Genomic DNA, 121,896 nt, shown 5'->3' on the forward strand with positions numbered 1-121,896 from the left:
ACAAACAATTGGAAACTGAACTTTTAAAACAATACTATTTATAATTCAATGGAAAAGGGAATAGTATTTTCAACAGATGGTATTGGAACAAATGCATAGCCACATGCAAAAGAATGATGTTGGTCTTCTTTCTTATGGTATATATAAAATTAACTCAAAATAGATCATAGACCTAAATGTAAGAAGTAATACTATAAAATTCTTAGAAGGAAACAGGTGTAAATCTGTGTGCCCTTGGATTAGACAGTTGTTTTTTAGATATGACACCAAAAGTAAAAGCAACCCATGGGGTGCTTGGGTGGCTCATTGGGTCAAAGCCTCTACCTTCAGCTCAGGTCATAATTCCAGGGTCCTGGGATAGAGCCTCAACGTCGGGTTCTCTGCTCAGCATGGAGCCTGCTTCCTCCTCTCTCTGCCTGCCTCTCTGCCTACTTGTGATCTCTGTCTGTCAAATAAATAAATAAAATATTTTTTTAAAAAAGCAACCCCCTAAAATAGATAAATTTGGACTTCATCAAAATTAAAAACTTTTGTGAGTCAAAGGACACTATCAAGACAGTGAAAAGACAATGCACAGAATGGAAGAAAATATTTGCAAATCTAATGTCTGATAAGATTCTACTATCCCACAATATATAAAGAATTTTTACAACTTAACAATAAAAAGAAAAATACCTCAAGTAAAAAATGGGCAAAGGACTTGAATAGACATTTCCCCAAAGAAAATATACAAATAGCCAAACAGTACATGAAACATGATTAGTCATTAGGGAAATGCAAATCAAAACCGCTATGAGATAACACTTCACACCTATTACAATGGGGCATAATAAAAAAATGGAAAAGAAGCGTTTGGGGGAGAGATTAGAACCCTCGTATATTCCTGGTGGGAATGTAAAATGGTACAGCTGCTGTAAAAAAGACTCCAGTGGTTCCTCCCAAGGTTAATCATAGACTTACCATATGACCAAACAGTTCCATTCCTCAGGATATACATCCTAGGAGAACTGAAAACACTTTCACACACACAAAACATTTTGTACATAAAGCTCGTAGCAGCATTATTTATAACAGTCCAAATATGGTAGCAACTCAAATGTCCATCAACTGATCATGGACAAACAAATGTAGTATATCCACACAATGGAATATTATTCAGCTGTAAAAATGAGGAAAATACTGGAACATGCTGGAACATGCTGCTACACAGATGAACTTTGAAACATTATGCTAAGTAAAAGAAACCATTCATATTATAGGCTTCCATTTATATAAAATGCATGGAAAAGGCAAATCCATAGAGATATAAAGTAGATTAGTGGTTTCCAGGGGCTGGAAGAAGGGGTGAAATGGAACTGACTGCTTATAGATATGGAGTTTCTTTTGGGGCTGATGGAAATGTTCAAGAATTAGATAGTGGTGATGGTTGCACAATTTAGTGAATATACTAATAGCCACTGAGTTGTACACATTAAAATGGTCAATTTTTAAATATATAATCTCTATGTCCAATATGGGGCTTGAACTCATGACCCCAAGATCAAGGGTTACATGCTGTACTGACAGGGCTAGCCAGGTACCCCTAAAATGGTGAATTTTATGCTATATGAATTATATCTCAATTTTTAAAATGGGCAAAGGCTTTGAATGGCTATTTCTGCAAAGAAGACGTAGAAAAGGCCAATAAACACATTAAAAGATGCTCGATATCAGTAGTCATTAGGAAAATACAAATCAAAACCACAGTATCACTTCACATCTCTAGGATGTCTAAAATTAAAAAGACAGACAATAAGTTTTGGTAAGATGTGGAAAAATAGGAACATCATATGTTGCTGGTGGGATTATAAAATGGTACCTCTGATTTTGGACAATAGTTTGGTGTTCCTCAAAAGGTTAGGCATAGGGGTGCCTGGGTGGTGTGGTCTCTTGGTTTCTGCTCAGGTGGTAATCTCATGGTCATGATATCAGGGTCATGAGCTTGAGCCCTGCGTGGAGCCCCACACTGGGCTCCATAGTCAATGCAGAATCTGCTTAAGATTCTCTCTCCCTCTCCCTCTATCCTTCCCCCTCACCGCCTCTCTCAAATAAATAAATAAATCTTTTTAAAAAGGTGCTTAAACAGAAAGACCATAGGACTCAGGTAAATACTTGTAGGCATATCCCCAAGAAAACTGAAGACATATATATATATATCTATATATATATATATATATATATACACAAAAATTCGTACATGATTGTTCATAGCAGCATTTTATTTTGCAATGGCCAAAAATTAGAAAAATCCTACTGATGGATACAACACTATTAATGCAAACAACAATGTGAATGAATCTCAAAATAATTTTGCCAAGTGAAAGAAGCCAGCAAAGAAGAAAAATGCCCATTGTGTTATTCCATTTATATAAAATTCTAGAAAATGCAAGTTATATAGTAACAGAAAGCCCATCAGTGGTTGCCTGGGGATGGGGGACTGGGGAGCGGATGAAGAGATGGATTACAAAGAGTCAAAAGGAAATTATAGGGAATGATGGAAATTCGATGGTGGTGATGGTTTCACAGAGGTATATATATATGTCAAAACTTAGCAAATTATACACTCTTTGTACACGGCATACAAAGCGTGCAGGTTTTACTATATGCCAATTATACCTCAATAAAACTATAAGCAAAAAAGGAGGAGGTCTTTGAACAGATAAACTGCAAGGTCCTTTCCAGCTCCAGTTCTGTGGCACCCATTAGAGGGAATATTCTTGAAGCTCTGTATCAAAATAGGGCTTCGTACTAGAATACCCAAATCATTGAGACCAAACAGGGGATTTTGCTTGGATTATTCAGAGACATGCCTTTGTTTTTCACCTTTCTGGGACACTGTAGACAGATCCTTAGAGCCCAGTGGAACAACAGAGCAGGGAAGCGCACCGGTAAGCCAGTGGGAAGACATCCAGGTCAGAAGAGGAAACTGGGGAAATGACAGCTTAATGAGCTCCACTCTTTCCAATTTCTTTAAGTTTATGATTCAGAGGATCGGCTCGCCATGGACATTCCAGACCAGTGAGGTACCTTAGGTCCTTGAATGCGTAGACACCCCATGGGAGAAAACAATGGAAGACAAGATGGAAATGAGAAATGGCCTTTTTAGGTCTCCTGACCCAAATGCAAGGAGCTAAGAGGATATGGAGGAAGAGGTGGAAGTGTCCCTTCCCTGCAGGAAAGGAGATTATGACTTGATGGGGTCTGGGGAAATCAAATGTAAGAAACTAAAGACCTGGAATGTCAAGCCTCCAGAGATGCCTTTTAGATGGACGTGCAAGAGAAACAGAAGGAAGGGGGTGATACTCTCCCCCGTCCCTCCTCCCTCCGGTTAGCAGTGAAAGCCAAGAAGGCAAGGAAGGAAAAGAATGTAAAGCCAAGGGGCACACTTCAAAGTCATTTGTCAGCTGGTAGCTCCCTAAGCCAGTGCTACGGCTGATAGATCACCTCGTGGGAAGCACCGGTGAAGATGGACTCAGCCCAGGAGGCTCTGTTGCCCTATCCTCGGATTGCACCTGGAGGAGATGCTGGAAAGGAAGACAGTCAAAACTCCAAAGACCCAGGGTGACTCCAGGCAACATTTACACCGAAGGAGGGTGGCATTTTCTTTTGATCCCAGAGGGTGATATGTTATGAGCCTCAAGTCTGGAGCAGGGAAATTGAGTGTTCTTGTAATTTCATCCTATACAGCAAAGCCACAGAAACCCCTCCCATTTGGAGGAATGTAGACATCAAGTATCATACCTCATCTCCACCCTCATTTCTCCCACTGTGCCTACACCCTGTGCAGTGCACCTCCCCATCCCCGTGCCAAAACTGGTTATATCAGCCAATAGCATAACAATTCCTTAAATTAGTAAGGCATCTCAAGGTTTATAAAGCCCCTTCTCTGTTATTTCATTTTGATTCTTATTCAACCCCATGACATAGGCATGGTTTCTCTCATTTTTTAGGAGAGGAACTTGAGGGATCAGAACACAGATGTTCAGACTAATCCATTCACTCCCCATTCATATATTCATTCAAATCATGACGGGACACCTACCATGCATCAGACAACTGATTAAATGCTGAAGACATAGTGATGGGACCAGATAGCCACAGTCCTTGCCCTTGTGGGGCTCAGTTTAGTTAAGCTGGGGAGAGGACAGAGAGACATTTATGCAACACAAAGCTAATTGCAAACTATGAGAGATGCTATTACGGGGGATTCTCAACCAGTCTGGAGGCCAGAGGAAGCATCTCTTGAGAAAGAGTTATTTGACCTTAGAGTTGAGCTGATGGATGATGGGTGTTCGCCAGGAGATGATAGGGTGGGGTAGAGTGTTTTCTAAGAGGAGAGGAGAGTACTGGGAAGGCATTGTGACAGGAAGGGATATAGCATTGCAGACAGAAAGAGGGTGAGAGGTAAGAGGGCAGTCTGGCAAGGTGGGCTGGGGCTAGATTATGCAGGGCCTTGCAGACCATGGCAGAGAATTGGACCTTGATCCTCAGAGCCATGGGGGTCTACAGAAGGTTTTCAAGCAGCATGAGGCCAGCATGACCATTCCAGTTGCTGTGGACAATGACATGTGAGAAATGACAAAAACTGAATGAGGATGTAGCAACAGCAACCTACGTGAGTATACAGACTCAAGAGAGATTTAGAGGTAAAATTGACAGAAAATTCATGCTCTTTTGATTTCCAACACTCCAGGGGTATGACTGGAGGTAGTGGGGCATAGTGGGTTGAGTGGTGGTCCCTCCCAAAGTAGGTCCACATAATAAACCTTGGAAACTGTGAATGGCCTCTTATTTGGATAAAAAGTCTTTGTAGATGTAACTAAGTCAAGGATCTCTAAAGGAGAGCACCCTGAATTATCCAGGTGGGCCCTAAATTTAATTGTAAGTGTCCTTATAAGTGTGAGGCATAGGGAGATCACACAGCCAGAGGAGGACAAGATTATGGGATGGTGATAAGCCCCAACAAGGGAGGCCTGGAGCCATCGGAAGCTGAAAGAGGCAAGGAAACATTCTCCCCCAGGGACTTCTTGATTTCAGACTACTGGCCTCCAAGAGAGAAAGAGAGTAAATTTCTGTTGTTTCAAGGCATCCAGATTTTTGGAAATTTGTTACAGTGGTGTTGGGAAAATAATACATGGGATTTTTCTGTAAAATGGCTACTTTTCTTTTTCTTCCTTTTCCCCCTCCTGATGTGTTAAAGGTTGGTACACTATTGTATCTTCTCTTTATGTGTTCAGGAAATGTATGAAAGACAAAGAAGAGAGAGACCAAGAAAATCTCAGTCTGTGATTAGAGTTAGGACATGTGTGATGATTGGTACCAATCTCTGATCATTTGGGGGGTACAAACTTGGATTTGGGATGGAGCAAAATTGACCCAGATTATCCCTCTGACTTTAATCTCATTATTTCAGAGCTCTAAACCCATAACCAAACCAGTAGAGACTCAACACCTAGTCCCCAGCAGTCTCTATTCTGGCTCAGTACACAAAGGTACCAAATTTGAGATCAGATAACATCCCACCTGATTTAAGATAAGATTTAAGATTTAATAAGATAGCTGGAAAAGTAAGAGGAAGAAGGGTTCCATGGCCCACTGGGCCTTGGAGATAAACCTGCTCGTTCAGGAGTGGCTATTCTAGGGCCACTCACAAGGACCTTACTGCCTGAGGAAGGAATTTGGATGCTTCCCCTGGGAGACTAGAGTATTTATAGACCCCGGAGGGGAGGCAGGATGGAGGCCCCTGGGAGACGTCATAGAGGATGTGCAGAGGAAATGAAATTGCTCTGAACAACCAACAGGAGGAACAGGGACCTGAGTGACTCTGAGACAGTCCAAAGGATCAGAGGGAATTGGGCAGGAGGCAAGGAAAATGGGGCAACTCTATGGGGCTGGAACGGCAGCAAGAGCAGAGCCATAGCTCTTCACCTTCTTGGAGGATCTTTATTAGGACCTATTTCATTAGTAAACAATGATCTTTTTGAAGACATTTGAAAGACATGGCTGCTTATCTGAATTCTATTGCCGTAATATTTTTCAGGAACGTGATTATTGGTGTCGAATGAGCTACGTCTGTGAGGGATCTTCTGTTGTTTCTTAAGAGAACTGGAGAATGTATATAGTTTGCAAAGAAGTTGGAAGACACCTGTAAGTGGAATAAGCGTCCCTGGGACATTTGGAGCCCCTCTGGAAGTGGCTGCCAGGTATCCCGTGGAAGGGTTTAGCATGCAGTAGGGCTCAAGTGCAGTGACGAATACTGGGGGTGTAAACATGGGTAGGGCAGTTATGTTGCAACATGGCTATTTTTCTCATTTTTCCAAAAGTGATAACTTATAATGGTTGGTATTTGACTTTGTGCACTTGGGGAAAGGGCAAGTGTGAGAGACAAGCTCTCCGCCTATGGGCAGAGTTAGGATCCAGTGATGATCAGGATTAGGAGTATTCGGACACCAAGGTAAGAAGAGAATCACACAGCTAGATGCAGAAGAAATCATAGCCAAGTCCAACAAATCCCAACAACCGGGTTTTTGTTGTTGTTGTTGTTGTTGTTGTTTTGTCCTCCAAATGGTCATGAAGGTCTTTTGATTCATAGACTAGGTTCCAGGCTAGGTTCTGCATAATTAACACCATGCTCTCTGATTAAAACCGTCCCACCCCCACAACAGGTAAGTTAATCACTGAAGATGTCTTAAGCATCTACTCTATGGCAAGAACTGTGCTTGTGGCTCTAGTGGATAGAGAAGAGTTAGAAAGCTCAACTCTGGCCAATAGAATTCCAAAGACAGATACTTAATAACAAGACGGTGAACATTCATGTTCTCTGCTGGTGCTTAACCAAGCAAAGATCATTTGTCATGGAGCTGGTTAGTGGGGCATCAAGTAGCAGCTAGCCTTTTCTGCTGTTTTTCAGGTTCCCGTTAAGTAGCTTTAGAGGCTCTTCTTAAATACTTAAATAATGTTGCTGCTACTGAATTTCTTTGCTCATTAATTTAGCTTATGTCTTTTTTTTTTAAACATTTTATTTATTTATTTGAGAGAGAGAGAGAGACAGTGAGAGAGAGCATGAGTGAGGAGAAGGTCAGAGGGAGAAGCAGACTCCCGGTGGAGCTGGGAGCCTGATGCGGGACTCGATCCCGGGACTCCAGGATCATGACCTGAGCCAAAGGCAGTCGCTTAACCAACTGAGCCACCCAGGCGCCCTAATTTAGCTTATGTCTTAGGGACCAAACTGGATAAGTGATATTGAAAAGACACAGCATGATGAGTACTCCAGAAGAGCAGGGTTGTGGAATGAGGGTTGTGTGCCTAACCACAGAGTTCGGAGTGCCTTTACAGCCAGCCAGGGCTCTGCTCAACCAGGGAGTGGGAGCTCTCTGCTGGGAAGAGATACAGGGAAAAGCAGGAGACGGGAGTTACTTGGATTTAGATCCTCATCCTGACTTGGCCATCAGCTTTCTGGTAACGGGGGGCAAGTCACTATTCCCCTGTGGGCCTCAATTTCTCCATCTGCATAATGAAGGAGTTGGGGCTTTTTCTGTTATGAGATTTCTCTGATTGATTACTGGCCAGACTCATCATTCTCCAGATGTCCTCTCTCACTGTACTTTTTTCCCCCCACTGTAGTTTTTACAGTACTCAAGTATTAACAACCACTACACAACTGGGGGTGGGGGACATTCACATCTTTTTGTTATTGCTGCTAACTGTTGATATTGATCCATCTAAGAACCCACTGGACAAGTCGTGATGATTTTGCCCAAATAAAAGTATCCAAATCAGGACATGATATATATCAACAGATGGATGGATAAAGAAGACATGGTCCATATACACAACACAATATTACTCAGCCATCAGAAAGGATGAATACCCAACTTTTGCATCAACTTGGATGGGACTGGAGGAGATTATGCTGAGTGAAATAAGTCAGAGAAAGTCAGTTACTATATGGTTTCACTTATTTGTGTACCATAAGGAATAGCATGGAGGACATTAGGAGAAAGGAAAAATGAAGGGGGAGAAACTGGAATGGGAGACAAACCATGAGAGAATATAGACCCAGAGAAACAAAAGGAGAGTTTTAGAAGGGAGGGGATGGGTGAGCTTGGTGATGGGTATTGAGGAGGGTATGTATTGCATGGAGCACTGGGTGATATATGCAAACAGTGAATCATGGAACACTACATCAAAAACTAATGATATACCATATGGTGACTAACGTAACACAATTTAAAAAAAAGAAACCCAGAGTGATTATTAATATGACTATACAGTCTCTGCATTCAATGAACAATTATTGAGTATTTGCTTTGGGTGAGACATAGTGTAACTATCTCATAGTATTTTTAAGACATAGATACAAATACCTATGAGAATATATAACATTTATATAATGTTTGCCTTACTAGGAGACCCAAGCACTGTATCAAGTACTTTATAGGTATAGATTCATTTAATTCTTCCAGTAACTCAGGGAGCTAGGTAATGGCCCTTTTTCCAGATGAGGACCCTAAGACTCAGAAAGAGCAAATAATTTGCCCCAAGTCTGTAAGTGACAGAGCTGCCTTATTCCAGAACCCATATGCTTAAGCCTTATGCTTCACTGCTTGCTTGATTCAAGACTGTGTGAGTTCAGTGTTATAAGTGCAAGTAAAGTGAGCCTCCAAGATGAGAACAGGACACTTGGAGAGTACAATTCAGGAAGGTCAAGAAAAACTTTCTTTTCAAAGGTTCTGGACCTACCTTAGTAGCTTTTGCTGCTTGTTCTTTTGTTTCAAATTCCACAAAGGCAAATCCCTTTGGATCCAGTAGATTTATAATGTAAATCCAGTAGATTTATAATGTGATATACTTAATGTAAACACCAGTACCACATCTCCCAAATACTCTTTCAATCCAGCTGTGATTGACATCTTTGGGAAGTAATTCTTATGATAAATTAGAAGCAGTGTTAAATATACCAGCACTGTTTCTCAAGGTCAATACATTTTTACTTGTAATATCTTTTTAAAGTATAAATTAATTGTTATATAGGGCTCGAGATGTGAGAATTTGCTTCTTAAAGCTCAGTGAGAGAAGAGCCTTCAGTGAGGGCTTTGAGGTTAGGCAGGTCTGGGAAAATTGCTTAACCTCTGTAATCCTCAGTTGCCTCATCTGTAAAATGGGGATGATAAGGAATAGGGCTACTTCATAGGTGTGATTCATTCATTTAAATGAATTAGCACAAGTGAAGCATTGAGAACCGTGCTTGACACACGGTGCATGGTCAATACATTTTAGCTATATAAGCATTATCATCATCATCTTTGGGGACCGGCGAAGAGGAATGGGCTGGAATGGGATTGCACTCTGGTTTCACTGGCTGGATACAGGTTAAAAGTAGGGTTGTAAGTTGCCAAAGGTAATCCCTTTTTGTGTTGACTCTGAAGCAGGATGAGCTCTATTTAGAGCAGCTAAACGAAAGTCACTAAAGTGTCCCCTTGTTAGAAAGGGTGAAACTTGGGCTGCCTGGGTGGCTCAGTCAGTTAAGCATCTGCCTTTGGCTCAGGTCATGATCTCAGGGTCCTGGGATCGAGCCCTGCATCAAACCCGAATCACATCGGGATCCCTGCTTAGCAGGGAGTCTGCTTCTCCCCCTCCCTCTGTTCCGCAACCCTCCACCACAGCTGTGCTTTTTTCTCTCTCAAATACATAAATAAGATCTTTTGTAGAAAAGGTTGAAGCTTGATATTACCCTAGGGTAGGACATTATCTCCCAAAGGTCCCCATTAAAATGTATATCATACCTAGGAGGCAAAACCTCAAACCACTATCACACATTAACTCTCTGAGTCAAGGGCGTTCATCAGACTAGCACCAGCAGAGATTGGTGCCTTTGGGGAATAAGACAGTGAGCAGCTGTGATGGCTACTAAAAAGACAGGTGTGGATGGAGCCAAGCAAAGACAGAGACTTTCCTTCTTGATCAGTTTCAAGAGGCCAGAGGCCAGAGCCCTAAATGGGAGGGCTATGTCAGGAAGAAGAAAAAACTAACATTGAATGAGCAATTACCAGGGACCATGCTGCTAAGTTCTTTCTTTGCATTATCTCATTTAATCTCGCAAGCATAATAAGGTGGGTACTATTACTACCCTCATTTAACAGCTGAAGAAATGGAGTTTTAGAGAGGTTAAATAACTTTCCCAAGGTTACACAGTTAATGAATGAGATTGGGGAGGTGGAATTTGAATTCGGTTATTTGAAATTCCAAAAGCTGACTTCTTTCTAAGAGAGCACAGTGCTCGCTCAAACCCAAAGGACAGAGAGCTGGGTGAGTCCACGGAACAGCAGCAACCAATGGTGGTGATGGTGACAGGACACTAAGCAATGTTGAATAGCTTGTACACAGCAGTGATGAGGGTGACAAGTCACAGAGTGGCTTCATGCAGGTCGGTTATCTCAGTAATCCACTGAGTCCTACCCCTGCCCCCAGGATTGTCCCTGACTTTGATCGGAAACTGAGTCTTGCCCCTGACCCAATCTTCACGTGCAACAATGCACTTCACAGCTGCTTGCTGCCTCAGGGCAGGAGAGTGAGGGTGGTTTCATGTACCTCCTCCTCACCCCTGAAGAAACACCTTAAAACACTTATTTGCTGATATTAACTCAATAGTCTCATTTTCTTGAACAAGTGAACAAAGGCACCATGGAGTTATGCCAACAGTTATTTCTTCGGCAAGCAGTTTCCAAATGCCAAGTATGTGCTAGGCACTGTCTTAGGTACAATCATTCCCGTGACCTTAAGTCTGGTGAGTGGAGACAGATATGAAAACCGGTCCCTTGAATATGACATTAAGAAATATGGGATCCCGTGGGGGTTTCAGAGTGAGCAATCAGAGTTGCATTCCTTGTCTTATGTGCCTCAATTCCAGAAGGTATGCTGGTGGTGGACCTTCTTCACAGCCCCATAAAGCATGGCATGCAAATACAAAAGTGTTCCCAACTCATCGCAGGAGTCACTGCCAATGAAAGGTACAACCATAGCTGTTATGAAGAGGGCGAAGCCTCTGCAGGCAAGAGCGGTCTGAGAAAGGAGGAAGATAAGATCTTGGATCCAGGACTGGAAAAATGGCTGCAATTTGGTTAAATGGAGAGAAGGGTTAGATTAAAAGATGATTCTCCCATGTGTTCAGCTCTTTATTTATTTATTTTTAAAAAAGATTTTATTTATTTATTTATTTATTTGACAGAGAGAGATCATAAGTAAGCAGAGAGGCAGGCAGAGAGAGAGAGGAGGAAGCAGGCTCCCCACTGAGCAGAGAACCCTATGTGGGGCTCAATCCCAGGACCCTGAGATCATGACCTGAGCCGAAGGCAGAGGCTTTAACCCACTGAGCCACCCAGGCACCCCATGTTCAGCTCTTTAAATCTTGCTTTTAAATGCATGCCTTCTATTTACTGAGTGCTGCTTGCCTTAAATACTATTGGTGTGTTTTCCTATTTTTTTCCCTTGTGTATTTTGAAGATTAGGTAAAGTGGGGAAAAGGATTATAGAAAAAGGAAGAAGGTGCTTAACCCAGCACTGTCGATAGCACTTTCAGCAACAATTGGAAGCTTCTATTCTGTGCTGTCCAATTCAGTAGCCACTGGCCAAACATTGCTACTAAGCAATTGAAATGAGGCCAGCGCCACGGAGGAAATGACTTTTTCGATTTACTTCAAATGTTATTCATATCTACCATATTAGAAAGTGAATCTCTAACCACTTGGCAAATAACCCATACACACCCTAGTAAAGGTGAGATTAAATAGAAACGCTTCTATTAACCTAGTGTTGAGGGCAAGCCACGTTTGGGGTTGCTTGGGCTTGATCAATCAGGGGATGGAGGGTCACGGTTCCTAAAAACGACCCTACAAGGGTTTATTCCCCATTTGCACGTGACTTCAGGTATGTTATCTCATTTAATTCCCTAAAAACCCTGAAGAGGGGAGGGTGGAGATGATCATCCTCATGAAATTCAGTAAGTAGATGACACTGGCAAGGTCCTACACCCCATAAGAGTGGAGACCAGAGGCCAGGTGATTTTCCTCCTGATTGGAAGCCTCTTTCCAGCAGGACAGCACCAGGGGAAATGATGCCATATTACAAATGCCCACTGCTCACAGCCTAGGCCTTATGGATGATGAGAGGTGCTCTGTGTCACATGTCTGCCTTTTTCCTACTGGGCTGTGGCTTATGGGGCCATCGACAATTAATAGGAACTCTGTTTTATTCCCTTCCCACTGCCTTGATTAAGACAATAAGAATGTTTTGAAAAGTTCATTTATATATTCATAATTATGTACTGAGTACCAGCCCTGTCCCAGTTGGTGTTCTGGTTCTGGGGCTACAGCTATGAACAAAGCAGAGCTCCCTCTCTTGCGGAGCTGACAGTTTTGTTGGGGGGAGACTGACAATAAATAAATTGCGTACATATTAGATGGTTTCAACATTTCAAAAATATTTAAAATATACCAGGGCCTCTCACATTGTCTGTGGCACACATACACACTGTCCAATGTACTTTTGTGTGTAAAGCTGGACCTCCACTTCCAGAATCTGCCTGGCTAGCTGAAATGAGGAAACACCTTTTGATGTAGTCTTTTAACATGTGTTGAGTGCCACCTATGTGCAGTCTGATACTAGGGACTTTGGAAAGATGCCGAAGAATGAGAAGACAAGGTCTTGTCTTATGGGCTTCCCAGCCCGCTGATACAGGCATTCCCTTCCCTTAGGAGCTCCCAACCTGTAAAAGCTGACAGTCTAGCTTAGGAAAGCTACAACTTCAGGACCCAGTTACAAAGGGGGAATCCCAAATAGGGGCAAAATGAATCCAGTCTAGACTGTTCAGAGTTGGGTAAACTGTCCACCTCATGATGACGGGGAACATGAAATGGGACACCCTAGAAGTTGCTGCTTGTCCCAACAGTGAGAAGGAGCCCTGGGCAGAGCGGGGAGAGGGGGAAGGCAACCCTTCCTGGATTACCGTCACCCAGGCAAGTCTTCTGGATGAGATGAGATTTGAGGTGCTATTGCAAGAAGGAAGAGCTGGGAGGCAGGATGGGGTGGAGTAGGCATTCCAGGTAGAGGGTGCCTCCTGGGGGCCCCTGGCAATTAAGCAGTCTTGGGCACAAGCCTAAACAGTCACCCCCAATACAAACCCAGCCAAAGATGGGGATGGGGAAGATGCAGAGGAAAAAGGAGGGTCTGTGGAGGGGGGGGGGGTCTTGGCTGGAGTGGCAGCGGCAAGGAGCCGGTCAGAGGTGGAGGGGATGAGTGGGGGCAGCCTGGGCCAGGTCCTCTCTGGAGCGCCCAGGTTCCTTGACAGCCCTTAAGGAAGGGAGGTGAGAAAGGGTTAAGTGTGCCCCTCCACCGCCCCAAATGCTTCCTGTGTTTGAAATCCTTCAGGTCTCCGAAACTTTCTGGCCTCTGGCCAGGCGGGCATTGTCCTGGGAGCGGTTGTGGGTTGTCAGAGCGGCCGTGCCGCCTTTGTTGTGGGGCCACCTCGAGGTTCCCTCTCGCGCCCAGCCTGGGGCTGCAGAAGGCGTGCTGGGAGGGGGGCGGTGCGGGAGGCTCGCTCCCTCTCCCTCTTCCTGCCCCCCCCTCCAGGCCTCCCGATGACCACATGACCAAGTGGGCTCGCGGCCAAGCCACAAGCTACAAAATGCAGCCCCTGGAGTGAGCGGGGAGCATTCTCGCTGGCATTCTGGGCCACGGGCAGCTGGAGCCTCGGCCGAGCAGCCAGCGTCCTGGAAAGAGCTTGCCGCGGTCCCTGGAGCTGCTCGCGGAGGCCCGCTTGGCCGCGCTGCCCCGCCGCAGGAGAGGGAGGCTGCAGCAGAGGCAGCGGCGAGCGGGCGCGGCAGGCGGCCAGCCCGCGGCGCAGCCGGAGAGCCACGCGAGCTCCGCGCCCGCACGCACGCACGCACCGTCCGCGGCTCGCGCCTTTCCCAGCCTCGGGGCGCCCGGCCTCCCCGCCCCCTGGCCCGGGCTGCGGCGGCGCGGCCGAGGAGCAGCATGAATCTGCGGCGCTGCATGCAGGCGCTCCTGCTGCTCTGGCTCTCCCTGACTGCGGCGTGTGGAGGTGAGTGCGTGCCCCGCGGCTCGCCCGCGCGCCCCTCGCCGCTCTCCTGGACCGCTGCCCACGCGCTCCCTTCCCTCCGCCCCCGACTCGCGAGCTCTCAGCTTCCCGGGACCCGGGCGCTAGCAGAGCAGGAGCAGCCACGCGCCGGCTGCGCCGGGCCGCGGTCTCACTGACAGGGCGTCCCGGGCCGGGGACCGGGCTGGCCGGGGCGACGGCTGTCTCCGAGAGGGGGCTCGGCTCGGTCTCGGGCATCACCCGCCTGGCGCCTTGCCCCTCCGGGCGGCCCCTTGAAGTCCGAGGAGGTCGGGGCCGCGGGCGTGCGCCCAGGGTCCCGCGCCCTGCACCCCACGTGGTGGAGGGTATGTGCCTGGGGGGAGCATGTCCCGCTCCCCACGAATCAGTGGAGGGAGCCTGACCTGAGCCTGGGGTCTGGCCTCCCGAGTTGAAGCTTGTCCGGCCCCTGGAGGTTAGGGGCCGCGCGCCGGTCGCGGGGCGCGGGCCACTCGGGATGATGTGCCAAGATGCAGACGTGACACTTGTTGCATAGGCAGGAGCGCGCGGCGGGGGCGGCGGCGTGGAGCCCAGCTGTTGCTCCTTTCAGCCCGCATGGGAGCAGAGGCAGCCTTTCCCGGGGCCGAGCTGGCAGGGCCGGGCCAGGCTGGTCTTCTCTTCCCTTGCCCCAAGGTCTTTTCTGGTCTGCTCTCCTGCTCCCGAACAAGAGGTCCTCCCCACAGACTCCGCGCTTCCCCGGGCCCTCCTCCTTGGATATCCTGGCTCCAGCCTTTTACTCAGCTCTGGCACAGACACGCTTCACCTTAGGTCCCTTGTCTCCAGGCACCACACGAGGAAACATATGCCTGACTTGACACCTCCATGCAATTCTGTGAGGGGAAGACCATTCTCCCCCACCTGCACCACACCCCCCTCACCTGGCATACTTGGCACTGGTGCTCCCTTGCCCTCCCCAGACCGGGTCCCAGCAATGCCTTGGCAGCCCCAGCCCAGGCTGCCTTCCCCCTGTGTGTCAGTGTCTCCTGAGGCTGTCAGCTCCTACCTCCAGCTTCCACAGTTCTGTGATCTGGCTGTCACTGCTGCCTGCCTGGCCCCACACAAGGGGAAGGCCAAGACCAGGTGGACAAATGCCAGTGCCAGGGCTGGAGTCACAGAGAGGTGGGAGCAGAGGGAAGGAGAGGGCAGTGCAGTTTCCTAGATGAAGGGCATGGGGCCCTACTTAGTTCAGACTCTCCAGAGCAGGAGGAGGATGGCCTGCAGCCCAGGAGCCGTGGAAGGGCCTGGTGAGCCTCCACTTCTCTCTCGGTAGGCTGCCTCCTTTCTCTGCTCTTGCCTTTCGGAAGGGCCTTCACCCTGGGAGCACAGCCTGGCTTCTCAGGAAGGTGCGTCGGTTAGCTCTGGCACCCCCTGCCTTTAGCTAGCTGTCCAGTGGTCTTCTTCAGCGCCCAAGTGCTGCAGGAACCTCTTCCTTGGTAAGAAGGGAGCAGCCTTTTCCTCAGAAACTCCTGTCAGGCAGGTTAACAGAGAGCAGAAGATAGGAATGAAGAACACCATGTGGGCTTGCCCTTCAGGTGCCTTCCATCCAGTGCAGTTGGCAAGATGAGACACCCACAGGACACCACCACCAGCAAACAGTCCTAAGTGGTACCGTCAGGGAAGAAAGAGTGGGTACAGAGAGGGTGTCCTGGAGGAAGCTGGGGCTTTCTGATCTGCCTACTTGGGGCTCCCCCAGAGGTTATGGGGAGACCCTTGGGCAACTGACCACTACTAGGATGCTTTAGGGGTCCAGCTGGTAAAGGGGACAGCTAGTTTCAAGGGAAGGGAACACTGTGTTTGGTGCAGACCCTGTCACCTCTTGCTTTAACTCACCCTTCTTTATTCAGTCATCTACCTTTGTGCCCTTATTTGGTAAATTTATTGCCCTCACCTTTTGCTTAAGCCTAGCACTGGACACTGGGCTCTCCAACGTTCTCCCCCTCGTGACATCTCTAGGAGCCAAGGAGAGACACTTTTGTATAGGTGGCCACCAGCCAAGGATCCAGGTACTCATGTCCTGCTCCTCCTGCCTCCCGTCCTGGGTCAGAAACAGGGGCCCCAGAACCACCTTGCCCTTGGCCCAGGCTTGCATGCTCTCCCCAGCCAGAGTCTCCAGTCAAAGTCCCAGAGGCCCAGGGGGTGCCTGGATGGCACAGTCGGTTGAGTGACTGACTCTTGTTTTCACCTTGGGTCATGATCTCAGGGTCCTGAGATTGAGCTCCCCACCCCCCACATCAGGCTCCACGCTCAGAGAGGAGTCTGCTTGAGAGTCTCTCTCTGTCTCCCTCTGCCCCTCCCACTCTTGCTTACACCTCCCCTCTCTAATAAATAAATAATAAAAAAAAAATTCCCAGGCCTGAAAACCTTGCTTCCTCCACAGTGCACTCTGTCCTGACTTGGAATGTCTGCGCCTCCTCCCTCACCAAACACACACAAACTCCTCCACTGCTTCCTGACCTGAGATACACCTTGCTCTTCTGAGTCTGAGAGCTGCTGGGCCAGGGCCAAGTGTCTCTCTTGCTCTTATCTGAACACCCCTCTGCCCCTCTCCCTCCTTCTCCTCCTCCCCTCCTCAGCCCTGGCTCAAAGCCTGCAGTCACAGTGCTAGTGTAAGGACAGCCTAGTGTACCTCACCCTCTCGGGGAGGGGGCACCTCGACTCCATCCCAGTTCCTAAGTACTAAGCACTCTTGTAACCTGAGTCAGGCCTCTGGGGCAGAAGACTAACGCAAGGGAAGTGGAGGGCCAGGCTGCCAGGGCGTGACATGTCCAAGGTCAGCGAAGCTGGCATGGGAAGATAGCTCAGGGCACTGGGGTGGAGGGCTGAGCAGTCCAAGGACAGATGCCTCAGCAGGGAGAGACCTGCAGCGCCAGGAGGGGGCATACCCAGCAGGGTCCCCCCACCAAGCACTCATGAGGGCTTTTAAAGCAGTCACCAGATAGACTAGATGGTGAGAGGAGAAGCAGCCGTGTCATTCCTGGTGAGGCTGGCATGTTCCTGAAAAGTCACACGTACCTCTTTGTGCGCCAGCAGGGCTGGAGTTCAGGCCTCGAGAAAACCAGTCCCTGTTCAGCCCTGCACGCAGCTCTCAGTGCAGAGAGGCCGAGGCTTCATTCTGATGGTGCTTCAGAGAGCAGGGGCTCCAGTCCCTCTAGGCTTCAGATTCTTTGGGGGATTGCCCCCAGCCTCTGTTGAAGCAGCACATGAGTTAGAAGAAAATATTTAAGTGCACTGAGGATGGCCCCCATTTCTGAAGGGCGGTTCTGTTGTGCAGCCAAGACCTCCGCACTGATGTGAATCTACAGCCTCTAAAACGGACAGGAGAAAGCCCACATTTCAGGTGTCAACTTATCGTAGGGGAAGCCAGATGCAGAATCAAAAGCAGAAGGAAACAAGTGGGTGGTGGGACCAGGGTGTGGGAGGAGCTGCAGACCTCTGGCTACAAAGAGGACAGTGAGCCCCCCGCCTAGGAGGTGCAATGTGCCGCGGCCTTCTGGGTGGCCCTTCTCTAGGGCCTGGCTGAGTGCTCAGTCAGCTCAAGGTAGTTCTTCTCTGCCGGCTTGGAGTCTAGATGTTTCCCTGGCCGGAGTCTGAGCCACCATCCCCACTCCCCATCCTGGTTTTGGCCTCCCCCACTTAGAGCCTTTTACCCCAGCCCTCCTTCCCTTACTGCCACCAACATTCACAGTCCTGGGTGCTGAATATTTGGAGGTGATACCCTACCCATCTGGGCACTCTCCATGCCCACTCTACCGCTGAAGCCATAATCTGTGTCATCGGCCCACACCCACTCCGCCCCTAGCAGTCAGGGGTCACAGACTCAAGAACCAAGGCCTCACACGATCGAGGCCCCTAGGGTCCTTCCCTCCACCTGGCCACACCTTCAGCACAGTCCTTCCTGCCCTGAGTGTGCCTTTGGTATGGGACTCCTCATCAGCATCATTCCTACCCCCCCACAGTGGTCAGGGAGGGCCTTGAGGGGACCCCCAAAACATAGGGCAGAAGCTGTAGCAGCTGAAGTCAGGGGTGGGGTGCTTAGTGAAGGTTCTTCCCTCCTCTCTCCTTCCCTGGCTCAGCCCTTTTGCAAATGGCTTTATGACAGACAAAAGTTGCCTCCTGCCCCACTGCCCCAAAGTGTGAACATAATTTATGTTTTCATTCTTGTTACGTGGTAGGTTTTAATTCTCACTGGGGGAGGAGCTGATGCATTAACCCACCCCAACCAGAAGCACAGAAATGTGGCTGGTAAACAGTAGGGTCCTAACAGGCCTGTGACTTTTCTTGGAGAAGTCGGAGTGGGGGACTAGAGTGTGTGCATGTGTGCAGTGGGCTTGCATGTCTGAGACAGCAGCAGGCCCCCAGAGCCTGTGTGGGGAGGGCCCAAAGGACAAACCTCGCCTGCTTTTGGCCCAAGAGGAGGATAACTGCCTGGAAATTGTGTGCAAACGGAGGAGAAATCACTAGAGCCAAGGAGCCAACAGAGGAACCAAAGCATGGGGATGCTGGAGGAAGGAGGAGGGAAAGGAATAGCAGCCAGGGGTATGACTGGGGGACTAGCAGCCAACGGGTGGTGATATGGAAACTGTGAGCTAGTTGTGGGGATGCCCGGATGGATGGAAATGGGGCTTCAGGGGCCGGGATATAGCTGAAGGCGAATCCAGTGGTGTGGGAGGAGAGAGCATGGGATTTGTGATCAATGACCTCAGAAGCCATATTTCACAGGTTCCCTGCAATCCGCCTTCTGCCCAGCACCATCTCACCTCCCTCTTCGGCCTGCTTCCAGAGCCCAGGCTTGTTTCCAGAGCGCAAGCTCGCCTTCCCTGGCTGTGCTGCTGCCTTTGTGAGAGCCAGCCCAGGTGACTTCTCCCTCACTGCACCCAAGAACACCCAGCACCACTCGGGTTCCATTGTCAGGGCTTGGCCTGGCATCGGGAGCCTTCTCCTCCAAGCCAGGTGTGGGCAGATGTAGAGCAGAGCGCCGGAAAGCTGGAGAGAAGCCACCAGGAATCTAAATGGCAGGAATTACATCAGACACGGGGTCGGGTGTGATGTGGGGATGAAAGGAGATAAGGCACTCGGTGGGGGAAGGTGCCAGCTGCAGGAGCTCACACTGCTCCTGATGACCAGACTCGCTGCCTCAAGTGACCATTCACTCATTGGTTCACTCATCCATTCAGATAATATTTCTTGGCCTCTGAGAATATATGAATAGAACCCAGCTTAAGGCACACAGAGACACAGGGTCAGAGACAACCCCCCACCCCCACCCCAGCCATGCCAACAGGGAGATTACAGGGATCTCCCTGTGATCAGCAAGGGAGCCTCAGGAATGCCAAAAAACTGATGAGATGTCCAGGGGTGAGGGATGGGATCTCAAGTCCTCAAGGGTGGGTCACCTGCAGATCGAAGGATGTCGGAGGACAATGACATGATGTTCTGGATTTGCTGTAGAATACTTCCACAAAGGAAAAAAACAAAAGGGATAATGAAAGCCTCTGTGAAACCACCTGGATAACTGTCGAATCTGGGTGATGGGGACATGGTGGCAGGGGATTCATTTCATTGTATGTGTGAAATGTTTTCAGTGTGTCCGTTGCCAGGGTACAATGGGGAGTTTCTTCTTGCTGCGTCCTGACCAAGTGCAGACATATGCCCCATACTCTACCCACATGTTCTAAATGAAGAACATGTTTGTGCCTGCCAGAAACATGGTAGAACTGCCAAAGGGATGTAAAGTCAGCTCCATACATTGCAAGATGTGAGTAGTAGGTTTTGGCCCAGGCCAGTGTAAAAATGGCAAACTGTTCACCAAGATGGAAGGTCAAAGCAAAGAGAAGCCTTGAAGAGGACTACCTCTGCCCATTCGCATCAGCCCTCTTGGCTAACAGGCTTTCCTCTTCCTGCAGGGCCCCTGCTGCAGCCTGCTGATGGCAAGGGGCTGGAGGAGGGCAACGTCCGCCACCTGGTGCAGCCCAGAGGCTCGAGGAATGGACCGGGGCCCTGGCAGGGCGGTCGGAGGAAATTTCGCCGCCAGCGGCCACGCCTCTCCCACAAGGGCCCCATGCCTTTCTGAAGCAGGTACTTGAGCCTTTGGTTAATGGGCAGCGAAGGAGCAGGGGAGGGACAGCCTGGAAGGAAGGTGACTCTGCTGCGTCTCGCAGGCCAGACACCCACACCAAGCCCTTCCAGGCCCGCACGGAACACTGGGGCTTACGGAGCACCCATCTTCCCCCTTCGTTTTATGGACTTGGAGACCAAGGCCCAGAGAGGGGCTTGACACCTGGGGCTGATCTCCTGACTCCCCAGGAATGGGGTGCCAGCTCCCCTCCACTCTGCTGCCTGGGGTTGGGCAGGCTGGCCCAGTTGGAGAGTTCTAGAAGTCCTGGGGGGACCTTGTTGAGCCAGAGAAGAGTGCCTCAGGGTATCCTACTGGTGTGCAGGGTGGATCTTCATCAGAGTAGGGGAGGGAAGCAGAGTGCCTTGGGGGACAGCAGGCAGAGAAGAAGAAGAGCGCTGCCCAGAGCCACGGGAAAGAAAGAAAAATCGAAGGCAGTAGCAGAGAAAGCAAGGCCTGAGCCTGCCCCTGAGGCCTGGCCTGCTCTTTCACCTCTATACCCCCGACAAAGTGGCACCAACTCAGGGACCTTGGGCTTTAGATTCAGGGTTGTGGGAAGAGGAAAACGAAAGCTATCTCCTTTCCTTTCCCGGCTGGTTCCTTAGACCTAGGACATGTCGGTGACTTCTTCTCTGGTCATTTTTGTCTCTTTAGGACTGAAGGGGCCCCTGAGTGCCCGTCACCTGCGAATCTGGCTACTCCATAGATTGGTCTGCTTCTCTGGAGCCCTCACTTCCATTCGCCTCTCTTCTCACACCTGTCCTCACTGCTGATGGTCCCGACTCTTCTCACCCACCAGCTTCCCCGAATGCCGTGGACCTGCCCCTAGTTCGGATGGTTCCCTTTCTTTCCACGGATCCATCCAGCTCCTCTTCCTGGCCCTTCCCTGGACTGACTTTGGAGACCCAGCACTGGAAGGCTGGCCTTCTCCCCGGCCCTCCCCTTCCCCTAGTCCCCACTTGTCCCTGCCCAACAACCCAAGCTTTGCCCAGCCCTTCCTTCCCTCACCAGGGCTGGGTGGGGAACATTCCCTTCTTCAGGGGGCTCCAGCAGGTCCCAGGCTTTTGAGTCCAAGGGACCCTTCACCCTTCAAGGAGGTGCTGGTTAGAGGGGCTGGGGCATTGATTGGGATGCAGACAATGTGCCTTGGGGAGCATTGGAATGGGGCTCAGTCCTCTGGCAAAGGGGAGTGGGAAAGCATTGGAGAAGAGGAGGACTAGCTGCTGTGGCCTTTTCCACATGCCATGTTTGGCTTCAGGAAGAGGTGAAGGAGAGGGGCCATGAAGTACTTTGTCACCTCTCTGTGTCTCCTAACACTGTCCCCCACCTCACCCCCCAACTCCCTCCCTCCCTTGCCCGCTAGTTCAAGCTCTCACTCAGGAGATGGTTCTATACCCTCCCAGGAGCAAAAGCCAAACAAGATGAGGTTTTTTTTGCCAAGAATCAAAGAATGTCAGAGCCAAAATGAACCTTGGTGATCACTTAGCTCCGCCTCCTTATGCAAACTCATGTAAAACCAGGCCTGGAGAGGGACAGCAACCTATTCTTATTCGGGGTCACCGCACAGTCAGAATGAGGACCCAGGTCTCCCCACTCCCACTTGATGATGTCCTCTTCCCTCTTGATGATATCTTTTCAAAACACATTGAGTGCCTTTCCCGTGGTTGGGGGGCTGGGGGTAGCTGGGAAGGGAGGGGCAGGCCAGCTATGAACTGCCCCATGGTGGTATGGGGACCCAGCTGCTCCTGCCTCCCTGGCCTGCCCCTGCTGGTCCATCCCCGACCTGGGCTGAAAAGGTCCCTGGCCAGCTGCCCCCTTCCCGCAGTGCTACCAAAGCCCGTGTGTTCTCACAGGGACAGCTCAGGTACTGAGTCTCCCATGCCAATGCCAATCCCAATACTGGTTTTTGCTAGCCAGGATGTAGCCTTAAGTAATTGGACTCGGTAGCCTTCCCTTCACGTTGACTGGACTTTCTTTCCCAGTGGCCTTTCCTTAGGGGAGGGGCAAGGGGGAGAAGAAGGAAGGGAGGGAAGGAAGGAGAGAAGGAAGGAAGGAAGGAAAGATGGGAGGAAATACAGGTCTGAGCAGGCTTCCTTCTCAGAGGCCTCCCAGGAGGGAGGAAATGGGAGACCAGAGCCTGATGGCCCACCTATGTATGTGTGGGGACAGGGGGAGTCAGGGCCCTCCGAGTCCCATGGTAACCCCGACGTCGCCTAACCGCCTCTCCCCCTCACTTCCGCTGCTGCTGATGCTGCTGCTGCCGCTGCTGCTTCAAGGCCCACCCTGAGGAGCTGGGCTGAGCACCCGCGTCCCCCACAGCCCTCAGGCTGGCAGTGGGGGCTGGCCAGGGTCCAGAAAGCCTCGTCTGCCACTGATGCCCCCACCAGGGATTGGGTCTTCTTTTCCCTCCTCCTTTCTGCGTCTCCTGCCTCAGCAGCTGTCCAGCCAGCCCCGTGGGTTAGGGGGGAAAGTTGGTCACGTCCAGAGACACAGGGCAGAAGAGAGCAGTAGGTGGCTGGGGTCCTGTCTTATTTAAAATGATTGTGTATGATTCTTATACTAATTTATACAAAGATATTAAGGCCCTTTTCTTTAAGAAATTGTCTCCTTCCCATAATTGTGTTCACTGTGTTTGTAAAGATTGTTCTGTGTAAATATGTCTTTATAATAAAGAGTTAAAAGCTGACAATTCACCCTTACTCTTGAAGATCATGTTCAGGAGGGGCATTTCTGTCCCCCAAGGTCCACAGTTGTCCCCGTGCCCATATACTGCCCTTGCACGGAGGTAAGTGCCTACATCCCAGATTGATTCCAGGTCAAGTGGCCTCAAACTACTTGGCCACAAACTCATGAAAGGAACCTCTGTGCTTAATGACCGGTTCCCATAACGTTCAGTCCACTTTTAAGTGTTTGGGCATCTGTTTGGGTGTCCTTTATTTTCTTCCTTTGGTGTCATTTAAAGCGTTTTACAAAGCAATTGGTATAAAGACATTCTGGTTAAAGGTGGGATTCCTACTCAAAGCTGTTTTATATCCTTGGTGGGTGTCTTCTCATTTTATCTACTTTTGAACACTTTCGGGACTTTTTAGTCAGGTTGCCTTTCCTGAAAATGGTTATGTTTCCTGCAATAAGTACACTTGGTAATGACTTTGTATGTATCATTTTATGTTTCACAAAATAGAGCTGCTTGATAAATGAGAAAGCCTGAAAAATAAAATGCAAGGAGTTCAATACAATTCTGCCCCATCTGTCTCACTTCTTCATGCTTGCTGTCGAAACGCCAATATCTTGCAGAACAGAAAGGAGCATGCGTACACGCTAATTTGGTTAATCAACTCATTAGGTGCACACAGGCATACACAAAAGCAGAGCGAGAAGAAGACGGGCGTGATCAGAAAGGTGCATTCGATAAATATTGTGGAATATTCTACATACTTGGCAGGTATTTGGTGCTAGAAATACAGAATTTTAAGAAAGAGTCTGCAAACAAACTTGTTAAAAAGCTTGTTTAAAAAAAACTGTTCAATAGGAGATAAAATAGAAAAAGCCACACACAAGCATATAAAATAATCTCATCATTGACAAAATGCTGCAGATTGTGACATAGTGATTTAAAAATATGACATTATGCTGGAATTGCCTCTTAGGAAAATTGGTACAAAATGCCTTCTTTCAAAATTACTACTTTGACTTTTAGGCAAACTGGTCGTCAGAATAACTGGTTAGGCAGAGAGGTTTAGGTGGGCTGGCTTTATGCTGATTGGCCTGTTACCTCCCTCATCACCCCCAAAGCTCTAATTTTACATGAACCAAGGAGAAGGGGGTGGTGGCAGGGCTGGGGAACTTAATACCCACCCAGAAGTGTGCAGCTTCCAGAACTCTTTCTAAAAATAACTCTTTTTTATCATCCTAACGACTGGATGGCACAGTCCCTGAGCCCCATTTTACGAGTGAGAAATGAGAAAACGAGCTCAGAGAAGTGAAGCCAATAAGTGAATCTAGAATCTGGACTTCAAATTCTAGAATGCAAATCCTTTCTATGGTCCTATAGAAGATCCCGTAGAGGGAAGACTTAAGTACAAAGTGTGTTTGGTATTCTCAGTAAGTGCCAAAGATCTAGACGGCATGCTGTGGACTGGTGGGATCACTAACACCGGCTTCCAAGGCCCGATCATATCTGGTTAAGTTGGCAGGAAGATGGTGGGCAGTGGAGGTGGGGCAGGAAGGGGAGCAGCCACCAGGGTCCTCTGGTCGAATGTACCAACTGGATGCTAGTGAGTGACTGCGAGTCTGACCCTGGGACAGAGAATGAGGGAAAGATAATTAGGTAATTAGACACCAAACCAAAAGAAGGCAGGACATATGGGAAATATATCTTGGCCAGATAAATACGGTAGGATCAGAGTAGGGGGTGGTTTTGAAAATGCAGAGGTAAGAAGGAAAAGGGGTTCACTTAACTGTTCTGGCCTGTAAGTCCTAGACCAAGAGGTTGAAGGGTGGGGTTCAGGGACAGAGCACTTGGAAAACAACAGTATTGGGCACCTGGGTGGCTCAGTCGGTTAAGCGGCTGCCTTCGGCTCAGATCATGATCCCAGGGTCCTGGCATCAAGTCCTGCATCGGGTTCCCTGCTCCACAGGGAGCCTGCTTCTCCCTCTGCCTCTCTCTCTCTCCCTGTCTCTCATGAATAAATAGATAATCTTAAAAAAAAAAAAAACCAACAACAACAGTACTTCAAATCCACCTGGAAAACTTTAGGCAGCTTCTGAAATGACAGAGACCCAGACCCAGACTCATGGCTTCTCAGGCCCGCAGGTGTGTGTAAAATGAGCACTAGCCCTCTGGAGCCTAACATCTCAGAGTCTCCCACAGCCCCCGGCTGACTTGCTACCACCAGCTGGGGCTGGGCTCCTCCACTGTGGTGGGAACTATGGGGCCTGGCCTGAGCAGCCATTCAGAAGTGCTTATATAACTTTCTTTTTCAGGCCTAAAGGTTAGGTTATTCAGCTGAAATTTCTCAATCCACAGTTTCTTTCTGACCAGAGTGAGCTCAGGCCAGCTAACTGTGAAAGGGACTGGAAGAGAAGACTTAACTATCTTCTGCTCCCAGCTCCAGAAGGGGCTGCAGACTCAGCCAGGTTTTTCTGGAACCTTCAAATGAGAGGCCCCTCCAGAGATCCTTTGAAAAGCCCATGTTCCTGATGTAACTGGCCAGGGCTCACAGAGGGAGCCCAGCAAGGGGGCTCCCTCATTGTTGCTGTGGACTTCAGCCAAAGGCCAGAGCTGCATCCAGAGTATTTCCTTGAAAGTTTGAAATCAGGGGTCAGAACACTTTTTCTATAGGGACGCCTGGGTGGCTCAGTGGGTTAAAGCCTCTGCCTTCGGCTCAGGTCATGATCCCAGGGTCCTGGGATCGAGCCCCACATCAGGCTCTCTGTGAAGCAGGGAGCCTGCTTCCCTTCCTCTCTCTCTGCTTGCCTCTCTGTCTGCTTGTGATCTGTCAAATAAATAAAATAAAATCTTAAAAAAAAAAAGAACACTTTTTCTATAAAGGGCCAGATAGTATTTCAGACTTTGCAGGGCCATTCCATATCTGTCTCGACTCCCCCAGTCAGCCGCTATAAAAGCAGCCACAAAGTGTAAATGAATGGGTGTGGCTGTGTTTCAACCAAACTTTCTTTATAAAAACAGGTGGCAGGTCACAGTTTGCCGAACCCTGTCTCAACTCAGCCCTTGAACCCCTGCTTGCGGCCTGAAGAGAAGACTGACATTCTACAGCACGGTCTAGAATGAAGGGAATTTAATAAACTGATTATGAGCTGGCCTCTGTGCCATGCTAATCTGATAATAATCATACTGACAAAGGGCTTTCAGTGGAAGGGGAAGTGTGGGTCAGAGCAGGGTTCAAATCCCAGCACTACTATTCACTTATCTTTGAGAATTTAAAGGCAGCATCTTGATCTCAGTGAGCCGTGTTTCCAAATCTGGCGGGATGCTCTGCCGACTTTTCAGTGCAGTGGTCAAGTTTGAATGAAATGACGCAAAGAAAGTGTTGGGCACTGTGCCCAGCCTGTGGTACAAGCTTACTAGTGGGAGTTCATGTTATCTCTGCTAAACCTCACCCTACCCTGAGAAGTGGACAGGGCAGCCATCATTATCCCCCATTTATAGATGGGGAAACAGGCTCAGGGAAGTCAAGTCCCTTGCTCAAATTCACAGAGCCATCTGGTTCTGTCTTCAGCTGGTGTCACCTGCCGTGCCCTCGCTAGGGGTCTGCTTCCCCATCATTATTGCTCCTCGGCCCCTAGGAACTTTCAGTATTCCGGACACTGGACACTGGAAGGGCCTCCCCAGGGACAGAGCAGGCCCTCAGCATTTTCCCCTGTAGCAGCATTAGTTGGGAAAGCTCCTGAGCTAGGATTTCCAAGCCAGGCTCATGCTCTAGGAGACTTGCCTGTCCCTTGAGTTTCTCTCTATATGAGGCCAAGGGCCCAGAAACCTGAGATCTAGTCCTGAATCTGCTTCTGCCGAGGGCTTGCTGAGTAGCTTGGCAAAATCTCTCCTTGGTCCTTTCTGGGCCTCTGCCTCCTTACCTGCCCAGGCCTCCTTGAAGGTATGGGTGAGTGAGAATCACCCATTGTGAATAAGGTCTTATTGGGGGTCCCAGCCAACAGTGAGAAAATCCAGGGCCTGCCACAAAGACCTGTAGGGAGGAGCTCTGGGAGAAGAAATGGGCATATAGCTGGAAATGGGAACCTTGGCCAGTGAGGAAGGTTACCACTGGGTTTGGGGGGTCTGCACAAGCTTCCCTTGGTCCCAGAGGCTGCCATAACCTCCATTTCTTATTTCCCTCATTGTTCAAACAAAATGCTTTGGTTCCCCCTGGGTGCTAAGGAATAGGCAGGCTGCAGCCTAGCCAGCCCAGTGGCCTGAAACTAAAGGTTTGGCACTCTGGAGCCTAACCTCAGCTTGGCCAGTAACTGGCTGTGTGACCTTCAGCAGGTTAGTTCATCTTTTGGTGGCCTTCCAGTACCCTCTCATCACCTATCATCATAGGTCAGGAATTTCTGTCCTCCCCACCTCAGACATATAGAATCATAGAAGAGCAAAGCTGGCAGGAGGTCATTCAGTCCCCTGAACTCCTTTGATTTTCGATGAAGAAAGTGGGACTCGGTAAAGGAAAGTGGCCCACTTTGAGGGGCACAGCTAGAGGGTGCTAGCAAACATTCCAGGAGCCCTTCCTATGGGCCTCGCACTGTTGGCACTTCACCTGTCCTGACTTGTCTCCATCGCAGGCCCATTCTCTAGCTGAGGAACCGGAGGCATGGAGAGGCTAAGTCCATCTGAGGATCCTCTGTGATGTGTAAAAACGAAAGAGAAGGCACTTTAAAGGCGAAGACAGTGTTGAAATGCAAAGCATTCAGTCAAGGGCAGCTGTCACCTCTGTCCTGGGACTGCAGAAGCACTGTGTCTACAGAACCAGGGGAAGGTTCACCCCCTCACCAGCCGCAGAAGCCCAGGTTTCCAGAAAGGCAGTCTCTGGCTCTCTCCCCAGCAGGTGTAGGGACAGGGCCCAGTGACTGGGGCGTAGCTATGAGGTTTCATCCCCCTGTGCGTGGGGTCCCAACCTTTCTCAGAGCCTAGAGTTCTCTCACCTTCTTCAGAGAACTCCCAGCTCCTCAGGTGTGGGCAAGGTGGAAAGATATGGAAAGATTTGTGAAGCAGAGGAAAGAATTACACAGGGGTAGAGAGGGGCTGGAGGAGGGGTCTCCTGAGGGAAGGCTCACCATGCAGCCCCTTCGCCTCCATCACTCAGAGATCTCAGACACAGGTTTGGCCAGGAGTTGCAGTCTGATTTCTCTCCTTCCCACCCAACTATGGACGAGCTCCCAGCTCAGCTCCACAGCCCTCTTTACCCCATCCCCTCTCCCAAACTGCCTGTTAAGCTTTAGGTCCCATGTCTTATGCAAGTTTCCCCTCAAGCTGCACCAACATTTTCAGAACCCAAGCATAAGAAAACCCCTTTTGGCCTGCCCCTACCTTGCGTGTGCGTGAGCCACAGTGGAGGAGGGGCAGTGAAGAAGACTTGCTCCTTGCCTCACCTCTGGGAGGCTGAAGGGAAAGGTGTGCGGGGAGGGTGGGACAGCCCTTGTTGCCTGTGGCTTCCACAGTGCCCTCTGTACCTCTGGCTGTTCCCCTGGCCCCAGCAGGAACTGTACAGCAGGGAGCTGCACACACAGCTCTCAGGAAGCAGAAGCTGCGAAGGCATCAGCCTAAGTCCCCCACCCCACCCTCTTCCCGGTACTTTTCTAGTCTACCCAGGCTTCCCTTCCTTGGCTCTCTGCCTCTCCAGATTCTCTCCATTCTTCAAGTGCCAACCAAGTCAGCCTTCCCCAGGAAATCTTACAGGATGCTCCTCTACCCTGAAGGTCACAGCAGGTGATGCCCGGATGGGAACCTAGGTTTGTCTCCCTCCTAAGCCTGTGTGTTTGCCAACCATACACTTTCTTGCCAGACTGAGCATGGCTATAACCGCAGTGGAGGTGATGATGCCCATAGTAATGATGACCAGGGAATATAAGATTGTGCCTCCCAGCGTGGGATCTGGAAAAAACCTTGGCTCCTCTAAGTACTAAGCCTGGGTCACTCCACCCTTCCAGGCCTCAGTTTTATTGTATCTACAATCGAAATAACAATCCGTAGCTTCCTCACAGGCTTGTAGTAAGGCTCAAGTGAAGTGAAAATGAAGTTAAAATGTTTCTGAAGTTAAATGCTTGGTACACTAGACAGCTCTATGCTTGTGTGAACTGGGAGAAAAATGCCTACTTTCCAGCTTGCCTGGCAAAGTGCTTTGTCATCTGCAAAGTGTCGTAGAAATTCATTTCCCAACACTCAACACGTGCTTGAGCGCCTACTATGTGCCACATTCCTTACAACCTGGTGAGGGAGGTCTGATGTCATTCAAAAATCACAAGGCGTGTCTGACAGTGACTGTGGTAAAGGCTCTGGGGAAAGCACAGGACTCTGAGAAGTTTCTCACAGAGAGAACTCAAAGTCTCATTGGGGAAGGGGTTTGGAGATGCTTCCTTGAGGAGAAGTGGGAAGCTGAGACCTCAGGGTGAGTAGAGGTTAAGCAGGAGAAAGGGAATTAATTCCTGGCAGAGGGAGCATGCTGCTTGAGTCCAAGCAGGTATGATTTACTCTTAAGCCCATTTCACAGACTGGGTGCAGGCCCTGAGAGGGGCTGTGAGTTGCAGAATGAAAAGTTCCACTCAACTCCTGTGTGCTGGCTGATTCTCGTCCAGGCTCTTCGCTGGGCAGAGTTAGAGCAGGGACCTACCATGGTATCTAAGGCATCCTCTTCCCATAACTTGGTCAATACTCTTATCAGTTTTATCAGCTGTGGGGTGGGGGGGGGGACCGAGACTCCCACCCATCAGCGCGGGGCGCTGGGTGTACCTGGGTCAGCTTGCAGGCTGGAGAGGCCCTCTGAAAATTTCTTAGATGTTCCACTTTCCTTTTGCTCTGCCACCCTTTCTCTTTCGAGGTCTCTTAGTCTCTGGGTGAAATTCACTGTGACAGGAGAGGTTGCCCCCTGCTGGCTGATCCTGGGGACTGCAGGGACTTCTTACTGCCTGAGCCAGGCCTTGGCCCAGACCATTGAAGGAAGCTCTTGAGCAGGAAGTGTGAGGGAGAGCAGACCAAGGTGGGTGTGGGGGAAGGTGATCGAAGTTAGTCAAAGCTGACTCTCGGTTGCCTCTGCTGAAGGATTCTGAGCCTGTGAATGATTCTGTGGGTGTGAATGTATGTCCCATGATGTAAGAGAGTGTGAGGGGTGCAAGGGTGTATCTATGAGTCATGAATGTAGGTGGGCTGTGTGTGTGTGTGAACACTGCCTGGGGCAGGTGTGTATATCTGATCCAAGATGTTCACTGTACGACGCTAATCATGCTTGTGCATGGGGTATGGGTGGGGAAGGAAGAGAAGTTGCTAGCCAAGGGCACCAAGGGTAAAGTTATCCAGCTTGTGGTTTCAAAAGGCAGCAGCTGGCCCTCTAAGTCCAAGCCAGGCCCTGTTTGCATCCGTACTGGATGGTCCTAGGCTGTCTGGCTCTCAGGCTGTCCCAAGGAATATTTCTTTGTCCCTGCCAGACTAGCGGGTACACACCTGCAGGGTCCCCGCCCTGCTAGCGGGTACACACCTGCACCCTCACAGCTCCTAGGGGAAATCTCCTAGCCTCTGGAGGCAATAAGCAAATCTGATTTCTGCGTGTGCTCATGGGAGAACCCTAAGGGAGCGCCCTGCCCCAGCCAAGCCCCAATGTAAGACCTCTCTGCTCTTTTCCTCTGTGTACTAATGTAGGCTTTCTGGGTGTTTCTGACCTGCAAACATTCTGATCAGTCAGTGCTGATCATGTCATGCTGATTATTAGGGAATTTTAATGTTACCCCGTCCACTTCCCGTACTCCTATATATATATATATATATTTAACCTGGAGCTTCAGGAGACCATGACTTAGTTCTCAAGCCTGAAAGGAAGGTTGTGTGGTTGGTTTTTGTTTTTTGGTTTTTTTCAAATTGCCCCCTCACATGGCATGAAAACATTCGTCCATCTTACCAGTCTCAGCAGGCAAAATTCCTTGGTGAGCCCATCAGCCATCAGTTAAACACTGGAGTCACTAGGTTGGGTTCTGAAGTATCAGATCAGAGTCTAATAACTCCCTTGGACTTTGCCCAAAGGTCCAGCTTTCTGAGTAAGCTCAGAGGTAAGGGAGCTCTGGAGGATTCAAGTTCAGGTTCAAGTGAATGCTCCAGAGCAGGCCTAGCCTTGTCCTCTGTCCGTGGGTGAGACCCACCAGCCACACCCACAGCATTTCTAGGAAACAGCTTCTTCCGCTCCCTGGGCTTTGGTGTCAGCTCTTCCTGAGAGAAATGCAAACTGTGGGAGCTGTGTTCCCGCAGGTGACTGCTGGGTGGAGCCCTTCCTCTGCCGGCCCCATGACTTGCCCTTACCAAGGGGTGATAATTGTACCTCTTGAACTGTCTTGAGGCTCAATGAAGACACTGAATCCTAATGCACTTTAAGGTGCTCCCCTCAGCCAGCTCCCCAGTTGGGCAGTCTCACTCTTGCCAGAATCCCTGTTTTTATATCTGGGGTGCTCAGGTATATTTGTAAACAACAATCATACAGAATCCCAGTGCTGGCAGAAACCTCTGTTCAGCCATTATTAGATCAGACAAGTTAGTATTTGTTGAGCGCTTATTATATTCTAGGTACTGTTCTAAGTTCTTTACATATATTTTCCTCACTGAATTCCCACAACAATCCCAAGAGGTAGAAACTCTTATTATCCCCATTTTACAGATGAGGAAACCGAGGCTCAATGTGACCATAGCTGGTCAATTGGGACAAGATTTGAGGCCTGGAAATTTGGTTCCAGAATCTGTGCTCTTAATCATTGTGCTCTATGATTTCTACACGGTCTTCACTGGACAGTTGTTTTGCCTCTGCTTGCATACCTCCAGTGACGGGGAGCTCCTCACTTCTCAAAGTAGCCTGTTCTAGCTGTAGTTGCTAGAATCTTCTTGCAAACCTTTGGTGATCCAGACCACAGAAAGATCCCAATTCCCTGAAGACTCAAGCATGGGGTAGGCTAAAAACGGAGACACAGAAAGCAAATATTTTCCCTGGACCCTGACCCCCCAACACACACACCCAGACCCTCTGATCCCATTTCCTTTGGCATGCCCACACCTTCTCCTCCTATGGAGATTGAAGCAGGAAGTAGGATGGTTCCCCCACCTCACTATTCGTCTTCTGTTGAGGAGAGTGAGTGAGCAGGTATTCCTATAGTTAGAGCCCAGAGCATATACAGTGCTCATTGTATTAACAAGTGATCAATAAACGCTGAATGAATAAATGGACAAGTGAATGAAGGACAGACTCACAGCCTCCTTTCCTGCCAGTCTCAATCTCCTGGAAGAGTTACTTTTACATTGTGCTTTGAGATCCTTAGAAGCAGCTTTTCCATGGTAATAAAGCCTGCCACTCTTCAGGGCCAAATTCTTTCCTGTCTCACTGACTCTGAACTCGCTCCAGAAAAGATCCTAAATTACCTTCAGTGTCCGTAGAACGGGTCACTGTCAATTGGGAGACCTGTGGAGTGTGCCCAGCCATGAGTGCATCCCCCAGCGCACATCTCCTCCGGGAAGTTCCCGGCTGATCGACCTTGCCGGGGTTTCCATGGTAACAACACTAAGCTAATGGGTTGCCAGGGTGATGGTGCAGCTACTGCTAAGATTGCACGGGACCGGACCACACAGGGCCATCCAGTTGAAAAGAGGCTAATAACACCTTTCTGAGTCTCCATGACAACAACACTCCAGCACCGGGTAGGCTTTGTCCCAAATGCAGATTAGACCCCCACCTTCCACACTCAGCAAGGACACCCTGGGAGGCAGGCCACTGGCCCAGTATCCTGCTGTTCCCTCCCAAGACGAAGCGCTAGCCAGGGCTTATTCCCCCTCTGAGGCTCCCTCTTGACCCCAGGCCCCCTCGCCATACTGTTCTTCAGGGTGTTTGGCTGAAGCAGGCTGGGGTTGGGCAGTTCAGACTGTCAGGGAGAAGGGCTGAGGCAAGAAGAGGGCTCAGGCTGTTTGCCACGGAAGAAAATGGAACTTTGGGGCACCTTTAGGGGGAGGAGCATCTCTTGGTAGGGCTGGTCCCAGGCCACAGGGCTCATGCTCTCTGGAGTCCAGGAAGCAGCCAGGGGCCATCTCCCCCTAGCAAAGCCAGAAGGATGGGGCCAAAGTTGTCAGACTACTTGTAAAGCTGTGGCACATATGAATTCCATCAAAGCAGGATCTGGAGGCCCAGAGCCTCACCCATTCAGTTGTATCCCTCTCCCCCACCACAGTGTCCCCTGAAACACCTAGCCTTCTGCGTAACACAATCTGAAAAGCCTCTGGCCTAGGCCAGTCCCTCACAGTCAGGATGGAGAGGCTAATCGAGGACCAGAGAGGACAGGGGACTTGCCCAATGCCTCACAGCTAGTCATCAGTATAGCCAGCACTAAAATCCAGGACTTTCATGCTGGTAGGGCCACTACCAATAAACCAGGAAGTTATGAACTTCCAGGTGATCTTTAACTCGGGCTCTTCGAATTCCCAAGACCACTGGGGCTTCTGTCTTCCTACCTATTCATGGGAAGTTTATAATAAGGATCTGGAGAAGAGAGCATGTTATATTGTAGGGACAGGCAAAATGTTTAGAATGGACCTTCTGGATTGACATTTTTGAGCACCTACTATGTGCTAGACATTTTGTCAGAACATGCATTCTGTGCTAGGCATTGTCTTATTTCTTCCTCGTAACAAGCTAGTTAGACAGGCATAATTACCTTCATTTAGCAGATGTGAAAATGGAAGCTTTGGGGGTTAACTGAAGCTTGGGTCGATTAAACATTGAGCATCTCTTCACGGGGAGGCCTCCTTACTAGCTCCAGCAGGGGATTCTGGGATGAATGCTGACCCATAACCTATCTCTGGAGACATTGAGCTGAAGCAGGTGGATGCATTCGAAGCATTAAAGATCCCTGATCACCTGCCCCACCCGCACTAATCTCACATCTAACTCTGCCCCGTCAGGGACGACTGAAGGGCACATTCAGTCTTGAAGGCCAGACATGTTATTTCTTCATGGCACACAGCTGCTGGCCACAACAGGCAGAACATCTTGAGTTGGAAGGGGGGTGGGGAATGACTCCCAGTTGCCATGGAAACTCAGGGAAAGGTGTCAGAAATGCCACATCTGTCATGTGGAAGGTCTGGGGCTGTACCATACAGAGCTACGGCCCCACTTGGTGGGCCTGGGGGATGTGGCCCCCTTTTGGCTGTCCCCAGGACCAGCCCAAGTGTGTGGGCTCTGGGGAGAGGCTTTCCAGGACTTGACTGGGCCTCAAGGGGCACTGCTCTGTCAGGTCACACAACACTTTCCTTCTCCGCCTGCTGGCCGCACACTTCTCCTCCATTGCACATCCTCCCACCTTCTTTGGAGATTCTTTGTCTTCTTCACGTGCTCCGCTGCTGTGACTGGGAAGTGCACCAGACAGGGAGTCCAAGGGCTGACTCTGGGTCCTAGCTCTGGGACTCACTCACTTCACTGGGCCTCAGTTGTCTTCTCTGTACACTGGGCTGGGGCGGGAATCAAACAAGACCTCTGCTGAAAGAGTCAAGTTCTTGGGGACACTTTCCCTGGCCCCCTAGACCTGTTTCGGTTTGGCCCCTCTTTGGGCCTCCACACCCCTCTTGCTTCCCCCCATCCTGCCACAGAGTAGCTGTTTGCTAGTTGCTCTCGTTCCTTGGACTGTGGGCTGTGTGAGTGCAGGGACAAGGCCACCCCGGACCCCCCTGCACAGCCACAGAATAGGTGGCTCACAAGTGTTAAAGGAATAGAGATGGTGCCAAGAAGTGGCTCCGGTGCTTCTCCTTTTCTTTCCCAACCTTCCCGCCCTGGTTCAGTTTCCTTAGGACCCCTCAGACCCCTGCAGAGGTCTGAGAGATTCATGTCAAAGCCTTCATTGGGGCTAATGGCTTAATAGGCCTTTTGTTCCAGCACCTCGGGCCTCACAACACAGAGGCTGTCTGGAAGCACGCGGGACATTGGCAACCCCAAACTGGGCCCTGAGAGGCTGCCACCAAGCCGGGGTAGCTTCGAGCGAGCTGGCCTTTGACTAGCAGGGGCAGCAGCTCTACTCCAAGCTGATCTATAAAAGGGAGGTGCTGATGGCCTCTGCCTCACAGGGACCTTGTATGTCAGTGCTGTGTGTGTGTGTGTGTGTGTAATATTGGTTGGCACTGAGGAAGCACTGAATAAGAATTGAAGGGGAAAGTAAGGGGGCGGTCTTCATCCTAAGTAACGGTGGGGTTTCCCTCTAACACCCTCTCATGGCCGCCACCAACCCCCCCCCCCACTGCCGCCCAGCCCCGGTGTCTTGTCAGAGTTGGGTCCCAGGAGAAGAAAGCCCACCCTGGCTGTTCCAGTCTCACTGATTTGGACTCAACAAGACCCCATGCTGGGCAGTTTTCTCCCCCTGTGGCATGGTCCTTTCCCCCACCTCTACAGGACCAATCACTTTCCTTTAGTTATGATGTGTTTGTTAAGCACCTACTGCATGCCACTCCCATGCTTTCTCAAGCACAGCTTGGATCAGTTCCTTAGAAGTCTCGTTCAAACAGTGGCCCTTCCCCTCAACCACTCAGTTGCTCTGTGACCTTGGACCAAACCCCTCCTTATTTTGTACCTTAATTTCCTTATAGAAAAAAACCCGAGGCTCTAGAAGGTCTCTGAGAACTGAGCTCAGGTGGTTCCAGATGACCAGTTGTCATTAGTTCCTTGTCCCAGGGTCAGGGTGAGTTGTGTGTGTCCTGGGTGGAGCTCACGAAGGGCAGGGCTTGGGTTCCCTGCCTGTTGGGAGAGACACAGCCCCAGGTCTCAGGGTGATCCCCTGGAGAGGGGCTAAGACCATGCTGGGAAGGGGGGTGTGGCCCGAGACAGGGCTTCCCAGAGGGAGACTGCCATCTCTCCAGTGAGTTTCCAAATGTTGCCCAAAGCTGGCTGGCCTCCAGCTGAAAGGGGAACACAGGCCTTGGCGAGGCTGGATCAAAGCAGCGGCTCACGGGGCTCGACAGCTGGCTGGAGAGCCAGCAGCACTGAGTGGCGAGGAGAGGAAATCATGGGGACAGCTCCTCCACAGTGAGAGCCGGCTTTCTAAGCCACAAGCCTCCCCCAAGGGGCCTTGTTTGGCCCACATAGACTCAGCAACTCTCTGCCCACGCTTCCTCACTGGGCCTAATCAGAGTTCTGTGGACCATGCTGCACAGGGGCTCCCCCACATCCCCCTCACACAACAGCCCCCCAGTTTGAGTTACAGCCCCTTGACAGTCAAAGAATTCTCACTCTGTTCCACCTGTAGTGTGCTTTGCTTTCACTGAAACTGCAGTCCCTCATTTAGTCCCCTCGGGGTGAGAAGAGGTTCCTCAACTTTGCAGGCACAAGGGAGCCAAGGTTGGTTCTTGCTTGAACAATGCAAGAGCACGCTGAAAGCGCTGCGGCCTAGTGAGGAGCCAGCCCGGGACTGGAAACACCTATGAATACCGGACTTCTAGTCCTGACTCAGACTCTTACTGGCTAGATGACCTCGGGGAAGCCACTTCCCCTCTCTGTATATATTTCCTCCTCCATACAATGGGGATGATGCGAGAACCCACACAACCTCACTGGGTTGGTGTGGGAATCAAATCAGAATGTGTATGTAAAAGTACTTTTAACCAACTGTGTGCTATATAAATACTCAGCAGCAGATGACAAGATGCCCTGCCTCTTCTAGGAGTCTGGCTCCACGCTTTCCCTTTCCCTCCACCACCTGTAATGATCACCTCCCTGCTGGCTCCTTGCCTTCCCCTTGGCCTTCAAATGTGCTCAGAGCTTCAGTCCGTCCACTGACATACACCAGCAAAGTTCTGAGACAAATGGTCTCTGCCAGCTGCCTTTATCTTCTCTTTCTGTAGCCCATCCTCTTACTCCTGCTCTCTGGTTTACATACCTTCCCCCCCCCCACTCCGCCCACCTCCCCCTTCATCCTCCTTGTGTCTCGGCCAGACATTTGATCCCACTGATCCTGTGCGCACCTAAGTCCTCTGGTTTCTGTGGTAGGCAGCCTGAACAAGGGTCCCCACAATCCCCACTTCCTGGTATCCCCACCCTCATCCAACCCCTCCCTGGAGGGTGTGGACAGACCTAGTGACTTGCTTCTCACAAAGAAAATATGGCAAAGGTGATGGGTTGTCATTTCCAAGGTCTGATTGTAAGACTTTGACTCCTGTCTTTCTCGCACTCTCTCAGCATCTCTCGCTTGGACTGAGGAAGCTGGTTGCCTTGTGAGCTGCCCTGTGGTGCATTCCACATGGCCAGGAGCTGAGGGTAGCTGACAGCAGGACCTTTGCACTTGCTATTCCTTATCCCAGAATGTTCTCCTGAATATCAGCACTTGTTTATTTATTGTTTTCCTTTCCCCGCACTAGAATGTAAGGAGGGCAGTGTTTTTGTCTGGTGTGTTCTCTACTGTATTCACAGTGCATATAAGCCTGGTATGTAGTAGGGGAGGTGGGGCCAGTTTTCATCCAGAAAGTTTTACCTATCATGAAGAAAGGCTTTCTGGAAGAGTCTCAGTCCACACCCACAGCACTTCTGCTTTCTCACAGTGAAAGCAAAGCACACAAAAAATGGACTGGGTGCGGGCGTATGTATGAGAGCATGTGTGGAGCTATGTGGAAGTGGGTAGGATTGGGAGTAGGGAGTGTGTGTGTGTGTGTGTGTTAACTGTGGAGTAACTGTGTGTATGTGCTCAGGAGGGAGAGGGGAAAGATAACTTCCTGGGGCCTTTAGGGTGAGCCCAAGCCCCTCAGATTCCATCTTTGACCTCCAGCAGGTGTACTTGTGGCTCAGTGTCCCTTGAGGAGCCAAGAATGGTGGTGACTCTTTGGACAAGCATCTCTGAGGAGGTGGGGGGAAGCTTCAGGCATTTCCGCTCCTGAGCCAAAGGAATGCTGGAGAAGTCCTGAGAACAATGGGGAGCTGACAGCCCCTCAGTGGACCTGTGACGTGCGGACCCCGAGAGGAGTGCACAGCTGCCTGCCAGAACCTGGGGCATGGGACAGGGGCTGGCGGGGATACAGAGGAGCCACGGAATCCATGAAGGAGGAAGCCGGAAGCAGCTGGGGATGACACTGAGAGGCATTTCCCGCCTCAGGATGCCCTCCCGCTTTCTTCACTGCCGCTGCAGCTGCAAAAGCAAAAGACTCAGCTTCCCTCTGGCCCCAAGTGGCTGTCCTACACATTGGGAGCTCAGGCCCCAGGCAGCCCCACTCCCAGCTTCCCTCCCCGGTCCCCGAGGGCGGCAGGCAGCTCCTCTGGGTAGGTGCCCTCTGGGCCTAAAGGGAAGCTTTGTGAGTTTCAGGTGATGGTCTGCAGATCTTACCCTGCCTGCCCACAGGCTGGTGCTGAGGGCACTGCGGTCTGGAAGATCGCTGGCCCAGCTCCATCAGCCTCCACATCTTCCTGAAGTGCCTCAGTGACCGGCACTGGGCCCCAGGCAGGTTGAGGCCTCTCATCTGGAGATCCTATCCCACCTCGGTACAGTGTTCCCAAACTTTTCAATCTTCTTGGCACCACGACACACTCTGACATACTCAGATTACGGGGACAACTACCTCCCCAACCCAGATGTGTAGTAAGCATGGCTGCACGTATTAGTGATGCTTCATGGTGACTCCAGGGTTGTGCCTAGAGAAGACGGGGATGGGGGTGTGTGCAATCCCAGCACGAAGCTATAACCCCATGTATACCGGACCAGCTCAATGGTCCAGGGACAGAAGCTCCGCAGAGCCTGAAGACCGAAGAAGACAACACACTTCAGAAAACACGCGAGAGATATTCAGACACAGGGAGTCCTTCAGTGAGAGAGAGAGAAGGGTGCTGAGAGATCCTGTAGATCTCCACTGTCCAAAATGGTCATCAACAGCCCCATGTGACTATGGAGCACTTGAAATGGAGCCTGTGCAAAGCAAGGCATGCCGTCAGTGTAAAACACATCGTAGTTTGAAAACGTAATATAAAAAAAGAATGTCAAATATCTCATTAATAATTTTCAAGTTGAGTTTAGATATAAATGGCAATATTTTTGATATGTTGAGCTAAATAAAATATATCATTAAACATATAATTACAAAAGACACTAATCTTGATTGTGGGGAGGGTTTCACAGATGTATATATATGTCAAAACTTTAACTGCACACCTTAAATATGTTGCAGTCATGTCAATTATACCTCAATAATGCTGTTAAAAAATTCTAAGTAGATCCCCCATTGCTACCCAAGAAGATAAAAAAAGAACTAATTTCACCTGTTGATTTTTTGTGTGGTTCTTAGAAAATTTATTTATTTGTAAAGATTTTATTTATTTATTTATTTATTTGAGAGACAGAGAGAGAGAGAGAGTGGGGTGGGGGGGGCACAGGAAGAAGAAAAGAAATCTCAAGCAGACTCCCTCCAGAGCATAGAGCCCAACCCTAAGATCATGACCTGAGTCAAAACCAAGAGTTGGATGCTTAACCGACTGTGCCACTCAGCCACTCCAGAAAATTTATACTTACGTGTGTTGCTTGCATTGTATTTTTATTGGATGGGACTGATTTAGTGGTTAGAGTTCACTTTACAGACCATGAAACTGAGGCCCAGAGAGGGGAAGGAGCTTGCTCATATAATGAGATGGGGAAGATTTCGTTACTCAATGGCAAGAATGTACAGGGCAAGAACTACCTATGTTGGTTAAAAACAACAACAAAAAAACCACCTTAGGTTCTGGAGGAAAGTGATACCTACCCCTGACCTTCACACAGTTAATAGGTACCAAGGCTTCAGAAGTGGGTGAATTTGTCGTAAACTCAGAAACCTTGAAGGGAAAGGGTAAGGAACAAAGGGGAAGAGGGACAGAGGAGCCAAAGAAATGAAGAAACTCTGTGTGTGATGTGACCCTTTCCCCAAGATTCCATCCCCCAAAGACCTTCAGTAAATTCTGCTCTCCTTTACTTGGTGGGAACTGAGGAAGGGTCAAGGTTTCATGCTTTGGTCAATGCAGTGAAAGTAGGGACCATGCCCTGAGCCACAGAAATCTGGGTAGCAGAGGAGGCCACAAGAATATAAATCTTATGGGGCTCCTGGCTGACTCACTTGGTAGAGCATGCAACTCAAGTTCAGGGTCATGAGTTCAAACCCCATGTTGGGTGTAAAGCCTACTTAAGAAAAAGAATATAAATCTTTTCTATTCCTCCACCCCAAGAAATTCACCAATACCTGGGACAGGGGTCTTGACTTGCACAAATCATGGAACAGAGGTGGAGGGCAGCTCATTATAATGTTGTTTAGATCTCAAGGGTCATGAAAGACTCTGGTAATTCATGGACCCACTAGCATGATCAGAAATTTAAAAGCTAAGAATATGATCATAGTGATTGTTGCTTTATTTCCCTCCTTCCACCCTTTAATTCAGCAACTGAACCAAAAGGATTAAGGATGCCTCTACTACGTTCAAGGCCAACCACCAGCCCCACCATGTTAGGTGCTGTGAAATATACAAAAAAATCTTTGGTCACTTGAAGCCCACAGAGAAGTCATTTCAGCAAGAGATGGATAAGCAAAGAACAAAGTCAAGAGAGTAGAGTAGTTAAAAGTATAGAAGGGTGCTTAGGGCTACCAAAGAAACAGCTCAGTACCCTGGTAGGACCCAAGTCTAACTTCATTCGATATGGGCCTGGCTCAAGGAGGTGCTGGATGTGTCCATAATCCCTGACCAGGAGGGAAAGAAAATGGACCAGGAGGCCCAAGATCAGCAGGAACTGGGTCAATCATGGAAAGAGGACCAGTGAGCTGCATTTTGGGGGAAGGAAATGCGTGACATTTGCTCTGAGTTCTGGATTGATCTGACTGTACTGTAGACAGAGAATCCCCGGATGAGAGTGGGCATAAAGGTGCCCAGATCCAGTCCATTGTGCCTTATGGCTACTCTCAGAGGATGACATGGTGGGGACAGCTTGGTGCATCCCTTCACTCTGTCCTGTTAACTGTTCCCCAGCCTTGCCAATGCTCACAAGGAAGACCTGATCAGAGGATAGAGATGGATCTGCAGGAGCCAGCACCACTGTCACACACATGACTAGCTGGTGATGAGTCCCTCGCCTTCCCCTGGAGAAGCAGCCAAGGCTGAAGAGTGGCTGCACTGTCCCTTTGGATCCTTTTCAGTTCCATCCAATCGTTTCTTAAGCATCCACTGAGCACCTATCACGTGTAAGGCCCTGTGGAAGAGAATGGATCCCAGCCCTCACGTAGCTGGTACCTGTGCATACATTGTTACAACACAAAGTGGCTAGGTGTTCCCAGGGCAGATCCAGCTAAAAAGCTATGAGAAGTTGGAAGAGAGAGAGAGCATTTCCACTTGGGTTGTCAGGATGACTTCATAGAGGAGGTGGCATTTGAACTGAACTTTGAAAGGGGATAGGATTTGGATATCAATTCCTAACACTTTATTCAGTGCTTACTAAGTACCAGATAGTCTTCCAAGTGCACTAAAAATTGTAACTCATTTGGGCAAACCACAATCCCATGAAGTAAGTATCATTGCCACCCCCATTTAACATTACGGAGGTGGAGGCACAGAGAGATTAAGTCACTTGCCCAAGGCCACACAGGTAGTAGATGATGGAGCCCAGAATCAAACCGAGATAGAGTCATGCTCATACCACTGCCTCTTGGATAAGCAGAAACAGGGTGGGCCCAGTGGTCCAAGCAATAGCATGAGCAGAGAGTCAGGGATGTGAGGAAACATGGCCCCCTCATGGAAAGCAGAGGTGAGTCTGTCAGGGCTAGAGTGTTTGGTGTATCAATGGGAGTAGGCAAAGATGAGGTAGAAAAGGAAGGTGGTTTCAAGCTGGGTTTTCAGGCACCTGAGGGTAATGTGTCTTAGGGAGCTTTGAGGGGTGTAGTAGTGGCCATCACCCCAGGCCTGACTCCAGAAGGGAGGCATGCCCCTCTGAATCCAGGCCCAGCTGAGCCAGTATTGCCCATTTCCAGGAGGCCTTGCTAAGCCCCAGTGGCAGCCACTAAGCTTTGAGGTGAGTGTTCATTCAGGGACAAGAATGGAAACTCCATCATGTTTACCACAGGAAATACCACTGCATCAAGAGCCACCCCCCTTGGGAGGCAGGTTCCATTCCTGTTTTGTTTGTTTGGGGACTGAATGTTGTTATTCCCTGCTCTGCCTGTGTTTATGTCAGGGAATGTTTGCTATCAAAAAACAAAGTCCAGGCAGTGCCCCTACGAATGCAACAGCCACAGAGCCCTTCGCTCAGGCATTTCCGGGCGCTAGCTTCCACTAATGGATTTCTCCATTGAACAGCATCAAAGACCTCCTCTTTTGGCGTCCCTCTCATCTTAAAGGGACTGGTGCTGAGAGGAAGTCATTTGACTCTGGAAGAAAAGCAGTTTCTAGACTTGGCATCCTTGCCTGTCTCCAGCCTGGGTGAAAAGTGAAATAGGCTTGTTTCCAAAACCCCAGCCATCAGGAGCAGAGACCCCCCAAGCCTGGACCCTCACACCTCCTCCCCCTGGGGAAACATCCACAGGAGCCTGCAGGGCTCAGGCCTTGGAGAATAGCCGTAAAAAAGCGGATCTTACTAACCAGTTTTCAGAACAGAAAGCAGGAGAGGTGATACCACAAGCTTCCGATATGCTCACCTTTATTTTGCAGATGAAAGAACTAAGACTCAGAAGAAGGGAGGACAGTCATGACAAGGAGAGAAGGGAGAGAGAGTAGGGGGAGTTCTGCAGAAAATCCTTCCTCTTCTTCAAGCCCGAATCCCATCTCTTCTGCTGTGGTCCTCACTGTTCTTCCCTTCTTTTTGGTATAAAATATGGGTTGCATAGTTTCACACTAGGCTATGTAGCAACACCCCTGGGCTTCCTCCTTCCCTCCTGCAGGAGATGACACTCTCTTTCAGCTAGGGCAGAAACCAAGGACTCATCTCCCCCCTCCCTCCCCCTCCTCTTTCCCCAAAGCACCCAACAACGGGCCATGTCCCGTGGGCTGGTAAGACATATTGGTATGATCCAATGAGCCTCCCCATTGACATGAAGGATTCACTGACCACTGAAGCCAGTAGTGACTGAGGACAGGAACTGGAGAGTGGGCAGGTGGTGAAAAGAAGACAGAAAAGATAATAGACAGAGTGTCTGACAAGGAGGGGAAACTATTTCTCAAGAAAAGGGGGAGAGTCATGACACATTGCCAATGGCCAAAAAGCTGAGGAGGGGAAACAGAAAATTGGTGACCCAGTTATGATCTCTACAGTGCTGATACCCCAAGCCCTGTCTTATGCACAGCTGGAAACTCGTGCCTTGCTCTGCTGGTGGCCTTGAACTTGCACTCAGTTGTGCCTCTAGCGCAGGTGTGGGCATAGGATTTGCAGGTGTGATTGGTGCACTGAGCCAGCGACACTCTCTGGCCTGGACCCTGTGGGACCCACAGCAGGTGCTCACACACCCAACTTCAAGGTCTCATGCATGAGGCAGCTGGATTGGAGGCTGGGTGAGGAACAGAGCCAAGCTGATCACTGTCTGACTAATTTCTGTATTCTTCCTCCACATTCTCCTGTACCTAGTGCAATGACTAACATATAGTGCATGCTCAGCAAGGCCTGGCTAATTACAGTAATCACAGAACACCTGCTATATGCCAGGCACTGTGCTAGGCACCTTACAAAGATGATCTCATTTCGTCTTGACAGTCCTATGAGGAAGGTATTGCATTTTTAGCCCCATCTTACAAATGAGAAAAATGCATGCTCGGTGAGGTTAAAAATGACTTGTCTGAGGTCACAGGACAAGTTCATGGTTGGACTAGTACTCAAGTTCAAGTCTATCTGATACTAGACTCAGGCTAATAACTCCGTGTTATACTGCCGAATGAAAGAAACCAGAATCCACAACTATAACCTCATTAGTCCTATGCTGAAGCAAAAGACATGAATTGATGAAATGTGAGGGTTCTGAGATTCATCCCCCTTTTGCAATGCAGACACGCACCCACACATGCACACACGTAGCAGGCTTTGAGAACATCTTTTTTGTGCAAATGTTACAGCCCCCAGCCAGGGAAGTAATTCTGTGAAGCACAGGCTGATGAGGGTTTGGGGGAGGGGGAGGGAGGGCCTAACCCAGGGCTGGCTTCACACTGGAAGTATAAAGCCAAAAGGATAGACAGCAGCTGATGTTCTCAGCAGGGAACCAATAAAACGCTAGGGAATGGGGTTGCCCCTTTGAGACCTTGGGGAGCCTCTTGGGGTGCTCCTGCTGCCCCTTCAGTGGCAGGAGGGGCAAGAGGGTAGGATTATTTCAGCACAGCAACTTCTCAAGCCCTAGCAGGATGGGCGGGTGGGTGCCCTTGGTCTGAGCTGCTTATGCCAAGCACCTCCCAACACCTGCAGATCACAGGAACTGACTTGAAAAGAGGAGATCCAGGAATGCCTGGGTGGCTGAGTTGGTTAAGCATCTGACTCATGATTTCACCTAAAGTCACAATCTCAGGGTCTTGGGATCGAGCCCTATGTCAGGCACCTGCTCATGGTGGAGTCTGCTTGAGGTTCTCTCTCTCCCTCTGCCTCTACCCACTGCACTCTCTCTCTCTCTCTTTTTCTCAGAAATAAATGCATTTTTTTTTTAAAAGAGAATATCCACCTCTGAGGCCTTGGTAAGCCCTCATGATGCCCAGGGCCTCGGGCTAGTCTCTAGGAAACAGGAATTGCCCGCATCTCTCCGTCTTTGCTCACTCGTCACTTTCTCAGTAAGGACTCCCTCAGCCACGCTATTTAGAATTGTACTCATACCCCCTTTATGCTTTCTTTTTCTCCAGTAGCATTTATCATCAAGTGACATTTTTTACTTATTCATTTTCTTTGCTGTCTGTTACATGGTATGGACCACAGAGGCAGGGGCCAGCGGGGTGGAGAGGGGAAGGGATGGGTTGGTTTGCTGGCTGCTGTGCTCCGGTACCAAGAATAGTCCTTGAGAAGAATTTGTTGAAGGAATGAATTCACTGATTTCAATTCTTTTTGAGCACTACGCAAAACATGATGATATTCCCCACTGTCATGCATCCCTAGCCACCCCTGAGGGGAAGGCATGGCATTTGGGAGCACAGCCACTAAACTGGCCAGTAGGAGATCCTAACTTAGAACAAAGAAAAACTCTTATAAACATGACTTCCCTGCCAAGATCAGTTACTGCAACGGTCACTCTTGAGAAAGGGCCTCAGTGACTGAGGTTCAAAGCTATTCAGTTGCATACAAAATCAATGAGACAATTCAGAAGTGCTCTGGGCACACATGCAGGTCTCCTACAGCATTGTTTGTTTACCATGACTATCAGCAGACAGGATCTAAACTGCAGTAGAGGTTGATGTAGAACTTCCTAAGCAACCTGGGTCAACAACAACCACAATAGAAACAGGGGAATTCCCCCGATACTGACTAATAATAGCTCATTTCACACTCAAAGGCTGTGTGACCTCGAGCAACTTACTTGACCTCTCTGAGCCTCAGTGTCCTTGTTTGTAAAAATGGGAATAATTATGGTGCCTGTTGCATGGGGCCACTGTGAAGTTTAAGTGAGTTACTAGATGTAAGGTACTTGGAACTAATGCACGGTATGTAATGAGCACTCTGTAAGTGTCACATGTTATTTGTATTATCATTTCTGGATAGTGAGTATTTCTAGGAGAGGATCTATATGCCCCCTCCCCCCATGTCCAGAACAAAATATGTAAGCACATTGTGTTCGTTGTTACTTCTGTTCTCAGGATGATGACGATGATGATGATTAGGAGTAGGGCTGGTATAATTACTTGATTTCTCTGTCTTTCTTAAGAACTGTGAGCTCCATGAAGTCAGGCAGGGACCACGACTTCCTAGAACCCTAGAACATAGTAACTCCTAAACTTATACACAGTAGGTATTCAGTTGACTCTCATACAACCTTCACCCAGGCCTTTGCTAACTCTTCTGCTACTTTAGGACTCAAATATTCCTAAATATGAATCAGCAGTGCCCCTCCCTCCTGGGGGGAGGGGACAAAGGATATAGAGACCTCAGTCCCTATTTTCCCTGAGGAAATTCATGGTCTAGTACGTCCAGCCCTCAGAAATCACTTCCAAGTCATTAATGAGCAAGTAATTGAAACAGATAGGTGCAGACTGTGACCATTGTTACCAAAGAAATAAATTGGGTGATGATAAAGAGTATATGTGTATGTGGGTGGCTGGGGGAGAAGAGGGAAGACTTTGACTTTAAACGACTAGTAAGACTGCTATGAGGTGGTGGCATTTGAGCAGAGACCTGAAAGATGGAAAGGAAGCAAACTGCAAAAATCTGGGAGAACATTCTGGGTGGCAGAAACAGCAAGCACAAAAGCCCTGAGGCACCAAAGGGTTTGGGGTTTATTGGAATACAGTGTGGGCCAGCATGCCTGGGTTGTTAGGCAGAAGGCTGAGGCTGCAGAGGCAGGTGCGGATGTAAGCCATAGTAAGAGAAGCCAGTGGAGAACAATCCCAGATGACCCAGAGCCTTCCCTAAAACAACCATCAAAACATTGCACAATCATCCACAGTCTATTGGAAAAAAGGAAAACGTGGCACCCAGTCACACATTTCCCCATGATGGTTATGGACATTTCCGAACATCAAAGCCTGTCTATTCTGGACTTCACCAATTCCAACGTTGAACGAGTCCACACAGAGGCCAGGCTATGATGTGGTGGGTTTGCTCTACTGCCTCCCAAATGCCACCAGATAAAAGCAGAGCTTATCTGTTGAAAAGAACAGACTCTCCAGCAAGTTAGAAATCAACCATGGCTGTGCAGCTCACAGAGCAGGCTTATTTAGCCATTAAAGTAGGTTGCTGAAGACTCTGACTTGGCCGCATATTATTAGCCTTCTTCATATTGACATTAGTGGAAAATGATTTTTAAAAAAATTTATGTAGGCTCCATGCTGGGCGTGGAGCCCAACGTGAGGTTTGAACTCACAACCCTGAGATCAAGACCTGAACTGAGATCAAGAGTCAGTTGATCAACCAACTGAGCCACCTAGGGGACCCCAAAATGATTAAAGAGCTTTGATGGAGGGATATTCAATATATCAATTTTTAAAATTGAATCAAATCTTGGTCTCTGTGCAGTTCACTGGAACTTCCTGAGCATCTGTTGGTATATCTGTGATGAAACATTTTGTTTACATCCTGGGCAGGACATAGTAAACTCAAAATATACCAAACACAAGGACGAGCTTCCTACCCTCCCCTGCTCACCCCTGAAAATTTTGTTCAGAATCAGCTTCTAGGTCTTCGTTCTTGGAACATACCTGGTAGATAGTCCAGGCCGTGTCTTTTTCATCCTTACATCTTAGAGCTGTTCTTGTGACCTTCAAGACTTTTCTTTTCCAGCAAAGCCCAGCCCAGAAGAGAGTACATGGCAAAGATCATGCTCAACAAATGCACATTTGCTCCCCTACGTTTCCCAGCCTCTCTTCTAGTTAAGTTTGAGCCGCGTGACTAACTCTGACCAGGGGGGAGTCATCAGAAGTAGTGGGCAGCATTTCTGGGCTGAGAAAGTTAACAGGTGGTATGTACTATGACCAAACTGCATCCTCTCTCCCAAGTTCATATGTCGAGGCCCTAACCTCCAGTCCTCCGGTGTGGCTGTATTTGTGTTAAGGAAGTAATTAAGATCGAGATCAAACAAGATCATGAAAGTGATGTCTGTCTCTGTTTTTGTCTCTGTCTCTCCTCCCTCTCCCTCTCTCCCTTCCATGTGAGGATGCCTGTGAGAAGGTGGCACTCTGCTAGCCAAGAAGAGAGTCTCACCGGAACTGAATTGCCCAGCACCTTGATCTTGGGCTTCCTGGCATCCAGAGCTATGAGAAAATACATTTCTGCTGTTTAAGCCACCGCATCTGTGGCATTTTGTCATCGCAGCCCAACCTGACTTAGACACATGCTTCTTCATCTCTCTCCTCCCTGCTATGGCGATCTCAAAGATCACATGTTCCAGATAGCTCAGCTTGTTCTGTGAACAAGAAGTAGACTTTCCTGTGTTAAACCACTGAGATTTCAGGGTTTCTGCATTACTATGGCATAACCTAGCCCATCCTGCAGAGAAAAGGACATGATATATATACCATGTTAGTCCAGACACCTTAGGGCCAAAGCAGATGAGTGCCACCAGCACCATTGAGGCCTGGGTATTCACACAGATGCAAGCTATTCTTCCTGGGTCCTGGGATTCAGCCCACGATGAAGATGTCAACAGCTCAAGGAATCCATTGAGGTTTCACATAAGAAAGCAAGAGCTCCAGCTGCTAAACATTGTCTCCAGGAAGCCCCCACTGAAATGCATACCAGTTCCCTTCAAGGGCTCAGTCATTTATCCTGTGACAACCAGGAGGCACTTTTTTAAAAAACATTTTTTATTTATTTGACAGAGAGATCACAAGTAGGCAGAGAGGCAGGCAGAGAGAGAAGGGGAAGAAGACTCCCTGCCAAGCAGAGACCCTGATATGGGGCTCAATCCCAGGACCCTGAGATCATGACCTGAGCCAAAGGCAGAGGCTTTAACCCACTGAACCACCCAGGCGCCCCATTTTTTTTTTTGTGGTAAAAAAATTTATACTTAGATTTAGCCAGCTGGACTCCGTTTAGATGATCCCAATTCTGTTGGCCACATCCAAAGCATCACAGTCAAGAGCCAAACACATCCCTTCTTCTCTCCATCGGGCCTGATTGGCATGTTGACCTTGGCCATGTCGGTGTCACAGAGCTTCTTCCCAGCCTGTTTGATCTGGTGCTTGCTGTCTTCTGTTTTCTTCATGGCTGACTTGGTAGTTGGGGGAACTTGATGATGGCACAGTGGTCAGGCTTGTTTCTTGTGGGGGCTCTCTTTTGAGAATATTGAGCTGCCTTCAGAGACACAGTGTCTTGGGCCATTGGAAGGTAGGTGATGCATGGATCTTCTTTTTTTGTGTGACTGTGGACACTTTTCAGGCACCACTTTCTTGGCCTTCAATGCCTTTGCTCTGGCTTCAGCTTCGGGTGGGGCTGGGACTTCCTTCTTTTCCCTTGGCACCATCTTCGTGAAGAAAGGAGGAGGCATTTTGTTTTCTTTTTTCTTTTTTAAGATTTTATTGATTTGAGAGAGCACAAGCAGGCAGAGCAGCAGGCAGAGCAGCAGGCAGAGGGAGAGAGAGAAGCAGGCTCCCCACCGAGCAAAGAGCCCGATGCAGGACTCGATCCCAGCACCCTGTAATCCTGATCTGAGCAGAAGGCAGATGCTTAACTGACTGAGCCACCCAGGTGTCCCAAGGAGGCATTTCTTAAGGACTGATTTCTCAGGGAAAGGGATGGGCCCGAGGTCTCAGGGCCATGCTGGGTCACGAATTAGAGGCAGACTGCACAGCTTGGACCGAAGCGATCCCTCCCTTACCTGTGAGGGATTTGAATTTCACTGGGAGCAGGAGGGTCATTTCACTCCTCCAGGTGCCCTGTGACTTCTCACTGGTATGCCCCTCTTGCTCTGGCTACCCATATGACCATCTCTATAAACCATCCATGAGAGAGGATGGAAGCAAACTTTGGGGCCTTGGTTTTTCTTTTTTGTTGTTTGTTTGTTTTTAATGCTTGAAAGACTTACCTACAAGCATCTCCTCCCATCTGACCTCCCAAATTCTCCTTTATCAAAGCCAAGTTCAAGCCTTGACCTCTCCTATGAAACCTTCCCTGACTTCCCCTTTCCACTGTCATGTCTGCTGATCTTTTAATAGTAACTATAACCAACACTTATTGTATACCATGACGTACTAAGCTCTCTAGTAGCTCACATTTCTTATATTGTATCTCATCTGATCCTCCTGCATCCCAAGGGAGGTGTTATCATCCCTACTTTACACCCAGGGAAACCGAGGTTCAAAGAGGGGAAGTGACCTACCCAAAGTCCCACAGTTCATACAGGGCAAAGCTGGATCCCAGGCCTATCAGATTCTAAGATCCCTACTATAAACACTACTCTCTCCTGCTCCCAACAGCTCATCCTCCATTATTATATGTTTTGAATTGCTCCCCAATCCCCATAAGCTCTTTGAGGGTAGGGACAGTTTTTTCTAACTGGTTAATAATTAATTAGCCTTTCTCTTTTGACCAGAACTTTACAGTTTATATAGGGCTTCTACATACTTGGTGTCATCTGATCTTTACTACATTCCTGAGACATCTGTGTTATCCTCAGCTACCAAATGAGAAGACAGAGGCTCAGACAGGTCCATGAGTTGCACAAGACACGCATCCAATGAATGACAACCAGCTGCTCTTTTTGCTGGCCCAAGGCGCCACTCGCTTACGAATTGGGCACCAGCTAATCCCTTCCTCCTCTCCTGGCATTATGGTGTTCTAAGCCTCATTTCTGTCCAGTTGAGAATAGCTGGGCTCCATAAAAGCACTCGTTTTATTTCTGATCCTTGGGATTTGGAGCGGAGTTGTAAAGTTGACAGCCAACAGGATGTGAGTGGGATTTCTCTTGTAGGCCTAGAACTGGTTACTAGGACCTAAAGCTGAGGTCAAATGTCAGATGAGAACTGCTAAGGGACTTCCAGCAGTGGGGGGCCCCCACTCCACTGCTCCCAATCCCCTCCTGCCCCTTCTATGTAAGCAGAAAAGGGGGGCATCATTGGGATCAGGAAATTTGGGACTGGTACTATAGCTTCTTTCTCCCCCAGACCCCAAGCCAGGTAAGGGGGTTCCAAGAGAAAGACATCAAGATTGGGGGGTCTGTGAGGAGAGGACAATGGCACCTCATTCCTGGTGGGACGTCTGCTTGCATGGCAGACTCATGCCACTTTCCGCAGATCAAGTGGCTGCCTCAGAAGGTAGTGAGGTTTGAGCTGTTTTACCTTATCCTATCCAAGAGGACTGGCCACTGGGCAAGGGGACCCTGAGGGCAACGGCCTTTGGGGATACTGCCGGCAGCAGGGGTGTGTAAGTGTGGGCATGAGGGCAGGGGGCTTGGTTGGAAGAAGTAGTGGCTGACTAGTTTCTCCCATATCAGGAAACTCTGAAGTGGGGTGGCCTCCAGACACCTCCCAAGTTGGGGATAGTGACCGAAGACAGCGTGGAACACTATCCCTGAGCAGCTGCCATCAATTTGAACTGTCTTCAAAGAGCTCCTGCAGGGGCGCCTAGGTGGCTCGGTGGGTTGAGCCTCTGCCTTCAGCTCAGGTCATGGTCGCAGGGTCCTGAGATGGAGCCCCGCATCGGGCTCTCTGCTCAGCCGGGGAGCCTGCTTCCCCCTCTCTCTCTGTCTGCCTCTCTGCCTACTTGTGACCTCTCTCTCTCTCTCTGTGTCAAATAAATAAATCTAAAAAAAAAAAAAAAAAAAAAAAAAAGAGCTCCTGCAGCCCCTGCCTCCTTGTGGCCCCTCTGGTCAGGCTGGCCAGGCAGCCAGATGGAGAACAAGGTCTCAGTTCTCAGCGCTATGCCCAGGGCCAGGGCTATGGAGAGGCAGGTGAGGCTCTCACTGTCAGGTGCTTACCCTGCCCTTGCCCGGCCCTGCAGTGGGTGAGCGCCTCCCTAAATTCTGCGCCCTAGGCACCTCACCTGCCTCACCTCCATCCTAGTCCTCTTTGTAGCTGCCACGAGGCCTGGGCTGGGTTCCCTGGGATTCACAGAACCTTTCAGGTCCATGAAGGTATTCTAGGCTTGGGTGCTGAGGAGCTAGGGATCTGGAGCTAGCAGGGCAGCCAAGTTCGACTGGGATGGGCAGGCCGAGAACAGACAGGCTTTCCCAGAGGGGAAAAGGGTGTTGGGGGCAAGCACCAAGGAGGCAGCTTTCTGTACCACGCCCTAACAAGCCAAACAAAACTGAGGTAATTCTGCCCCCTGGTGTCCCCTTCTGTCACTGCAGTCACTGCCCGTGGCCCATCTAAGTTTCAGGACATTTTTTCTAAGTTTCAGGACATTTAGCATCACTTACATTCATTCATTCAACTATTCGTTTGTGCCTCACGCACTTATCGAGTGCCCCACTCTGGGCTCAGCGCTGTGCCGTACACTGTGGGTACAAAGACGAATAGTACAGAGACCCCTCCTTGCAGGGTGCTGTAGTCTAGTGGGGCAGATAGACACACCAAGAGATCATCCTGGTGCATTTAAATAAGTGCTCTGTTCAAGATTATGTGGCACAAAGGGGGACTGCTTGGCTTAGGGGAAGCAGGGGACATGGCAGGAAGAGCTTGGTGAGAAGAGGTGGGGGTTGAGTTTGCTGATTGACTGAGTTCTTTAGGTGGCTGAGGGAATAGTTAGAGATGGGTATATATGAAGGCATGGGGTCCCATGTAAGGACTATAGAATGTTCCATTTGCTGCAGCCGTAGTGTGCGTTTGGAGGGACAGGGAAAGATGAAGTTAAGAACTGGCTGGTGGTCAGGACTTGGAGGGTATCGCGTGTCATATGGAAGGCTTCGACCTGATCCCTAGGTGATCAGGAATCCTTGAAAGGCTTTGAGAAGGGTAGTGACATTGTTAGATTTGAATTATTGTGAGTTTATTCCAGCCACTTTGTAGAGAATGTGTTGTAGAAGTGTAAGGCTGGGGAGGCTCTTGGGAGGGTTGCCAGATGTATAAACAAAAGAAAAGAAAACAGGATGCCCACTGAAATTGGCATTTCAGATAGACAACAAGTTTTGGTAAAATTCTATCCCAAATATTGTATGGGATATGCTAAAATTTATTCTTTATGCACTCAAAATTCAAATTTAACGGGGCATCCCATATCTTATCTGGTAATCTTATCTTAGAGCCATCAAGGAGAGATGATGGAGGTTTGGACTAGGGCAGAGGTAGTAAGGTTGGATAGAAGTTGAAAAAATTCAAGAGGTATTCAGGAGATAGAAATGAAAGAACTTGGGGATGACATGGATGAGGAAAAGTGGGAGGGAGGTGTCAAACATAACACCCAATCTCCTGATTGGGCTGTTTGCTCTGTGTTGGGTCCTCTAATCGCATCTCACCCCAATTAACACATACCCTGGGGTCAAAGTTCCTTCCTAAAATATCTCAGAGAACCTCCGAATCCAGGAGCCAAGACAGCCTCCAAAGCCCTGTCTTCTCCTGCTCTGGCTGGCCTCCTGCCTGGATCATTTCGGTTCCACACCTGCTTGATTCTGCATTTTGGTCTTAACTCTTGCTTGGTCCAGCTCATTGCCCATGGTCTGGTGCCTGGAATCAAGCAAGGGCTGCTTTAGGCCTCTGTTCTTTGCCTCTGCACACCTCTCTTTGCAACAGCTAGCATGAGGTGCCCAGGCCAGGCCTCCATGACTGACTAGAACAGATTCTTCCTGCCGGGGAGGGAATTCCCAAACATTCCCAGACCACAGATTTCCCCTAGAGGCTTTCTCACCCCCTAGGGCTGGGGCTTGAAGGTGGCCTGCTTTCTCAGAGTCTCTTGTGACCCAACAGTGCCACTTAGTGGTCCCACAGCACACTGCAGCCCAAGGTGAGATGGGAGACTGCTTTGCAGACCACTGGGAGAGCTTCACATTCCTATCTCTCCCCTGGCAGGGCACATGGGTCCTGCTTCTGCTGGTGGTTATCCAGCCATGATACTCCTCAACTCTTACGAATCCGAGCAACACATCCGTTTGGTGGACCTGCTGGTACAGAGGTGGCCCAAGATGGCATCCAAAGAACTGAACAACTAGGCCTTGAGGTCTCTCTCCGTGGCTGGACTCAGGAAATTGGGCTCCAGGTTGAACTGATCATAGTCTTCAAATTTCCAAGCCTTCCATATTTGGTAGATGCAAACCTGGTATCTATCTAAAAGTAGCTGTGTTTGCAGTCCCTCCCACACCTGCTTGTGGACATTCCCACCCGGAAAACTAGAGGGGCAGAGTGGGTCCCACAGTTGGGTTCTCCATGGTGGGCAAGTTGCTCGCCAAACAGTGGGCCCGGCCACTTTCCAGCATGCCACCTCCCTCTCTGGGGTACAGCCAGTCAGAAAGAAATACCAAGTGCCCCTCTTTCCTCCACACCAGAGTCTGTGAGTGCATGGCCAGAGCCAGCATTCTATGCCCTCCACCTGGGGAGCTGAGAGACAGCAGGCCTCAGATGACCCTGTGGGCTGTAGCACAAGGCTGGTCTGGAGTAATTGGAAAGGTCTTCTAAGGAGACTGGTTCAGGAAATGCAGCTCCTCCCTTGCCCTCTGACTCCAGGAACTTGTCATGAGGGCCCGGGGACACACCAGGCTGTGTCACTGAGGCTGAGATGATCACTAACCCACTGCTTGTATCTCCCACACCATCTGACTAGAGATGGTGGGCCATCCCCAAAGAATGGCATCCCCTCCTAGCACGTTTTGGTCATCAGCCTTTGTCATGGCCCCTGGGAAGCCTGGACCTTATTTTCCTGGGCCTACGACTTTGGAGAAATCTATAATTTATCATGGAACTCATCTGTAAAATGGGAATAATAATAATACTCACCTCATAGGGGGGTCACCCAGGCTACATGAGTTAATATACATAAAGTGCTTCATTGTTTGTTGTAATTACTACTTCTTAGGGTCTGAGCTTGGGCCCCTGCCAGGATATTAACACAAACTTGGGTCCAAAGTGCCTCCAACTTTCTCCTTCTCTTCCCCTTAGAGACTCCGGTTGTTGAGTTGAAACAGGAATTGCTTCATCTTTTACATGGGCTTTGAGTCTTCCCAAATGAGGACCTCTGGAGGTTCCGTGGATCAGGACAGGTGAGGCGACTGGGGAGCCCATCATCATGGTCATTAAGTCATGCAGCTCCCCAGCAATCTTTCAGTAACTAACGAAAACAGCTGGCCTGACCTCCTGGCCTGATGGGCTGTGGTCTGCTTAGGCCAACGAGATATGCTCCTGAGGCTTCACCTTATGTGAGCCGCTGGCCTGCTCCATCCTACTGTCTGCTTTAGCCCCATTTCCTGGCTGGCTCTGAGAGAGTCACGTTTGAGAAGCCCAGGGTGGGTGCCTTCTGTCCAGCCAAGGGCTCTACCTGCTGCAGACCAGCTCCATGATACCCAAATTCCTTGCAGTCTCTGAGTCCTACAAGGTGTGCCACCCGACCATCCTGTCAGTGGTCTCCCTGGGCAGGGCAGGAGTTTCTCAGTCCCTGACTGAGGGGCATTTGCCTTGTTTAAATGCAAGCTTTGGATCCAGCTGTACTTTCTTCTGAATGGTTGCCTGGTTGTCCCAACATGGCTTGTTGAAGAGTAAACACTAGAATCACATCTAGCACAGCGAGCGACTCATGCAGGGAAAGCATGTAAGGACAGAGACTGAGGGAACAGCAGATTCACAATCCCCGTGCAGCTCACGCTCTGTTTAGGTATGTGCTCGTTGAGTGGTAGGAGACTGAAATCCCTGCACTCAGTCATTTTTTTAAATCTCTCTTTTTGTTCTGAGCATATATACATAAATTCCTAGAAGTTAAATGCTACAGCTACATGATATGTACTTACTATCAAGGCCAACCTCCAGGTTTGTGGGTGTTCTGTTAAGAAGCCCCAGCCTCCAGTGTTGGGGGCGGGGCTCATACCACCACAGTCTAAAGCAGGAGTCAGCAAACCTTTTCTGTAAAGGACCAGACAGTAAGTATATTAGACTTCGCAACCCACATGGTCTCTGTTGCAACCACTCAACACTGCTTTTGCTATGCAAAAACAACCATTGACAACATATAAAGAAATAAGCACGGCTATGTTCCAATAAAATTTATTTACAAAAACAGATGGAGGGCCATAGTTTGTCAACGCCCAAGAGCACCTGAGACATAGTTCTACAAGACCTGTCTGAGGCAAATTATACAAGAGTCACACAGGAGAGTGCTATATCAAACATAGGGTCATTGAGAGTCTTCACGGACATCTTAAATGGAGCCTTTCTGGCTGGGTAGGTGGGCAGGGCTTCTGGCTTAGGTTCCTCAATAGTATGTCCTGTGCCCGCCTTCACAGAGCAAGCCATCCTAGCATTCTAGGTCTCCTAGATTATCACTAGATTAAGTCTAAATCTCAGCCAGGGCCGCTTCACATAGGTATTGGTCCCTTGCCTGCACCAAGCCATTTGTGTTAGCTCACTGGCTGATGCCAAGCACACCACCAGCCAACCCTGTGCCACCCCTTGCCCTGCCTGTCTAAGGAGAGGAAGACATGAGGACTGCCAGGGTGAGATGGAGCTGACATTCACTGAAAACACAGGAAGAGAAGGAGGTTTATGGGGGTACAGTGAGTTTGGTTTGTGATGTGTTGAGTTTAAGATGGCTGTGGGACATCCAAATGGAGATATCCAGCAGGCGGTTTCATATAAGCATTTGATTTACCTGAATTCAAGTCTACTCATGCTGCCAAAGAAAGAAAAGATGATGATGGAAAGTATTCTAGTGATTCCACCTGCAACTGAGCTTGGACTGGGGAAAGAATGTGAGACAAAGAAGAAGGTCTGCGGCTCCTTCAGTGAGTCCCAGTTCTTCCATGGCTATCATGGTATGACCATCTGTCTGGGCGGATATGGGTCATGCATTTAAAGCTGCTGTTGTGGGGTGCCTGGCTGGTTGGGTAGAGCATGAGATTCTTGATCTTGGGGTTATAAGTTTGAGTACCATATTGGGTGGAGAGGTTACTTAAAAATAAAATCTTTATCAAAAAATAAAGCTGTTCTTGTATGGGGTGTGTGTGTGTGTGTGTGTGTGTGTGTGTGTGTGTTGCTTCCTGGGACCATTATTTCACTTTGGGATATTTAAGGGATTTTTCTGGGTATATTCCATTTTTCCTGAAGTAATTGTAGAGTATGCTGAATGGGATGTGATGCCACTGTAAATGTGTCTGAAGCAGAAGGTAGCGGGGAAGGACACTGCTTCAGAATTTTGAGATTCACTAGTGGATAGGTGGCAACAGCAGACAGAGGAGTGAGTGTGGTTTTCGGAGCAAGAATATGGAGTAAGAAGAGAAGCGGCCCAAGTCCAAGGCCTACAACTTAGGATGTGCTGTCATTTACCAACAGGACCAGGGAGGGAGATGAGCCTGTGACAGAATGGTGGGTGAAGTGGGAGAGAAACCAGGAGTTTTGGTCCTGGCACTCTGGTGGAGGAAGTGTTCCAGAAGTGTGGAAGTGCTACTGAGAAGTTAGAGAAGGTGAGGGCTAAGAAATGGCCTTTGGCTTTGGAAACATGGTGGTTATTGGTGACCTTGATGAGAGTGGTATCAGAGGGAAGGGCCAGAAAGGGTAAGGGGTGAGTGGAGGTGAAGAAGTGGGGACAGTAAGTGGAGACAACTCTTTTAAGTGTGGCTGTTGGCAACAGATTGTTAGAGCGGGAACATGCAGTCCTGGGGAGAAGCAAAGGAAATACCTCCATTTTCTGCCACCATCTCATTTTTCCTAGAACCTTGCCCCAAAGACTACAGTTTTTAAGGGCTGCCATAATGAAGTACCACAAACTGGGTGGCTTAAGCAACAAATATTTATTCTCTACAGTCCTAGAAGCCAGAAGTTCCATATCAAGGTTGGCAGAGTTGGTTCCTTCATAGGGTTGCAAGGGACACTCTGCTCCAGTCTTCTCCCAGAGCTTCTGGTCATTTGCTGGATGTCTTTGGTGTCCCTTGGCTTGTAGATGCAGCATCCAGATCTCTACCTTCATCCTCACATGACCTTCTCCCTGTGTGTCCCTGTGTCAAAATTTCCCCTTTTTATAAGGTCATCAGTAATACAGGATTAGGGACCACCCTCCTCCAAAATAACTTGTTTTACTTGACAGATTACATCTACAAATAAGGTCAAAATGACAGGTAGGAGGTTAGGATTCTAACACACGAATGGGGGTGGGGGACACAATTCAACCTATAACAAGCCTTTTGGTCTCATTCTTTCCACTTCCTCTCCAGTTGTCTGCCCAGAGATTATTCTGTTCCTTCCCATTCACATCTGTGCCTTCCCTTCTTCTAGCTGCTTATCGCTTCCATCCCTCCTTCCCTGCTTACCCCTCTCTGAAGAGCTGACTCATCAACTTTCTGCAGCAAGAAGACTTCCCGCCCTTGTTGAAACTTTCTAAATAACTTGCAACACTGAGGGATGGTGAAGGAAGAAAGAGAGGAAAGTGATATTTAATTCTGCCTGTTTTCAGCAAGATGGAGCTGAAAGCTCCATGGCCTTTAGATAATTTCTGAGAAACTGTTTTTGTTTTTGCTGACTTTTGAGGCCGTAAGTAAGAGATTGTAAGGAGAACAGTCAATAAAGTTCCTCAAAATAGAAAGAAATTATCATGAAACCAGAAAAGTAACTGCAGCTTCAAATACAGTTTTCCAACTGGGAACACTCTCTTCTGCCACCTACTGGCCACAACTACAATCACTAAATGATCCTTGCTCCTGGGAACTAGGGTCACCATTAGAGGTAGAGGGGTGGCCCGTGTTCACCAAATGGCCCTTGCAAGTGTGCTTTGTGTCAGGATGTGGTTTACAGCCTCATGCCCCAGGGAGCTGTGAGGCTGGCTGGATGGCCCCTCGGCTGCCTGATGGCGTGCTGGTCTGACGTGCCAGAAGCTAGAAGAAGCTTGCAGATGCTGGGGACAGAGCAGGCCGGGGGTGTGAGGGAGTGGTATGGAGTGGGCTGGGCTCTGTGCCCGAGAGGCCCTCTCCAGCTGCCTACAAGCCCGAGAAGGACACTGTGTCTGTTCATTCCAACACACAGACGTTTCTTTCTTTTATGAAATAATGTTTTCTTTAATCTTTTTCTGATATAAAAAAGTAACGCATGCTCATTGTAAAACATTTAGAGAACCAGACAAATATGAAGGTAAAAAAATAATTTAGGTTGGCACTGGAGGATGGCTTGGGGGACTTTACCATAATCTCCAACAGCACCCCCAAAGTCTCTCCAAATATACATGCAGTTTAAGGAAAAACTCTGCTTGCTATGCAAAGACAGCTTCCAGTTTCAAGACAAAGTCACTAGCCTCTTTCTGAATGGCTTCTAAACCTTCCTTTATAGACATTCTGGAGCCACCACAGCCCCAAATCCCACCACCCAGGGGTAACAGCTAGTTATAGAATGGAGCATCGACTTCCACTATTTTTGTGCCTATGGCTTATTTTTTAAATTTTACTTTTTATTGAGATATAATTGATATATAACATCATATTAGTTTCAGGTGTATTTGCGTATATTGCGAAACGATAACAGTAAGTCTAGTTAACATCCATTACGACAGAATTGCACATTTTTTTCTTGTGAGGGGAACTTTTAAGATCTACTCTTAGTGAGGCAAACCGTAAAAGATTCTTAACAATAGAGAACAAGCTGAGGGTTGCGGGAGGGGGAGCTGAGTGGGGGATGGGCTAAATGGGTGATGGGCACTAAGAGGGGCACTTGTTATGCTGAGCACTGGGTGTTATACTAAGTGATGAATCACTAAATTCTACTCCTGAAACCAGTATTACACTATATGTTAACTAATTTAAATTTAAATAGAACCTTGGTTAAAAAAAAAGGATCTACTCTTGTAGCAACTTTCAGATATATGCTGCAGAATATATACAAATATATGCTATTTTTTATTTTTTACCATTTTACCATTTTTTAATTATTTACCATGCTATATGTCACATGTTTAATTTTTATGTATTATCTTTATATCTGATTTCTTAAATTTAGGGACATTTGGTACATATCTACTTAGAAGCCTGCTTTTCTGCTCAATGTTACCTCTTAGCATTTTCCCTGTCCCAATTCCTCAGCAACATTATTTGTAAAGGCTGCATATTTTATCCATAAAATATATAACGTGTTTACCCATCTTCTGGTTCTGAAGGGTACATAGATTGATGCCAGATTTTGCTCTAATAAATAATGCTAGGATGACCCTGTGTGGACTTAACCCTTTGTGCTCCTCTAGGGTCATTTCCTAGAAGCAAAATTGCTACTATGAATGTTTCTAGGCTCTTAATACATGACCACATTGCTTCTAGGAAGGTGATACTCATTTACCCTTTGACAAACAGCAGACACGTGTGTTCGCCCTCCCCTCTGCCAACACTGGAGTTGTAGATGACATGGATTATTGGATGCTAGACTTTAGACTAGGTGCTGGGGATACCACGGTAAGGGAAATAAACCATGGTCTCTGCCTCCACACTCACTGACCCAGTGGGAGAGCGGCCTGATCCAATAATGAATGTGTAAATCACACTGTGATGATGCTCTGGCGGAGAGTGTAGCATGGGAATAGTTGGCTCTGTGGTGAGAGGGGGCTGAGAGCAGTCAAGGAACAAGTCCATGTAGCTGAAGCGGAGAGAATGGGGGTGGTAGGATGTGGGCGGAGGCTGGAAGTCAGTGGCACTCAGACCTGCAGGGCCTTGTGGGTCCCAATTCTGGGGAGTCACTAAATGGCTTTAAACAGAGGGGTGATGTGATTAAATTTATCTTTGGAGACTCACTTACAAATTGTTTTTAATTCTTAAAATTGTGGTAAAGTAATGAAATTTACCACTGTAGCCATTTTTAAGTGTATGATTCAGTACTGTGAAATATATTCATATTGTTGTGCAACAGATCCCCAAAATGTTTCCAACTTGCAAAAGTGAAACTCTATACCCATTAAACAACAACTTCCCATTTCTCCCTTTCCCTAGCCCCTGATGGTTACCATCTACTCGCTGTCTATAAATTTGACAGTGCTAGGTACCTCATACAAGTGGGCTCGTACAGTACTTGTCTTTTTGTGACTGGCTTATTTCACTGAGCATAATGTCCTCAAGGCTCTTCCATGCTATAACGAGTCAGAATTTCCTTCATTTTTAAGGCTGAATAATATTCCACTGCATGCAGATACCACATTTTGTTTCTCCATTCATCCGCCTATGGACACTTGAACAAATGGACACATTTGTTATTGTGAATAATACTGATATCAAAGTGGGTGTGCAAATCATCTGTTCAAATCCCTGTTTCCAATTCTTTTGGATCTTATACCCAGAAGTATGATTGATGGATCATATTGTAGTTCTAACTTTTTGAGGAAACTTGAGTATCACTTTTTTTTTTTTAAGATTTTTTTTTTAATTTGACAGAGAGATCACAAGCAGGCAGAGAGGCAGGCAGAGAGAGAGGAGGAAGCAGGCTCCCCGAGAGAGCAGAGAGCCCGATGCGGGGCTCGATCCCAGGACTCCGAGATCATGACCTGAGCCGAAGGCAGCGGCTTAACCCACTGAGCCACCCAGGCGCCAGTGGGTATCACTTTTTAAAAGCTAATTCAGCAAGGCTGATTTTGTTGGTTACAGAACAAAAGAAAATAGAACTGGTTGGCTGTTAAAAGCTGTTAACTTTTTGGACGACACTAATATAATTTACCAAGTACCCTGTACACACCCACAAGTGAACTTCCCTCAAGTTAATAGAGCTCAGTATGAATAATTAAATGTATTCATATTTCAGAAACACCTATTGTATACAGACTTGTGTCTTTAAGTGCTTTGAAGGACAGTCTTTATTTATTAACAAAATACCATTGAGCACTGATGATATTTTCAGGCATTGTGGGGAAATCCAAAATATGCCCAGCTTGATGATGCTTCTAGTCCCAAGATGGGCAACAACACCTTTTCTGTGTGGTGTGTTAAAACAGTGGTACAAAGGGAAGGTTCTAAGAGTTCAGAGGAAGCAGGAGTTGTGGGAATAGACTTCCTGGAGGAGGTGACATTTGGGCTTGATAGGGTTTGGGCAGGTAGAGTGGTGGGGGCTAGAGTTCCAAGCGACTGACACAGACTGAGCCCAAGTGGAGTTTAGGGAAGGTAAGGGCATGATAAGGTTAAGACTGGGAGTTTTGGCCAGAGAGGTGGGTGGAAGAGACTAAGGAGAGCTTTAATAACAGGCTGAAGAACTGGAACTTCTGTGATAAGTGGAGGCTCAGGACTCTGAGGGGTTTTGATGAGGGGAACGACATCAAAGCATTACATTGGGAGGATTAGTCTGGCAGTGATGTGTGTAGAATAAACTGAAAGGGAGCTGAAAAATTAGTCAGAAAGGAATTAAGCAGGACACGCCAGGCCTGAGGTAATGAGGGTTTGAATTTGGTGGTGGGCCTGGGAAGTAGGCAGTGGAAAGGAGGAAAGAAGGTGTCAGATGGACGAGACTATGAACAACCTGAATTTGGCCCCATGAGAATGTCCCATCACACCCTTTCTCCCCTCCCCTCCTTCCTTCCCTCCTCCTTTTCCTTCCCTCTTTTCTTCCTCTGTCTTTATAAAAAATATTATGTATGTCTTATGATGACCAGTTCAACTTATTGTGGTTTCCTTCAGAACCTTGCATAGTGGCCTACACTTACAGGTGCTCCATAAATATTTGTTGAATTGCAATTGGTGACTGATTAGAAGTGGGCCAGGGCCCCAAAATAATCAAAGGTTCCAGTCTGGCTGATGGGAGAGAGGAAATGCCAGGAGAAGTTGGTCAGGGTCAGAGTCAGGTTAATTTGACCTACCAGCAGTTCATCTGGCTGATGTGAAATCTTGGGATGTAGCTTGAAGAGAGATTTCAAGGAGCATCCCCACATTCATCCCCACTCCAGCTGGGCAGGTACTAGCTATATGTAAAAGCCCAAATTTTGGTCTGGGGTCATATTCTGGTCTGCCACTAGCCAAGTACCAAGCTAAGTAGTGTTTCTGAGCCTGTTTTATCCAACTATGAAAGGGGGATAAAGTAGTCCATAATAAAGTCATTGTCAAGGCTGAAAGTGAGGTTAATTGTATTAGTACAGCATCTGGAGTAAATGATAGCTGTAGTTGTTTGCGACTATTATTGTTATTAAGGAGAAGCATAAATCATGAAGTTCCAGAGTGAAGTCATCCATGGCTTCCTGTTGCCTGTAGAATAAAAGGCAGCCTCCTTCCCAGGCTCCACAGGCTCTGCCCACCTCTCAACAAACACCCCTACCCCCACCCCACTGTGTTCTGTCTGTCTCCTGAACACAGCAAGCTGCTTTGCTGCCTTAAAGTCTTTGCATTTGCTCTTTCCTTTGCTTGGAATGTTCTTTGCCAGATCTTGTATAGCTGGCTTTTTAGGGGGGCAGGTGCCTATATACTGTGCAATCATCATTCAAATCAAAATATGGGACCTGTTGGTCTCCTGAGATTAGGTCTTAGTAACCATCATCTCCTCAAGGCAACCTTCCCTGACCAAGTCTGCTTGCTGTGCCCTCTGGCACGTCACCCTGCCTTATACTCTCCAGAGCATTTGTCCTACTCTCCAGTTACCTTGTGCATTATTTCCATCTGCTTTACCCCATCCTGCCCCATGGTGGCTATATCATCAGCACTTTGAACAGCGCCTGGCACATATGAGGCCTCAATAAATACTTAAGGAATGCTTAAGGAATACTTGAAGATGCAAGGCAGGGGGTGGGGTGGGGTGGCGGTGGTGAATGATGGGAACAAGTCCAGTGAGAGTGGGAAGAGATGGACTCAACGCACAGTGACAAGAGTTAGCCTAGGCAAGAAGGAAGACCACTTACTTCTGACACGGGTGGGAAGGGAGAAGGATGAGGAAAAGCTGTGACATTTTGATTTGCAGAGCAAGACTTTGAGGGTTGCTTTGGCTAACCACTTTGACATTTTCACAAAGTAAAGGGTGTGGCCACCTACTGAGAGCGGAAGGGCTGAGGAAGAGGTCTGGGCCTTGAGGCCCGTGGAAGTTTTGGAGTGATTATACTAGCTGCTGTTTATTTAGCACTTGCACAGAAGGCACTGTTCCCGGCCCTTGAAATGTACTAGCTGATACCATCTCATGATGATCCTATGAGGAAAGGTACTATTATTACTTTAAGATGGGGGTAACTGGGGTGCCTGGGTGGCTCAGTTGGTTAAGCATCTGACTCTTGATTTCAGCTCAGGTTGTGATCTCAGGCTTGTGAGATCAAACCCTCCGCTGGGCTCCATGCTTAGCACAGGGTCTGCTTGGGATTCTCTCTCTCCCTCTGTCCTTTCCACCAACCCCCGCTTAAACAAACAAACAAACAAACAAACAAAATGTGGTAACTGAGGCCTAGAGAGGTCAATATACTTTTGCGCAACTTTGGACACCTAGCAGTGGCACAGCTAGGATTTGAATCCAGGCAATCTGATTGTTGGAGCCTATGCAAAGAACCACAGCAATTTCCTGTCTCTCAGTCCCTGAGGCGCAAGTCTATGAAGGGTCCTCAAGAGAGGAAGAGGAAGACTGTGGAACGAATGATATATGTAGGCCTACAGCTATGCCAGGAAGCCCAGGAATGGAGGTGCTGGGGGTGGTGATGACTTTGTTAGGCTTGGCAAAGTTGGAAGCCGAGCTACTCTGTTTTTTTTTTTTTTTTTTTTGGTTCCTGGGCTCAGTTCAAGTCAGTCTTCCGTAAGCATGAGCCCCCCCTTTTTTAAAAACTATTTTATTTATTTGTCAGAGAGAGAGAGCGCGCACACACAAGCAGGCAGAGTGGCAGAGAGAGAAGGCTTCCCGCTGAGCAAGGAGCCCAATGTGGGACTCAATCCCAGGACCCTGCGATCATGACTTGAGCCGAAGCCAGATGCTTCACTGACTGAGCCACCCATGTGTCCCAAGGAAGCTTAGCTATTCTTAAGTGCCCAAGAGAGGTGGTTTCTGGGTAGAGGAAAGCAGCACATGCAGAGGCCCTGAGGTGGCAAAGAGCTTAGCTAACTGGGAGGAGTGAAAGGACAGTGTCAGAGTATAGTGTTGGGGGCAGGGGAACGTTACTGGTGAGCATTCAAACATTCTAAGATATGGTGTAGGCACTGGTATTTTTTAAAACCCTGGGTTATGTGCCCAGGGTTAAGAACCACTGATTTAGACCAGTTTCCACGTAATACTCATTTGGGGCCCACACTTGGAGAAACATGCTCTAGATGACTCTAGTGAGTAGCCAGGGTTGAGAACCACTCATCTATACTGAAGATGGGGAAGTGAAAGGCACAAAACCACGGCTTCAAAGTGTGATTGAAGAAAAGGCAAGCCCCTCTTGTCTACCTGGGGGCCTGGGGGATAGGAGTAGCTCCCACAGGACAGACAAGGGAGAAGGTTAAGTAGCATTGGCTGGGTAAGAATCAATTCAGGTAGGAGCAGCAAAAGTGGAAACTGGAGGGAGGATTTATCTACAAAGCAGAGAAAGAAGGGCCAGGAACCAGGCACCCAGGGCAGGGCGGAGCAGGATAGGAAAAAGCAAAAGGAGGTACCTGGGGGGATGGGCAGACTGCAAGTGTGGTTCCTGAGGCTCAACAACAGCCAGGTATCACATACCAGTGATGGCCGCTCGTTATGTGTCCTTTAATTTACACCTCAGCCCTACTTCCCAAACGTGCAGGAGAAGGCTGAAATATGGGAGTATAGACGGTGGCACTGTGGTGTGTCTGTGGTGGAGGGGGAGGGCAGCGGAGTAGGCTGAGCATGGGGTCTTTTATCTAGTTGACAGGATTAACGTCAAATGAAAAGACAGAAAGCCTTTGGCAGCTGCGAGACAATCAGTGAAATACACAGGAGAGCTAAGGGGCGCAGGGCAGAGGCTAAGAGCTACACAGCACCGACTACATACAGGGCCTGCCACGTCATTTCTTTTTCATTTAATAATGCAGGGCCTGGTAGGCCATGGGAAGTTTGGAGTTTCTTCTAAATGCACTGGGAACTCACTAAGGAGTTTTGAAGAGGGAAGTGAGGAGATGTAGTTAAGTCATCAAAACAAGTGCTAGGGGGGTGCCTGGGTGGCTCAGTGGGTTAAGCCTCTGCCTTCAGCTCAGGTCATGATCTCAGGGTCCTGGGATCGAGGCCCACATCGGGCTCTCTGCTCGGCTTCTCCCTTCTCTCTGCCTGCCTCTCTGTCTACTTGTGATCTCTCTCTCAGTCAAATAAATAAATAAAAATTAAAAAAAGAAATTAAAAAAAAAAAAACAAGTGCTAGGCCTGTTCCATTTTATAGGCCAGGAAACTACAGGCTAGCCAGTCTAGGGTCACACATGAGGAGGAAGTGGCAGAATCCAGAGCGAAGATCAAACCTCTCTGAGATGAATGGTGGCAAAATGTTAACAGGTGGTGAGTTAAGGGTATAGGGTGTTCACTGTATCCTTTTGACTTTTCTGTATGTTTGAAAGATTTTGTAATAAAACGTTGGAAGAAAGAACTAGGTCTAACACCAAAGTTTAAACTCTTTTTTCCCACTCTGGCATGCTGTCACTAACCTAAGTGACCTTGAGTCCCTCCCTATCCCTTCTAAGCCTGAGTCTGCCTGTGGGAACAATGAGATTGAGTTAGATCACTAAGGTTCTCTCTCCCTAACACTTGGTGATCCCACTCTGGCTGTGTGTAGCTGTTAATTATTAGGCTACACCAAGAGCCAGGTCATCCACTTGCCCGGTGGTCTGAAAGACCCAGTGGTTCTCCTGTAACAGCAGCCAGGGTTGCAGTTTGTCACCTCTGGAAAGGTCGTCACTGAGGCTGCTCTGCCAACATTGCCTGCTGCTGTGTAAAAAATGCTGGATGTCCGTTGTCTCTGTCTGCTGGGGAGAAATCTCTCTCAAAAGGAAACACCTTCCTCTGCCAAGGCTTCGGGTGGGGCTAAAAAAACTGTTTATGACAACACTGAATCAGCACATTCATCAGGGTCAAGCTCATAGTCAGACGGAACTGGAAGAGGGCCCTGGTTGCAAAGAAAGCTCTAGCTGAGGCCTCTGGTCTGAAAGGGAAGAGAACCAGAATGGAGATCGGCAGGGGAATAAAAGGCACCAGGCTCAAATTAGGGGTTTCCTCTTAAATGTTCAGATTAGAGCCCCCCCCAAAAGAACTAAATTTATGGACTTTGTCCCCCCAAGAGGTAATAAAGGTTCAAAACTGATTTTCAAAGTTGCAAAATGAATCCTGTGAAAACAGGCTCTTTGTAGGGAATGTCTAAACTGCTGAGGCTATGTTGGCAAGGACACTGGGTTCTCCTAAAATATGTATGTTGGGGTTTGTTGGATTTCTGGGGGTGGGATGATCATGAATCTGACCCAGGGTGACATTTACATGCATAAAGAATCAACATCTTTTTTTCCTAACAGTGTTATTTTGTTGCCTGAATCCCCAGGGTTAAGATAAGATACTGGGCTGGCCTCTGGAAGCACTGTGACTTCTTTCTTAGCCTCTGAAAATACGTGGCTGCTTCTCCCATCCAAGGGCAAATATACTGAGATTTCTTGTATTTCCCTGTAAGGAAATGACACAACAGTCATAGCTGTGAGGACCGTAGTCAAGTGGGACCCAGTGACCTAAGCCTCCCTCCTCAGTTCTTCCTTATCAAGATCACACTGATTTTTCACACAACATATATTTATTCAGAAAAAAAATTTGCAATAAATTATAATAAAAAAAGATGACACAAAATACAGAATACCACTAGCAGCTTTGCTTAGTGACCAAGACATTTCTGGGAAATATAAGAATTACAGAGTAAGAATCAGAAAACAGTGAAAGGGAAACTAATGCAATGTCACCATGTGGGTTCGAACCATTTCTTCCCTAAAACAATACAGATGCAGAGTTCTTCTCTACCAGCTGGATCTGAACTCCTTACTTCAGAGGAGCTATGAAATAAATAACGCATTAGAGTTACTTAGGAATTAGAGGTTGGCTGCTGGAGTAGGCACAGTAGGGGAGCAGATTTCTTACACCTACTCTATTTCTGTCTCCCCTGCCTAGAGATTGTCTCAAACCCTTAATGCTGTATACATCCCAGGGCCAGAGCTGGAAAAACACAGAGGCGGTAAACAAATTTAGTGTATTTGCCTCATGAACAAAGAGCTAGGACGCTGCAAACAGTCCCCACCAACCATATCCTTGACCCAAAGATCCCAGGTTGGCAATACACTAGACAATGTGCCCAGGACAGGCATTTCCCTGTCTTTGCGTTACGACCTTGCCCCAGCTTCTATAATCTGCCTCTCCCATGATCACTTTCTGGCCTAGTGGAGATGACAAAAGCATTCTGCTCACAATCTTCCATTAATGAAATTCTGACCTATCAGATCTGCAGCTATTTGGCACCAGGAACTTGACTCCTAGTTTCATAACTCCAAATCAGGAAAGGGTTTAACCAGTATATCACAGGATACATACCTTTTCTTCCCCTACAGAACTCAACTTACGAGAGATGGGGGGAACTGAAGAAGCATTCAGCAGTGTTGTTTCCCCTGGCTCTCTCCTTCAGTGTGCTAAAAGAGTCAAGAGTCAATGCCCAAGACCAGACACAGAGCCCGTACATTAGGCTCCTTGGCTTTAATGTTAACAGTCAAGAATGAGTTGATTCAGGGTGGTTTTAATGAAAGACATCCAGGAAGAAGCCAACTGCATCAGGCAGTTCTGCAGTAAGTGGCTGGTAGCTGGTTTGCCAATCATCACAGAATAATTTAAAAAAAAAAATGCTGCCCCACAGAGCTTGAGTAAACGAAAAGCTCAGAAGGTTGCCTTGGGTGGGAGAGAAAGGGGCTTCGTTGGGCTCACTGCACAGTCTCTTTTACGTAACACTGGATAAGGAGCCATGGGGAGCTGGTCATAGAGCCCAGAGCCAACCCTGGTGAGGGAGGGGGCAACAGCTGCCCCCTAGTATTTCAGGAGACCAGAGAGGGGTTCTAAGGATTATTCACAATATCCTGCTGGGGGAAGGAGCAGTATCGCCAGAGAGGCCCACCTGAGGTCCAGACTGCCTTTTTGACTGTGATGCAAGCATTGCTCTGGAGGTGGATTTCTAAGTGAGGAATGGGTCCCCCAGACAACCAGTATTAGTTCTCATGTAAAATTTGATTAAGAACAGAAAGGGATGGTAGAAAGTAGGATCTGTCAAACACGAGTATTTTCACTTCTGAAATGCTCAAAGTGCTTCCACTCTGACTGTGATTCTCTCACATCAATGGGATGTCATCTCTAGTAGTCCCTAAACTTCTGCTAGGAAATGTGGTCTGGGACAAGAGAATACGGTTCCACTCAGTGAAGATCCATGAAAAGGCCAATGTTATAGACATACAGATGCCACTGTAGTAGAAATGCACAAATGCATGTCACAACCACATGTAGATGGTTAATTCACCGTTGGGGACATTCGAGGAGTCACTAGCTTCACTCAGACTTCCTTTGACGTAATAGAACTAGTGGAGTGGAGTGCAAAGGGGTGATATGGGAGGGGGTTGGGCAAAAGTGCTTTAGACGAAGGACTGCAAACGAGTCTGAGCTACGCACGTAGTGCTTGTAGACCTAGAACAGGAACATCTCAGAATCTAGGCCTAGGGCGCTAAGGACAATCATGATAGCTGGGCAGGAGGGCAACAAACACATCCCCAGGTAAAGGAGTGTAAATACAGATCTCTTTGCCTTATAAAGAGAGAACACAAAAACACCAAAATATGGTACCTTTGGCTTGGCAATATAAGTCTAAAAGTATTTTGCTGTGTAGGATATGGTAAGGGAGCGATTAGGCAACTCTCTTCCTCTTGCACTAGAAACAACCTTTTCATGCCAACAGGCTCAAAATTCTGCAACAGACCCTTCCTGTGGCATGACTTTTCAAATCATTCTGAAATACTTGGTGCCCAAGATCTTCCACCTCTAGAATCTCAGAGAGTACTAAGAGGAAAAGGCTTATTAGTCTTCATCGCTTTCAAGAAATACCAGAAGGAACTGGATAGCACGTTGACGGTCACTTGGAGTCTGTCTTGCCATAAGGTTGGGTGGAGGCCTCAGGAGAAGACTAGTGAAGAGAGTGGCTAGAGGGTGAGAGAAAGGAAAGGGGAAAAATCTTTGTTAGACACAACCTAAGCAAAGCCTCAGGGACGGGAACTGGGGGACCAGGGGATGAGGGCAGTGGGCCATGTGCCTGGATGTGAAAGCTTTCCCAACAAGCCCACCCTCCTGCTCATGTTGCTATTTTCATGAAGTACTCTTACCGATCATGTTTTCGCTGACGTTGTTGTATTTAGAGAATTTTAAGAGTTCTCGAAGGAATGCCATCAAGTAATGGAAAACATTTCTATGGCATCTTGGAAGCTGGGAAATCACCTGTTTTTAAAAAGAGGAGGGCGGACAGTGGGGAGAACAAGTGAAAGAAAGTAGTAAGAAGAGCTTATAGCTGCCACAGTAGTTTATAATCCAACCCATACAGGATCCCATTCATTTGTCACAACTCTCTTTTATTTCCTCATGACTACCAGAGTACCTGCCAAATGAAAACTTCCAAGTCAGAATGGTCATACTGTTTGGTCTCTGTACACTCAATGACCAGGCCACAGTCACATGTGTGTTATGGTCATCACACATTCACACATATACACCACCTCACAAGCAGGTTAGTATTAATCTGGTCTTTTCCATCTCCTCAGACAAGTAGCCACGGCATCTGCCAAGCTCAATGGTTTTCTCTGTAATGTCATTTAGCATGGATGGGAGCTCCTCTCAATATTCATTAGTCTGATTGAATGGTATTCTCAGCCACTGTGCATCAAAATTATTTCAAGACTGAGGGGCGCCTGGATGGCTCAATGGGTTAACCCTCTGCCTTCGGCTCAGGTCATGATTTCAGGGTCCTGGAATCGAGCCCCACATTGGACTCTCTGCTCAGCAGGGAGCCTGCTTCTCTGCTCTCTCTCTGCCTGCCTCTCTGCCTGTTGCTATCTCTCTCTCTCTCTCTCTCAAATAAATAAATAAAATCTTTAAAAAGGGGGGTGCCTGGGTGGCTCAGTGGGTTAAAGCCTCTGTCTTCGGCTCGGGCCATAATCCCAGGGTCCTAGGATTGAGCCCTGTGTCGGGCTTTCTGCTCAGTGGGGAGCCTGCTTCCTCCTCTCTCTTTCTCTCTGCCTGCCTCTCTGCCTACTTGTGGTCTCTGTCTGTCAAATAAATAAATAAAATCTTTTAAAAAAAATCTTTAAAAAATTATTTCAAGACTGAAAACAAACACCAAGAAGGGGCAGCTGGCTGGCTCAGTCAGTGGAGCATGCGACTCTTGATCTTGGGGTTTGTGGGTTCGAGCCCCACACTGGATGTAGACATTACTTTAAAAAATCTTAAAGAAAATATTTTATTCATGTATTTGTCAGAGAGAGAGAGAGGGAACACAAGCAGGGAGAGCAGCAGGCAGAGGGAGAAGCAGGCTCCCTGCTGAACAGGGAGACTGATACAGGACTTGATCCCAGGACCCTGGGATCATGACTGGGCTGAAGGCAGGCACTTAAGCAACTGAGCCTTTTAGGTGTCCCTAAAAACAGAATCTTAAAAGAAAAAAAAAAAACACCAGGGGGGCTCCGGGGTAGCTCAGTTGGTTACGTGTCTGCCTTCAGCTCAGGTCATGATCTCAGGGTCTTGGGATCAAGCCCCGTGGCAGGCTTACCACTCAGCAGGGAGTCTGCTTCTCTCTCTCCCTCTGCCCTGCCCCCTCGCTTGTACCCTCTCAAATAAATGAATAAAATCTTAAAAAAAAAAAAAAACACCATGAAGACAAAAAGGAGAAAGGCTCACAAATGTCACAGATCCTTCCTGGTAATGTCAGCCAGAATTCCACATATGATCAGCTTCACCAATTCAATGCCAGAGTAGAGGTATCTGCCCTACTCAATAAGCCAGCTAAAAAAGTGTGGCAAATATAACGGGAAATAACACAACCTAAAATTTAAGAGTTCTAACTCTCAATGTTGGTGTCCTACCATGAGTGACAGATTCAAACCCATCCTACCATATCTAAAAATTGATTTCTCTATGGGGGCATTTGCCCCAGATATATCCTTAGAGCAGTAAAACTCACCTGTCGGCAGTTCTGGGGATCCTGAGCAGAGTCAAGGCATCGCTGATACAGCTCATAACAGATGACAGGCTCTGGCAGGGCTTCCAGGAAAATGAGCAGTGCTTCAGCCACAGAGTGATTACTGCCAGCTGGATTAACTTAAGTCAAGGGAAAGGGGCTCCAGGAAAACGTCCACACACAGACCCGATTTGCTTTCTTCCTCCAGCTCCCTCAGGGACATTTCCTTCCTATTATTCAGGGCACACTGATCCTAATTGGGATTTGATATTTTATTGGTCCAGGTATGCTGCAGGTGAGTTGTTACAGAATTGACCAAAGACTCTTGGGAGGTTTGGCTCAACTCGAGTCAGGGGAATATGGCATGCAGAATGACATTTACACTGGATCAGTCCTTGAAACTAGTCACCAATGTTTCCCATCCTCTTCCATGTCCTAGTGACAACAATGTGGTGGCAGGAGTGATCAAGGGCCTGAAGCAGAACAGTACCAGTGCTGTGGGTCCTGTGTTCCATGTTTATTAAAAGTCATTGTTACCTACCCCTTGATTCCTTTCAGTAAGAGTCTGAGACAAGAGAGAAGTCAAAAGTTCCTGAAAGGAATTGAAAAACAACTGCAGAGTCAATGGTTACCTTATAGTAAAAGGCAGTTCCAAAGAAAGTAAAGATGGAAACACAAAACTCAAATGCAGGTGGGAAGGAGAGTTTGGTCAAAAATTCTTCATCCTGGGGCACCTGGGTGGCTCAGTGGGTTAAGCCGCTGCCTTCGGCTCAGGTCATGATCTCAGAGTCCTGGGATCGAGCCCCGCATCGGGCTCTCTGCTCAGCAGGGAGCCTGCTTCCTCCTCTCTCTCTGCCTGCCTCTCTGACTGCTTGTGATCTCTCTGTCAAATAAATAAATAAAATCTTTAAAAAAAAAAAAAATTCTTCATCCTATTTCCTAAGCCTTTGTCCAAAAGGATACGGATTGTCTCGGGAATGCTAGTATCCAGACAATCAATGATCTGCTGTAACTCCTCCTGCATTCCAGGGGTTTGGAACAGGTCCTCCTACAGAGAGGTCACAATGAATGGAACAAGGCAAGATAATCAGCCCTAAGTTTCTGAAGACACCCAGGGATCAAGAGAGTGGCAGGATGCAGATGGAAGGGTAACATGCGCACTCATGATTAGGAACAGAGGTGTGATAATGGCATCTTTTCCATTTATCATCTGCATAATCCACACGAAATTTTGTTTCAAACCAGAAAATGATCTTCAAAGGTTTTAGCCTGTACTTGAGATGGAAGAGGACTAGATGCCTAGAGTGGGAGATGAGGTGTCCCCACTTCTAGCTTCCTGACAAGTAGAAGGCAGAGTCCAAAGAGCTGAACCACATTCAGATACTGATACTAGGGAATGCTAGGGCAGGGGTAAATGGCATGCCCATACCAAGCCTTGCCTTTGAGTTCTATTACTCTTCGGTAGGTAAGAAAACATTTTCCTTCAATTTAGTCCCAAGAAATTTCTCTATCTGGGGGGTTGGGTTGGAGGTAGCTAGCATTTTAAATGGGATTAAGAAAAGAAAACCAAATTAAAGAAATGGGCTTGAAGTTTGCTTTGGACTTTAAAATCTGCAATGCCTATGTGAGACTGGAAGCAGGCCTTACAGACTGAGGTACACAGTGGTCCAGGGAAAAGTCTGTGTAGCCAGTAGACAGGCGTGCTTGGTTTGGGCCTGGCTCCACCATTACACTTATGCTGTGGTCTTAGTTGAATCACTTAGTTTGCAGGCTTCAAGTCTCATATCTGTAAATAAGGATACTTCCATCTGCCCAGATGACCCAATAGCGCTGCTCTGTGAATGTAGCTTGGAAAAGTTACAAGCCCTATTCTGAAATGAGGTATTATCATTTCCTACCAGATTCACACACCTTCCAAAGTTGCAGGGCAGGCCCACAGTCACTTACCTGGTGACAGGCATATTTGAATAAGTGATCTACCAGAAGCCAGATCTCCTTGGGGACCTGAAGGGGTCTCTCGCTGGCACCTTCATCCAAGGGAACCATCTGCAGAAGGGATTTCTCCTAATAGATGAAAAAGGAGATTCAAAGAGGTCTCAGTAAAAACTTGTGTAACTTATCTCCTTCATATTCTGCTTATGTAGGTACAATGTGATCTTCATAAGATTTTTTGTTTTTTTTTCTTCCTGGGGACACCCCTGGTCAGAAGGCACTCGATACAGAATCCCACAGTTAAAGGATTTCCTTCCTCTTCTAGATGCTTAATAGTGAAGCATTCCATTTGGGTTTATTATGTTCATCACATGAGCGCTGGGTGCACTGTGTACTGTAAACCCTCTCAGGGGTGACACGAAGAATGAGCACTGCAGCAGTACCGGCACAGCGGAGTGCACAGGCTGCCCGAGACCTAGGGACCGTTCCAGCACGGCAGCCTATACAGTCCTCGGAGAGGGCAAGTTTTTGTTGACCTACGATTCTCTCAGGTCTTACCACAAATATTACAGTTTTCATTGCTGATTTAAATGAGGCTCTCTGGTCCTCAGAAATTAAAGACAATTCTCCACATTACACCTACATTCATGAATATTTCAGGCTCAATGGAAGGTCTAATCTTAAGGCACTAAAACTCATAACCCTTAAGATCCAAAAATAGTAAACCAAATACAGCACACCAAGAGCCAGAAATACTGTGAACAGTTCAGGGTCTGAGTCCAGAAGTTATTCTTTTTATTAAAAACTCAGCAGAGATTTCTCCAGTCTGTGACCTTTTTAACGTATCCTTCTAATTTCTTAGATTCTCCTGAAGAAATCTAAGAGAAAAACCCCAAAGTGACAACTAAATCTGAACTTGTAAATGGCTGGGGAAATAAACTCAATTATCATATGTTTATATAGTCAAATAGAAATTACATTAAAAAGTGTCTGCAACAGATTAAAAGTCATATGAAAGCAGCCTTCAGAAAAATCCTAGTGGAGAAAATGGTGACCATTTTTTGGGATCTTCTCCCCCTTTCTCCAACTCTGGCGTAAGTTTATACATTGTGTACTTTCAAGTTTAGGAAACTCTGTATATTCTATCCTCAACCCCCAACCACGTTGCCTTATGGAAAAAAAAAAGAAGTGTTTCACTACTTCCAGAGACTGTGTATACTAGAGCAGAGCTGAGGGCTCTGCTTAACATTATGTTCTTCAATAAGCACTGGTGACCTTTTAAAGCTGCTGTACCTTTCTAAGAGAATGAGGAAGAGAAAAGAGCATGACAGTCCGCTGCTGTTTAAAATCTAATTTCTTCACATTCATTTTGCTTCCTTTCTTTTTTCCCCTGGGATTCTATCACTTGATATTCATGTTCCATGTAGCTGCCAGAATTTCTACCAGTGGCTCATCCACTAACTTCTTTCTGGTTGCTAGTATTAAATCCAGGCAGACACATGGTGTCTGAACCAAAGCACTGTCCATAATGCACTCTGCTCATTTTCTGAACCAAATGCAACACATGTATAGATTTAGCAGATGCCTCCAAACTTACCATATATAAGTTATTCAGTACTGATTCATGTACTTTTTAAAATTCAACATCCAACTGACGCTTTTCTTGTACTAAGGCATTAAGGCAATACAAGGCAATTTCATCTCACTGTCTGAGATGAAAAGACATTATGGCCTGCTATTAACAAGGAAGAGCTGGAAAGCAGAACCGCCTCAATCCTTAGCAGTTTAAAAAGGTTAATAAAATGTCAGTAGGTTATATACATCATTCACTATGCATTTTCAAACTCATGTGTGATAATACGAAATGTCATATTTGTGTCTCTAAAGTCTAGAGAAAGATCATGCACAAGAACTAATTAAGAAAGTATTATTTCTTGTGCATGATCTTTCTCTAGACTTTAGAGACACAAATCTTTCTTAAAAGTCCACAAATTATCCTGAATTCTAATTTTCAAAGGGAAATCAGGCACACTTTGTTTTCTTTCAATGAGACACATGTGGTGCCTGATAAGCCCACAGTTTGAAACCATAGTGCTAAAAACTAAGGCAGAAAACAGTACACCACCCCCATTATCAAAATGCATTAAACTCCACCAAATGGGGATATCACATTAGATACTATGTGACAGTGCTTTAAGAATGTTTTTCAAGCCCACGTTTCTCTACTCGATAGGCCTGTATGGAGCCAGACACCCTCCAGCCTGAACACGGGAGGTGGCCCAGCACTGCACTATTGCTTTACTAGCTTCCTTCACTAGGTATTCAGGAGACCTGGGTTCCAGTCCCCTTTGCCCAACACCCCTGATGTCAGGAACAGTAGGACTTCAGTGAGTGTTTCAACCTTCCTGGGCCTTGGTTGTCTTGTCTAGGGACAACAGTTAACTGTTAATCAAGCACAGGAAACACATAACCACCAATGGATTGCATTACCTTTTCTAGGAAGCTGTCTTCTTCCTGAGAGCAGAGCAGGAAAAGAAAGTCATTGACACTCAGAAAATTATTTGAATTAATTTACAGAATTAGAAACAGATCAGTATTACTAGAACTCACTAGCTTACTAGATACATACACTTTAAACACCTTTAAATTTTTCAAATAAATCATTATTGTTGAAAATGGAACATGTTCTCATATGTAAAAGTTCTCTATTATACATATTAAATTTTCATGCAGTTTATTGAGATTATCACTCAAGAAACATACATGTGCAGTCCTAGACTTTTGTGTCCCTTGGCAGCTGCCAGCTGACCTGGCCAAATGCCCAGTGGTGGCTCCTTTCCACATGCTGCTTGGAGCCAGGCCCTGCTGCTACACAGTGCAGCTTCTTACCTCGTCCTAATGCTACCCGAAGGACGAATGGGAGTCCAACAGTGGCCATTCAGAGGGAGACAATCGGCTTCTCTCCTCTCTACTGCCATTCCTCTCACCTTAGTTGGTCCCCTAAGCAGTATTCCACACTCCTAGCCCCATACCTACTCCCCTCTTCAAAGGACCCGAGAATCCCCAAATATGGAGGCCCATCTGAATTGTAAATTCATTTCATTTCAGACTTTGTGGACCACAAGACCCATCATTAACCCCTATCATGTTTTCTTATAATGTATAAGACAAAAAAGAAGCAAAGGAAAGGGAAGAAGGCACCTTTTTAATGGTCTCTGTCTTTTGTGCTCTTATTACAATCCAGTAACGAGCACTACAACAATAACTACTGCCACCATTTAGTGGGCACTGCCTAACGTGCTCATGTACAGTGTCATTTAGTCTGCACAATGTGCAAAGTAAGTATTATTCCCATTTTATAGATGAGTAGGCTGAGGCTCTGAGAGGTTAAATTATTGCCCAAGGTCATACTACTAGGTATTAAGTGGCAGTATCAGGATTAGAACTCAGGTCCGATGGACTCTATAATCATTACCACCATGGTCTCCTACACAACTCAAAAAGTACAATTTGGCTGCTTCCTAGGCAGAGAGGCAGGGGAAAGCTGTGAAAAGGACAGTGAGAAACAAAGCACCATGGTTAGCGGAGAGAGCACTGGCACTGGTGGTAGACAGTCCTGGGTTCAAATCTTTATTCTGCCCCCAATTAATTTTGTACAGACATTAGGCAAGTTACTCAACGTTGTAAAGCCTCAGTTTCCTCATCTCCAAAACAGAGAGAATAATATGTCCTTTGTAGGGTCAAGGAGGCAGCCTAAAATCCAGGCATGGTAAGGCAGTGGAGTGCAGTGTATGAGCACTTCCCAGCCACTGCCAATTGGAATCCTCCCAATTCTGCCATAGGCCACCAAGAACCTGAGTATAAAACACATTTCTCAGGTCTGACAGTAAAAGAAGAAGTCCTGATCTTACTATGAAAGATGTGCAGGAGGCTGGAGGCGGGAGAGTATGTGTTCCCTGTTCCAAATAGCAATGTTAAGTGCATTTCCCCCAAATGACTGTTATAGATATGGTGGGTAGATATTTTAGTATTATTAGATACATTATGAATTAAACAGGCTCTTGTAGGTTTACCTATACTTCTAAATACCACATATGAGATTAAAAATAATCAGAGTAATATTGCTTCATAAAATATATGATATTTATAGTATTCTAATTACAATATTTTTTAATTTAAAAGTTAAATTCTGAGTGCCAAATATCCAATTTAACACAATTTTGGAGAACAACCTTTTTAAAAAATTTAGGACTATTTATTAAGAAATTGTAAAACCTGCCTAACAGACTTCTCTATTTTTCCTCCCATGAATACATGCCACATGACATGTTGAGTAAAACTAGGCAGCTTTCATATACTAACCTGTTAAATCAGGCCCTCAAAGAGGTTTTCTTCAAGCAGTGACCATCTACTAGTGCAATGCATGTCTTTGGGGAGTGGTGGTGGGGGCGGGGGAGGATGAAAAATGAGGCTATATAGAAGAAAACGATATAGTCCCTGACTTGGGTTTGCAATTGAGTTGGGGTAAGAAGTCCCAGAATTTATAGCCTGATATTATAATTCACAAATATGGGTTCTCAATAAACGGTTAATAGGAAAAACAAACAAAACAGGGGTTCAAAGGAAGGAGATAGCTTTCAGATGGGGTGATCAGGGGACTTTTTACAATGGAGATGGGACCTAACTAGCCCTTAAAAGATTCATAGGATTTTAAAGAGTGCAGGCGGGGTTGGGACACTACAAGTGGAAGAGGCAAAGATAAACACAGGTTCAGAGAAGGTAAATCCCAAGGTGAAAGTAGGGAAAAGTCGGTCATCTGTTCTGCAGGAAGCATGGGGGGGGGATGCTGAGAAAAGTAGTGGGAAATAAATATGAAAAGCAATGTTGAAGTCAGACTTTGGGGGAACTTGAATGACAGGTAAAGCAATATGGATTATATTTAGCAGGCATAAGCAAGCTGCTGACTACCTTTAAGGAAGTCATAGGCCCCAAAGCTGTATTACAGGAAGATCAGTCTGACAGCCCTGAATAGGAAAAATGAAAGGGTAGTGATAGGGGCAAAGGGAATTGGTTTTGTTGTTATTTTTTAAAGACAGAGTGAGAGAGAACACACAAGCAGGGGGAGCAGCAGGCAGAGGGAGAAGCAGGCTCCTGCTGAGCAGGGAGCCCAATGCAGGACTAGATCCCAGGACCCTGGCATCAAAGATCTGAGCTGAAGGCAGCCGCTCAACCAATAGAGCCACCTGGACGTCCCAAGGCAAAGGAAATTCTTAAAAGGCTATCAAGGTAGGTAAAAAAGAAGTAAACACTTTAACAATGGGAAAATAATATATTTTTTAAATGAATGGATTAAAGAGAAAATTCTGAAAGAAGAATCAAAAGGACTTTGATTAGCTACTGGTGGAAAAGCAGCACATTTACACTGAGAGTTTACTTCTCTGGCTATAGGCATAGAGTAGATGTAAATAACATTTATCTTAACACTAGGATTGATTCTGAAAATACAAACACCACTTAGCCTCCACTCATAAACAGCACACTCCTAAGGTAGTCCTAAGGTTGCTGATAATCACTTGGTTCAACTGACCTGCCCACTTTCTGCAAAAGGCTGTGTGTTGCTCACATTTAAAAAAGGAACCTAATTCAGGATTCCCCAGTGGGGCAACCATGGCATGCTACAAATGCATTGCAAATCATTATTCACTCCAACATTCACCCGTAGAGGAATTTTGCCAGTAGTAAATGCAGTTAAAATAATGTAAAAGAGTCACTTAGAGGCAGATTCAAATTTAAAAATAAAAAGCAGAAAAGTGAATGGATATCAAAGTTCTAGAAAGGATCAGTTCCTATAAACTATAAAGAGAAGAAACACAAACCATATACCTAACAGGATAAGAAATGAGTGGTTGGGGGGCACCTGGGTGGCTCAGTGGGTTAAGCCTCTGCCTTCGGCCAGGGTTATGATCTCAGGGTCCTGGGATCGAGCCCCACATCGGGCTCTCTGCTCAGCGGGAAGCCCGCTTCCCCCTCTCTCTCTCTGCCTGCCTCTCTGCCTACTTGTGATCTCTCTCTCTGTCAAATAAATAAAATATTAAAAAAAAAAAAGAAATGAGTGGTTGGATCAGTAAGATGAAATAAACACCTAGTGAAAAGATCACTAGGGACAAATTAATTACCAAGCTGTTATTGTTGTTATTTCAAACTTTGATACAGTTCTCCAAATAAACATGTCCCCAAGCAAATATAGTCTGTCCACCCATCCTTCAACCTTTCTTGTCTCTGTATCTACCAGCAACACCTTTAACCAGATCTGGTAAGTTCAAACCTGGTCTCTCCATTAGTCCAATCTATAAGCAACACCAGACGATTCCTCAAAATATGTCAATTTACAACCTCATACTACTCATAAAAGGCTTCTGATAGTTGTAGATGCCCTGTGGCTCCAGCACAAACTCATCTGTTGACTTTGAGACTCTATCCCCTGCTCTCAAACCACCCTAACAGCCTCACATATTCTTTTCTTTAATCCTCACTCTTCCCAGGGAAATCTTACTATTTTTCATATATGGTCTTTTTGTTTTCACCTTCTAGCATTTATTCATCATGTCCCTTATACCTGGAAGAACATGCTCACCCAATACGTTAATACATATTTCTTTAGTACTTGGACTTGACTCAAAATACATCTATGATGAACCCCAAATCACTTTTCTAGTCCACTTTATTCTTATGTGCTGAATTTGTTTCTAGTTATGTTAATGTTACATAAATCAAATTTTCAAAAAGCCAAAATAGGCTGGTTCTGACATTGATCTTCATAGAAATTAGCGGTCATTCAATAAGCTTTTATAGCATATAAGGCTTGAGTAAATGGCACAGGAATCTATTAATACAAATTACAAGCTCCACAACTCTCATTCTAAATTCCTTGCCAAAATATTGATTTACCAAACACACTGGACATCAGCTAGTAGAGGTAGTTAATGTTTAGATTACATTTAACCAAATTCCCTATTAACTTCGATTTAGAATTTAGCCGTATTGTATACATAAGCAAACTTTCATCACCACTAAATTACAGTCCCTGAATAAACTCCATAGTACTTTGTATTCAATGTGTAATGAATAAATATTGATGACTCCAAGCTAGTTAATATGCTAGTTAATAAGCCAGAAAAAAAATCTATCTTTATTCTGGAAAAGAATAAAGAAAATTACAAATAAATTCTCCTCTGTTTGCCATTTGTGCTAATTCCAACTATGCTAGTAGGGGCAAAGTCACTGTCATTGAGAAGGGCAAGAAGAATGAAAAGGACTTGTGCCGGTTATTTCACTCCACATTTGGCAGGAAGAGGGTGTGGCACAACAATCTTTCTGAAATAGTACATGGAAAGTCGACGTAGGCACTGAACTCACTTCTGGTTTCACCAAAATTTTAAAGTAAATAATATAATAGAGGATAATAGGTATCATTATTAATAGCATCATCTCATAGGATCTGAAATATCATTCTGGGTCTTAGGACAAATATGAACAAACCTAAGAAAGCATTGCAGAAGGTCAAAATCAAGTCAAAACAGAGTGGGAAGATATTACAAATGGGGTACAGATAATTTTAGATTTCTTGTTTATTGCCCTACACTAATATGGACAACTTCATCATCAATGAGATACAGGAATTTAATAATACTGAAATGTGACAGGCTGTGGAAAGAAATCAGAACCCTATATTCTGCCTTCAGCTCAGGTCATGCATGATCCCAGGGTCCTGGGATCAAGTCCCACATTGGGCTTTCTGCTCAGCAGGAAGCTGGCTTCTCTCTCTCTCTCCTTTGTGTCCCCACCCTCAAATAAATAAATAAATAAAATCGTTTAAAAAGGAACCCTATATTCTACAAAATTAAAAGAATAAACAGGGACCACACACATACAATTTAATAAGAATTTCATAATTTCATAATGAAAAAATTAACAGGGTTCTATTTTTTTAAACCTTGAATCATTTGTGTAGGAAAAGGGCTTCCTACAGACCCATTAACTCCACTAAAGGTTTTGGCTACTACTTATTCATGGTCAAACAATGAATTACCTGATAACATTTTAAACAAAACAAAACATTTTCACGCTGGTTGAGCCTCCTTCCAGTCATTCTGTTTAAAACAGGACAATTACAATAAAGGGTATCATAATGCCACTGCCAACTTGGACCAAAAATAAAACTAGTTTCCGGATTATAGGAAATAAAGTGAAAGGAGGAAGTATGAAAGGATTAAATTTAAACAGTTACCAAGAGGAAACAGACAAATTTAGGAAATGGTGGATCCTTGACTGGGCAACTGTCCTGGACTCTAAAAAAAGTCAATGTCATTAAAGAAACAAAAGGGGAGAACTGTTTTACTCTAAAACAGACTGCAGGGGCACCTGGGTGGCTCAGCTGTTAAGTGTCTGCCTTATGCTCAAGTCATGCTCCCAGGTCTGGCTTCCTGCTCACTGGGAAACCTGCTTCTCCCTCTACCCACCCTCCCACCAGCACCACTGCTTGTGTTCCCTTTTTCGCTGTCTCGCTCTCTCTGTGTCAAATAAATAAATATTTTAAAAAACAAAAAACAAACAAATAAACAATCTGGGGTGCCTGGGTGGCTCAGTGGGTTAAAGCCTCTGCTTTCGGCTCAGGTCATGATCCCAGGGTCCTGGGATCAAGACCGCAGCAGGCTCTCTGCTCAGTGGGGAACCTGCTTCCCCCTCTCTCTGTCTCTGCCTGCCTCTCTGCCTACTTGTGATCTCTGTCTGTCAAATAAATAAATAAAATCTTAAAAAAAAAACAAGCTGCCTTTAGCTCAGGTCATGATCTGGGGGTCCTGGGATGGAGGCCTCTGTCGGGTTCCCTGCTCAGCTGGGAGTCTGCTTCTCCCTCTGCCCCCACCTACCCCACTTGTGCATGCTCTCGCTCTCTTAAATAAATAAATAAAATCTTTTAAAAAATAAATAAAAGAGACTGCAGAGACGTCACCAAAGGTATTATATGAACCCAGATGAGATTCTGGCTTCAAAAGCTACCGAAAAATTCTTGAGACAACTGGGGAAACTGAAATGTGGAGTGGCTAGTTTTCTTAGGCATAATAATGGTATTGTGCTTATAAAGAAATTGTCTTTTTTCTTAAGAGGCAGGCTAACGTGTTCACCAGTAAAGTGACACATCACTACTTCATTTCAAATGGTACGGCAGAAAAGAAAAAATACAGATCTATATCTATAAGGAACGTGAGTGTTCACTGTATTGTTCTTTCCATTTTTCTGCATATTTGTCACTTTCATAATTAAAAGTTGGGAAAAAGAAAGCTGGGAAACGGTGTTTGGGATGGAGGGAAGGGGGCAGGGAAAAAAGGAGAAACTTCATTTGGAATATATCCTAAATGGTGAAATACTAAATTTGAAAGACAGAATATAGTGGGAAAAGAGAAAACAAGTATTGTAAGAAATAACAGAATGTAAGGATGTGAATTTCTGAAGAAAATGGTTCTCTCTCAAACAGAGGTAATACACCCAGTCATGAGGGCTCTAGGGAAACAAGTATAATTCCAAGAAAGAATGCTGGGACTGGACTCAAGTGTTTTAATCTACCATCTGAGTCATAGCTAAAACAATTCTATGGCAACAGAAGAGATCACATTCAGACAAGCCAGCAGCCTGCCCGCTGGTCTGGCCCTCCTTGTTGATGATAAAATCACTGCTCTGGCGAGGCTGAAAGGATCAACATGATTACTAATAGAAATGATAAAGTATGGCTGTCACGTCACCTCATTTTCTTCGGTAAAAGACCAAAAGTATGCTTTTATAGCCCAAAGAGGTCTGCACTCTTCAGGTGCAGGAATATTTTCATTTAGAAGAAACGTTCTTAATAGGATGAACCTGTTACTAAATCAGTTTATGTTACTGAAGATAAGCGTTTCTTCCATAAGGAAACTGATATTAGAGCTTGGAATCAGGGAGGGGAAATCCTACTCCTTCCCTTTGTTAAGTGTGTTCTAATAAACATGCCGCAAACTCCAGGGCACATTATAATCATCCAGAATGCTGATAAAATGCAGGTTCCTAAGCCCTGCGCCCTGGGACTGTGATTCTATTGCCAGAGATGAGTGGGGGTGGGGAGAGAATGTGTACTTGTTCAAGGACCCCTGCAGGATTCTGAGGCAGGTGCTCTGAAGTTCACTTATAGGTCTGGGCTGCAACACGTAGCCAAGTTTGGGATTAGATATGATGATACAGTGAGGAGTTATTAGACTAAGAATCAAAAAGTCTGGGGGACAGACTTGTCACTAACTTATTCCATTTTGGGCAAGTTCTTGTCTTTGTGCCTCGGCTTTCTCATGTGTTTAATGAGGGTAATACTGCTGCCCCCAGTTACTGTATCTTGCATACATGCTAATGTATACAAGAGTGACTCAGAGTAGGAAGAGCATAACAATTAAGCATTAGATCTTTGAGAAGGGAGCCTTTAATCTAATTCAGTGAACTTAGTATTACATATTATATTCCTGACGAGAGCCAATTACTGATTGCTCTCTTCGCTTTCCTTTTAGGCTTAATCTAACGCAAGTAGTGCCAGAGTAAGGTGACATTCTTGCTCTTATTTATCAACTGACAATTCCACCAACCCCGACCAAAGAGAAAGCACAGAGACAATGAGGATATCCCTTAAGTATTACGAAAATTACATCTAGAGGAGGTTCCATATCTTAGAATGTTTCTTACCAAGTCTATGAGTTTGGTGACGGGAACTTCTCGGATTGGTCTTTTCATTCGGCACAAAGCCTCTAAGGATGTACCAAAACAACTTGGGAGGTAATTTCCACTAATGGTCAAGAAGTAATCTTTGCCTCGATCCAGGTGAAGGACTAGAATATCTTCAATCTTATCTTCCCCTGAATTCAGGATGGTCACAGAGTCTTTGCTGACATACACATCAAGGGAAATGTCCACTGTCTCATCTGAAATTTAAGAAATGACACATGGTAACAGAAATTTCTGATGGAAGAGCAAAAGGGAGATGAGAACCAACAGAAGTAGTGTCCTCTAAAAAATCACCAAGTGATGGAGGAGACACTGGACACACAAAAGAGGTCTCCCCAGTATAATGACAGTGAAGGTAAGAGACATGTGGTTAGAAAACAAGAAGTTAAACAAAGGGAGGCATGGGAGTCATGGGGAGATGATACATTGCAAGCAGAGACAATGGGAAAGGGACAACTCACTTGGCTCCAAGTAGCCCTCAAAAGGTTCAGCCCGAAGCCATGGCTTGCAGTACTGGCTGTCATTAAGTTTAGGGATGAAAGAAAAATGGCAGGGAACCTGTCCATTGTTGCTGATCTGGAACTTCTCCTTTTGTAGTTGCCGAAACTTCACATTCTCAAACACAAACTGGGGAATAACAGACAGACACAAACATGCATCACTAGTAGGGGGAGTATGTCAGTTGGATTATTCCATAGAGAATATGAATAAAGAATAAAGTAATTATTAACCAGGTGTGCAACTGCTGTATGCATTCACCAGCTGAGCCAGCTGGACATGATGCCCTCTCATTTCCTGTTGTATTCACACCAGCGGAGGAGGAATTACACAGCTCTTGCTACTTCTCTAGGCTACTCTAATGGTTCCTGAGAACCTAAGAGGGTAACCCAACCTTGGGTCAGGACATCCATCCCATGACCAAGTAAGCCCTGGTTCCTGACATATGAATTAACCAGCAACTCTGAAATATTAAATAAGAGCAGCTAACATCTGAGGGTGTACTTCATGCCAGGAGCTGTTTTAAGAGCTTCACACATGTTAACTCGTGTAATCCTCACAACCACCCCTTTAACCAGAAAAGGAAACTGTGGCTCTCAGAGAGTTACACAAGTGCCTCTAAATGACAGTGCTTGTATCACTGGAGGCAGTTTGACTCTAGCACACATGGTTTTTACCACTTTGCTGTGCTGCCTCCTCTACCAAACATGGTTTCCCCCAGACTAACCACAATGGGCAGTAGATAGGGAAGCCATGTATTTTTGCTCACCTCCCTCCTGCTGAGTTCTAAGGAAGGAAGGAAGTCATTTTCCATCCTGTCCATAATCCGTACAATATCTTCAAACACTTTCCGATACCTCCGTTCATCCACAACCTTCACCTGAAAGAAAACAAACCCTCTTTTCAGTCTTACATGCTCCTAGCTCATCTTCCCTTGAGATTACCTAATAATTTAAAATGGGTTGTTACAGCAATCATTTAAAATAAACTGTGGTGCAAACAACATCCTCAAACACTTTCTGAAATATCGCTCTATCCACAACTTTTACCTCAAAGAAAACAGATCTTATTTTAGCCTTGTGTGCTCTCAGCCTGAATCTCTAAGAGTCTTTTTTTAAAATGTCACTAAAACAAATATAAATTAAAGTAAGCATTAGAGCATACCCACTTTATGGTAAAGGTATGGCTAATTGGTTAATTTCCTGGAAAAGTCAAACCTCTGTACTAAGAAGCTTGGCGGTAATGTTTGGGAAGAACATTTTCTTGCTCCACTGTTATTTGGTGGTGGGGGAAATGTGACAATTGTGGTAGAAATTATTTCTTGCATTGCACAAAATAAGTGTCAAAACATAGCTAAGTACTGTTTCTAAAAATGATCACAAAGCATTAAAACAGCAGAAAAAATAATTAAACCATTTAATTATATTAGCTGCTATGCACAATGCCAAGAATAATAACGTCAACACACAGATTATATAATGACAAAGGCATGTCAGTAAATAGATCCTATGGCCATTTTAGAAAATAGCCAATACAAAATGCCCTAGATTAGAGTAAAAGCATGACAATGGACAAACAAATCATTTCAACTAATAGATCAAAAAACATCTCCCATAGCACATTCAGGCTTCCTGATATAGCTGTGTTTTTTTTTTCACTATTAAAACTTCATACAAATCAGGGCGCCTGGGTGGCTCAGTGGGTTAAGCCACTGCCTTCGGCTCAGGTCATGATCTCAGGGTCCTGGGATCGAGTCCCGCATCGGGCTCTCTGCTCAGCGGGAAGCCTGCTTCCCTCTCTCTCTCTGCTTGCCTCTCTGTCTACTTGTGATCTCTCTCTGTCAAATAAATAAATAAAATCTTAAAAAAAAAAAAAAATCCTTTAAAAAAAATAAAAAAAAAACTTCATACAAATCAATGCCAAAAATGCACATAATTAACATAGCATTTTAACTTATTGAAGTCCCAGTTTCTTTTTAGAATAGGAAACTTCACAAATTCAACGTCAAAAAAAAAGGACTGATGCATGTAGAAGAAGTTATAAATCAAATGTGGAAAATAAGAACATCAAAGCTGAGCCAAATATCTCAAAGACTGGGAAGGTCTTATGTATCTAAACCATAACACTTAGAAAACTGAGGAGCAGGCAATCACTAATGTCACCAGAGTCCACACTACAGTATTAGGTTAGGAGAAATGTTATACTTTTAAAATATTCTTGGGGCGCCTGGGTGGCTCAGTGGGTTGAGCCGCTGCCTTCGGCTCAGGTCATGATCTCAGGGTCCTGGGATCGAGCCCCGCATCGGGCTCTCTGCTCAGCGGGGAGCCTGCTTCCTCCTCTCTCTCTGCCTGCCTCTCTGCCTGCTTGTGATCTCTGTCTGTCAAATAAATAAATAAATAAATAAATAAAATATTCTTATAAAATTTTGCAACTTGTTTTTTATAAGGTATTTTACATGTCTCATCTTTTCACAATAACCTGCAAAGCTACCCAAGCAAGTATTATTCTTCTGATCATTGAGTAGATCGAGATACAAAAGATCAACTAAGTTGCTCCCTGCTACAGTTAATACCAGAAGTTGTATATGGACCTCTACTGCCAAGACCCTTTCCAAAATACCAGCTACACAACAGAATTAATTCAGGTAGGTCTTAAAAATACAGATGCCTTGGCCTACTGCAGTTTTTAAAAGCTCTCTATGTAATTTCTATGTCCACCAAAGTCAGAACTAATGCAATATATCCCATTACCAAGTACCAGGGTGAAAACCCAATCTCAGCCTAATCTCAGCCAGCCCACAGCAAGTCTTCTAAAGTTAACTGGCCATTGAGCACTTGGTTCCTTTGTTAACAGTCACTGATGACAGTGGTGGTAAAAATATAATGTGTTTTTTAAAGCCTCTAATCATAGCATCCCCAAGAAACCAAAATATGGGGTGGTTACTAAAGGAAATTTAAAATCTTTCCTCAGTGGGTTATCATGATCATAACCCTTAATGGCACATCAAGGATAATGAAGGGGAAGAAAACATAGAATGTAATCACCACCTGATATACCCACTTTAGAAAAGGAATTACCAACAAAATTAGGAATTAAGAATGAGCTAGATGATCAATGAGCAAGATCTTTCTGTAATGACATGGATAGCTCTCCAAGACACACTACTGATTTTTTTTTTTTAAAAGCAAGTTGCAGACTAACACATACAGTATGAGACCATCTATAATATTTGTACCAACACATAGAAAAATACTCTATTGTGTATGGGTCAACAGAAAAACATATGCAAAAGTCTAGAACTGTGCTGTTCAAGATAATAGCCAAAAGCCACATTTGGACATTTAAATATACATTACTTCAAATTAAATAAAACAGAAAATTCAGCTCTCTCAATCATACTAGCTATGCTTCAAGTGATCCAGAGCCACCTAAAGTTAGCAGTACTGTACTGGACAGTACAGATCTATAACATTTCCATCATCACAGAAACACCTACTGGACTGTGGTCTATAAAGATATAAATTCATAACGGTAGTTGGCCTGGCTGGGAAGTGGGGCTTTTGGGCAAAGGTGGGAGTGCGGGATAGAACAGGGATTGAAGAACTCCAGACTTATCTGTAAATTTTGCTTATATATTTTTTTTTATTTTAAAGAAAAAGCACTTTTGAATTCCTGTGCAATTTAACTAGTATTAAAAACTAGAAAGGTAGACCTTTATTAAAGATACACAAAAATACACAAGAAGCATGGAAAATTTTTAAATATCCTGCTGGGAGCTCTGGATTAATATGTGTAGAATTTTACAAATATTCCAAAGTTCTGAAAAGAAATACAAACAAAAAAGCCAAGCATAGCTGATTAAACCAAAAAGGTTAGTGTCTGGGGAAAGACATCCTTTTAAAAATGGATCAAGAGAGGGAGGGCAACTGGGTGCCTCAGTAGTTAAGCGTCTGCCTTCTTGGCTCAGGTCATGATCCCAGGGTCCTGGGATCAAGCCTCACATGGGGCTCCCCGCTCACAGGGAGTCTGCTTCTTTCTCTCTCTCCCTCTCCTATTCCCTCTCTTGTCTCTCTGTGTCAAATAAATAAATAATATCTTAAAAAATGGTTCAAGAGAATTAAAATGAAGAAAACAGGGCAGACCACAAGTACAAACAAGAAATTAGGTGGGGTAAAAGTAGTTATCTAAAGGTTTATCTAGTTAATAAGTTCTTTGGAACTATAGAGGCATTATGGGGTTAGTGGAAAGAACACCTATAGGCTTGGGAGTTAAACAGACAAGATTTGAATCTTAGCTCTCCTTCTAGGTGAATGCATGTAAAGAAGTTATTTAATCTCATCAGTTCTCCATTTGCTCATCTGTTAAATGAGAAATATTTAACTCAAAGTACTGTTGTGAGGAGTAAATGAGATGTGTATAAATTTTTCATTACAGTCCCTGGCACATACTAGCTACTATTTGAGAAATACTTACTATTATTTTAAAATTTCAAAATGGACAAAACTCAAGTCACAACTGCCTCGATAAAATTTAGATTCTGTTCTGAGACTAAGAACTAATTCTATAAATAAAGGAAATACCCCAAAGTCATTCCCCTTTAAGACAGGAGTAGGACAAGACATGTTGGTGATAATCTGAAAAGCCAAAAGAATCAAATATCCATCTATTATGTTCTTCACATGTCTCACCTCATCAATCCTCATAAGTAAGTACCATTGTTATCTCCATTTTATAGAGGAGGAAACTGAGGCACAGGGCTGTTACATATGTTTTCCAGGGTTACAGACTTAGAAAGTCGTTGAACTGGGATGCAAATCTAAGCAGTCTATCTCTAAAGTCCACCCTATCAAGCACTGCACTTTATAGATTCTGACAGATTACAGGACTGGAGGTCTGGAAAATCTACAAGAAATAATCTAAATGTACTAGCTGTAATAAATCAGTAAGATCCTAAGACATAACCTACATACCATTAACATGCAGCTAAAATATACAAGTGAAAACAAAAACTACTCACATCGGAGACAAAAAAATTAAATATCTGGCCATCAATCCAGCCCAGGATGCAACAGTTAAAGAAAAATTTTAAAACTTGTGCTCCTGGGGGCGCCTGGGTGGTAGTCGGTTAAGTGTCTGACTCTTGGTTTCCGCTCAGGTCATGATCTTGGGTCCTGGGATAGAGGCCCATACCGGACTCCACACACTTGGCATGGGATCTGCTTGGGATTCTCTCTCTCTCTCTGCCCCTCCTGCTCATGCTCTCTTTTTCTCTAAGATAATAAAGATATCTTATCTTATCTCTAAGATAAATAAATCTTTTAAAAAATTTAAAACTTGTGCTCCTGGACAGCAAATTTCACTAATAGTATGGCTGACAACATGACTTTTAAGGTAAGATACAGAAGTGGTTGTATGCCACCCAGTCAAATGCCTTTGCTCCTGCTGTCCCCACCCCTTCACCTGGAACCTCTCTCCCAGGGCTTTCCTTCCTTTTTATCTGATGAGAGGCTACTCATCCTTTAAAACGTAGCTTCCAATTCTTCCTTATGTATAACAACTTTAGTAGGAGTCTAAGGTTACCACCCAGCCATTATGCAGCATAAGAAACATCTGTGTCACTAAAAGGCCTAGCACATTAAGAAGCATATGGACGGCATTTAGGAGGATTGAGGGCACTAATTTCTCAATGTTGCAAATGATTATTTGGTTATGGTAACATTTAGGGCTCACTGAACTACTGAACTGTTTTGAGTCTAAACGATGTTCTAAGAATACCTAACACACACACACACACACACACACAAACACAAATAAACGAACAAACAAGTGTTTACCCCAATATGGAAGAGGGCGCTAACAGGCTTGTGGTCACTGGTTTTTAGTTCCATATGACTCCGGTAATGAAGCTGATTAACATTTGTTCCTCTCCAAAGAATCCGGTCACACCAGGCTGGAACCCGACATTTCCCACTGCAAATAAAGAAAGACATTTAAAGGGAACATACCACACAATAATGTAATACATACCATACTGGTTCAGACCTGGGTTAAGTCCTTTTTTATATGCTTCTCCTTTCCTAATGATCCCAACTCTAATATTCCCTATATTCCCTATATAATATTCCCTATATTCAAGCTCTATAAAGGGCCTGTGTCTGCTTGTTTGCCACTGAATTCCCAACCTCTAGCACATTATCTTGTGCAAAGTAGGTGTTCAATGAATAGTTGTTTAATGAATGAATAAACAGTGCTTCCAAAATCCACATTACAACTTCAACAACACTGTCCCAGGGGAAAATATAATAACTTCTTCTTAAAATATCCTCAGAAGGTCAGGATTATATTCAGCACTTTGCTCAATGAACTGCAATGACATTTCACAGAGACAGACAACTAATAAAAATCTAAAAATCCAATCCTATATTCCAAGACTGGGCTTAATTTCTGGAGATAAATAATAGTAGAGATTTCTCCTTTAAACCTAGATTTTCATGAAAGTCTAGCTTCTTCAGATAGAGATGAACTAACTAAGCATGCAAGTCTGAACATATAACAGCCCACAGATTACTAAGGTTAGGGACAAAACCTATTCATCATTATATTAAAATAAGCAACACCTTGTACACCTGATCCAGAAGTGACACAAATAAGTTCTTATCAGTAGCTATTCAATTGACTCTCAAATCAGGTGAGTGGGAGAAACAAGGTGAAGTGCATAAGCTCTGCCAGTGTCACTTTTCACTTGCTGACCAGCTCCCCCAGGACACAAGGATACAGACTCCTCTCCACCATACCCTAGTGCTCTGAGTCTACAGAAGCTGAATATGCCCAGGCATTTTCTCTTTCAAGCTTCTGGGCTCAGCCAGATAGGAAACGAAGAGATAGCAGGTAGAAGACAGTTACCAGGAACATAGTGACAGGGGCGCTTTACTGGGGGGAATTAGGAAATCAAAGCTCTCCTCTCCCACCAGACAGTGGTTCTTAGCTTTCTCTGGCAGTTGCCGAGGTTGGGCCCAGGCATCAGTATTTTTTTAAAAAATTTTTTTAAAGATTTTATTTGACAGATAGAGATCACAGTAGGCAGAGAGGCAGGCAGAGAGAGAGAGAGGAGGAAGCAGGCTCCCCGCCGAGCAGAGAGCCCAATGCGGGGCCCGATCCCAGAACCCTGAGATCATGACCTAGAGCCAAAGGCAGAGGCTTAACCCACTGAGCCACCCAGGTGCTCCCAGGCATCAGTATTTTTTAAAGTCCCCCCAAGAGATTCTAATGGATAGTCAGGGCTGAGAACCACTGTGTTGGAAGAACCTATCATGGTTCACTTTCTGGTGATCTGAGCTGAGGAGCTGAGAAACAATTTGGGAAAAAAAAAAAACCATTCAGAACAGGATAATCTGTAAGGAAATAAGGGTGGAATCAGGAAGGTAAAAATCTAAGTCTGTTTAGATGACAGAAATAAGGCACTGCAGGCAGCCCATAAAACTTGAACAGCTCTGTCACAGAAGAAGTAATACTTTCTTCAGATAAGCTTACCTTTAAGTTCACATGAATTAAAAACTCTTCTGTAATAGCACTGAGCCATTAAGTTTTTATATCCGCTTCTGGCGTAACAGAAAAAATTCCTAGCCCTTCACCAATGTAGTCAGACAGAAATAAAAGCAAGCCTGAACCCATTCCAGGAGGAGGGTCTTATTACTTTACCTGGAATCCCATCGGTCTGTTTTAGAGTCATACTTATAAGTGGGGATAAATTTGATTTCACCTTCGGTGAAGTCAGCAAAAGCTTTTTTCTGTGTGCGCTGAATATTTAGCTAGAGATGGAAAGAAGCATCACGTAAGCAGGGTAACACCATCTTAATACAAGTGATAATCAGGTTGATCATCCATTTCTGACTAGTTCCACAGCCTTTCCAACTATCAGATACATAAATGAAATTTCTGTACCTTGTGAATTAAAATCTTGCCATTCCCATAGCATCTAAACTCACCCACAGATAGGATGCTCATTATGAATACATTGCTAATTTTTTATTGCTAACAGTCAGCGGGTAGAATGGCAAAATGAAATATGAATAATCTAGAGTTCTCCCAAACGGGACAGGAACCATCTAGCAAAATTTTAATTTAAAAACACACATACACACAAATGTGTGGATAACTCCAAAAGCCAAATTCAGTGAATTTGGACACATACACACGAATGAATGGATAACTCCAAAAGCCAAATTCAGTGAATCGTTACGGATCATTCTGAAAGTTATCCTCACTCAAATACTTTACCAGAATTACATAAGATTCAGAATTTATTCCAACTGTACCCCTTTGGAAGCATGACAGAGGAAGAAATGTAAAGAAATCCACCAGCCAACCTCAATACGAAGAAAGATACAGCCAAAAAAGGCTCACTATAAAAAAAAAACCATTCAACTACAGAAATCCTAAATTTTTAGTATGTCTGAAGGTCAAAAAGGCTTACATAAGGATTTAAAGACATTAAAATCAAATCAAAACATTCTCTTCCTCCATAAGCAGCATTCAGTTTTAGCAACCAGTATCTAGAAGCTGAAGTAAAAATTCAAGTCATGTGCCAGGTTCCAAGGCAAATTTACAGAAAACTAGGTTCCTGAATATCCAGTTTTATATAAATGTTACTGAACATTGCTTTTCCCACAGGTTTTAACATTGATAAGCCAGATAGCCCCAACTTCTCAATCAGTTCCCATTAGACCACAGTCTGTGTTATTTATCCCAAACTTCTCTTCCGTTCTTCCCAATCTCCTCACAGGGCCTCCCTCTTTTACCTCCACACTGCTGCTAAGCCTGCCAAGTAATCACACAGCAACTTTCCCTGTTCCATCTGCCAAACCACATCAACATAGCTGAAGGCCCACTTCCTCCAGGAAGTACTCTCCAATTAACCCCGCCCATTCTCCACCTTATTTATATGAATCTCTGAAATCTCTTCTTGATAAAGACAATGAACAAATGTTGTATTTACTTTTTATCTCTCCTGTTCCTATCCAAGCACTTCATAAAAGCACTACAAACCTCGTGTGTATTACTAGTCTTATGTTTTCTCAAGACAATGAGACCTTTCCATCTATTCCTAGACTAAGACACACCTGCCACACACATATCTCATAAACCTAGCAATACTGTCTGCCATTTAGGAAAGTACCTATAACATGAAAATTTACTCACCTGGTCAAATTTCAAGAGTCTCTGAAGGTCATTTTTGTTAATAAGACTCTTCACTTCATTGGCATCAGGCATACAAAGTCTATAGTTCAAATCTCCCAACCAGATGACAACACTGAAGATCAAGAAATACATAAATAGGAGTAGCAATAATTAGCATAAAAAGAGAAAATGGAGAGAAAAAAACTAGGTCGATTATTGATAAGGATTCATTTATCACTACCTGAGACAAAGGGTTTAAGCTACAACTTATCCTTCAGAGTGAAGTACTACCAACACCTGAGAAGGCCCAGGGATTACCAAACAGGCGGGAAGATAGGCATTCCATACATGAAGAACAAAGATAGGGAAATAGAGTGTTATGTGTGGGATTCAGAAGCCAAGGAGTTAACTGCCTAAAAGAAGCATGTAGTTTATTTGCTGGACTAGTGCCGAAATTTTGTCTGGCTGCCTGCCAGGTCTCCAGGGGAAAAGAATCTGAACATTTTCTGCCTCTCTGAGCCCTGACATTCTGCAGGCTAAGGTCTGCATGGTCTGAATGACAGCTCTCCCAGTCAGGACCCTAGCAAAAGTAGGTCCACAGCTCTCCACTATAGCCAACCTGCCTATCCCTGCCCCAGATCCACAGTCCAAGTCGCAGACAGGAGGAAGACTGGCTTGCCACAGGATTCTCAAGCTCCCAATCACGGCAACAGGCCCCTACATGTGCTGAGAGCCCCCAAGGGGAGACCCTGAAATTACTACACTAAAAGGGATTCTCCTTGTGAGCTATCCCAAGTCCTGAATGGGGTCTCTTTGGCAATCTAAAATGCAACATGAAATTTCTGGAATTCTGAGGAAACAAATTTAAGGAATTTCAGGGCAACTGTTTATTTTTTTATTTTTTAAAGATTTTATTTATTTATTTGACAGACAGAGATCACAAGTAGGCAGAGAGGCAGGCAGAGAGAGAGGGAGGAAGCAGGCTCCCTGCTGAGCAGAAAGCCCTATGTGGGGCTTGATCCCAGGACCCTGGGACCATGACCTGAGCCGAAGGCAGAGGCTTTAACCCACTGAGCCACCCAGGTGCCCCAGGGCAACTGTTTATTAATGTCAAGGCCTTGACTTTTTACTACCATGATACAGAATTGTATATGATCCTAATTGTTAAGATAATATGGAAACAGGCTAATATCACTACCCTTCCCTATTCTTTCCTCAATTACCCCACTCTGTTGATGCTAATATCCTAAATTATCTTTTGTTTTCCTACTAATTCCCATCTCAAACCACTCTCAGAATTTCAATTACCATTATTAATTTCTTGACAATTATTCATTTCCTACCACCCAATCCATCCCTCAACTGATTTCTGCTTCTATCCTTAAGCCCTATTCTCCATGAACCTTTCTCCCATATTATTATATTGACCCACTGTTGTCTAAATCTCCATTGCCCCTATTCTTAATGATTCACAGCCACTAATAAGAACATACATATACATATACATATACAGTACATACGAAATATATACACTAATATGGGTAATGTAATACACAGACACACACACACATACACACTGGCTTGGAAAGAGACCCACAATAATAGGACGATATAGTCCTATGTAATAAGTGTGCATGTGTTTGTATGCATATAGAGAAAGCTCTAGAATAGCACTATTCACAGGAAATAAAATGCATGTCACAGATGTAATTTTAAATTTTTTAGTAGCTGCATTTAAAAAGTAAAAGAAACAAGTAAAAATAACTTTAACAATAAATTTCCTTTAAGTCAATATATCCAGATTATCATTTCAACATGTAATCAATATTGAAAAACCGAGGTATTTTACATTTTTCCCACTAAGTCTCTGAAATCCATGTGCAGTTTATGTTTACAGCAATCTCAATTTGGTCTAACTACTTTCAATTGTCCAATAGCCACTTATGGCTGGCTGTCACAATGGACAGCATAGTTCCAGGATACACAGTGAAATGTTAATATCAGTTTCCTCTGAGAGACTGGCTGGGAGAGCAGAGTGATTTCTACTTTTAATTTTCTTTAATTATATTTACAATGAACATTTCTATTTTATAATAAAACACAATAAAAACTGACTCCAACTGACAGACACCTCCAGCATTACTCTTATATGGCCACTAATAGAACTAATCTTACCTCTGATAGCAAATCTGATTTCTCTGCCTCAATGAATCTGCTATTCCTCAAAAACCCTGTCTTCTTTGTGACCCCAATCCCTAAATGGTAATCCTTCACTCTTCACAGTTTCCTATCCATTTAATCTCTTCTCAGCCCCACTATTCAAAGGCAAAGGAGATTGAACCACTCACTCATGTTTCATGATGTTCAGCTGTGGAAGGGTCTGATTTGGGACCACAAAACTCATACGTGCACAGATGTCCTTATAATCTTGATTCCTTCTCTCAAAGTCCTCCACGTGGGCAGCCAGGTGGGAGTTGACAATGCAAAAGGTAGTGTTGTGAAATACAAATCTCACAGCTACCCCACCTTTGTTTCCCTGTTAGCAAGAGTAATTATTTACAGTTAGTACAAAGACACAACTAGCAGTTAAACGTTAAATGGACATAAATAATAATCAAGCTCATTTCCAAAGTAACTTGCCATTTTCCCCATGATTCCAGTTCCAACTGTTTCTGTAGCAACATCACGGATATATCGCCACTGGTCCTTTCTGGCAAATATGAGGAGCATCATCCCAACAAGGCGGACTAGTTGAACCTACAAGTTCCACGGAGTTAGAAAAGGTTCATGTTAATACCACTCTTTGCCACACATCTTGCCCAACAACTGATTTTCCACCAGGAAGATATTAATGATGCTCAAATATGAATCCAAATCCTCTAATTTCCCAGTGGACCCCATAAAAAGGAAACAAAATTTCTCTGGGCAAGCTCTTATCTGACTCTGACTAGCAGGAGTTAAAAGTCTCTGGGGACATCAAGTACACTCAGCTCTAGGATTCATTATTTTAAACACTTATAAACCTACCAGGAGTTGATAGCATTAAAAAAAATCAAATAAAACCCCTATCCCAGCTTGTTCCTTTTGCTTCTCCTTCTTAGTTTCTGATTTCCAATTTCTTAAGAAATTAAAACTTATAAAAGAGCAATCTTTTAAAATTTTTTTTTATTTTTTTAAAGATTTTATTTATTTATTTGACAGAGATCACAAGTAGGCAGAGAGGCAGTCAGAGAGAGAGAGGAGGAAGCAGGCTCCCTGCTGAGCAGAGAGCCCGATGTAGGGCTCCATCTCAGGACCCTGGGATCATGACCTGAGCCGAAGGCAGAGGCTTTAACCCACTGAGCCACCCAGGCGCCCAAGAGCAATCTTTTTTATTCTGATTATTTTTAGTCTGAGAACTAGAGCTAGAAATATGTCTGAAATATGTGTTAAATCAGTGACCTATATGAGAGGAGTAACACCTTCAGGATTTTTACTACCTATATCAACTGTCAGAAGAAGTAAATGAAAAATATTCAGATGACTACTTTTAAAGAGCTTATATGGTAGCCATATAATTAAAATAACTCTTCTGGTAGCCTCTACCACTTGCTTTCTAAAGACCAACAAATTGCCCTACCTTGCTAAAGTCAACTCTACTTTTGATTTATAACAAATTTTAGAACTCATTTAAATTCTACAACACTTCTTGCTGATTCCACAGCATACCCTATGCACCCACATGCTTCAAACTACTTTTCTATAAAGCATCCGGTTCTGACCATGCCAGCGAACAATTCTGATCTTAAACTCTTACTGTTACCTTATAAGTAATTATTTTAAGCTAATTATCATTCTGAGAATAAAATTCTTCTTTTCTCTTAAAACCACCTAAATAATGAAAACATAGGATCAGAAAGCTCAGGAAAATTTTTTTCTAGAAAAATAGGTGTAAAGAATTAGTCTGTCCATTGCAGTATTACACTCAGGGAAAAAGCCAATTAAACCATTCTTTTGGAACAAGTTATAGATAACAGAATAACTTATAGGGAGTTCTATTCAGTTGTATATTAAAAAAGAAAATGAAATGCAGCTTACTTTTTTATACTTGGCTTTGGAATGCAAACCTCTCTCTACAGCCATGGACCACTCTTGTTCTTTCACAGACTCAAAGTAGAAAAAGGCTTCTGTGCTCAAGTCCAGCTCTTGGAATCTGAAAAAAACAAGAAGACATGAGATCTATACATCTCCCATAATTATCTCTGTCTGAGATAATTTCCCATTTTCTGAGACATTAGGTGAAAAGGGAATGGGGAAAGACACAAATTTTTATAGAACTGCTCTATTGATCCAGGTGATCAGTAAGGACAAGCAGCTTTCTTTTTCAAAAGATCTTCTATATGTATATGCACCAGCTATGCAAAATAAATCTTAAAAAGGGGGCGGGGGCACCTGGGTGGTTCAATTGGTTGAGCAGCTGACTTTTGATTTCAGCTCAGTTCATGATCTCAGGGTCCTGGGATCCCTGCTCAGTGGCTAGGCTGCTCAAAGATTCTCCCTCCCCCTGCTCCTCTCCCTGCCCCTCCCCGGGCTTATGCACTCTCTCTCCCATAATAAATCTTTTTTTAAAAAAGTATATGCAGGGGAGTCGTGGGGTGAAGGGAGGAAAAAATGAACAAGAGGGGACCGGGGAGAGAGACAAACCATAAGAGACTCAATCTCAGGAAACAAACTGAGAGTGGTGCCTGGGTGGCTCAGTGGGTTAACCCTCTGCCTTCAGCTCAGGTCACGATCTCAGGGTCCTGGAATTGAGCCTCGCACTGGCAGCCCGCTCTCTCCTCGGCAGGGAGCCTGCCTCCCCCGCCTTCTCTGCCGGCCCCTCTGCCTACTTGTCATCTCTGCCTGTCAAATAAATAAATAAAATCTTTTTTAAAAAAAGGAAACAGGGGAGCCTGGGTGGCTCAGTGGGTTAAGCCTCTGCCTTCGGCTCAGGTCATGATCTCAGGGTCCTGGGATCGATCCCCACATCCGGCTCTCTGCTCGGTGGGGAGCCTGCTTCCTCCTCTCTCTTTCTGTCTCTCTGCCTGCCTCTCTGCCTACTTGTGATCTCTGTCAAATAAATAAATAAAATCTTTAAAAAAAAAAAAAGGAAACAAACTGAGGGTTGCTGGTGGGGGGTGGGGGGAGTAGGGTGGCTGGGTTATGGACATCAGGGAGGGTATGTGCTATGGTGAATGCTGTGAATTGTGTAAGACTAATGATTCACAGACCTGTACCCCTGAAACATATAATACATTATATGTTAATAAAAAATTAAAAAATTAATTTAAAAAATATGCATAAGAATCTTGTCAAAGATCAATGTCAAAAAAACTAATCTTTACTTTTATAAATCTGACATTGTCTTCCATAGAAAAATTAAAACAGTATTGTCTCCAAAAAATATACGCAAAGACTATGTAAAACATAAACAAAAAACAAAAAACCTCCATAAGGGACAACAGTGGAGCTTTGTTTATATATTCTAGGAATAGTCACTGTTGGACTTGACCTCAAGTCTGTTTCTATTAAGAATGCAGTTTTCTTTGCATTTTGATGTTTCCTTTCACTATTTCAGGTATCATTCCTTTCTTATCTCATAAATTTAACCCACAAGTTAATTCTCACATATAGTCTAAGGTCAGTTTTTACCAAACAGTTAAAAAAGCAAAAGGAGAACAAAATGTCACGGAAACTAATACCAAATATATAGCCAAAAGGAAATTCCAGATGTGTTCTTTACCCAATACAGTAGATATCAGGAGGATTTGAATCACAGTTCAGCCAAGGTTCCAACTCACTATCTGGAGACTGGCCATTCACGTTCCACGTTCCAACAAAAAATCTAATACACAGCACAAAGAAATTATTTGAAAACGAGGGTTAAGTATGAACCATTGAAGTTCTCTCATCATTTTCATACAAGGGTATGTTCACAATAAACCAACATAATTTCTCAAAATGTTCTGCTATACATATAAGAAATGCTTTCACATGTAGAACACAAAGGCAGTGGGCTTAATTCTCTGAAGTTTACATTAGGTGAACCCACAGAAAGGAACCAAGTCTCTATTTTAAAAATGCAAAGTTAATTGCTCTACCACATTTCCTCTCAATTAAACTCCACCCAAACTTATACTTGGAGAGCTTGTGAATGGGAAAATGTTATTTCATGCTGTAAATACATCTAATGTGGATAACTGTTCCATAAGGAGCTGTAACTGAATCCAAAAACTCACTTCCTGAAGGATTACAAGGACATCTGTGTAGGAAATTCTGTTGAGGCAGATACAGTATTAAGGGGGATAGCAGAATATAACTGTCTTAACTGTTTACACACAAAAATAAGCATCATGGGGAATATGAGGAACTACAGGTTTTAGCATAGGAGATACGGTTATAATTGAATTAGGACAAATGAGGCACACTGGGATAGCAGATGGGACCAGAATCTTGGACTATTAAGGGTACGTGTTGTTCACAAACAACAAAGAGAGGTGTTGCTGCTTTGCACACCGGAATATACGCTAGGCCACACCACACACATTAGGTCCAGAAAAGATACCAATAAGTAAATGTGAAGTGAAAAATATGATACAGAGGAAAGAATCCAAGACAGACCTCTCAATCAAGAGCACTGGATGAAATTTTCTGTACTTAACTTACAAAAGTAAGTAAGTTAAGCTAGTGGTAAGAGCAGACATTGATCTTCTAATATTGGTGAGAAAAAATTCAGCAGGACAGAAAGATAAATACACTTGCTTAGGGAATGTGCTAGGGGATAATTCTCTTTGGTTTGGTTTGGTTCTGAGTGGCTAGAACCATTAGTAGACATAGTATCATTAGTAGTTAGAAAATGCAAGGGAAATTGTAGCATTTGTGTTATTTTGTACATTTATGTTATTGACAAATATAGAGACAGGGGCTTGAGCCAGCTGACCATTCCTTTTATTATGCTTTGATTATTAATTAAAATAATTAAAATTTTATTATTAAATTAAAATAAAAATAATTTTAATAAATAAAATTTATTAAATTAAAATAATAATTATTAATTAAAATAATACCTTAAAAAAACATATAGCCATTTGTATGCCATACCTCAGTAAGTAGAAGAGAGACTAACCTGAAATTCTGAATGTTGACATATTCTTTCTCTCGCTTTGCCAGGATATGTTTGATGAGGCCCTCCCGCTGTCCAGCCTGGGTATTTGGCACAAAGAGCTTCCGCATAGTGTTGGTCACTTTGGGCTGTTCCTTGTTAGAAGCTTCTTTGTCACGTGGAAGCCTAGCAAATAATGAGAATTTTAAAAGTGAAACTGCCTATAATAAAAAAAGTCTCCTAAATGGGAAACATGTTTTGACACAGGACTTACATTCTATTCACTGAAGGGGGTGGTGGAGGGGGTTCCCGATGAATCCCTGTAGGATGATTTTGTGAATTAATTTTCTTGTCCAAATTCATAGATGAAAAATTATCCTCAAATCCAAGAAGCCCTAGTACACAGAACCCAGAGTCAAAGGGGGAAAAAATAAAGATAACATCCATTTATCCAGGATAGACAGAGCTTTTCTTTGATCAGTGGTATTAATTTGATCACTATTTGCTCAATGGCATTACCAAATAGAGAGGTACCATAGGGATACCCTGAAAGACTTGACATACTAATTAGAACAATAACAAGTTATATTAATTTGGAATCTGAATATTAATAGCTAACATTTACTAAAGACTTAGCATAATGCCTGTTTGATATAAGGGATTATATCATTATCTCCTTTAATTATCATAAAGACCCATGAAGCCAGTACTATTAAAAATCTTCCCATGTTACAGAAAAAGAAATGGAAGCTCAGCATTGTTGAGTAAGTTGACCAAGGTTATACATTACTATCAAGTCACAAAATTGGGGTTTAAACCCAACCAGTTTGGCCCTGGAGCCTGCAATTTTTACCACACTGCTAAGCAGGCTCCCAAGGAGCTAACATGCCACAGAAAGGATCAAGAATGAACATCAGTCAATGGGCATGGACTCAGTAAAACCACTCCATAGCAGAAAGTGTCTGGGATTGACATTGTCTTATCTGTCCAGATGAAACCTATTTACTCTGCAATGATCAAAGGAACCAGGCAAAAGAGAATCTTTTCAGTACCTGAAAAAACAGAAGGTTTGTCCTTAGTGTCTAACTTCTGGTACCAGCTAGATGAGTCCTTTTGCTCTGGAACAAGAAGTTGTGACTGAGCTAGAGAGATAAAAGTCATGGTCAGAAACAGGGGAGCCCTTCACTGAGCCGGATTTATCATAATCAAAAGCAATTTACTCAGCGCTCCTCAAATGCAGGACCCAGCAGCACTCTTAAACGTAAAGGAAGAGACAAAGAGAGTGAGGGTAGCTCTGGGATCATCTGGGAGCAGAAGGAGGATGATAGTCTTCAGTAAGCTGTCCATGCCGTGACACTGAAGACTCTGGAAAAGGGCTCAGTGTCCTTATAGCTGAATAGACTTGTTCCCTAACCTAACCCTCGGTTCATTCCTGAAAGCGAAAAATCAGCACTGAAGACTGCAGGGGTGAGGTACTTTGCTAATGGCTGCTTGCCTCTGCATCAGCATGTCAGAATTTCACTGCCATTCAAAGAGCAGAAAGAAAACTTCTGAGTCTTGACTTACCTTCCTGAGCAGCAAGGACCTCCGAGAGGAACTTCAGACAGTGTTCCTCATCAGGGATTTCAAAGCGCCGCTCTCTGGTCCGATCTCCCTGAATCCGAATTTTGCAGCCACCTCAAAAGAAGTGAAATCCACACACATCTAACTATGGAATACATGCTTTCTTGGGGTCATACTCTCAACTTATCAGTTGAGCAGGAGAAGGTCCAGATCACAAAAATTCTAAGACCTCTAATGTAGGAAACATGCCTATAGGATCAGGGGATTGGGTAGGTGGGTAGGGGAACAATACGGGGTGGAAATCTAAAGGGCTGATGAACCGTGTCAATTATAGTGATATGATTCATACTAAAAACAGTTTTCCTATGTTCTGATATAGCTCCCCAATGTCAGTGCAGGGACCAAATTCTAACAAAAGATCACTTTCCCAACCACCCTCTTCCCATCTCCCAGTTGGAAATTCCTACCATTTCAAATCCAGATTATATAGTAAGAATATCTGAAGCATAAAGGGAATAAAGAAAACAAGATGGTTTGCTCCTGGGTATAGACTGTACTTAGGCAATTGAATTTACAAACTAATTTAAAAAGAAAAGAATAGTGGGATTGGTTTGAATTATTATGAAAAGAAGCATCTATACCTCATTACCCCAAGTAAAAAGTGCATGTTTTGAATAAATGTACAAAGCAATATAATGACCTATGACCAGGAGTGGTCTGGTTCAAGCATAGCCAATTGGAAAATAGTATAATTAGCAGCAAAGTGATCTAGGACATTAGTTTCTTTTGTATATAATATACTGTCTCCCTTTTTCTGGTGCCCTAGTTATATGTATCAGTCATCTGGATATGCTAATCCAGGAAACCTATGTGCTTGTTTATATTCTTATTTTAACTGATTTAGTACATATATTGCTTTCTCATGCCCCTGGAAACCGTAAGTTCCTTGAGAGCAAGAAGTGGGGCTACACATACAGGTAATCCAATACAACACTTATGATGAGCTCCTAGGGTTGTCTGGGACTGAAGGGCTTCTCAGGACTCAGGACTTTCAAAGCTAAGACTGGGAAAGTCCCAGGCAACCCAGGATGATTGGTTACTTTACTGGCAACAACGCTGTCAGACTTCACAGAGAAAAGGTATTTAATAGACAACTGTTGAACCAGACTCCCTCACACTTGTAAATGAAAGTGATGAGAAAATGAAATGAAAATCCTAGTTTCTTATGTTGGAAATCCACTTCTGAATCTCTTCCCTTTGCATTTCTTTATGTTTCTATCTTCATAGATTTAGTGATTAGAAGAAAAGAGATAAAAAAGAAAAATGTGAGAAAGAAGGCACCCAAGTGAACCACAGATAAGAACATTAGTGAGGGTGTTACCATAAGGAGAAGCAAAAACAAAGGGCATGAATAAAGGCTGTCAATTATCACAGCCTTGAAGATAGAGGGAAAAACTCCTTTGGGGCACAAACAGTCCTCCCTTTCTTGGATACTTTATATAAAAAATAGAAGAAAATTAAAAAATAAGTTTCTATCTGATATAAACTTAAACAAGAATACATAATCTCTCTCCCACAGTCCTTGAAAGATATATTTTAGCAAATATAAAAAATACACTGACTCATTTAACAGAAAATTCCAGAAATTGCTTACAAAATAACACTGGATACTCTCTCACCATGTTGCATAGGAAAGAAGACAAATATTACCCCATGACCCAACCTTCTACTATTTTTCCTTCCAAAACCCCCTAGCCTCTCTATAATCAACAAACTTCTCTGAACACTCCCTGTTCTCTCAGTAATTCTCTCAACAATCTCTTAATCTCTCAGCAATTCTCAATTATGGCTGCGTTAGAATTACCAGAGACATTTTTAGAAAATGGACATTTGGGTCCCACCCCAGCCCGATGAAGCAGAATCTCAGAGGGTGAGGCTCAGGCAATCTCTTAATCTCTCAGCAATTCTCAATTATGGCTGCGTTAGAATTACCAGAGACATTTTTAGAAAATGGACATTTGGGTCCCACCCCAGCCCGATGAAGCAGAATCTCAGAGGGTGAGGCTCAGGCACTGGTAGTTTTTATAATACTCTCCAAGTGAGGGGCGCCTGGGTGGCTCAGTGGGTTAAGCCGCTGCCTTCGGCTCAGGTCATGATCTCAGAGTCCTGGGATCGAGCCCCGCATCGGGCTCTCTGCTCAGCAGGGAGCCTGCTTCCTCCTCTCTCTCTGCCTGCCTCTCTGCCTGCTTGTGATCTCTCTGTCAAATAAATAAATAAAATCTTTAAAAAAAAAAAAACACCTCTCCAAGTGATTCTAACATGTATCCAAATTGAAAATCAAAGAGTCACCTGTGAAGCGGCTGGTCCCTGGATGATGTTTATGGTCTCTCACACCCTATGGAATTTAAGACTGCTGTCCTTATTTGTCCTAATGCCATCTCCAAACCATTCCCTCTTCTCCCTCAGGACAAATCCTTTTTCCTTTTAGGTTCACCCATTGGATTATACCAACTTTTTCCCTTCTCTCCTCCCTCTATGAGATCATGTACCATCCTCCCTACAACTTCTGAATCTACAATTCAATACCCAACTCCTAAGACTTTCTCTCCACTCAAACTCTTGCCTTAAATTTGGATTCCTTACAAATTAGTGTAGAAAACACAGTCAACATCTTCCACTTCCTCATCCAATGACCTTGGCTCACCATCTCAGCCACCTGCTCCTTCAGTCCCTACTGGGATTTCCCTCAGATATACTCTGAACCTTTTAATCATAGAAACCATCACCTCATAAATCTCTAATTGAAATATCCCATTCTGACCTGTTACTTCCAGCTTACTTGCTCATATGGGAACCTCCAGCCGACTGATCCCCTCTCTACTTTCTTACCATTCGCTAACTCCTGCTTTCACTTCCTATTTTGTCAAACAGATGTCATCATTAAACTCTGTTGCAAAAGTCCAGACCTGCCTTATCACCCTGTTCTTCCACAGCACCTACTGCTCACCATCCTGTTCCTCCTACCTGGTTAACTTTCAACCCTCAGAAATCCAACTGTCTTACTCCAGAGGGAGTAAACAAACATACACATACACCCCATTATAAAATGACTGCTAACCCCAACTGGGCCCTCTATGATAGGAAGTCATCTAAGTTTCCAGTCAACTAGTCTCCCACTACTATCTGGGACAACCATTTCACACCTCCTCAATTATCCTTAATTTTTGGATCCCCTTTTCTCAAACCCTCTCATTCCAAGTGGATTGCTTCACCTCATGCTTCAGAGAAAATGGAAGCCATCACATGGAAACCTACGTATTTGTACTCAAATTCTCCTTTCCATTCTAAGGAAGAGGAGTCCTCCTATCAAAGGCCACCTTCTCTTTGAATTATAATCCCTCCAATTCTCTCAGGAACCTTACATGCACGATCATTTCCTAGAAACCTCCCCCGAATATCTTTAACCTCCCTCTTTCACAGGCGCCTTCCCATTAGCATTAAATTGTATTCCAAATCCTATTTTATTATTTTTTAATTTCATTTTATTTTATTTCTTTTCAGTGTTCCAGAATTCATTGTTTATGCACTACACTATTTTAACAACAAAAAACCTTCCTAGACCCCGTATTTCCCTCCAACTCTAGTCTATCTCTACACTCCCCTCGACAACAGAGTTTTTTTTTTTAAGATTTTATTTATTTGTCAGAGAGAGAGAGAGAAAGAACAAGGAGGGGGAGCAGCAGGTGCAGGGGAAAGCAGGCTCCCTGCTGAGCAAGAAGCCTGATGTGGGACTCAATCCCAGGACCCTAGGATCATAACCTGAGCCAAAGACAGATGCTTAAACGACAGATGCTTAAACGACTGAGCCATCCCGGCATCCCTCACAGCAAAGCCTTTAAAAAAAAAAAAACACAGTCACTACTTACTCACGTCCTATTTCTCACATGAATCCATTCCAATATGACTTTGGCTCCCACAACCCTTTTAAAATATCTTTGTTAAGGTCACCAATAACCTCCAAATTGCTAAATCCAACAGATCCTCTTCAGTCATCTTATTTAGACCTATCAGCAGAAATCAATGGTTAACCATTCCTTGAATAATCTTTTCGAAAGGCTTCTCTGATACTATACTCATCTAGTTTGCCTCTCTCTGATCACTAATTTTTTAGCACCCTTTGAGGTATTTCCTCCTCTATCTACCCTTTTAAAAGCAGGGTTCCTTAGAGTTCAATCTAAAACTTTTCTTCCCATTTTCTATCAGCATTGTCCAATAGTAACCAATAATCACATGTGGCAAATGAGTACTTGAAATGTTAGTAGTATGACTGAAGAAATGAACTTCTCATTTTATTTCTAATTAATTTAAACAGGTACATGTAACTAGCAACTACCATATTTGATAGCACAGCTCTATGTCCAGTTGCATCATCTCTCATGGTTTCAAATACCATCTATGTGCTAGTGGCCCAAACCTTTCTTTTGAGCTTTGGATGCATACATTCAACTGTCAATTTATCACCTACAGTCAAATGTCTCAAATCTCAAACTAAACATAACTAAAACTGAATTCACAACCCCCTCAAAGGAAAACTTAATCCTTCCGCAAAGTTCTTATTTTTGCAAATGGTACCATCATCCACATTCATGCCAGTAACCTAAGATTCATCCTTGACACTTCTCTTCAACTCACTCCCTATGCCCAAACCAATCTCTGTTGATTTAATCTCCAAAAACATTTATCAAATCTGTCCACTTCTCTCCATTTATACTGCCACCATGCTCATATTCTAGATCTTAAAATCCTTTTTTTTTAAGTTCTTTTAAAGATTTTATTTATTCATTTGACAGAGAGAGAACACAAGCAGGAGGAGCAGCAGGCAGAGAGAAAGGGAGAAGCAGGCTCCCTGCTGAGCAAGGGGCCCAATGTGTGGCTCCATCCAAGGACCCAGGATCATGACCTGGGCTGAAGGCAGATGCTTAACCAACCGAGCCACCCAGGGACCCCAAGATTTATTTTAGAGAGAGTGTGTACATAAGCCAGGGGGCAGGGGGAGGAGGGGCAGAGGGAGAGGGAGAGAGAGAATCTCCAGTAGACTCCCCACCGAGCACAAAGCCCACTCAGCCAGATCCCATGACACTGAGAGCACAAACTGAGCCAAAATCAAGGGTCTGACACCCAACTGACTGAGCCACCCAGATGCTCCTCTAGCTTAAACTCCTAAAACAGCCTCCTAACTGGGTTCCATGCAAATGATGACACCCTGGCATAAAATCCTTCATATTCTTCCCATTTTTTAAATGTAAAAATCCAGATTCCTTAACATGGCTTACAAGATCTTACTGGATCTGGCCTTAGCCCATCCTAACTTGATGCCTAAGCCTTGTTCCAATCACCCTGGCCTTCTTTCACTTCAAAGAATGTGTCAAGCTACTTCCCCAATTGGGGGCCTTTACATATGTAGTTCCATTTACTTTTCTCTCCCCTATTTTTACCTCTGTCTTACTTAGCCCCTCTGGTCTCAATTTAAATGTCACTTAAAGAGGCCTTCCCTGACCACATCACGTAATTTAGTTAACTCTCTTATAAACTCTGTATTTCTCCTTGAGAGCATTTATCAAAACTGCAACTCTGTAAGTATCTATACCTATCAGTTCCAAGTCTGTTGTTCTGTACTGACTGATGGTATAACATGACTATATTGCTTTCTGATACATCCCTAGAGCCTAGCACAGTGCCTAGCACATAAAGGGTATTCACATTTCATAGAAAGAATTAATTCACTATAGGCATATAGTACCAAAAAGCACAGAAGCAAGAACAAAAGCAGGAGCAGCAATCTTATCTATGTTGTTCTCCACTGATTCTGCAGCACTTAGAACAGTGCCTGGCAAATAGAAGGCACTCAACAAGTATTTGTTAAATAATGAATAGTAAGGGAGGATTTAATATTAGGAAATTAGTATAATATAGTCCAAGAGGTCAAATAAGGAATAATAATATAATCATCTCTATAAATAGTATAAAGACATCTGATAAAATTCAATATACATTTATGATTTTAAAAACCACATAAACTTGAAATAAATGCAGTTTCTTAATATGGTTTTTTAAAAACCCTATCAAGTAAATATGCAATCATGTCCTCAACAATGAAGCACCATCTGAGGCATTCTTACTGAAAATAGGAGCTAAACAAGAATTATCATCATTATTTAATATTGGTCTTAAAATTCTCATTGGTAAAATGAGACATGAAGCAAAACTAATAGTTACAGGTACTAGAAAGGAGACAAAATTATTATTTGCAGATGATTAAGGCTGTCTATCAAAACCAACAAAATAAACAGCACCCCCCAAATTTTAAATATATTTCTATAAAGTGACTGGATAAAAGATAAATATCTAAAACCTGGTAACTATTAGTACAGTGATACACCATGTTCCTTGACGGTGTCTTAATTTTATAAAGGACTTAATTTAGTAAAATCTGGCACATACTTATGGTGAAATATTAGTCATTAAAAATCATGTTTTTAAATAATTTTAAATGACATGGAAAAAGCTCACAATATAAAGTTAAATGAAAATGCAATATAGAAACTACATATAAAGATTCCAATCATATAAAAACATAAAAGACTGGAAAGTGACACATAACAGTGTTACCTATAGCAGTGATCTCTAGATTGCAGGAACATAATTTCAATTTGATACTTCAAAGTTTTCTGAATTTTCCAAATTGTACATAATGAAGATATAATTATTACCTCAATAATAAGAAAAATATAAAATGTTTAATACCAACATCTAGACAATGGGAAAACATATTTACATTAAAATCAGGCCTGCCTAACAAACCCAGGGCCTCCCTCCTGCACATACTATATGCTTTAAAGGTTTATGTATGAAGCGCAAAGATCAAGACAGAATCTGGTTTCCTTGCAAATATTACTAAATGGGCAGAAATAACAAAGGATTTTATTCAAGTGGTTACTGATCCTGCTATGATCCAGTAACTCGAACCCAGGACAAAGCAACACATGGCTAATTTCTATGTAGGAAAAGGCAAAAGAACTAATGCTATAAATAGGTGTTTATAAGAGAAAAGGCACAGCTCAGTTTAACTTTTCAGCTTTGGCTCAAGTATCTATTTCTACGGGAACAGGACATTTTGGCATCTTATTTTGTCAGCAACGTCAGTCACTACTGAACTGCCTTTGCTCACATTTTGCTCTTTTAGTGCTGTTTCTGTCTTCTCCTTTGTAAACACAGTAAGATGTAGATAGTAAGTTATTTGCTCTCTTGGATACCTGCAGAAATCAGCAGCTGGGTTTATTTAGCTTTTTAGAACCAAACCTTAAGACTTCTAAAATCCACGACCAAAGAAAAGAATAATAAAACCCAAATCAGAAAAAGTCTAACTGAATTATTCAATACAAATTAATGGTAGCAAGGACAGGGACTGTTTCTAAACAAAATTATGTATAACCCATAGCCTCAAGGTAAGGGCTGAACCCCACTCATCCAAGGACTCAAGCAAGAGATAAGGCAACCAGTTTGATTTACATGCATGTGGTCACAAACGCCTTTCCATAGCAACCACTGAGTAGTCAAGGTAGCATTCAAGTGCCCGTTTTCTCCTCCCCATAACACAGCACAATTTGATGACAAACAGAGAACAGCTTGCACAGAAAGTCAATGACGATTTGCTTCAAACAGATAAAAATGAGAAAAGTGAAACAGTGAGAAGGAAGACTGTGTTCTTTCGGATGAAGGGATGCCTTGAGGGGATGGAGCTTAAATGAAAGACCAAAATTATTTTAAGTTAAAAGAGGTAGCCTGAGACAAGCAATCAATCAAACTGAGTCCCTCAGTACAAGGGGGACTCTATGGCCTCCCAAAATGATATAACGAATAAAGGAAACCATTATGATTTAATATGCAAAAATAAACAGTGAATGAGGAAAAAAAAATTAAAATATAATAGCAGTTAAAAAACAAAACCACTGGGTGGCTGGGTGGCTCAGTGGATTAAAGCCTCTGCCTTCGGCTCAGGTCATGGTCCCAGAGTCCTGGGATCGAGGCCCGCATCGGGCTCTCTGCTCAGCGGGGAGCCTGCTTCCTCCTCTCTCTCTGACTGCCTCTCTGCCTACTTGTGATCTATCTCTCTGTCAAATAAATAAATAAAATCTTAAAAAAAAAAACAAAAAAACAAAAAAAAACCCACTGATGCCAAAAATACTGACGGCTCAAAGAAGTTCAGCATTAGAGAAGCAGATCACCTCTTCAACTTTTTAAATTCTTGCCAGCCACCTGCTTTTTCTTATGTTTAGACTAAAAGTTTTTAGGGGGCAAACTTAACTTGTATGGCTCCCTTAAGAAAATGAAGAATACAGGATAAAATGGTAAAATCAAAATGTGCCCCAAAAGGGGTCTTAGTGGGTATTCAATTAAATATATGTTGAGTGAAAGTAAATTCCATTCAGAATGGTACTCACTGTTTGAAGCTATATCAATCAAAAGAGTTTCTTCTGCTTCTGAGGGAAAAGAACAAAGAACAGGATCAGGGACGAGAAAACCATTCATTACAACTAAAAAAGGTATATGCCCAAGTAAATAACTGTTTCTCTCAGTCACCACTCCGGGGTCTTAGAAAACATTTTAAAAAATCCTTTGCTTTTTTTGGTTAGCATTTTTAAAAATGGATTTTGGAAGCACTAGGTTCTAAAGATTATAAGCAATTCAACTAAAAGAAAACTAAACTGAACAAATAACCATATGGAACACCTCAAACCAAATTAAGGAACGGCAATAGTAGGCAACATAAACATGTTAATTCAAGCAAAGATGAATTTAATTCCCCTCAACTATAACATACTGATTTAATAGAATCTAACTGTGTCACTTAGTTAATTCTCTTTTTAAAAACGGTTTTATTTTTATGTGATTTCTACACCCAACATGGGGTTCAACACCGAGATCAAGAGTCAGTCATGGGGCACCTGGGTGGCTCAGTGGGTTAAAGCCTCTGCCTTCGGCTCAGGTCATGATCCCAGGGTCCTAGGATTGAGCCCCACATCGGGCTCTCTGCTCAGCGGGGAGCCTGCTTCCTTCTCTCTCTCTCTCTGCCTGCCTCTCTGCTTACTTGTAATCTCTGTCTGTCAAATAAATAAATAAAATCTTTAAAAAAAAAAAAAAAAGAGTCAGTCATATGCTCTACTAACTGAGCCAGCCAGGTGCCCCTAGATAATTCTTATAGAAAGCCAAGGTGCACCTGGGTGTTTCAGTTGGTTGAGCGTCCAACTCTTGATTTCAGTTCAGGTTATAATCTCAGGGTCATGGGAATGAGCCCCACATCTGCATCTGGCTCCATAGGGCTCTGTGGGCTCCGTGTGTGGGGCTCCCTCCACCTCTGCCCCTCCCCCCACTCTCTAAAAATTAACAAATTTTTAAAAATCTAAAAAAAAAAAGAAAAAAGCCATGGAAGTGACTGTAAAGGCCCAGAGGTGAATTACTTACTTAACTCAGATTTTGTCTCTGAAAACTTCCCAGTGATCTCATTTCTTCTGCCTCTGCCCCATTTAGGATCAGAGAATACCTTAAGCTCTTGACCTTCAGGCTATAATTAATACCTGAGATCTGGCCTATCACACCCAACAAGGAAGTATAAAACAGGGCAAAGCACAGTCTCCCAAGTTCAGTTCTATTTTCTCCCAGCTGGCTCTCCTGGACTTCCTTCCTTCCTTCCAGTGTCTAGATGCAACCCATCTCTTCTCTGACTTCCCTGGATTTGGCCAACAGCACCTGTAAGACCCTCCTGGCTAGTTGAACTCTGGGTACTGACTCCTTAGGATTAGCCTGGATCTACCTTGGCCAGATGGAGTAGTCTCAGCCTTTTCTAGATCCCTCACAAGCCTGGATTGTATATTTGGTCCCATTATTCAGCTACTACAGTAGCTACTCTAAGTAGTTGTCTGATATTAAAAAATAGCCTCAATATTCTCATTAGCATGAGACTAGCAAGGGACAATAGTGCATCAAGACATAAGTACTATAAATTTCTCACTGTTCTTCAGTAACTTTAATTATTTAAAACCAAGTATTGGGGTGCCTGGATGGCTCAGCTGGTTGGGTATCTGCCTTTGGCTTAGGCCATGGTCCTGGGGTCCTGGGATCAAGCCCAGCATCGAGATCCCTGCTCAGTGCGGAGCCTGCTTCTCCCTCTCCCTTTGCCCCTCCCCCTGCTTGTGGCTCTCTCACTCTCTCTCTCTCTCTCTCTCAAATAAATTTTTAAAAACTTTAAAAAAATAAATAAAAACCAAGTATTTATAGACTTATCAAAATAGATGCAACAGGTTGGGAAACAGAAAGGGTGTAAAAACAAGGAAGTAACGGTTCCTTTTGTTATGGGGAACTACGATGTGTGTACACACATATTTTCTTAGATTACAATCTAACAATCGACCATTTCCTATTAAAAGGAATACTAAGAGAAATAATGTAAAAAGAGGTTGTAGAAATAGTACAAAAAGGTACAGAGTTAATAGGATGCTAAAACTTACTGAGGTCATGGCTTTTCACCTCCTTAAAGGGCTAGGCATGTAATAAATGGTACTACACCCTGAAAAGTCAAATGACCATAGCAACTTACTGTGGCATGCAGATGTCTTGTTCAATATGTCCCTCTCACACAGTGCAAGCTAAATGGCTATGATTTCATTTTTCTATACAATGTGGATACTATTCATTGTAGGTTTTTTTAATTCTTAATATATATTTTCTTAAAAAGTCAGACCCATTTAGTATTTCTATTTACAGGAATAAATCCTAATAAGAGATATACAAGGAGCTTTATGTACAGAGATATTCATCACATTACTATTTAAACTAGCGAAAAAAAAAAACCCAAATGTCAAACATGGGAATAACTACACTATGGGCTATTCATAAAATGGCATATATATACCTATTAATAGCATGGAAAAGCAATCAGAATATGATGGCATAAAGAACACACAAAAAACTGCATATAGTATGAGTTCTGCCCACCCTAAAAGTTACATGTGTAGAAGAAAAAGAAAATGTTGGGTGTTTATCTCTGAAAGATAGGAATATACTTATTTGCTTTACACTTTTTCTGTCTTTTCAAACTTTCTACAGTATATGCATTACTTCTGTGATAAAAATAAGATTCTATGAAACTTAAGAAAAAAACCTATGCAAGGTAAGATTCAAAAAGCTACAGTTGATACAGAATGCTTCTTTCTGATGACGGCAATGAACCCACTGGAAACATAATGCATTTGTTCTCTAGTAATCAATTTCCCTTCTAGAGCAATGTGAGATAACAGAGGCAACAGCTCCCACACAAATCTCCCAAATTTTGGGTCTCACTGTAGCAGATGAAACAACAGATTTTCTGTTCTTTGACCCAAATTTGCAGGCAGGAAGCCAAATATTTCCTCCTTGGGAGTCAATTTTCTTATGATTCACCGATGTCAAGGTCTGAGAATCAGCACAATTGAGTGTAAGGTATTAAAATCTGGTAAGGCTTGTTGCCAAATGTTTTAATTTCGAATAGTGTGGGGAGAAAGTGATGAATGTGTGTGAATCCAAGTGACCTTGATACTTTACAATGAGCAGTGTGTTTGTTAAAACCAAGAATGTCATTTAGATCCAAACATAGGTCCATAAGCATAAAAGACTACCATCATAGGTAACAGACTACATACACCTCTAACCCCCAACGAGGGAAGCAGGTGATTGCATTTCAGTACAATCCTTCAGCACTCACAGACAAAGCATCATCTCAATAGTAGCTTAGTAATATTATTATTTTATGCAAAGAGTAATACATTTCATTTATGTGCAGTGACAAATTTAAATATGTATGGTATTACACGATGCAATAATGACCAGGGAAAAACACTGTAAAACTAGTACCTTGAACACATCTGAAGTGGCTATTTATAGGAATGATATCTTGAACATGCTGTTCCTTCTCGCACAACTGGATTATTAACCTAGGAAACAGAAGAATGCATCAAGGAATAACTACTGAAAAACTCAAACATTTAACAAAAAATATATTGCGTGTGTTACACAAATCTAGTCCATATTTATTAGACTTACTGCATCTCATTCCCTGGATCTGAGCATTGTGACAGCTAGAAATTGCTCTAGATCTAAGAGGGTATTAGTGATGATCAATATCTGAATACCACACTGTCCTCTGCCATAAAGAATATATAATAGACTATGTCCTAAACACAGCTTATGATCTTAAAAACAAGAATTATAGTGCATACACATTTATAGTATGCATAGCAGAGTGAAGAGTAGCTAAGTGTGAACTCCATGAAGGCAGACTATGGTTGTCTTTTCACCATAGTATTTCTATTTTTTTTTAGATTTTTATTTATTTATTTGACAGAGATTACAAGTAGGCAGAGGAGACAGGCAGAGAGAGAGGAGGAAGCAGGCTCCCCATCGAGCAGAGAGCCTGATGTGGGGCTCGATCCCAGGACCCTGGGACCATGACCTGAGCTGAAGGCAGAGGCTTTAATCCACAGAGCCACCCATTCACCATAGTATTTCTAGTACCTAGCATAGTGCCTAGAACTTAGCACTCAAGTTTGTTGAATAAATGAATTAGAAATTTCATAGATAAGCCTTCAGATTATATTCTCATGGCTTTTTCCAAACAATGGTTCTGTCTCTTCAAACAAGTAAATAGGTTCATGGAGAAGTACGAAGAGGTGTCCAGCCAGCTGGATCAGTTAAAACAACCCATGACCAACAGGGTAGCAGATATCACAACCAGGGCTTTTACATTCCTTGTGCTTTCACTCTGGCTTCCAACTTCATGCTGGTGTTTCTAGGTAAACAGGACTGAATTTGGCCCCCCAGTACGAAATGAAAGACTTCTAAATGTATTTCTACGTACTCCTGAAATATTAATTTTCATTTACTACTTATTCTTAGTGGCCCAGAATCAAGGGATGACCTATTGGTAAGCAACCATTCTGAATATCTCCTAGTTTCCCACAAATCAAGCAGTCTTCAGATGGTACTTTTTGCCAGAAACACTCTTCTTTTCTTCCTGAGACCTAACTCAAATATCACCTCCTCTTAGCAGCTTCTCTTAATTGTCCAAAGCAGAACCAGTACCCTAATCCTCTTTGTTTACCCCTCTAATAAAGCACAAACACCCTCCATTGCAGTTATATTTATTTCCCTCACTGATTTGAACTCCTTGAAAACAAAGACCTTATCATACTCAGTTTTGCTTCCTGCCTAATATAGATGCTCAATACTGGGTGAATAAATGAACCAGTTTAACTAAACTATAAACAGATAAATTTCTAAGCATAACTTGTTCAGCCTCTGACATTAAAAAGTGTCCTTGTTTTAAGGGGTTTTATTTCTAGTTTGTTGTCTTTTGGGGGGACTTGTTTTGGCTTTATGAATTTTTATTTCAAATGTGTTAACTTTAAAGGAGATAACATGGGGAAAGGAATTGCCTAGACAGAACTAAGTGGAAATAAAATATTAATGCTATCTTTCTGCTCTGATTCTGCTTACCTAATTTGCAAGGTTCCTATTTTAAGGTGATTAGAGGAATATGGGGCAAGCTCCTTTTTAAAAAAATATATTTATTTGTTTTAGAGAGAGAACATGTGTGCATGAGTGGGGGGAGGGGCAGGGGGAGAAGGAGAGAGAGACTCTCAAGCAGACTCCCCACTGAGCGCAGAGCTGGACATGGGGCTCAATCTCAGGATCCATGAGATCAGGACCCGAGCCAAAATCAAGAGCTGGATGGTTAACCAACTAAGCCACCACCCAGGTGCCCTTGGGCAGGCTCCTTTCAGCCTGCAAAGTTCGTAAGTTGAGCAGAAAGTTCTATAAAGCCAAATGAAGATCAGAAACTAGATAAAGACTGACAAAGCAAGAGTGAAGGAGGAAGAGCTGACTTTTGGGAAAATGAACACAAACCAATATAATCTCAAAGAAATGAAGATGAGAAATAAAGTGTTTGAGGGGTGCCTGGGTGGCTCAGTGGGTTAAAGCCTTCGGCTCAGGTCATGATTTCAGGGGTCCTGGGATCAAGCCCCGGCGTCTGGCTCTCTGCTCAGCAGGGAGCCTGCTTCCCTCCCCTCTCTCTGCCTTCTTCTCTGCCTACTTGTGATCTCTGTCAAATAAATAAAGAAATAAAAATCTTAGAAAAAAAAGTAATAGAGTGTTTGACATTGGCAGTAAAACTTTGACTGGACTGTACTGTGAAAAGCCATTATGAAGGTGCACCTGGTGGCTCAGTTGGTTAAGCGACTGCCTTTAGCTCAGGTCATGATTCTAAGGCCCTGGATCGAGTCCTGCATTGGGCTCCCTGCTCAGCTGGGAGTCTGCTTCTCCCTCTGCCCCTCTCCTGGCTCATTTTCTCTCTCTCTCTCAAAAATAAATGAATAAATAAAAATCTCCCAAAAAAGCCATCATGAAACAACATGAATGGACCTTGAGAGAAATATTATAAGTAAAATAAGTCAGAGAAAGACAAATACCATATGATCGCACTTATATGTAGAATCTTAAAACAAAACCCTGAAATCACAGATACAGAGAACAGATCAGTGGTTGTCAGGGGTACGGTATGGGTGAAATGGATCAAGGGGGGGTCAAAAGGTACGTATTACCAGTTATAAAATAAGTCATGGGTATGTAATGTATAGCATGGTGACTACTGTCAATAACACTGTATTGTATATTTGAAAGATACTAGGAGAGTAGATCTTAAAAATTCTTATAAGAAAAAAATCTGTAACTGTGTGGTGATGGGTATTAGCTAGATTATGACCATTTCACAATATATACAAATATTGAATCATTATGTTGTGCACCTGAAACATATTATGTCAAATATATCTCAATTTAAAAAGTGCAACCTCCTCAAAATCCATGACAAAACAAAGATAAACTTGGAATTTAAGTCAATTCCCCAATATCTACTATGTGTTAGCCACTAAATAAATTGTAGCAATAGGGCTAAAAATAAGTATAAAAAATTCTTCTTAGGGGCGCCTGGGAGGCTCAGTGGGTTAAAGCCTCTACCTTCGGCTCAGGTCATGATCCCAGGGTCCTGGGATCGAGCCCCACATCGGGCTCTCTGCTTATCAGGGAGCCTGCTTCCTCCTCTCTCTCTCTATGCCTGCCTCTCTGCCTACTTGTGATCTCTGTCTGTCAAATAAATAAAAATCTTTAAAAAAAATTCTTCTTAAATGTAATCATTACTTTCAGAACAGGAAGATGAAAAGTAATAGGTATATGGCAAAAAGAATGGAAATTAGAATTTGGTAGTTGTCAAACAGAAAAGTAACAGATTGTGAATATGAACTCGGCATTACTAAGAAATACTTTGATTAGTTCAAGGAAGGTTAAAGATGAAACAACACGTTGCATCATAATCCATTTTCCTTGAAAAAAAAAAGAATAGTGTTTGAGTCCCTATTTCAAAAAAAACCTCTTATTTTTATTATAATTTTACCCTCTCAACTAAATTTCTCCAGTGGTTGACAGGAGGAACCACAGAACTAAAGGTTATAACAGGCTTCAAGTTCTAAGAGAAAAAGCCCAAAAGTAAGAAAATTACTTGGAAGAAAAGTACTTGGAAGAATGCAAGTCAGAGAAGGTACCCATGAGACAAGAATCTGAGGATTACAGATTATATGACAGTATTAGGTACCAACAAATGATTTCAAAAGAAACTTCTCAGTGTAACTCTGAAATTCTACATGGGTTCACATCTCAGGTATGTTACTTCCTGTGAACAAGTGACTTAATCTCTCTGTGCCTCAGTTTCTTTATCTAGAAATGGAGGGATGATGATGAGACTATTATAATTTCACAGTAAACCTCACAGGATGGTTAAATGAACTAATTCATGGAAAGTACTTAGAAGAGTACCTGGCACATACCAAGCCGTAAAGTCTTAGTTGTTGCTATACCCTCGTACCTTAAACAGAAATGGAACATAAGATTTTGATTTATTTGTGGAGAGGACACAAATAGTCAGCAGAGCTGCCACTCCATTTGTTTTTTGTTTTTTTAGATTTTATTTATTTATTTGTCAGAGAGAGAGAGAGTGCAAAGCAGCGGGAGCAGCAGAGGCAGAGGGAAAAGCAGGCTTCCCACTGAGCAAGGAGCTCAATATGGGACTCAATCCCAAGACCCTGGGATCATGACCTGAGCCAAAGGCAGTCACTTAACCAACAGAGCCACCCAGGTGTCCCCCACTCCAAGTTTAAAAGTTCTTCTAGTACAGGAGGCCAGATGACACGAGGAATTATCTCGAGGCCAGCTGCTCACTTCAGTATTAGCTAACTACAGCTCTAAACCTATCAAACCAAGGAACCACATCCTATCTGTGGTCATTTCAACAGTGTAGCTCTTTTATTTAATCCTCCTAATTATGTTTTTACAGAAGAATAAACAGAAGTACAAAAAATTTACTGATTTACCCAAGGGTCACATCTTTTCACCCATTCTAGCCTTTGGAAGTGGCAGTGGTATTCCACTCTTCAATTCACTTTTCTATTGAATTTACTATTAAACTGGTCTTCCAGGGTTTGCTGAAATCTGGGAAAAGCAACATGAATTTACCACACCAACAGAGCTGACCAAACGGGACCTAGGGAAAAGCTACTTCATAAGCCCAACTGACATCCAGTTAGAGTGGCACCAAGAGACTCAGAAAAGAGAAGGCTAGGTTAGTGGGAATATCCTCTGTGTAAATTAGACAGCACAGACACACACTGGGTCTGAGCAATCTAAAAGCAGAGATTGAGAAAAACTGGTTTTAGGCCTAATTCAATGTTGGGAGAAGACAAGATTTGAGTGATCAATGATTTTTAAATTCTGATGTCAAGAAACCAATGAACAACCAAGGAAGGTGGCTTGGGCACACAGGGACAGGGCCCATGATATGTACTGGTCACCATGGACACTTTTAAGATGTGGCATTAGTGGAAAGGAGTGAGATCAGCAACTATAGTGATAGCTTATCAAAATAATCTTTTATTCAACAGTGTTTACTGAGCTTCTAAATGCAAGGCAGAATGGAAGGTTAACACACACTGACAAACTGCCAAATGTTTATATTTCTACACATTTCATTACTTTTTCTATCAGTCAAGTCAATAAGTGAGGCAGTTACTGGTGTACACTAAACCATTACTGAATTTATGATTATGCCTTCAAGCAAGTGGAATAGGGGGTGGGCAGACTGGAGGAACCAGTTGAATGCGATTAAGAAAAGGCACTTCTGGGGCGCCTGGGTGGCTCAGTGGGTTAAGCCGCTGCCTTCGGCTCAGGTCATGATCTCGGAGTCCTGGGATCGAGTCCTGCATCGGGCTCTCTGCTCAGCGGGGAGCCTGCTTCCTCCTGTCTCTCTGCCTGCCTCTCTGCCTGCTTGTGATCTCTCTCTGTCAGATGAATAAATAAAATCTTTAAAAAAAAAAAAAAAGAAAAGGCACTTCTGTAAGGCTAACAAGCCTTTCTATAACACTTTTACTTTTTGCAAACCATTTGAGCATTTATTATTCTTCCAGTTACAACTTCAAAGTCCATAAGGTAAAGGCAGTTAATGTTTTTATTTAACTGTTGAGGACACCAAAGCCCAGAAAACATTATTGACTTGCCCAAGGTTACACAACACATGTCAGTTGCAGAGGCAGGAACTAAAAACCCAGGCTTCCTGCTTCAGCGCCCGCCTGTTGAGTCCTTCCACTGAACCACACTGCTAGGAGCGATGAGGCGGCTTGGAAGTTGGGGACAAAGCCCCATGCCTACAGCACTCGCACTTCACACCTGGGCCTGAACCTGTTGCCCACGCAGCCTCAGGGGGAGGAGGGTGGGTGGCTTGTCGCGGCTTGGGGTTGGGAGGTAATGGCAGGCTCCCCTCCTCCGTGGGAATCAGGTGGTTACTTACTCATATTGCCCGTTCCTCTGGGCTAGCGTCAGGGCGCGGGGCTCCCGCAGAGTACCCTTCATCTCCATACCCTCGATAGTATGCAGGCAGTAGTCAAGGGTCTCCTCTAAATGAGCGGCCAGGCAGGGGTGGCGCGGTGCGGGTTAGAGGCTCCCATTCCTCCGCCCGCCCTCCCCACTGCCCAAGGCATCGCCTCCCGCGCCGGCCCCCTTCCCCCGGTCGGCTCGGCCCCGGCCCGACCGCACCCCAACCTCTCCACCGCGTTCCACAGTTCCCCCGACCCCCCGCCCGCCCGGCCCGGCCTTCCCTCCCCCTTCCCTCAAGCGGATACAACAAGGGGCTGTGCTCCAACCGGGAGCCGCGGCTCCATCCCGGCGGCCTCCGGGCTCAGTGGGGCTGCGGACTGCGGGCGGATCCGACGACACTGCCTCCCGTGTCCTCACCCACAGTCCTCAGCTGCGCGTCGTTTGAGGAACAGCACTGCGCATGGAACAGGGAACCCGGAGCCGGGAGCCGGAAACCGGGAGACGGGAGCCGAGAGCTGAGAGCCGGGAACAGGGAGCCGGGAGCAGGGAGCCGAGCCGAGAGCCGAGAGCCTGACCCGAGAGAGAGCGGCGTCTCGCGCCCCCGCCAGTTTTCCAGGCCGCCGCAGATTTCGCCCCCTGCGGCCAACCAGCGGAACTGCAGCGAGAGACCCGACGGACCGGGGGCGTCTCTACCACGTCCAGGGAGGATTGCGTTTTAAATGCTGCCTGTGACACAAGAATTGTTCTGTGGGCATCAAAGGTTACCATAGAAACAAAATACAGCTATATCTATGAGAGAACGCAAGTGTGATGGGCCGATAGGACCTACATCATCCAGTTAAAAAAAAATCGTTATTACAGTGATAACGCACTTGGTGGTTATCCTACCTCAAATGTTTTCCCATTCCCCTTCTTCCTTCCACCACCTAAATCTTTAGAAAGATCCCCAAAGCTCAGACCTTTATTCTTCCGTTGCGCCCCCTCCAGGTAATCTCTAAGCAG

General features: G+C 44.9%; 2 protein-coding genes across 5 annotated transcripts; one reads left to right on the plus strand and one right to left on the minus strand.

Annotated features, from left to right (window-relative positions):
* Nucleotides 1–13,730: 13,730 nt before the first annotated feature.
* Nucleotides 13,731–23,536, plus strand: APLN (apelin). Its single transcript, XM_047716676.1, has 3 exons — nucleotides 13,731–14,137; nucleotides 20,092–20,263; nucleotides 20,955–23,536. The coding sequence occupies exons 1-2, from the start codon at nucleotides 14,071–14,073 to the stop codon at nucleotides 20,256–20,258; spliced, it is 234 nt and encodes a 77-aa protein (XP_047572632.1). The 5' UTR covers nucleotides 13,731–14,070; the 3' UTR covers nucleotides 20,259–20,263; nucleotides 20,955–23,536.
* Nucleotides 23,537–67,336: 43,800 nt separating this feature from the next.
* OCRL (OCRL inositol polyphosphate-5-phosphatase) lies at nucleotides 67,337–121,469 on the minus strand. Of its 4 annotated transcripts, none has more exons than XM_047716021.1 (24): nucleotides 121,202–121,469; nucleotides 120,869–120,950; nucleotides 114,832–114,911; nucleotides 111,387–111,425; nucleotides 102,889–102,999; nucleotides 102,375–102,464; nucleotides 101,597–101,642; nucleotides 101,347–101,508; nucleotides 99,964–100,065; nucleotides 98,280–98,394; nucleotides 96,843–96,959; nucleotides 96,551–96,738; nucleotides 94,224–94,335; nucleotides 92,724–92,833; nucleotides 90,860–90,995; nucleotides 85,795–85,905; nucleotides 84,989–85,154; nucleotides 84,489–84,724; nucleotides 76,227–76,250; nucleotides 73,752–73,868; nucleotides 72,768–72,852; nucleotides 71,808–71,935; nucleotides 69,961–70,072; nucleotides 67,337–69,780 (listed from the first exon to the last, which is right to left on the minus strand). In XM_047716021.1, exons 1-24 carry the CDS (start codon nucleotides 121,236–121,238, stop codon nucleotides 69,659–69,661), a joined length of 2,628 nt encoding a protein of 875 aa, XP_047571977.1. In that variant the 5' UTR covers nucleotides 121,239–121,469; the 3' UTR covers nucleotides 67,337–69,658. The 4 variants fall into 4 exon arrangements, with proteins under 4 accessions (XP_047571977.1, XP_047571975.1, XP_047571974.1 ...); XM_047716019.1 differs by having other exon boundaries at nucleotides 101,597–101,717; nucleotides 120,869–120,939; nucleotides 121,200–121,468; XM_047716018.1 differs by having other exon boundaries at nucleotides 101,597–101,717; nucleotides 120,869–120,948; nucleotides 121,200–121,468.
* Nucleotides 121,470–121,896: the final 427 nt, after the last annotated feature.

This window comes from Lutra lutra, chromosome X, assembly GCF_902655055.1.
Source record: "Lutra lutra chromosome X, mLutLut1.2, whole genome shotgun sequence".
NCBI classification, from domain to species: domain Eukaryota; kingdom Metazoa; phylum Chordata; class Mammalia; order Carnivora; family Mustelidae; genus Lutra; species Lutra lutra.

Bases quoted from the DNA above. Each gene is read 5' to 3' on its own strand.
- APLN (XM_047716676.1), top strand. From the start codon at position 14,071: ATGAATCTGCGGCGCTGCATGCAGGCGCTCCTGCTGCTCTGGCTCTCC. The intron at 14,138-20,091 runs GTGAGTGCGTGC...CTCTTCCTGCAG, and splicing joins CCTGACTGCGGCGTGTGGAG to GGCCCCTGCTGCAGCCTGCT.
- OCRL (XM_047716018.1), bottom strand. From the start codon at position 121,238: ATGGAGCCGCGGCTCCCGGTTGGAGCACAGCCCCTTGTT. The intron at 96,960-98,279 runs GTAAGCTGCATT...TGGAACTTGTAG, and splicing joins CCAAAGCCAAGTATAAAAAA to GTTCAACTAGTCCGCCTTGT. The intron at 85,906-90,859 runs GTAAACACTTGT...GTTTTCTTTCAG, and splicing joins GCGCCCTCTTCCATATTGGG to GTGAAGGTTGTGGATGAACG.